The 144,179-nt window shown below is 35.4% G+C and overlaps 8 protein-coding genes and 1 long non-coding RNA gene across 12 annotated transcripts in view; 5 read left to right on the top strand and 4 right to left on the bottom strand.

Annotated features, from left to right (window-relative positions):
• The window catches only part of LOC126966662 (apoptosis-inducing factor 3), a 19,888-nt gene extending 14,801 nt beyond the window's left edge, over nt 1-5,087 (top strand). For all 3 annotated transcript variants that reach the window (XM_050810818.1, XM_050810814.1, XM_050810829.1), the window contains exon 4: nt 2,749-5,087. In XM_050810818.1, the coding sequence (XP_050666775.1) occupies nt 2,749-4,047 (1,299 nt within the window). In that variant the 3' untranslated portion in view covers nt 4,048-5,087. The remainder of the gene's footprint in view (nt 1-2,748) is intronic.
• Nucleotides 5,088-12,176: 7,089 nt separating this feature from the next.
• Nucleotides 12,177-49,399, top strand: LOC126967069 (signal peptide peptidase-like 3). Of its 2 annotated transcripts, none has more exons than XM_050811426.1 (11): nt 12,177-12,335; nt 15,642-15,782; nt 28,732-28,883; nt 31,115-31,234; nt 33,215-33,391; nt 35,644-35,806; nt 36,497-36,633; nt 37,754-37,869; nt 41,252-41,410; nt 42,849-42,954; nt 44,657-49,399. In XM_050811426.1, exons 2-10 carry the CDS (start codon nt 15,712-15,714, stop codon nt 42,918-42,920), a joined length of 1,167 nt encoding a protein of 388 aa, XP_050667383.1. In that variant the 5' UTR covers nt 12,177-12,335; nt 15,642-15,711; the 3' UTR covers nt 42,921-42,954; nt 44,657-49,399. The 2 variants fall into 2 exon arrangements, with proteins under 2 accessions (XP_050667383.1, XP_050667372.1); XM_050811415.1 differs by having other exon boundaries at nt 43,230-49,399.
• A 1,694-nt stretch (nt 49,400-51,093) lies between these two features.
• On the bottom strand, nt 51,094-52,593 carry LOC126967422 (coiled-coil domain-containing protein 86). Its single transcript, XM_050811883.1, has 2 exons — nt 52,283-52,593; nt 51,094-51,405 (listed from the first exon to the last, which is right to left on the bottom strand). Exons 1-2 carry the CDS (start codon nt 52,465-52,467, stop codon nt 51,105-51,107), a joined length of 486 nt encoding a protein of 161 aa, XP_050667840.1. The 5' UTR covers nt 52,468-52,593; the 3' UTR covers nt 51,094-51,104.
• An 11,454-nt stretch (nt 52,594-64,047) lies between these two features.
• Nucleotides 64,048-67,819, top strand: LOC126967409 (actin-related protein 2/3 complex subunit 3). Its single transcript, XM_050811859.1, has 5 exons — nt 64,048-64,275; nt 64,352-64,528; nt 64,614-64,809; nt 65,864-65,925; nt 67,591-67,819. Exons 1-5 carry the CDS (start codon nt 64,270-64,272, stop codon nt 67,684-67,686), a joined length of 537 nt encoding a protein of 178 aa, XP_050667816.1. The 5' UTR covers nt 64,048-64,269; the 3' UTR covers nt 67,687-67,819.
• A 312-nt stretch (nt 67,820-68,131) lies between these two features.
• LOC126967019 (short-chain specific acyl-CoA dehydrogenase, mitochondrial) lies at nt 68,132-74,885 on the bottom strand. Its single transcript, XM_050811329.1, has 5 exons — nt 74,719-74,885; nt 74,187-74,561; nt 73,682-74,097; nt 69,510-69,752; nt 68,132-68,847 (listed from the first exon to the last, which is right to left on the bottom strand). The coding sequence occupies exons 1-5, from the start codon at nt 74,753-74,755 to the stop codon at nt 68,704-68,706; spliced, it is 1,215 nt and encodes a 404-aa protein (XP_050667286.1). The 5' UTR covers nt 74,756-74,885; the 3' UTR covers nt 68,132-68,703.
• Nucleotides 74,886-77,818: 2,933 nt separating this feature from the next.
• LOC126967084 (polymerase delta-interacting protein 2) lies at nt 77,819-85,253 on the top strand. The gene is made up of 6 exons (XM_050811467.1): nt 77,819-78,002; nt 78,089-78,365; nt 79,973-80,150; nt 81,290-81,453; nt 83,739-83,944; nt 84,877-85,253. Exons 1-6 carry the CDS (start codon nt 77,914-77,916, stop codon nt 84,995-84,997), a joined length of 1,035 nt encoding a protein of 344 aa, XP_050667424.1. The 5' UTR covers nt 77,819-77,913; the 3' UTR covers nt 84,998-85,253.
• Nucleotides 85,254-89,049: 3,796 nt separating this feature from the next.
• On the bottom strand, nt 89,050-109,049 carry LOC126966804 (5'-AMP-activated protein kinase catalytic subunit alpha-2). The gene is made up of 7 exons (XM_050811063.1): nt 108,508-109,049; nt 105,185-105,490; nt 102,226-102,525; nt 100,447-100,642; nt 95,796-95,919; nt 94,983-95,102; nt 89,050-92,758 (listed from the first exon to the last, which is right to left on the bottom strand). The coding sequence occupies exons 1-7, from the start codon at nt 108,757-108,759 to the stop codon at nt 92,479-92,481; spliced, it is 1,578 nt and encodes a 525-aa protein (XP_050667020.1). The 5' UTR covers nt 108,760-109,049; the 3' UTR covers nt 89,050-92,478.
• Nucleotides 89,050-120,911, bottom strand: LOC126967598 (uncharacterized). The gene is made up of 2 exons (XR_007730039.1): nt 120,859-120,911; nt 89,050-92,272 (listed from the first exon to the last, which is right to left on the bottom strand). It is a non-coding gene; the product is annotated as an uncharacterized LOC126967598 (long non-coding RNA).
• On the top strand, nt 110,881-142,332 carry LOC126967096 (gastrula zinc finger protein XlCGF8.2DB-like). Its single transcript, XM_050811488.1, has 10 exons — nt 110,881-111,038; nt 111,572-111,700; nt 118,650-118,776; nt 120,752-120,846; nt 123,732-123,821; nt 126,591-126,709; nt 128,370-128,512; nt 129,828-129,973; nt 131,566-131,613; nt 135,384-142,332. Exons 1-10 carry the CDS (start codon nt 111,003-111,005, stop codon nt 135,447-135,449), a joined length of 999 nt encoding a protein of 332 aa, XP_050667445.1. The 5' UTR covers nt 110,881-111,002; the 3' UTR covers nt 135,450-142,332.
• The last annotated feature ends 1,847 nt before the right edge of the window (nt 142,333-144,179 follow it).

The following is a 144,179-nucleotide window of genomic DNA, read 5'->3' as shown; positions in this document are numbered from 1 at the left end:
ATAGGCGCCATAATCTAGCGGGGATCCTGTGCAAAGGAGTCTCCCACTGGTAAGTTTATTGGTGGACTGTCAGTAATCTAATAAATTGATAAGTTTTAGGAAATGTAAGTGTAAGGGTGTTTTGAGCTGCTTGTTTATTATGACTGAAGGAAAATAACCTTAAGGTTTAACACATTGGGTGCTGACACGCAACTTGTTTCACGACCAACGGAGTGGTGCCTTGTTTACACAAGCGTTGTGTTCAAAGTCAATCAGTTATTAAATTGCGTGCTCAAGGATTTTGTTAGGAATTTTAATTTATATTTATTTTTAGCACATGCTTGCGTTTTTTCGCGATCATAATAAATCATTCATATTGGATTAGTGTAAAATTTTAAGGACTGTACTGCATCCAATGGAGACCACTTCGAATAAGCTTTTATATATTTTAGATTGTTATATATTTATGTATTAAACTAACACAATGTAAATGTTATTTGCAATAGAAAATTTTGTTTTTTCTTTGTTTCAGTATTTATGGTAAGACTAGGTACATATTAATACGTAAAGCGTGAAACTTTGTACCCCTTTTTAAATGATTGCGCGATCGGATAAAAATAAATATAAATTTAACACTCTTAAAGTTTATATGGGGAAGATATTTTTTAATTAAAATGCGTCATAAATCCATTAAATTAATAAAAAAAACATTGCGTACAAAGTACACATGTAAGAAGTGAAACCTGCATGGTGCATGAACCTCTAAACTGCATATGTATTCCTGGTACGTGTTGCTAGGATGACACATGATTTCAACCGCTTTGAAAGACATTCCTACCACCACTAATGTATATATTAATATGTTCTCCTGGTGTCTATGTAGTAATACGTCGTGCGCTTGGAGTCAGAATATATTAAGGTATACTCGCGCCATACTTAAGACAATCTCTTCTTTAACTATGATCGCCTGGTACCAAAACATTGTATTATGCTTCCTATCTCATTATCTCCCATGTTAAATATTATGAATTGATCTGACTGCTCTTTTTACTGTCGCTTTTTCGTTTCATCGACTTTCAAATCACAACGACGATAAAGAAGTTTTCACTTCAATAGTACGCATATTTCTGTCTCATTCTTTGCCGGCTTCATCCGACACATTTTTGTATTTGTCTCTTACCTGTCGTGTTTTCCGTTGCATCCGGTTTGAAATCACAACGATTCTGAAGAAGTTTCACTTCAAAAATTAATATTACACATTACATAGGGCACACTAAAAGTTATGCACTTCTAGCTAATCGGAACTATTTGAATTTCGAATGTTCATTTTTTGAAACGTTGCAGCCTTCTTAGTAGTAAAAAAAACAATTAGCGGGAAATCATTTGTTTTTTAATTCAAATCAAAGTTTTACATACGCAACGAAAATGGAATTAAGTCGAAAAGATTTTTTATGATTTTAAAAGTTCTCTCTCTCCGCAAGACTGTGCCGCTCGTATAACAAAAGGCTTTTGGGAGAGAAACACCTTTCTTGAGCAGCGTGAGGATCGCCTAATATACCATCGGGTTTGCTGAATTTGAGAGAGGTCGGGTTTCTTTACATGACGAATTTCGTGAAAGGCGGTCTTCCACTGCCGTCAACGAAAATAATGTGGCTAGTGTTAAGCGGCTAATTGAAGAAAAGCCGCGGATTACCTATGAGACAATTCGAGGACTATTGGGGATTGGTATGAGCCAAATTCAGAAAATTTTACACGGATTATTGCAAGTTTGGAAACTTTGTTGTCATTGGATCCCTCATGAACTGACAGCAGAGCAGAAGCGGGCTCGTGTGGAACGGTGCTCACAGATGCTAATGAAGTATGACCATGGACATTCTAATGCTGTTTATGACATTGTCACAGGAGACGAAACGTGGATTTATTGTTTAGAACCCGAAAAAAAACAGCGATCTTTTGAATGGGTGTTTGAAAATGAGAACAGGCCAACAAAAGTGAGGCAGGCGAGAAACGTTGGTAAAAAAATGATCGCATTTTTTTTCTCAGCTACGGGTCTCATCTGCACAATTACACTTGAAGATCAAAAGAGTGTTAATGCCGAGTGGTATTCTACCATTTGTTTACCCAGGGTGTTTAATAAAGTTCGCGAAAGACGACCAAAAAGCCGCGTTCTCCTACATCATGACAACGCTTCTTCACACACGGCCAACAAAACTAAGTCATTTAAAAATCTTCCGAAAAAGTACAACTCGTCACCCATCCTGCACATAGCCCCGACCTAGCACTCTGTGATTTCTGTATTTTCCCCAAAATCAAGGATTTGATGAGAGATTTCACTTTTACCAATTCCGAAGAGGCAGTGATTGTGTTCAATCAGCACGTAGAAAACATGCCTTCAGATTTGTGGTCCTCCTGTTTTAAATAATGGTTCTATCGCCTGAAAAAATGTTTCAAATGTAAAGGAGAGTATTTTGAAAAGCAATAAACATAATATTTTGGTTATAACATGTTGTTTTTTAAGTTACGCAAAACTTTTAGTGTGACCTACGTATATACGTAGGTCTGTGGTGTGTCATTCAAGCAATATTGCTTGAATGACACATACATTACAAAAGTATAGTCTTTGACAAATAAACCAAACTTATAAAAATTAAATAAAAGGTCGAATTTCGAACACAATAAGAGTATACAAATAAGTAGACTATTATTGTGAACCTCACTCTTTTAGTCCATTGAAAATAATACATTAAATTACATTGTTTCTTTTTTCAGGTCAGGGCTAACAAAGAGGACCTCAAAACCAACAAACGTGTTAAGGATGTTGGTAGATCATCGCCTTGTGAAGACACTGCAGTTGTTATTATCGGGGGAGGACCATCTGGTGCCACCTGCACCGAGACATTACGCAGCGAAGGCTTCGGCGGACGCATCACTCTCGTGTGCAAGGAAAACTATTTACCTTACGATAGGGTTAAAGTCTCCAAAATCGGTACTGCGACTGATATTGATAAACTTCAAGCAAGAACCGAGCAGTATTACGAAGGGGCTAATATTGAAATCATCAAAGGAGTAGAAGCCACGAAAGTTAACACTGGTGAAAGAATTGTTGAATTGAGCAATGGTACGAAACGTAAATACAGTGCTCTTTACATAGCAACTGGAGCCAAGGCTAGAGTTCCTGATATTCCGGGTATAGATTTAGAGAATATATTAACGGTACGAAATTTTGATGATTCCATAAAAATTTTAACTAAACTTGGATCGGATAAGGCTAAAAATGTTGTGGTTCTTGGGTTAAGTTTCATTGGTCTAGAAATCGCATCATCTTGTGTTCAGAAGTCAAAATCAATGACGGTCATTGGCAAAGATACGCTACCGCTTGGTCAAGTATTTGGTACAGAAATAGGTCAAAGTCTACGAACATTATTCGAAGACAAAAATGTTCAGTTTCACTTTGAAACTACAATTGCTAAATGTAATGGTGAAAATGGAGTTATTAAGTCCGTTGAACTCACTAATGGAACAACATTACCAGCAGATCTGTTAGTGTTAGGTATCGGTACTACTTTTTATACTGATTTCCTGAAAGATAGCGGAATTCACATGTTACCAAATGGTGCTGTAAATGTTAATGATAAACTTGAGACGAATATTAAGAATGTGTATGCTGGAGGCGATATTGCTTATGCTCCCGTATTTATCGCTAATAATCAACAAATGAATATAGGGCACATTGGCCTAGCACAATATCATGGACAAGTAGCAGCTAAGAATATTATCAAAAAAGAGACCCCATTGAGATCAGTGCCATACTTCTGGACTATGCTCTTTGGTAAGTCAATAAGATTTGCCGGTTGTGGGAAACCTGTGAGCTCAATGGTGGATGGTGATGTTGCCGGTCTAAAATTTGTCATATTTTTCTTTGACGAAAATGATAAAGTAATCTCTGTAGGCTCTTGTATGAGAGATCCTGTCGTCTCACAATTTGCCGAATTTCTTTATCAAGGTAAAAGTATTTACAGGAAAGATCTGGAGAATAACACTTTTGGGTGGACCGAAACTATTCACTAATATATACTTTCGATCACAGTATTAAATTACGTTAATTGGTAGTTTATAAGCTTTATTACTTACAATAATTAAGTGCTTTAGAATTTAGATAGTATCAAAAGCTTAAACTCAATACATATTGGAAAGCCTATATAATATCTTGCAAATAGGAAAATTGTGATACCTAATAATAATGCTAAGTTTCATATAACATACATTATAATATAACCATACTTAAATACCCAAGTTTTACGAACTTGTTAACAAAAAAAATGTAATGATAAATTGTTTTAATTGTTATCATGCCTCAACTTGATATCGCCACTTGTGATAATTAACATGATTTAATTATTAAATTAGTATTTCCTTAATATAAATATGCCTACCACCACCTGTGCTGTAAGTGCCTGTGTCTCAACATCATCATAATGATCTTGTCAATACAGCATTGTAGATATAAACAAATTTTTATCATATTACTAGTGAAATTGTAATATCATGGCTTTGACAATACCTACAACATATACAAAAATATTTGTTCAACTCTACCAACTATTTGAATTTATTAGACATGATAGGGCACTGTCATATGATGTGTTAAAACTCACTATATTGCCACCATAACATGCCTTATCACCAGGTGGAGATCTGCACATTATGTCGGCTTCTTTTGTAAACAAATGTGATAAGTAATTATTTAAATTTAATGTTTTGAAGTAATGTGATATATTCATCTTGTTCTACATATAAGTTATTATTAAAGTACAACAAGTTTCTTTACAAGTTATATATAAAGTTATACAAAGTTTGTTGAATTGTTAATATTATTTCTATGAAGTTTAATCGGTCTTTTTCTAGGTACAAAATTATTAAGTTTTCAAAATTGATTCTTAATTTTTATTCATTATCCCTTTGTATTGAATAAAGATATAGAATAGGTTGTGAGAATATATATTTGTTATCCCTGTAGTTCCATTTATAGTAAAGTTAAAAATTATAACTAACCTGTTTAGATTTTATATTATTGTTATACTTCAAGATTAAATAAAAGCTTATTGAAAGATTTTGTTTAAATTCTGCCTAAGATTATTTACATTGTACTTACAATAACATATACATCTTTTTATTGATTTCCCATAACTTTAAGGTTATAATTTATGGCTAAAAAAAAAATCCAAGGAACATGTATTCTAATTTGCACATTATGGGTGTAAAAAATGTTTCATGTACATTGTGTCTTGATTGTAACAAGTATGCCAAGTCCAAATCTTAATGACATTGTAAAACTTTAACACTCTTTGATTAATATCTTAGAGTAATGGGAATTCAACATAAACATGTTGAATACTGTGTGCCATTTGGAATGAAAAGGTGGTTGGAGTGTAGTAGTACTAGTCTAGGTAGGGGCACACTTTCAAGTTTCTCAAGAGATTTTTGAATTGCATTAAAATATCAATTAGTTATCTATGTATGAACCAAATATCAAGAGTAATTCAAATTTAAACGTCACAACTTTATTCAAATAATAAACTTAAAATTAATTTTAATCGACTACTACATATTATATCTAGCTATTTTAAACAAACAAGAGACAACTTTCACTGAATAAATGTTTAAAAATAGTTAAGAAACTCATTTTCTTCTACTATTTATAAAATGAAATGTTATAGATCCCAATCTTCAGATGTTCGTAAATGACCTAATCTCTCATACAATGTAACATCTGGCTTAAAAATTCTTCTGGTATAATCTTGAAAATATTTATTTCTAGCTTCAGCTTTGCCTAAAGCTTTTGTGTGTCCATGACTTTCCTCCTAAAAAAATAATCATATTACATCACACCAATTAAGACTAATGTTTAGTCAGCTCTACAAAACTTAAGTACTTCTATACAACAACTTTCCAGTTCAAGCGTTAGATAAATAAAGAAAATAGCAATTAATATTACCTACTGTACAAGTAGGAAATTTTAAACATTTCTGTAGGTACATAATTTCATAATATCATTTAATACATGACAATTTCTCAACCCTCTGGTAATTAAAGAAAACGAAGAAACATGAACTCGATTTCTTACAATTTATTAATCAAAAGCATGTAGATTAACACTAACCTCAGAAAGATATGGGTGACGCAAATAAAACATATTTTGTTCCTCTGTTTCCATGTCTCTTTGGAGCCAACGCAGATGTTTAGGCTCCACTCGTTTTACAAGACGATCTTTACCTCGAAATAGATGCCCATTAGGAAGCAGATTTCGCCGGAATAAAATTGTGGTAAGTTTCATTATTATTTATTTTATAATTTTTAGACTTCACACTTTTGAGCAAAACATTTATGACAGATATTTTATAACAAAATTATGACAGTAGACGCTGTCATTTGTCAAGTTCATATGCATCTTTGAATAGGCATACATCTTTTCTCTTTGGTCAAATGTCAGCTGTACAACAGCTGTTTTTTGTAGTCTGTAGTCTATCCCCTCGTTTACAACAAGAAACATATCAAATACTTGTTTTATACAAAGTTTGTAGAATACTTGTGTAACATAGGCATTTGTTTTAAACATGTATTGCAATTGTCTGAAACATAATTTCGTTCACACAAAATTTCTGATTCCACTTCTGTCTTCTATTTTTAAATCATTCAATAAGGAACGATAGGCCTCAAAAATGATCGCAACCAATACTTGCGTGGTTTTCTTGAATTTCCTTAATTTTTTATGATGTACTGGACTCATGAAGCAAAGTATACTGGACTCATGAAGCAAAGTTCCGCAGTACCTTCACTTTTTATTGTGTATGGTAGATAGAGTATATAGTCTAAGGTACCAGTACTCAATTGAATAGAAATATTCATCAACTTCTACACTGACTGAGGTTGAACGGAGTCGACACATTGGTAATAATCAGTGTTCATGTACAATAGTTTTATTCCTGATCATGATTTCAATGTCTACTCCCGCCCCGCACCGGCCACCTTCAGTGGCCCTAGGCGGGCAGTACCTCCCCAGGCTCAATCACAGGTGCAAAGCACCCTGAAAGACCTGGAAGAGATCTACGCCTCACTAGGCGAAGTCTCAAGAAGACAATCTCTTGCAACACCAGAGGAATCACAGGAGCGTTGCCAGCCTTTAAGGAAGGTTTACGTGCTTTTTTTGAAGGTACCCATGTCGTATCGTACCGGAAACACCGCACAAGGAAGCTCATTCCACAGCTTTGTAGTACGTGGAAGAAAGCTCCTTGAAAACCGCACTGTGGAAGACCGCCACACATCCAGATGGTGAGGATGATATCCCGGGAGGTAAATTTAGTGAGTATTGCATAATAATATGCAGATGGAGATTATTATGCTCGCTTAAGTGTCGCTGCTTGTGGTGGTGACGTGGGATGGGTCGTTTCCTTCCGTAAAATATGTTCGGAGGCGATGGCTGGCCCATGCGTCATGCTTGTGAACGCGCGCTACTTGTATTTGCAGGATATTCCTGTAACCAGTAAACTCTTGTTTACGTTTTTAAAACTAAAGTTATTATACTATTTAACAATAACTATGAAATAATTTGTAAAAAGATGAATATTTAAATATGTATGATTTAAAAGAGTGGCAATGAGTTGTTTGCCACTTCTTCTCATTAAAGCTCAACCCTTTCTGAAGTGGCGGTAAATACATTTAAGTAAAGAAAACTTTTGACATTCACAAGTGTCATTTTCTTCATCCACTTGAATAAAGTGATTTTGATTTGATTTATCACCCTTCTTCCTACAGATACTAATTATGTTAAAAAAACAACATACTTTTCTACTTAGATAATTTATTCGTCTAGATAAACTGACAACTGTGAAAATGTTGAAAAAAATTGAGGTTCACATTAACACAAAGTTACATCTAAATCGCGAGTGTAAGACATAGCTTGTCACGCACACTAAAGTAATAAACCTGTCTTGTTTTAATCGATTGTCTAGCAGCAAGAGGCTCTATTTAGACGTATAAATTTTATCTGTCTGTTTCAACATGTCGATAAGAAAAAAATGGAACAATATTCTATACAGACAAATACTAAGGCTGGGTTCCATGAACTAACTTAAGCAATAAAAAGCATGTTAAAGTAACGGATAAGCAAAAGTAAATAAAGCAAAAAGCGGAAGTTCCCACCACAGAATAGGTAAAAGACATTAGAATGGCCATCACGCGTAATTTGTATGGGAACCACTGCCGCCACTCAATGTGATACTACATCCCTAGTCAAATAAACACAAGCATTCGCACACATACGTAACCACAAACGCAGCCCTATAATTGGTCAACAAATAGATAATTGGCATACACACGCCTACTTTTGACATCTCACGCCTATGAAGTTTCATATTTTATTAAACTGTCATATGGACAATGTTATACTTCATGGATGGGTACATGAATAAAGTGATTTGCCACGCATAAGGAACAACCCGACTTTCAAAAATTGGTTTTGACATTTAATTCTAATATATTCAAATCAAGTAAATAATAATCGATATGCATGGGATTTTTATTCACAAAATATAAGCCAAGTTGAAACGTCAGGTGATCAAGCCGTTCAAAGAGCACATGATCCCCGACATCTGAAGCTGCTCTGCGTGCAGCATTCAAATGGTTTGAGCTGATACTGGGGTGCGCTAGACCAGAAATGACAACAGTACACCCTTATTTGCCCGGACCTGCGTTGTGTAGATTGCCGTGTTCTATTTATTATTCCGATACTAGGCGAAGCTTTAAGGTAACAACAAATAGGGCTTTATGAGTGGTGAACGCGCAAACTCGAGTCTTCTGGGGGTAACCTCTCTGTATTGGTATACAAATGGAAGTTAACAATACCTGCCCTGATTTTGAAGAGCAGGGAGGTAATAGCAATAGACCTGTTGTTAGCCGGATACGAATTGTCTCTTTATTTTTTGATCGGATAGACAAGGGCTGACATGCCCATGAGTCTGGGACCGGAGCTCGAGTAATGCAGCCGAACAGAAAATACATCTCTACCATTTACGGCTAGTAAAATGCTTAATACCTTATTACAAAATGCCAGTGTTAAGGTTACTACAGATGACTGAAGGATGTAAAGTCGACGAACACAATAAATATAAATTAGAAGACTAGGAACGAGATATCCTCTTCAACAGAGTTTGTCAATAAGAATTAATTATCAACATTAGGCACAATACCAGTAGTGGGTAGTGATGAAGGATGATGATGATATTAATATTGAATTAGATTTAGTTTTTGCTCCCATATTGTATAATAAATAATTTTAAGTTCTAATTCTTTATTGCACCATAAGCGCCCACTTATATTCACAATTGTTTTACGACTAACACGGATTGACTAAATAGTCCTATTGATCGAAAATTATGCACGAGGCGGAATTGTTATAAAGGTATTAATAATTTATTATTATTTCGATACATAAGAAATTGTTGAAAATTAAAAAATCCCTACATTATTAAACATGCAACTATAGATCGCAAGTTCTATCAGAATAATGATCGAATAGATTCAACGATTAAACACTACCCCCATACCAAGTAAATTGTCAAAAGTATCAAACTATATTTGTCAGACCATAGTGGTTGATAAATGAAAAATGCAATCGATATTTTTGTCGATAATTTAGATCAATGTATTGGAACAAAGTTCCTTATGGAACGATGCGGAGGGGCACCCTAACCGGGAAAATAACTCTCCGGAACGTAAATCTCTTCAAGTACGTCAAAGTGTTGCTACGCGACACTATCTTGCTGATTATTATTTATGTATAAATAATTGACAAGTAACAATTATTGACATTTGAAACATTTCTGATAAATTACATTTATTGTTTATCAAACCAAAATACAATAAACGAATATTTAAATCATATTTAAACAGGTATATAACTGCCAATTTACATTGACATAAAAGCAAACCATAATGATGTTTACTTTTTGACGTTATTGAAGATAAACATCTTCGACTATTATACGTTGCGCTTGCAAAGAAGTTTAAATTCTTGCGTGCATACATAAGTATACACACCCTTTTTATTTTAGACGGTAGAATTCAGTGGAAACTGCCCATTTTTATTTAGTAAATCAGTAAAATTAATGTTTTTATAATACACCGGATAGGAACTTCATTCCTATCCGGTGTACCACGACACCACACGATTTTTTTATAAATAATATAATATTTGTTAACAACATAAGAATACTTTACATAGCAGGTAACATTATAAAAACATTTAAAAGAAGTTAAACGTAATTTTAATGTTAATGTATTGTATAATATTTGTTGTTATATACTTTTGTTAAGTTAATATAAATAGCAAAACACGGCATTATAACACTATTCATCGTAGCTACTTTCCTGACGCACTCTAAACATGGCCTACAAGCAGTCAAAAAAACCAACCAGCGGTGAACGCATTAAATGGTTTAAGTATGATTGTTTAATCATAGTGACGGCGCGGCTTTTACGCCGACATTACCCTTTCAGCCCTTTTTATCTATTCCGTGTTTGTACAAATGTATACACATACTTAATATCGACATTGCTTACAATTAGGTACAACCCTATCGATACGCATGGATTCAAACTTTGATATATTTAATAATTACAAATATCTCTTTTATTTGAAGGTTTTTGGACTTTCCAATGAAAAGAAACTTCCTTGTCGGGCTACACTACACACCAGGCTTCTTTTTCGACACGTTATCACAGTGCAAGACGGCAATATTCATCATTTTCACTGAGTTTCATACGTTATCACAATAAGAGCGCGACAGTCAGCCGGTCAAGCTAATTTCGTTGAAATATGCTCCATCGCTCACATACGTGGCGCGTCTCTACGGGCTTATCAAACTTAGCCCCCCAAAAAAAAATTTTTTTCTATTTTTGAATTTTCAATATCGCATATCGTTAGTTCGTAGTTTGTTCTTAATTGTTCGTTATAAATAATTGTTTGTTCTTTTGTTGTTTATTAAAAAACAATTAATTAAAAATGGGGGGAAACGCCTACTATTTGGTTCTGGCACTCGCAGGCCGCTGCCGCGGCACGCTACGCTCGGCTCGTGCGTTGTTTTAACTGTTCTAACATAACCTAACCAATTTTAATGAATTGCAATTTTATTTTTTTTTAAATCGAGAACAAACAAATGTTTATAGAGAACAATCAAGAACAAATGGCGAACTAACGATGTAATAAAAAAAATAAAAAAAAATCTGGGGGCTAACTTTCTTGAGCTCTCTCTACGCATTATGAGCTGTCTATTTGAAAGCTGGCGCCATCTGGAGATTGGCCTCGAAAAAAACTACGTATATATAAGCTCGAAATTATAAAATCCATTTTTAATGTTCTGACGCAATTAAATAACTAACTCTATTTTTTAATGTAGGTATTGCAATTTTTTACCATGTTGAAATTGCGCGTAGAGTTAGTTATCTAATTTTGTCACAACATAGAACATAAAGGATAGATTTAGTAGTGTAAATATGCAAAAATGGAACACGAGAGCTACATACATGTGCAAACGCTAGGCGTAGCCGCCATTTTATGACCAGTGGGCAGTCCGCAGTAACACAGAAAAGTTGAAGGGTTTCCAAGTGAGTGACAGCTGCCAAAGCTGTCATTTTCGGGTCAACTAACAGATGGCACTACAGACTTCTGAAAACGTCACTTTAAGGCGTCTGTTCCACCCCTGGTCGTATCAAAAAAAACCGATAACTGCAGTATTCTGCAGAGAGATCTTGTACTATAATAAGTCACTTTTTAACTTTAAGTATGTCAAAGAATACAATGGTGCAACACATTTTGCAGTCTATTTTAAAGTCAGCCTTACTGTTGATGTTAAATTTGACCTTAGCTTAACTTTAACAGCTATTTTGATGCAACCCTGCCTAAGTAAGGCCGTCATATTATATTCTAACACTTTAAGCAGGTATACTTTGTCCATACCATAACCATTAGTCCGATCAGATGTATATTTAATAACTTTATGGCTGCGTTGCATCAACTAACATTAGCTATAACAATCTGTAAGTAAGTACCACCTAGACCGTAACTATAGCAGTAAATAAGATGCAGCCTAGCATTAGTCTGTCATCTGTGGTTATTATGGCTGACTACTTACTAGTGAGAAGTGACGGCTGTCGAATGTCGATCGACGAACAAGAAAAGCTTCGTGAATATTTTTATGTGTACACAAATATTTTTAAATGATAATTTGGATTGATAATGGTAGGCGTGAAGTTATATTAGATGACTGATTATTAACTCTTCGGAACAGCCCTCATATCTGGTGAGCAATTACTGTAAAAAATATTTGGTATCGTTTCCGTAATTTGTCTTGATAATTTTATTATTTTAACTTAAATTAAGTTAAAAAGTAATGATTTTCAATCTCTTATTTTATTTCTCGGTTATTGTTTGCCAGTCTTCTATTCTGTTTAGTGAAAATAAAACTTTAACATTACTGTTCCCTTTCACTTCAAATTGTGAATATTCGTGCTCTACTTATTTTGTAACAATCTGTTTAAAGCTATCTATTGTGTACGGTTAGTCTTTATTATTATAATTTGTTATATAAATCATAATGACTAAGTTATAAATTTCGCACTTAGACTTATTTTGTTCTCGATATTATGTTTTTTTTTAAATTAGCTTTCGACGTAAAGTATTTCCTATTTTTTTTTTGTTATTTTCTTAAGAACTTTATGCTGGTGCGTTAAAAATGTTACAAGAAATATTTAAATGAATTTTTTTATTGGCATTATTATTTAATAACATATGAAAATAATAATAAATGAATTTGAATACCTGAAAAGACTCACATTTCTCATCACTCTCACATATTTCACTCACAAAGAATTCTCACTTGGTATTTTAAATTATTTGAAAGTTCTTCTATTTCTAAATCAAAGAACAAAACTTATTATTTTATGAGTTCATGTTGTGATAATGTCATGCTTAATATGTCATTCATATTGTCAGTTGCACAAATGCTAGGAGCCTTTGCATTTCATCCGGGATGTGCTGGTTTTATCCCCACCAATTATCAGTGTATTTTCAAATTTAAAAGTACATTTATTTTATACTGCTACTTTGAAAGAAATTTAAAAGGCTGTGTGTTGACCAACTTGCATTGGGTAAGTGTGGTTGGTTGGATAAAACATTACTTAAATAAATTTCACTGGTTGGCTCTGCACAGGGTTTCCTAGTGAGCCATCCAGAGGAATTTAATTTAAAGGTGCCTCTTTGTTTCAGTTTTTGAGACTGAGACCGTAAATTTATATTAGGCATGAAGAACAATGTATTTAATTAATATAAATATAATAAATTAATTAATAAAAGGGCTAAAACCCAGTTCCATTTTCATCCGGCAGTAGGTGCATAGTAGATGAGAGATGGCGAACATTGCATTAATATTATGTAACAGATTACTATAAAATTACAGAAATAGATAGCAATACTTATTGCTTGTATACATATTTAATATCTAATCTAAGATCTGCATTTGATCTGCATGCATCTGCATGCAGAATCTGCATTTCAATATGTCAATCTTAATTTCCATATCCATATAGAATGAAATTGTTTATCTCTCACATTCATACAAACAACAAGTGCTACAGACAGATTGAAAAACAGATCTTCAAATTTCCTAACATTGGTTATTGAAATGTCAAAAATTTACTACTAATCAGCATCAACTTGGAAATTAATACTAAAATATGGTAACATGATGATAAACAAACATCATTGGTTTGTTATAAAGACAGATATTTTAATAAATTTATGTTTTATTATGTTTGTGATTCAGAATGTTATGTGTATGTTTGATCACATAAATGTTTTGGTATTGAGAATATAATTTACATAATAATGATATCTCATGTCTCTCTGTTTTTCACTATTTTATCAGTTGATTTTATACTTCCCATGTGTCTGCTTGTGTTAGTCTTGTGAACTTGGAGAAAATAGATACCGATATACTTGGTTTGAGAGCTTGATAGCTCATGAAAATCATGCTTGTGTTTAGAGAAATGTGTGCCTAATTGACTTAGTTATCTGATATCAGCCTTTAATAATGGAAAGTAATTGTTTTATTGTTTATATATTGTGTGTCTCTCTGTCTATCTATCTATCCTGAAGTATCATTTTCTTTACAGTTTACCTGAATCCTTTAATTATTTTTAAAAGTATTTTATTTTAGCTTAAAATTTTGAATGAAAGTTATGTTGTATTAATTTTTTTATTGTTGGAACATCTAACTTCTTCACATTAATTTTGGGATCATGCACATATGTGATTTAAGAATGTGCCATTTATTATTTTAGTGTGACTTTTAATTGTATGAGAAGTATTTACATGGGTCACCTTGACATAACACAATTTCAATATCTACTGAGATTTACCATCTTCTGTCTCAGGCGTGATTGTCAAGTTGAGCAGGACAATCCCTGGACTTCATTGTTGCATGTGGGGTTATATCTGTATGTACATGACTTGCTATTTGATCTGTGAACACCAAGACATGTCTGTTAATCACTGACAACATAAAATTGTTTTTGTCCTTAATATTTTTCTATGTGAGTCAGGTTCTTATTAAGTATGATCACTTGTTGCTATTTACAGACATCACTTCACTGTGCAACAAACATCACTCTCTCTTCAACCAAAATACGGAATTTCACAGTTTTTCCAAGACATGATGTATGTAGCTTCAAAAGTTGTTAACCGTCTCCATAAATGACCATAAATCTCCATGACAAGCTCCTGCGTTCCATAGACGTATATCAACGTCTCTCGCTTTCACGACACCACCAAGGCCATCGACATTGTTCAGTACTTTATGGAGAAGACAAAGAAGTCGAGTCTCGACAGAACATATATCGACCTTCTTGGACGTGAAGCTGTGGCCGTAGGGGTCGTGTTTCACAAGTATCGCGGACGTCGCCGACTGCCGGAAGTTACCTTACGCGCGCGTCACTACGCCGCGAAAATGTGACGTAGATTTAAGTTATATAAATATAATAGCTGACCCGACAGATGTTGTTCTGTGCATAGTAAAAAAATACTGTTTTTTATGAATTTGTCAATAATATTTCATAAAACCAAGAATTATTTTGTAAAATATGCTCCCTGCCAATGACATTCTATATTATGTATTGAACATCATTGCTCCCTGTTGTTAACTATCATGAAATTGTTTCACAGCAGAACTGTCAAACCGTGCGTCAATAAATTCTCTCTTAAAATATATGTCCAAACAAAACAAATATTGTAATTAAAAATAATTATGGGTCTCAAATCGAAATAAAAACTATCCTATCTCTCAAGTTGGACTAAACAGCACTCAATGAAGTAATCCTCATTAAAATCCGTTCATTAGTTTAGGAGTCCATCGCGGTCAAACAACGTGTCACGTAATTTATATATATTAAGATAAATATATGCATGTGATACTATAATGTATTTATCATAATACTTATAAATACTTGCAGACTAAATTAAATGATTGAAAAAAAAAATGAAATGCTCTGAAACTGAACAACCAAAAGAAGTCTGTAAAACGAATTAAGTAATAATATGTATTCGTGTACAGAGGGCTCCACCCGAGGTCCCAGCAGTGAGCAGCACCGGTATCACAGTCAAGAGAGACATCAGCGTCAGCCATGGCGCAAGTCGGAGCTAATATGGAATACCAAGAATATAAGTGGGCTTATTCAATTATGGACTCTTCCAGGTAATATCTGTAATTATAATATGATACGTATTCTTAAAATCTAAAGGACAGACAAACAAAATCGAACTAGACTAAAATTACTCTTTAATAGTTATGAAATAAATCTGTGCGATTCCGATACACGATTGCCCGTAATATTTTTTTTTGACAATCACACTTTCTAATTTAAACTTACAGAAAATTATTTTCTACTATATTGTTGAGTTTTCTATTAAAGCTTGTTTTCTAGTTTTATTTATTTATTATTATTATATATGTATGAAGTAAATCTTCTAATATATAAAATTCTCGTGTTAAACATTGAACTCCTCCGAAACTCGGATTCTCATGAAATTTTGAGTGCATATTGGGTAGGTCTGAGAATCGGACAACATTTTTCATTCCCCTAAATGTTACGGGTGGTCCACACGAATTTTTTTTTAAATTGTTTGATTATGAGTGAGCATTAAAAAATACATACAATTTCAAATTTTCACCCATCTACGATCAACATGTACTTTTGTATCGCGATTTTAATATCGGCAATACAACGTTTGCTGTGTCAGCTAGTGATAATATATATTATATTATTATTTACTCCAGCTACGCACGACTTTCTATGTCGCACTTTATTTTTTGGTATTTAATGAAAATTAGCTGTTACGCTCGTTCGGATAGTCGGCTATCCCTAACGCGCGTCAAAGATGAAGAATATGCTTGCAGAGGTTTGGCAGTGACACTGCATAACAGCCGGCCTCGCCCCTTTACGTTTCTCAGTCCGCCGCCGAGTGTCACAGTGATAACATCATGTTACCGTTATAATGCCGTATTGTTCAGTGAAATGTCGAGGAAAGTGTACGACGTTCTACGTCTAGTCTCACGAAAGATGGCATTATAGGTTCACATGTCCATTATGCCATCATTAATCATTGGAATGATCAATTACTTAAAAATAAAATATGAAAAGAGCTTACGTTGATGTCTTTTTTCACATCCCTTTGTAATAAGACGTCTTCGACATGTGTCTGCGTTTAATATATGATATAAATTTATTTATTGACAATGCAGTTACGCTTTTTGGTAATTTATTGTAAAATTTAATAACATTGTATATGAGTATATCTATACATACATATAATAAAATTGGAGTGTCTGTTTGTAATATTGAAATAACCGATTTTTACTACATGTATATGCATATATATACGGTACTTACACCAAAATATTTTTTTTTTTACAATTTTCGTCTGTCTGTTTGTTCCGGCTAATCTCTGTAATGGCTGGACCGATGTTAACGGTACTTTTATTGGCAGTTAGCTGATGTAATAAGGAGTAATTTAGGGTACGTTTATTTAAGAAAAATTATTTTACTTTACAATAATAAGTAATGTTGCAATGTCCAAGGAACGGTCTAACTCTAAAAATATTTTTTATGGCAAAACAACGTTTACCGGGTCAATTAGTATAACATCTAATATATAAAATTCTCGTGTAAAAACTCGTGTAAAACTTGAACTCCTCCGAAACGGCTTGACAGATTCTCATAAAATTTTGAGTGCATATTGGGTAGGTCTGAGAATCAGACAACATCTATTTTTCATCCCCCTATATGTTAAGGGTGGTCCGTCCACACGGATGTTTTTTTTAATTTTTTTGACATGTTTTTTAAATTTTTTTGATTATGAGTCAGCTATAAAAATACATACAACTTCTAATTTTCACCCATCTACGATCAACAGTTTATTTGTATCGCGATTTTAATATCGACAATACATATAATATAAAAACATATTTGAACAAGGTCTTGTTATATAAACGTAATCCAATTTATATAGCACAGCAGTTATTAAGATTCATTAGTCATCTAATTACGGCTGGTAACATCTGATAGGGGCTAGTAGTGGTCAGTTAATTTAATTGCCCTAATGCTCTCAGAATAGAACACTATTTGTTATGTAACTCATAAAGGGCATTTTTTTTTTTCAAATATGTTTCCTTTCGAATTGAATCTGGTTGTGTGGCGGTCCTCCACAGTGCGGTTTTCAAGGAGCATTCTTCCACGTACTACAAAGCTGTGGAATGAGCTTCCTTGTGCGGTGTTTCCGGGACGATACGACATGGGTACCTTCAAAAAAGGCGCGTACACCTTCCATAAAGGCCGGCAACGCTCTTCTGATTCCTCTGGTGTTGCAAGAGAATGTGGGCGGCGGTGATCACTTAACACCAGGTGTTACGCTCGTTTGTCCTCCTATTATATTTTTGATGTCAACAGGACAAAGCAGAAATGACGCAAGAAACACTCGCAGTATTTATATGTGCTCTTTTTAAACATTACATATTATAAAACGAGGTTCGCCGCGTCTGTTTGTCTGTCTGACCGCGATAAACTCAAAAACTACTGCGCCTATCTTTCTGTTGTTTTCACCAATGGGTAGCGTGGTTTTCGAGGATGGTTTTAGTATATAATTTGTTAAATCGTTGCGTACATAAACGATATTTGTTGGAGGTGTCGAAAAAAATAGCCGCCTGGGAGCTTTAAATAAAAACGCTATCTAAACCCTTTGAGATATAACACAGTAATGTATTGTGGAATTGTGCATCTTATCTATATATATATAATGAAAATGGTCTTTGTTTGAGGCTCAATCACGCCTAAACCACTGATCTTATCGACATGAAACTACCACCATTCGATGCGAAATTTATCCTAGATGGTTTATGGCATTTTTTTTATTGCATGTATTTGTAATAAGGTGAGTAAATTAAATTTTTTTATTTAAAATTCACCCAGCGAAGCGGGTGGGAACGGAAAGCTTTAAAAAACTGGCAATGATGAAGCGATAATGTAAAAGCTGTTTACACAAATACGATATTAATCCCTATCATTTTAAACAAGTTAGATATTTTACTCTGTATTATGATTGTTTGATGAGAAACGACCCCCGCACCGTCTTGGCTACTAGAAACACGGAACAGTAGGTGAAGGGTATGATCATTCAAACACGTTTTTGTTTCTTTTTTAACTTATTAAATAAGATTATGCTTACTCTTCAGACTGCAATATCCCCGAGTACTTATGTCATATTTTTTCTATTATCAGAACAGCGTCTGTCGGGTCAACTAGTAAAATATAATATAATGTTGGACTATCTCTTTTTCCCTATCCCCCTTCCATATTAGCTTAATAGATATTGACGACCTTTTTTCTATACGCTTCTCTATCTTCATCCTCAGTTTTTATCTCGTCAGCTCTCTGAATTCCCATCCAGGATTTAATGTTGTCGTGTCACGTTATTATTGCTTCTATGAGGCCTCTTCCCCATACTTTCCTCTATTATGGACTATAATATATACCTCACTGCTAAGATTCTAATACGATAGATAGACGATATATATAAAATAAATTCGTCTATGCACATTGCCTGATGGTGGACAGACTGTCGGACAGCCGATTTTTAGCATCAGAGTTCATGTTGGTCACCTTTCGGAGCTGTTCGGGTTGGTACCAGCAGCCGAATTGCAACACGGGACAGTTTGACGCATCCTCATGACGTCTCGCATTCTACGGACACGCGTTTTACGAAGTCCTTCTTGCTTCGCACAACCATTTTGTGAGGCGCGCATAAATGAAAACTTCTATAATTTTATTTATGTAGCTAACAAACGCAGGTACTACCTCTGGCGCTGAAATTTAATTTATATAAGATTTCTATGAATTCGCAAAGAACATAAACAATATGACTATAATGTAATTCACGTATTTCCTTGAGTTGCGAGCAATTTTCGCGGAAACGATAGTAATTATTGCATTGTTGAAAGTCGTAGGAAGTCAGACTTTTGTTAAGTGTGATTGAATTGAAATTGTCTGGTCGGTCAAAGGCGACCTCATTGTATCCCTACATTAGAGTTGTTTTCGGTTTTCGAACTCATATGTAGTTACGTTTATATAACGTTTTATAAGATCGACAATGCTCTTGTGGTCCAAACCTTCAAAGTGGACCACAACAGTATACCTATAGGTGGTTTGCGACAGTAATAGATGTGATCGTAAACCTACAATATACTAGGATACGCTCTCGAGAGAGAATTGTTATTAATACCACCCCATTTCGTCCAGAAACCTTAGCAATCTCTTCTCTTTCCTTAAAGACTTGAGGGGAGTGTGTTTGGGGTGCCAAGATGTTGAGCCCGGTAAGTCGCTACCCCTGGACAGTGAAGAAACTGCTGCGCATTTACTTCTGCCACCATGCAGGCCCTGAACAGGGTGCTGTCGGCTATGTCTTTTTATTTTATGGGATAGGAGGACAAACGAGCGTACGGGTCACCTGGTGTTAAGTGATCACCGCCGCCCACATTCTCTTGCAACACCAGAGGAATCACAAGAGCGTTGCCGGCCTTTAAGAAAGGTGTACGCGCTTATTTTGAAGGTACCCATGTCGTATCGTCCCGGAAACACCGCACAAGGAAGCTCATTCCACAGCTTAGTAGTACGAGGAAGAAAGCTCCTTGAAAACCGCACTGTGGAGGACCGCCACACATACAGATGGTGGGGATGATATCCTAATTAGTGGCGTGTCGTGCGAAGGTGGAATGTTTTAATTTAACATCTATTTAAATAGATGTTTATTTTAAGGTCCGTGACTAGTTAGGTCAGCCGATATCTGTCTAAGTTGAATTCTATTGAGCTTAACAAGGTATTTTTCTATATTGGTATCAATGTTGGGGAGTGTCTCCCGTGCTTGTCTACAGCCCTCTAAAGTTAGCCATAGGTTTTTGTGCTGATGTCTTGTGCGTTTCCGAATTCGATTTTGAGCCAGAAGGTATAATGGGTGCTGGCCCTATGCCAGTAATATTTGAGCCTTTTCTTGCTAAAATCATCTGCCATAACATTTTCGCGATTGATGAGTTGATGTGACCTTTAATCCATTGTACTGTAACTTCGGTTCAGTTACACACATGATTCAAGGCGTTATGACATTCATAGATCATACCTGAAGTGGTGAAATTGCTATTCAATATCAGTAGTAGGGATTCGCCGGTTCTGGCTCACAGTAGTGGGGATTCGCCGGTTCTGCCTCCCCGGTTCTGGCTCACTTGTTCGAGATGCCTATATCTGTATATATATGCCTATATCGATCACTGCAATTAGTAACACACATAAAAGAAAGTACTACGAAATGTCAAAGACGGGAAAGTCTTTCATCAGCATATTATCAGACAGATTTTCCGTACTACAGAGTTCAGATATTAGTAGTAGGGATTCGCCGGTTCTGGCTCACAGTAGTGGGGATTCGCCGGTTCTGCCTCCCCGGTTCTGGCTCACTTGTTCGTGATGCCTACTAAAAAAAAAAAAAAATTTTGGTGTCAAACTGGGGGTTTTGATGTATTTCCGAGCGATTGCGCTGATCCGTTTTTCGATATCTCTTATAGTTACAAAGTTAGCTTTTTAAGTTAAACAGATCCATACTCATTACTAATCAGTGGTAATTAACCTAATGATTGGTGAGCGACTCAATGTCGATTCTTTGAAAGTGATAGACGTAATTAGTAAATTACCTCTCACATTCGTTACTACGATTAAAACGACAGTTTTGTGCTGTGTTTATTATTAAGTTAACAGATGATATAAATAAAGTATATAATAAAACATCGTTGCAGATTGTATCATTTTAAAAATATTTGATGAAATCATTCAAACTCTTCATATTAAACTTAAAGGATAGATACATTAAACAGTACTCGCAACACATGCTGCGGTAAATAAATTCTTTACTCTTGTAGTATTGTGGATATACATTCTGCAATTGCTTTGTAAAAACCTCAGCTGGAATCCCTGACTTGGACGATCATATGAATTGAAGTATTGTCCAATACCCTGCTCACCAATGTGTATTGCAACCCAGTGAGAGCCTAGCTTATTTTCACTATCTACATTGTTGACAATATAACAGGGCGTTACAACGTATATCGACAATCGGTTTGCTGCGTAAACATTATTTTGAATACTGAGATCAATTTTCTTCGAATAATTCTGTATCTCGATTGTATTCATATTACCGTAGAATAATGTATTTAAAAGTTATTGGATTACAACTTACAATAAAACAAAACATCATTTTAAGTACATATTTAATTTCAATATTATAAGGTAATATAGTAGTAAGTTTAACTAAAACTATTACACACCCTTACAAACGATCAAACATAAACATAACTGCGGTAATCTACTGAAATATTATGATTTTTATCAATTTTATTGTACAACTTGAGTTAAGTGATAAAGCTCTTTGTCATTTTCTTAATGTAACAAATTTTGAGATAAATAAAATACACTTTAGTTTCTGTGATTATTTCCTTTCGCGAATATATCAATAATTCGACCATCAGATTTCCTCATCGGGTCATTAATTATTTTTAGTATTAGTTTAAGATTTTTCTTTCGCCAAACATATTATAGAGATCAGGTAGTTATATCTTGAAACTAATTGACATGGTTGAGATTGTATAAAGGTTGCATTTCATCAAAGCATCAGGTGATTTAGATACAATTTGTGTCACTGACATCATTCAAAAATATTATAAAATTATTTACGAAAACTAATTTTCCACACCCACACACAGTGCACCCTCTACTACAAAAAGGTTTCATATAATATAATGAGACAATTTATTGTTAAACTACCATTTATTGATTATATTTAAATAGGACTATTTATAAGTAAAACAATATACAGTACCTACATCATAACTTACTCCACAAGTTATATATCTAAATAAACGATGTATCTACTCTCATTCGTTTCAAAAAAAAAAATTCAAACTTAAAACTTATATAACATTTATTTTATTTTATGATGACTCCAAGCTAAGGTATCAATATAATTTGCTTAGATATACAGTTTGGTATGACAAACTAGATTTATTTATTCGTTGAGTGAAAATATTATGCTTTATTGACTTGTCAAATATTTGAAGGAAGAACAATTGCAAAATTTAAGACAAAATTTTCCAAATAATAATAATTTTTTACGTCTTAGAAAAAAAGAATTTATCGATATGAATTTATAACACCACACGATTGCTTAAAACTTTCAGCACTCCATGATCGTGATAGATTTTACAATACATTTACCGACACACATATTTCCGATGAAGATTATAAGTTAGATAATTCAGATTTATATCTTAAAATTAATGTTTCACTTTAAACAAAATATGTATTTGAAAATTTCCGAGCTCTATGTTTACAGACATAATATGGTCTAGATCCAGCACATTATTATACAGCGCCTGGGTTAAGTTGGGGTGCTATGTTAAAATGCACAAAAATTAAATTAGAATTACTTTAGGGCTTTGAACAAATAGCTTTTACTGGATCGGGTATTTGAGACTGTATATCTCAATGTAGGAATCGTTATGAAAAAGCGAATTTAAACAAATAAGTATAGGTTACAATATTATAAAACGAAACCACTGAAATATTTGCATGTCTCTCAAGACGAAACATGTGCCTACTCTTAAATTTGTAACGACTTTACTTGTGAATATTTCTGGCAAATAAGAACAGGACAAAGAAAAACGTCGTTTATAACTTATTTTGATGCTAATAACCGTTATGGATGGGGTGTATCTCCATTCCTTCCTACAGAAGGTTTTGAATGGGTAGATGTCCGTACAAATTTTGATGTTCCGGATGATTTTGAATTTGGTTTTATTTTGGAAGTAGACCAAGAATATTCAATTGAACTGCATGATTTACATTCTGACCTATCCTTATGCCCCGAGAATAAAAAATGTAAGTATTGAGGATACAAAAAGCATAAAATTTGTTCCAAACCTTCGTAATAAAAATACATATGTTATTTACTTCAGAAATTTAAAGCAATGTCTCACACACACACACAGAAAAAACAAAATATTCATAGAATTTTAAAATTCAAACAAAGCTCATGGTTAAAATATTACATAGATTTAAATACAAACATGCATTAACAAGCTACCTACATCTAATTTCGAAAAGATTTTTATAAATTAATAAAAAACTCAATGTATAAAGAACAATAGAAAATATTGAAAAAAGAGTAAATGTAAAATTACACTGTATGATTTAATTGCCAAGATAGAATTCAATAGTTTATCTATTTTAAAATGAAAATTTGGTTGCAGTTCTATTACGAAAAACTAAATTGTTCTTCAATAAACATATTTAGTTGGGGTTTTATATATTGAAAATTTCTAAAACTCTAATGCGATGACTTTCACTAGTTAAATAAGTTTCGAAATAAATTGAAATTATTATACACTGATACTGATAGTTTAATATATAAAATTTAACACAGATATAAAACCTGATTTACATTTGCGTTTCAAAACCTCTGACTGCAGAAAAAAATTTTTTGCTACCCAAAAGTCAATAAAAAGAAGTACGGTACGATATGTATTAGATGTTGTGGGAAAATACGCATTCAAATTTAATAAAATTGTTACTAAGTAAGTATATGAAAATGGAAAATTATAAGATATGCCTATTTAAAAATAAGAATGAATATTGTTCAATGCATAGATTTAAGTCAATAAAGCATAATATTTTCACTCAACGAATAAATAAATCTAGTTTGTCATACCAAACTGTATATCTAAGCAAATTATATTGATACCTTAGCTTGGAGTCATCATAAAATAAAATAAATGTTATATAAGTTTTAAGTTTGAATTTTTTTTTTTTGAAACGAATGAGAGTAGATACATCGTTTATTTAGATATATAACTTGTGGAGTAAGTTATGATGTAGGTACTGTATATTGTTTTACTTATAAATAGTCCTATTTAAATATAATCAATAAATGGTAGTTTAACAATAAATTGTCTCATTATATTATATGAAACCTTTTTGTAGTAGAGGGTGCACTGTGTGTGGGTGTGGAAAATTAGTTTTCGTAAATAATTTTATAATATTTTTGAATGATGTCAGTGACACAAATTGTATCTAAATCACCTGATGCTTTGATGAAATGCAACCTTTATACAATCTCAACCATGTCAATTAGTTTCAAGATATAACTACCTGATCTCTATAATATGTTTGGCGAAAGAAAAATCTTAAACTAATACTAAAAATAATTAATGACCCGATGAGGAAATCTGATGGTCGAATTATTGATATATTCGCGAAAGGAAATAATCACAGAAACTAAAGTGTATTTTATTTATCTCAAAATTTGTTACATTAAGAAAATGACAAAGAGCTTTATCACTTAACTCAAGTTGTACAATAAAATTGATAAAAATCATAATATTTCAGTAGATTACCGCAGTTATGTTTATGTTTGATCGTTTGTAAGGGTGTGTAATAGTTTTAGTTAAACTTACTACTATATTACCTTATAATATTGAAATTAAATATGTACTTAAAATGATGTTTTGTTTTATTGTAAGTTGTAATCCAATAACTTTTAAATACATTATTCTACGGTAATATGAATACAATCGAGATACAGAATTATTCGAAGAAAATTGATCTCAGTATTCAAAATAATGTTTACGCAGCAAACCGATTGTCGATATACGTTGTAACGCCCTGTTATATTGTCAACAATGTAGATAGTGAAAATAAGCTAGGCTCTCACTGGGTTGCAATACACATTGGTGAGCAGGGTATTGGACAATACTTCAATTCATATGATCGTCCAAGTCAGGGATTCCAGCTGAGGTTTTTACAAAGCAATTGCAGAATGTATATCCACAATACTACAAGAGTAAAGAATTTATTTACCGCAGCATGTGTTGCGAGTACTGTTTAATGTATCTATCCTTTAAGTTTAATATGAAGAGTTTGAATGATTTCATCAAATATTTTTAAAATGATACAATCTGCAACGATGTTTTATTATATACTTTATTTATATCATCTGTTAACTTAATAATAAACACAGCACAAAACTGTCGTTTTAATCGTAGTAACGAATGTGAGAGGTAATTTACTAATTACGTCTATCACTTTCAAAGAATCGACATTGAGTCGCTCACCAATCATTAGGTTAATTACCACTGATTAGTAATGAGTATGGATCTGTTTAACTTAAAAAGCTAACTTTGTAACTTTAAGAGATATCGAAAAACGGATCAGCGCAATCGCTCGGAAATACATCAAAACCCCCAGTTTGACACCAAAATTTTTTTTTTTTTTAGTAGGCATCACGAACAAGTGAGCCAGAACCGGGGAGGCAGAACCGGCGAATCGTATAGCAAAAGTATAGCGTCATGACGTTTTCCAAGTGTTGTTGGAATATGTGATTTTATTATCACTTACCTACTATGATAAATAAATATATTTCTATTCTATTCTATTGACTCATCACATTGTAGTCTACTTCATTACGATGATTGTTATTCGTTACTGCCATGACGATTTCTTCTGATGTTTTCTTTCCAACATGCTGTTTACGATTTTAACCAGTTTTTTAACCGACTTCAAAAAAGGAGGAGATTCTCAATTCGTCGTTATGTTTTTTTTATGTTTGTTACCTCAGAACTTTCGACTGGTTGAGCCGATTTTGATAATTCTAACTAACTAAATAAAGTCATTCTAAATAGCTAATTAATTAGATTGTATAAAAATACGCAATATTTTTTATACTTTTTAGTGCATATTATATCTATTGTTTTGGAATAGTGTTTTTGAAGTCGGTTGTTTTTTTTTGCTAAACTTTTTTTTGAGTTTGTTGTTTCTCTTGCCAGACGAGTGTTTCCCCAAAAACTTCACAATTTTGCCGGAATAGGAACATAAATTACTCTTTTCAATTTTCAGAGTTGCGATTCAGGCTTCAAATGACGTTATGTTTGTTTGCGCGCGGAACAATTTATTTTGTGGCTATTAAAACTGAGCTGTCTAACTCGGCCATATTGAGGCTAATATGTCCTTGATTTAGTTTTCACTTCTGTCGTGTAGTCTTTAGTACAATTGGTATTGTTCTATGAAGGAACCCAAAACCCAGTTTCTAACTCTTTTACTTGATGAGTGCTATAACATATTCGATTTATTCATTCTTCCCTCGGACTCCAGGAAGGCCAATTATGTCCCCTTAGTTTCGCTAATTGTGCCTACTTGTTTTGTAACTAATAACTACAGTTTACCAGGTGACTTCTTTGCACGGGAAGCCGGCTATATCATGGGTACCATAACGGTGCCTATTTCTGCCGTAATGCAGTAATGTGTAAACATTACTGTGTTTCGGTGCGAAGGGCGCCGTAGGTAGTGAAATTACTGGGCAAATGAGACTGAACATCTTATGTCTCAAGGTGACGAGCGCAATTGCAGTGCCGCTCAGAATTTTTGGGTTTTTCAAGAATCCTGACCGGCACTGCATTGTAATGGGTAGGGCGTATCAATTACCATTAGCTGAACGTCCTGCTCGTCTCGTACCTTATTTTCATAAAAAAAGGTCCTTCCGCCATAACATACCAAGGTCTGAAAGCGGGGAACACAAAAATGCTTACACATTACTGCTTCACATGAGAAATAGGCGCCGTTGTGGTACCCATTATATAGCCGGCATCCTGTGCAAAGGAGCCTTCAACTGGTAGAGATCCTGCGTTGTCCCCATGATAATACTGAATGCTTTTGGACGATGAAACGCACTTGATAGTTTTCTTACCTGGTGTAAGGGTGAAGACTATAATCATACGGTTAAGCCACGTCCATGCGGTTTTACGGCCGTTCCCAATATATTATCTACAGATAGAGATAAATTACTATATCATTTTTTAAGTGTTACCCGTGTTTTAAGGAAGTTTATTTTTTACCTCCTCAGAATGTTAGAAAGATATAAAAATTCTAATTAGTTATTCATTTTAAACTATTATTTTCATTTGATTTCTGAACGATGGGGGACACGTCGGAGGAAAATCAAAATTGTTGTTTTTATATAAAAACGGGGATTTTCATGTTTATTCAAACCTTTTGAACCTTCCCTGGACTTCCACAAATAATTCAAGACCAAAATTTGCCAAATCGGTCAAGCCGTTCTCGAGTTTTAGCGACACTAACGAACAGCAATTCATTTTTATATATATAGACTAGCTGACTCAGAAAACGTTGTATTGCTATACAAATTAGTAGAAAGAAAGAAAATTTTTTTTGGGGCAATAAAAATAGATTTTAGCTGATTCTCAGACCTACCCGATATGCACACAAAATGTTAAACAAATCGGTTCAGCCGTTTCGGAGGAGTTTGTTAACAAACACCGGGACATGACAATTTTTATATATTAGATAATAGAATGTAGATTGTTTACCAAGAGGAGTTATCAATACCTAACGTGGGTGTAATTTGTAGGCACGAAGCGAAGTCGAGGTCCCCAATACAGTCGAGTAGTCGCAATTTACTCCGAGTGCAACTATACATATATAAATTAACTAGCTGACCCGGCAAACGTTGTTTTGCCATATAAATTGTATTGATCTTTTGCTTGCTAGTTGATAAGAGATGGCGCTAGTTGTATTCATTAGTAACAATCACACTACTTTTATATTTTGTATAATTCACACGATAGTTTTATAAATTATAGCCTATTTGTTATTCTGGTGTCTAAGCTATATTATTGTAAAGTTTCATCAAAATCTATTGAGTAGATTTTGCGTTAAAGAAGTTCAAACATACATCCAGACATACAAACTTTCACATTTATAATAGTAGTAGGATTAAATATTAATTATATTAAAATTATTATTATTATTTACTACTAATACGAGGCAAACACTTCTTTCTTCTTGGTCGCATTCTTTATTTCTGAAGGTCGTGTCCGTACTTCAAAGTTTTTGTTGCGTTTGTCACTAAAGCCGTCCGCTCCTTTCGGTCCTCGGCTTTCCTTATTGCGGTCCAAAGTGGTAGGCCAGTGAGTGTCTTGATCTGGTCTGACGGTAATTTTGTCAAAGGGTTTAAAGAATTCTATCTGAGTTTTTATTTTCCAGAGTGTCTGCGTGTCTGATATCGATGCTGTTGATCGTGTACGGCAGCTTCCGGTCGCTGAACATGGAGCGCGAGGCTCGCGAAAAGGCTGAGCGGGAGAAGGAGGCCTCACTGCTGGGAAACAAGACTGCGTCCACCTCCTCCGTCAATAGCAGTAAGGCTGATTGTACTCACGAACTTTAACACGTAAAGGGCTGATAGACGACAATTTTTTTCAGATATCACATTAGGAAAATAAATCTCATATAAATCTACAGTAGCCAGTAACGGTTGTTTAACTGGAGAGACTACTGTAACCCGCTACCAGCTGACATCTTATTACCTCGACCCGCCACCGTCTCTCCCGTGGCCGTGGGATCGTCGCGCACGCAGTTGTCGGACTATACCTGAATGAGCATGCAGTATACACCCCTCCCCCGCTTAAAAAATAGGTCCCGCTGTAGCAACTGACCAACAAAGTAAAACCCATCAGGATTGTACGTTTCGAATTCAAATTTTCAAATTCAAATATTTTTATTCAAAATAGGATGTGACATCACTTATTGAAAGTCAAAAAAACTACCACCCATTCCAAAATGAATGCCTCAGACCTGAGAAGAATGGGCGCAACAAACTCAGCGGGCTTTTTTTTTTCTTCATCGAATAAATATGTTTACAAAGTAATGTTGTACAATTAAAATTATTATTTAATAGCCTGAGGGCGGTCACTCCATTCCCAATCTGTGGTATCATTAAGAAAGTCATTTATGTTATAGTAACCTTTACCACACAAACGTTTTTTAACAATTGTTTTGAATAACGTAATACTTTTGTTTTGAACATTTTCAGGGATCTTGTTGTAAAAGCATATATATCGCCCCACAAAAGACTTACTAAGTCGACTTAGCCGAGTAGTAGGCATCATCAGTTTATGTCTGTTCCCGGTGTTAACAATATGGTTAAGACAGTTTCTGGCAAGATCACTTATGTGCCTATGAACATACATTACATTATCAAGAATATATTGAGAAGCAACAGTCAAGATGTTAATTTCTTTGAATTTTGCTCTCAATGATTCTCTAGGACCTAGGTTATAAATAGCGCGAATAGCCCTCTTCTGCAGCACAAATATTGTATTAATATCGGCAACGTTGCCCCATAGCAATATACCATAGGACATAATACTATGGAAATAACTAAAGTATACTATTCGCGCCGTATCTATGTCAGTTAATTGTCTAATCTTTTTAACCGCGTATGCTGCAGAACTAAGTCTGTTCGCCAATCCTTCAATATGGGGGCCCCATTGTAATTTGGAATCTAGAGTTATGCCAAGAAATATAGCAGATTCCACCGGTTCTATCACCTCTCCGTTTAACAAAACATTTGCATTTACATTTTTGACATTTGGTACGGTAAATTTAATGTATTTACTTTTCTTGCTATTTAACAATAGGTTCTTAGCGCTAAACCAGTACACGATGTTAGATATAACATCGTTAACTTCGTCATACATAGCTTGGTTTCTTTTCACTTTGAAAATTAGTGAAGTGTCGTCCGCAAACAATACTACCTTATGTTTTTTCTCTAAAAGATTAGGAAGATCATTTATATAGATAAGGAAGAGGAACGGTCCAAGAATAGACCCTTGTGGTACCCCCATACTGAGAGGAGTCCCAGGAGATCTCCTGCCATTCACGTCGACCCTCTGAATTATATTGTTTAACTTAATACTTGTGAATCTCCAAATGTGGCACAGATTGCTAGGATGTTACGTTATTTATGTTAAGAGCGTATCCGGGCTCCAATTTCTTCATGCAAATGTATTCTTCTATTTCCTTCTCAAACAATCTCTACGAAAAAAGCATTGTTTTTGTCATACAATCAAGGTCTTCCTTTGTAGGCATGCTCGCTCAATTAATATTGTCCACAAACTTGTCGACTATCACAACCATCCTCTGCCGTGAAGCAGTAATTTGCAAGCATTATTGTGTTTCGGTTTGAAGGGCTAATGCTAGTGATGTAAAACTTATTAATCTTATGTCTCAAAGTGAAGACCACAATTTCGATGCCGCTTGGAATTGTGGGTTCTGTCAATAATCTTGAGCGGAATTGAATTGTAATAGAATGGGTGGTGCGTATAACTTCCCATCGGCGTAACTCTTTGTTCGTCTCGTCCCTTTTTGTCATGAAACTAATTACCAGAGGAAAGTTAACCTTTAACAACGCTCGGTTTTACCATATGACAGACGATTACCAGACAATAATAGATATAAAAAATCATAGGAGCATGGTTCTGCCTCTACTTATTTTAATAGTGAACATTATTAACTCGACTTAGTTTTGGGGGAAAAATTCAAAACAGCTTGACATTAACTATACTCAAATGGTTATATTTCCCCACAGATGTACAGACGTTGAACACTATGCAAGCGCTATGCTTCCCGCTCGGCTCTTCTGCTGCGTTGCTCGTCATGTTCTTTTTCTTCGACTCTGTTCAAACACTCGTGGCTATTTGCACGGCAAGTAAGTACATTATTTAGGGAACTGGATGACAAACTACCATAATCAGAGGGTCTACCATTAACTTTTAATTAGCGATGCGATTCCGATGCAGTTCAGTTTAGGTACCTTAACTGAATCGCTAAAATTTGTACCATGAAGTGCCTTTTACTGAATGGCGTTTGGATCGCTTAAGAAGAATGAACGAAATAGATTTGTCTGTGATCCGCGGTGTGAGAGAGAGATGACGCTCTACAGTCCTTGCACAAGTTTGTCTCTCTTAATCGAACCATATCCGTTGCGTTTCGAAACCTAAAATGATATAAACTGTCTTTTTGCGTAGAAAATACTTAAAAATACATTTTAAAATTGCGCTTTATAGCGTCAAATTATAAACCATTAAGCCCTTTTTTTGTACTTATTAAATAATAGTAATATAAATAAATATAGTTCTTTGAATAACAAATTAGATGTTTGCTTAGGTGTTTTCGTAAAAGTAACGAGTTATGAACGCACCTCCATTGATGTTTTATTTGACAGGAGTACAGAGTACATTTTTTTTAATTCGTTCTTGCGAACAGGCCCGCGCACTTACTGCCTCGTCTTTAGTATTTTCATTTTCCGTATTTTTTCTCAGTCTTTTTTTTTACAAAAAAGTCTAATAAAGTATTCTCATCTCATCTTTCATATTAAAATAAAATTTTCCTTTTCTGTATGTTTTCACTATTTTTTAAAAGTTATTAACAACACGATTCATTTCCCTCTAAGGAAGTAGCAACTTTTTTCGAATCGCTCACTTTGACACATAAGCTATCCAGTTTAGGTTGAAATATTACCTACCTCATGGTACGAATGAATGAACGAACTAAATCAGTTTGCGATTCAATTGACATCATTTTTGACATTCAATTGACATCATTGCGATTTAATCAGTTGATTTGACGTCAACCTAAATTAGATAGCACTAATCACGTCGTGGTACGAAATAGCAAAGCTGATCATTTTAGGTTGTCAATTAAATCGCAATAATAGTTCATGGTAGGCCCCCAGGTCGATCATATCGACGAGGAAACACTGGGAATTGGAAACATATTAGGGAAATGAATGTTTGAGCTTTATCCTTGAGCAGAACATGCCAGTATGAATGATACTCCGAAACTATTAATTTATGAATTAATTAAAATATTATTGTGCCACGTGAGGCTGTCAAGAACAGATCAAATCCGGTCAAGCAACGAAGCTAACTTCCACGATTATTATTTGCAAAAGATAGCCAGATATAATAACTTAGTACTTTGAAGACCAGACCATATACGGCTATTATATTTAGATTCTCAATTCCGTTCATATAATATAATTCTCCTGCTCCTGTGTATGTTAATGTACTCCTCCTAACGGCTGGTCCTATTTTTCAAATTTAAACGGTGTGTACAGGACAATGTCTGTCGGGTCCACTAGTATAATAATATATTTTTATGGAATAGGAGGACAAACGAGCGTACGGGTCACCTGTTGTTAAGTGATCACCGCCGCCCACAATCTCTTGCAACACCAGAGGAATCACAGGAGCATTGCCGGCCTTTAAGGAAGGTGTACGCGCTTTTTTAGAAGGTACCCATGTCGTATCGTCCCGGAGACACCGCGCAAGGAAGTTCATTCCACAGCTTTGTAGTACGTGGAAGAAAGCTCCTTTTAAACCGCACTGTGGAGGACCGCCACACATCCAGATGGTGGGGATGATATCCTAACTTGTGGCGTGTCGTGCGAAGGTGAATTCGGCGGCAGGAATCAGGTTAAACACTCCCCGTGATAAATGCGGTAGAAGACACACAATAATCTTTGTTGGGGAAGGGGGGGGGGGGGATGGCCTCCGGTCCTCGATAACTTAACCTATACGAAACATAGCGGCACTAGGCCGCTACTTCACGCCGGTATTCTGTGCGAGTGATATTGTAAGTTTTAAAAGTATTGTAATATATTTAAGTTGTCATTAATTGTAAACAGTAATAGCGTGTGCGGCGCTTGCGTTCCTTCTGACGCCGCTGTGCCAGTACGTGGCTGGAGGCAGTGGTCGCGGCGCCGTGTGTGGCCGCTACTCCGCCCCCGAGCTAGCGGCCGCGCTGGTGGCCGCTGCCATCGTGTCCGTGTGGGTGCTCACTGGCCACTGGCTGCTCATGGACGGTACGGTCAAACACTCAACGATATTTATTTATTTATTTAAAACATCACAAAATCCACAGAACTTAAATTAGGTTATAATAATACTATTTTGTAGGACTTACATCTAATAACGGATTTACAATATTTATAATAAGACACGATATTTGTGCGTGTGTGCGTGAGTGCGTGTGGGTGTTTGTGTGTTTGTGAATTACTCTAAATTTAACCTTCCTTTAGATTTTTATTAACACTCCTTTTAAAGTAGCCTTTACTGTTATTAAAAAGTTCAGTACTGTTGAATTGTTTATTATAGCTGCATAGAGTGCGACAGATTATCGAATTTTCATAATAATTAGTGTGACTCGGCGGGACTTGGAATAGAGACGTGTGTCTAGTGCGAACTGACGGCACTCGTAATTGTATGAATAGTTTAGTTAGCTGTACTGTCGATCCTACCATGAACTATGTTATGAAGGAAAGAGGGATCCAGAACCTTGCGCCTGTCCTCAAGTGTCATCATATTATGAAACCTGCAAGATTCGGGGTAGTCCACATATAATAGGGGTTAATCAAACCAGATATATTTTACCTAGGTATGTTAATGTGTATGGCAAAAGGACATGGGAATACATGCTACCTAACATATTAAATAACTCACCTGAAGATCTATACACAATCATTCTCAAAAATAAAAATTCGTGTAAATACGCATTTAAAAATATGCAATATACACTAAGAGGAAAAGGGGATGTAATGGCTCGTGTTAACTGTTCTTAATATTTATGTTTATTAGGTATTTTTTTTTATTTCATCTTTTGTTAAGTACAGTCGTTGAGCGAAATGATGCATTTGCACCACGCATACACCTACACAGGTTTCTGTGGCGCATCTCAGTCTTAAATCTTCATTGTACTCTTTTTTTAAATATGAATAATAAAAAAGATAATTGGAATCTAGGAACAAACATAAACTTGTTATACAGCAAGAGCCGTGGACCCCAGACCTACTACTAATATGACGTAAGAAAATTATACTTTCATGAACATTAAGGGTGTCTGGCAAAGGGGTTGCCACGATGTTAGGTGTCTGGCAATTAATAACGTGATTTTTAATAATATTCTGATGGATATACTGAAAAATCACACTTTATTATTTGATGTATTTAGATCGGTATTTTACACAACTCTAGTACCGTTTACCTGCCAAAGCCACTGCAACTCAAACTCCACAATGGTCCATCGTTCTTACCTGTGTTTGGAGCATGCGCTGACAAACTTTTAGCTTTTATAAAATAATGTAGGTTTGGGGTCCACGGGCTCTTAGACCATTATGCCAACTACTCGGCTAAGTCAAGTTAGTAAGTCTTTTGTGCTGCGAGGTATATGCTTTTACAACAAGATCTCAGAAAATGGTCAAAACAAAAGTATTACGATATTCAATAGAATTGTTAAAAAGCGTTTGTGTGGTATAGGTTACTATAACATAAACGACTTTCTTAATGATTCCACAGATTGAAAATGGAACTTCCGCCCTCAGGCTGTTAGATAATAAGTTTAATTGTACAATATTACTTTGTAAACATATTTTTGGATGAAAAAAAAGCCCGCTGAGTTTGTTGCTCCCATTCTTCTCAGGTCTGAGGCATTCTTTTTGGAATGGGTGATAGTTTTTGACTTTCAATAAGTGATGTCATATCCTATTTTGAATAAAAATATTCGAATTTGATTAATAACACCAGTTTTTTTAACAGAAGATTTTCACCAGTGCGAAGCTCCCTTGCACAGGATTCCGGCTAGATTATGAGTACCACAACGGCGCCTATTTCTGCCGTGAAGAAATAATGTGTAAACATTATTGTGTCTCGGTCTGAAGGTCGCCGTAGCTAGTGAATTTATTGGGCAAATTAAACTTAACATTTTATATCTCAAGGTGACGAGTGCAATAGTAGTGCCATGGTATAATAGTACATGGTAGTAACATATGTTTACTTACCTTAAGATATCTCTTCTGTTTTAGATAAAAAAAATGTGTAATTAAACGCAAATTCCACCTTCAGCTAATAGTCACAGTCTTTGTTTTCTAGTCACTGTTTAATTAGATGAAAGTTAATGGCTGAAATTCGCTTATTTTAATATTGCGGGCAAAACAAGCTTGTCATAATCCCACCAATACCACCTGTTATTATTTTATGCCCTATTTTTAATGAATGATAATCTTAAACTGCTAAACTATATGTTTGTAGTTGTCTTGTGACTTCATATTTTGTATTTCAGCAATGGGCATGGGATTGTGCGTTACATTTATAGCACTGATCCGACTGCCCTCGCTGAAGGTCTCCACTCTGCTGCTCACTGGGCTGTTGCTTTACGACGTCTTCTGGGTCTTCTTCTCCTCCTACATATTCACCACCAATGTCATGGTCAAAGTTGCCACGAGGTAAGTGGATATTAACGGCCTTTTTTACATTACATTTTAAGTATCTTATCTGTTATTAGCTGAACACCGCTGCCCGGTCTTAAGATGTGTTGCTGTGTATATATTTTTACTTATTTTATACTATTTTTTTACTACTAAATATTGTGATTTGTGATTTTTGGCTAAAACAAATATTATTATTATGTGGGGGACCTTGTGAAGTTGTATGGGTTCGAAAACATTAAACCTGCCATCTTGCAATTGGCGTGATTGTGAAGTATTTAATATTGGAATTGTTTAACTTGCAATATAATATAATAAGCGACGAAATTTTTACATTGTATGTCATTTAAAAACCTTGCAATTAATTATTGAATATTAACGAATATGGCTGTATGGGGTTGAACGCTTTGCCTGTCCTAATAATGGACGAAGAAACCAATAAAAAAATTTACGATTTCTGAAAACTCTTATTTAATATTTTTTACAAAGTAGTAATAAATAAACGAATTCACAATATGGAGATTAAAAAAAATCAACTGAAGCCATTAAATTTTATAATTAAAAAATTGCTTCAAGTGTATTTTTTTCTGAAGGAAGTATTGCGTAACGTAACGAAGTGTTCTCCCTCCCATAAGAAGATATCACATCAAAAAAATTGCAAATGGTGAATGTATACACTGTTATTATAGTGTCCCGTCCCAATTGCAGGCCCGCGGAGAATCCGATGAACGTGGTAGCACGACGGTTGCAACTGGGCGGTGCCATGAGGGACGCGCCCAAGCTGTCGCTCCCGGCCAAGCTCGTGTTCCCCTCCATGCATCATCAGGGACACTTCTCTATGCTTGGTAAGTACTTCACGTCACTTACGAAAATCATAGATTTAGCTGGTGACCATCCCCACTATATTAATGTTGTTTGGTGGTAACTTGCATCGCGTAAAATGGCATGGTTAATTCGTTATTTATGCAAATGTACTAAGGGGTATTAAAACACGAAAGTGGGTTTATCACATGAGTGTTTTAATACCTAAGTATCAACAGTTGCATACAAGACTTTATCTACACCCAGAATATGAATCCTCTATAAAAGATTCTGAAACAGTTAGCTTACTGCTAACATTAAAAAAGCCAGTCCTAGTAACCATTACATCATCCAAACAAGTGTTGTAATGTTGTACTGAATCACATTACAACACTCGTTTGGGTGATCTAATGGTTATTAGGATATTGAGTGTGAATTATTAATAATTTGTGTAAAAGTGTGTCAATATTATTATTATTATCTTTAAAGAGGATTTAAAGCATGGGTCTATAAACTCTTCACTTTTACATACCTTATTATATTATAGCTAGTGAGACTTAACATCTTATGTCTCAAGAATTCAAGAATCCTGAGCGGCACTGCATTGTAATGGGCAGGGCGTATCAATTACCATCAGCTGAACGTCCTGCTCATCTCGTCCCGTATTTTCATTAAAAAAAAAATTTAGCCTTGCAAATCTTGCCGCAGGACACAACCCACAAAAGGATAGTTAAGTGGGGTAATAGGTTTATGGCTTTATTTTCCGCACTCATTTCATTGTGCCTAAAATGGTGGCTGTATTCTTCCAGCCACTTCAAATTCAGCCAAAAGTGAAGCAGTCTCGTTGATTTCTCGGACTGAAGTGATCCTTCAATGCAAGTTTAGCTCGTTGTTCAGATTGTGGCTTGTTAGAAGTGCGTGAGTGATTGTCCCTTCCGATTGCAGATATTGTGCTATCAAGAATTACATTAACAGCTATATTAACATTTTATACTGACCCCCACACTAGGCGTTGCCTGTCTCGTGGGGGGAATGGTAGAATTAACAGAAAATAAAGATATACAAGTGACAACAAGCTGATTACTAAAATCTAACTAATAATATAAAGAAATAAACTAAAAGTAATAACTATACAAGTATTAATTGTGTGTATATGATGAACAGGTCTTGGTGACATCGTGATGCCTGGACTACTGCTGTGTTTCGTGCTTCGCTATGACGCCTACAAGAAGGCCACCCTCGTCTGCCAAATGGGACAGGTGCCCGGCCCTAGGTCCATGGTATGTTACATCCTATTACCGTTTACTATTTGTGACCTTATTTATTTATTTATCTTGGTTCTACTATATCAAGTACTGGAGGATGTGGCGACGAGATCAGACGACGGTGCGCCATCACCAGGTCTGCAGTGGAACAACTGGGAAAGATTTGGAGGGACAGGAGGATTACCAAGAAGACTAAAGTCAGATTGATGAAATGCCTTGTGTTTCCAATCTTTAGCAGGACCGCCGTAAAATCGATGCATTAGAGATGTGGTGCTGGAGACGCCTCCTAAAGATCCCGTGGACGACATTTCACACCAATGTATCCATCGTCAAAGAGCTTCGTATTAAAGACAGACTATCGTCAATTGTGCAACTAAGAATACTAAAGTTCTTTGGTCACGTCTCTAGAAATGAGAACTTGATGGAGAGACTGGCAGTTCAGGGCCAGGTGGAAGGCAAGAGAGCACGCGGTCGATCGCCAACCCGCTGGATAGACGCCATCGCAAAGGCTACTGAGTCCACCATGGTCCAGTGTACTCGCAACGCCTCTAACCGTCAGAAATGGAAGCACATCGCCAGGAGATCTACCCTCAGAAAGGATATTGACCCACCGAACACCCCACCATGTACCTCGTCAGCGCAACCACGACCACTCTGACAAGAGTGTCCGACTAAGAAGAAGATTTGTGACGTGTGTACACAATACACATAGTACTGAGACATTGATAGAACTAAAACGCAAATCGCCTAAATGCAGTCCCACATAGTCTGGAAAAAGCTTCCCGCACAATACACGCTATGAGCCCTCGGGTTTATAATAAACTCCCGGACTATATCACAGGCGTGTCAAATTTTAACACTTCCTAATATAAACTTAAAAGGTAGCTCATTGAGCGCCCGTTCTACTCATATAATGTATTTATAAGTAAGTTGTATTATTATGTTAAGTGTGTATGACGTGTAATAGTATTAACGAATAAAAACTTGAACTAAAATGAAACCACAATATAAATTCTTAGCGTATTTAGCAGTTAAAGGAAGTTACATATTTTCAAAACCTTACTGTGGAAGATTGCCATTCATAAGTTTACTATTGGTTTTAATTTGCCACGTTGAGTGAGTTATTTCCACAAAAAAAAATATTTTTATCTATTTTAATTTAAATTATTTTATTATAACGCCCGCGAATTCGTATAGTGACTGAATCTTGTCATATTAACATCTGTGTGAGGTCTTTACGCATAGGTTTTTAAATTACTTTTGATTGATGGTTTTAGTGTGTCTGTAAGTCATGAGGATGGCGGCCTGTCCCTATCTCAAGTGTATTATAGGATACCAGCAGATCATGGGTACCACAACGGCGCCTATTTCTGCCGTGAAGCAGTAATCTGTAAACTTTACTGTGTTTTGGGGTGAAGAATTGTAAACTATGTTTGAATTCGAAGCACATTGGCAGAATTGGCGAGAGACTTGCACGCCTTCCCTCGGGAACTCGTGCGTTCTGGTCTCTCGCCAATGCTGTCCAAGGAAACTTCTGCCAGCCAGCCATTCCGCCACTGCACAGGACGATGTATTGCTGGTCCATGACGCGAAAGAGAAAGCTGATCTCCTGGGCTCCCTCTTTGCGTCCAACTCGACTCTCGACAACCAAGCATATTCTGCGGTGCGAGTCATACATGCCGGAGGTAAAAATCCGGCATTGCGCCGTGCTTAAGGCGCTTCTGACCTTGGACATTCAGAAATCGAGCGGCCCGCTGGCATTACCCAGATCGTGCTGCGGACATGTGCTCCGGAACTGGCGCCGGTCCTTAACCGTCTTTTTCGGCTCTCCTACTCATCAGGCGTAGTGCTGAAATTATGGAAGGCGGCTTTAGTGCACCCGATCCCTAAGAAAGGTGTACGCTCGGAGCCGTCAACTACCGCCCCATTGCCATTACCTCCATTTTCTCCAAAGTAATGGAGTCGATCATCAACCGCCAGCTCTTGGGATACGTAGAGGAGCACCAGCTGATCAGCGACTGCTAGTACGGTTTCCGTCAAGATCGCTCAGCTGGTGATCTTCTTGCATACCTCACCCATAACATGAGTGAGTTGGACAGGATCGGGTGTGCCGTAAAGCACTTATAGCGAAACTGCCATCCTATGGGCTTCCCGAGAAGTTGTGCAAATTGGTCGCTAGCTTTTTGGCCGATCGGAGCATCAAGGTTGTTATCAACGGTGCATGCTCCGACTTAAAACCTATAAACGCTGGTGTCCCGCTAGGCTGCGTGCTATCCCCTACACTGTTTTTTCTGCATATCAATGATATGCTGCAAATCAGCAGTATTCATTGCTATGCAGAAGACAGCACAGGGTATGCTTCCTACACCGGCCGTGCCAACATGTTCCGGGATAGCGTCCACGAGAACCGGAACAAACTTGTGTCTGAAATCGAGACTATGCTTTGCAAAGTCTCGAAATGGGGCCGACAAAATTTAGTCCAATTCAACCCCAAGAAGACACAAGTTTGTGCGTCCACCACTAAAAAGTCTCCCTTTGATACGTCCCCTCGATTCGAGATCACTCCTCTAACTGCCACAGCCTGTATTGGCATATTTGGCGGCGATATATCGAGCGACTTCAGTTCCGTAGTCACTTGAAAGAGAAGGCCAAACTGGCCTCTAAAAATCTTGGTGTACTCAGAGTAAGGCGAGACATTACTTCACTAAAAGCAAATTCGGCCTCACATAGAGTACTGTTCTCACCTCTGGGTGGGTGCTCCCCAGGACCAGCTTCTTCCATTTGACCGCATACAACGAAGAGCGGCTCGAATCATCGACGATCAAGTCATCTCCGATCGGCTTGATTCTTTGGCATTGCGTAGAGATGTTGGTTCGTTCTGCATCTTCTACCGCATTTATCACGGGGAGTGCTCAGTGTTCGGGTTGATTCCAGCGGCCGAATTCGATCACCGGACATTACGTGCAAAGTAGCATCCGCATCACGTAGACGTCTGGCATTCCACAATAAGATACGACTTAGGGATCTTCAAGAAAAAAGCATACTCCCCGCCTTGAAGGCCGGCAACACATTTCTTGACACACCTGTTGTTGCGGATGTCCATGGGCGGTTGCCTCACCTCTCCCCATCCCGTTTGTCCCCTCTTATATATAAAAAAAATATTTTGTTTCAGTGTGAAGGGCGCCGTAGCTAGTGAAATTACTCGACAAATGAGACTTAACATCTTATGTCTCTAGGTGACGAGCGCAATTGTAGTGCCACTCAGAATTTTTGGGGTTTTTCAAGAATCCTGAGCGGCACTGTATTGTAATTACCATCAGCTGTACGTCCTGCTCGTCTCGTCGCTTATTTTCATAAAAAAATCTACAACACTCCACTTACAAGTCTTGTACTCCAGGGATCCCGGCTGACGTACTTCCACTGCTCGCTGTTGGGCTACTTCCTGGGGCTCCTGACGGCCACGGTTTCCGCCGAGGTGTTCAAGGCGGCGCAGCCCGCGCTTCTATACCTGGTGCCCTTCACGCTGCTGCCACTGCTCACCATGGCGTATGTTAAGGTAATGAGGGCAATAGATGACACAAACTCAAATAATCCTAGGGGAATATTTATAAGCGTTGCCTGCATACTTACTTTTTTTTTCCATACGTTCGAAAAAGATAGAGCCTTTTTAAATAAAAAAAAATGGAGTCTTGTATACGGTATTGTCAAATGGACGTAGTTCCTGAAATCGTTCCAAGCCACAAACATCACATTTTAAGAAATTCGTGTTTAAAGTTTAATAGATATTAGTGTATTGCGTACATGTGGGTTGGGCTACTAAGTCATGATGTCATTTAAAGAGAGACAGTAGGGCTGCCATTTTTTTTCAGTCACTTTAATATGAATCACGTGACCAGTTTTGTGTTTTTAACTCAATTTTGACATGATTGTGGTTCGGAACGGAACCGCACTGAAGTGAATGCGTTGAGAATGCGAACCGAAGCAGAGACGTCAAACTACAAAGTAGACACAGCAATCCGAAAGCGAAGCGTTGCGGGACGCCTCTCGTGTCCAACTTTTGTAAATAAACACAACCGTCTCGCACGCCCTCTCTGTTTGACGTAGTGCATACAAAGCCAGCTAATACAATGAACGAATGAACTTCCTTGTGCAGTGTTTCTGGGACGATACGACATGGGTACCTTCAAAAAAAGCGCGTACACCTTTCTTAAAGGCCGGCAACGCTCCTGTTATTCCTCTGGTGTTGCAAGAGACTGTGGGCGGCGGTGATCACTTAATAACAGTTGACCCGTACGCTCGTTTGTCCTCCTATTCCATAAAAAAAATACAACTATCTCGCTCACGCCTCGCCTTTGCTACAAACGATACTATACATAACAAAATGAAAACGCTTCGCCACGCTTTAGGTCGTTTGATAAAGCTTAAGGGGTTAAAGTATGTAACTGCCATTTCGTACTCGTTAATGGTGTCGTTTGTATGTGAGGTAAAGTGTATTTTATCCATTTTTTTTATGAAAATAAGGGACGAGACGAGCAGGACGTTCAGCTGATGGTAATTGTTACGTCCTACCCATTACAATGCAATGCCGCTTAGGATTCTTGAAAATCCCAAAAATTCTAACAATTGCGCTCGTCTCCTTGAGACATAATATGTTAAGTCTCATTTGCCCAGTACTTTCACTAGCTACGGCGCCCTTCAGGCCACAACACAGTAATGTTTACCGTAACATCGATTTTTCCTCAAATGAAAAACCATGTTTATTCACTTTTGATTTTTATTTCTTTCTATGGAAACAAACGAGTGTACGGATGTTAAGTGTTCACCGCCGCCCACATTCTCTTGCAATACCAGAGGAGTTACAGGAGCGTTGTCGGCCTTAAGGGTTGTCATAAAGCCTTTATAATGTATATTTATAACATCAATTTCGCGCAAACGTATACTTAAATCTAACCCCTATAGATTCCTATATAATTTTATTAAATCTTTGTTTATAGGGAGACTTAAGAAGAATGTGGAGTGAACCGTTCATTGCTCCAACCGGGAAAACGACTGACTTCGACGTTTGATCAGATTGAGTCGCCGTGTGTGAAACATTGCTCGGTAAAAAATTGATTTGCATTATACCATTTTCGTTGATGATAGTGGTAATGTTTTGTCATAGACAATCACAATAGAATGAATATCGTATGTTCCACCTTATTCCAAATACGATCTTGTGTTTGTGGCCCGATCCCCATATGTTAATATAGATATGTTGATGATATAATAGAACTTAGTGTGGCAGTGATAACTACTTTGCCGCCATATTGTCTATGTTTAGTATCTTTTCAAATTTCAGCTATCAAATTAATTATTTAAATAATTTAAATGTTCAGCACAGCGCCGCGCTGAATAGTTCAATTTTTTTTTTAAATTTAGGCTGCTTTAAAGTTATTTGAAAATTTAACCGACTACCGCCATTTTTAATGATTGTATTGATGAAAGTATCTAACAGAGAGTAATTATTAGCAAGAATATTTAAAATGAATCAATTTTTGTGAGTTAATAACATAACAAACCCATAACATCAAGAATTTCTTTGTTTTTTAACTATAAAATTATAAAGCAGTTTGTAACGTCAAATATGTTTCACTGTCAATTGTATTATACTCAGTTTGCGAATTTTTATAATTTTTTAGACATTAAGTAAAATGTGTAGAAATACGAGTGAAATCAAAGATATCCAATTGTAATTGAACTACGTATAAGGGTCGCTAAAATGTATTATAAAATGAGCGTTCTCTCTCTCTCTTCTCGTACTAACAACATCCCAGTGGAAAAACATCACCTATCTCTGTCCAGCAGTAAATGCTGAAAGATATAAGAGATAGGTGATGTTGGTGTTTTTCAGTAAATTAAAAGCTTTGGGTACCACAACGGCGCCTATTTCTGCCGTGAAGCAGTAATGTGTAAGCATTACTGTGTTTCGGTCTGTAGGGCGCCGTATCTAGTGAAACTGGGCAAATGAGACTTAACATCTTTTGTCTCAAGGTGACGAGCGCAGTTGTAGTGCCGTTCAGAATTTTTGGGGTTTTTCAAGAATCCTGAGCGGCACTGCATTGTAATGGGCAGGGCGTATCAATTACCATCAACTGAACGTCCTGCTCGTCTCGTTCCTTATTTTCATAAAAAAAGCTGTTACTGTGCTAATTAAAATAAATAAATAAATAATTCGTAGTGTGGGTTAAATCTTGCAACTGAAGTTTAAATTGTCCTCAATTGATTGAGCTGAAATTATAAATGGTTCAGTACCGATAAAAATTAATTTTTATGGTGATCATAATCCCGGATCTCTCCAGAATTAAGCAACACATAAAGGAACTCTTCCTGTCTATTGTATATAAGATTGGCTCATTACAACGCTCCTCAACGCCACAAAGGTGTCCTAAAATTTTTCATGTTCAACCAGACAGTTGTATAAATAAGAAAGGGGAATTTCGACTAAATTGTTGTATAACTAAAACTATAATCTGGCAAATAATTTCTGCATTTCATAGAGTAGGTAATACGACCAAACTTGTTTAGATGAGAAAAAAATACACAACTCTGTGGGGTTTATCATTTCTCACAAATCGCATCCTCTCTTAGTTTCAAAGTTATGAATTTCCACATAATATGGGCTCATTTGCCCTTCTATTCCATAAAAAGAAACAATTATTTTTTATATCTGAGAATCACCTCCATGCACCAGCAAAAAAAAACCGCATCAAAATAGGAGAGACGGATTCAAAACTTCTAGTTCGCTCTGTTTGTGCAATTACAGAAATACCCAGACATGTCGCATCTCTCCCGCCTTCCGCATTCGCCCCTCCAAGACTGTATTTTTATTGGCAGCTATTCGCAGCAACGTCAGAACGAACTAAAAGTTAGTATAGGGCTATACATGTTAAACTCATAACAGCAACATCAAAGCAACTGTTTATATTTACAAAAAAAAAATATAATAAAAATAATACACCTTAAGATTTTATTACTAGTTATATTTGAGAATACAATTTTGTGTTTGTTTTTTTTTTATTCGAATCCTTGTTTTAGCCGCTTAATTTTTATGACATACAAACCGACTAGATATTCTTAAGGGCATCTATTCAAATGTGTTAGATGCTTAATAGACATGGAACACTTAGAAGAGCATGGCGATAGAAGAGCCCCAATCAGGGTTAAATTAAAATGGATAGCAATCGCTTGAGACTGCCGAGAAACGTTACTCCTAGTAGCAGATAGCAAGCTAATCCGCTCGGTATTATTTTTTGTGGACTGAATCTTATCGTAATTTAGTACTCCAATTTTATTTTTTACCTTTTTACATTACTATTTGATACTATACTCTTGCTGCCTTTAATTTTCCTTATTGTAGTGCAAAAGTGACACCTTAAAATACTCCTAAAGATTTCTTAATAGACTTTACGCAAATTTTTATTTTATGTGATGAAAATGAATAGATTTAAAATCTTGATGTTTTAGAGGTCGTGTTTTTGTGACGTTTAATACTTTTATAAATATAGGTAAATGTTCGATTATGTTGTTAATTAATCATATTAATTTAAATATTTACCTATGATCAATATTATTGAGCCATTTAGAATATGTCCCGTTAAATTTAAAATGGTTCGGTAGCTTCTCAAGGAGTTACGTCGGCTTGTTCATGTCTGATTACTGGTTTTGTGACAGCTTGGAAAACTGTGATATAGACGCGTGATAGGAGGGCAGAAGACTTAAATCGATCAGTCCATATATTTTTGACTGACCAGGAGATATCTTAAAGCCCATTTCTTAATCCAGTTACGTCTTACACAGATGGAGTGATTTTTATAGTAGGTATATATTTGGTATATAGATAAAAAGAACAATTTCGGTCACGGACTGAAATACAATGATCTGGCCTCATTCAGTTGCTTATATGCAACTTCTTTTTCGAGATATTGATGTGATATATATGTAGAAAAAGAGAAAATTTTTCAACTCTGGTAGATCACATTCTTTCTTAATGGCCGAACCATCTCGCCAACACCATCATTATATTCATGATTTCTTGACTGTTAGCAATAGTATGTAGGTACATGTAATTCAATTTTAGTTGTACAGCTGTTGTTGCGGAGCGAATTCAGATCACATGCCTTGACGGTTCGGGAAGCAAAGAATTCACGGAATGTGTGAATTCAGATTTAAATATTTGTAACGTTTTAGAAAACAAATTTAATTTATTAACGTAGCAAATAACCAAACACGCTGTTTGACCTTATTTCTACCAAATAAAAATTCTACTTTTATCATTTCGTTCATTTATTCAGACAGTTCAAATCGTAAAGTTTGCAGTACATCAACAAAAACCTAGCATACGTTTCATTTCATTTTCGTTCGAGGAGTTTGCTCCTAGTATGTGTTTATATTTTTTATTCTTCTTTCGGGAGTTCGCCTCCATTCGTCCTAACCTCATCACTGCCGCTTGGTATGATCAAAATACAATTAAAAATACTCTTTGACCCACTATAGTTAATTTTTACTACTCGATATTTCATGATTTGAAAAGCTAATTTAAATTTTGTTTAAATTGTAGGGTGAGTAAAAGAAAAGCGCAGTTGCGTTGAACTGACGCTAGATGCAATCATGCCGATGATATTTATCCCCTTATTCATAATAGTCTTCTAACTTAAAGCATTGCTAATTCTCACTCTGTCTTCATCTATCTATTGACCTAAATCAGAATGAGAAAAAACACTCCTAAGCGGCTGTTTAAAGTTAGCGGACCATTATGAATAAGGGGGTTAGTGTTTTAGCGGCACCCCAACACTACACACTCATTAAATCATTTTACATTAACGTTAGCAGACGTCAGCGGGAACTTGTTACTATGCAAACGGTTCTTTTGATTGGGGATTTGTAAAATGTATGCCTGAATTTGTAAAATGGACGTCACCAAGATGGCCGCCCGTAGCCACGCCATCATGCGGGGCTAATATATGTATATTGATGCTATAACATATCGATTACAATGTTATAACAAAACTCGATCGCTACTCACGAAATAACCTGTTTGATTAACATAATAACACTAAAAATATTTTGTATTGTTGTTGTTTGAGTAATTTAAACTAATACTAATGGTTATTTTATACTGTGGTGTGCAAAAGTATTAACTTTATTACTATTAATTATACAAAACCGGCCTTACAAATTAACTTACAAAAAAAGCCTAAAGTTATAAGTACCAAAGAATAAACCAAGAAAATGCATAATGTTTCCAAATACTTACATAACATTTTGCTTATGATTGGATTACTCTGACATATAACGTTTCCCGCGTTTATTTACAAGGCTGCCTGACATTTGGAAAACTTCAGAATAATCATTTTATTGACAGTATTGTCAGCGATATATGTCATGTCAATGTCAACATTTTGCGTATTCATCATTTATTCTCAGGTATAACTTTATGCCAACTTTATTTGTGAGGCCGTAAATGTTTTTGAGAAATTACCTAAATTATTTACTATATTATCTTTAATTAAGTATCCTTTTACTAATAATAAACATATTTTATAGAAAATTTCCCTTATCAGTTCACATTCTGCGTGTTTCCATTGATTCTTTTCATTTTTTTAATTAGCGAGACCTTGAAATCTTGGCTGAAAAGATGAGATTAAAATGAAACAAATAAAATTCCCCTCCTAAACGGCTATATATATTTCCATTATTTTCCATCGCCCTTGCTTTATAAATATTATATATTATACGTTACATTTCAAAAGTCTATTTTTAGATAGGGGTCATAAATACTTCAGTTCGAAAAAGATGTATTTTAATTATATGATTCTTCATGCAAAGGTACTGTTATACGTATTAATATGTCAAACATTGTAAGTATATACTGTGGTAGTATTTTTGACTACCTATGTTATTTGTTGTTAAATTTACTATAAATTTATTCGCAAGTTTATGTAATTGTAATGAACAGGTAAATAGCGCGCTTTATGTTGTTACGCAAAACTGTAGATCGACAGACATTACTAAGATTCTTAACATACCCGTAAGTGCGATAGAGAAGGCTCATAAATCACAAACAGTATTGCAACGGCAGCTATAGAGCTGTTTGACATAAATATCTTTTGTTTTTCACACAAAAAATGACATAGATTTTCTTGTCATATGTCTTTATTTTCTATAAATATTGCATTATACTTATGCTGTCAACAAATTTCTCTTAAAATAATTTGTTACATAATAAATATTTTAAGAGAAATTTGTAAGAAAAATCGGCAAGGGTCTTGTTGGAACGGCTTTATGTGATGTGAGATGACGTAAGAATATAATATTAATTAAAAAATAAATGTAATATGAACAAATAAATGTGTTAAATGTTGTTTTTTATAAGCGAGTGATTTTTTGGTGAATCTACATTTTTTTACTAAAACTATATTTCTAAGATAGTTTATCTAATGTTTTAACTTAGCCTAATCAGTATTGTTCAATGCAATATGAGGCTCGTTTTTGTAAAGATCTCTCTCATTGAGCCTCATTGATATTTTATAAATAAATTTACTTACATTTTATGGTGTTAAATAAGATTCCAAAATAATAAATCATATTTGAGACAGGAGTGGCCATCCTAAATAGCATAAGAATCATTTTATAAACGTGCGCCTTTTTGCCTGTACTCACATTTTACAAACGTCGAACCAATCGACTTAGTGACGTTGACAGATGTCAAATATTTAGTTTTCGTTTGCTTTACGGTCAAATAAAAACTCATGATAATCGTAAACTGAAAGCAAAGAGGATGTAAATACTACGTAATAAGAGGCGGGTCTGTCTAAAAATTGAAATTTATTTTAGTATGAAACGTGCAGACGTTTTCACATAAGTTTGAAATGGTAGTAATTACAGTATGGCGATTGGCGACGAAGTATAATTCGGCTAAGTTTGAAAATGAACAGTTGCTTTAAACGTAGTGGATTTCGGCTATCTCCGTTTTTTTTTACAAGATTGTAGCCGTCATCTGTCAATCTATCAATGACTGCGCGTTTCATACAATCGAGTGAATCGCTTTTTCTTAGAGTGTATCAACGTCGTTAGCATACTCATTGTCATTGGCTAATTTGTGATGGCCCCTCTATCGAAAAAAAAAACAGAATTACACGCGGTGTCTTATAAAAACGGCTAGCTAAAAATTATATTAGTTTGGGAAACTGCATAATTATATTGTGAATTCTTTTATAATAGTTTTTGTGTTAGGAATGTTTACGATAATAAACCACTGTAAATACTGGATGTAGATGTAAGATAATAGTAACATTTCACTGCTCCATCACATGTCTACTGTATTGTAAATAATGCTCACATATTATGTTCTTAATTCATTTAATGTTTTTATAAGTTTTGGCGTTGCCCTGCGGTCACTTCGGACTAAGTGTTGACATCGGTTCTTATGGTCCGTTCAGACCTGCAGGTAACGCAGCGCCTTAAGTTTAGTTAAGATACTCAATAAAAATATTACATGAACAAACAAGGCTTTTTATTAAAATGTCTATACATTTTATATAATCTGAGATTTAATTCTGACTAGTTAGTGTGTAATATAATATATAAAGTCAACACAAAGATATTAAATGCCTGAACTTTATTAACACAAAAAACAAAAATTTATTATTTTATTTAACAGGCTGTGCATCTTTTGTGCCGGTCAGTAATTTAATCTTAAAAAGTCTAAACCTGTTGCCTTTTCCAACAATATAGAGGACATTATGGTAAGAACTGCCAGCCTAAATTAATAATTGGTGGTTTTTGCGGTGATATAACCGTCAGATGAACTATAAAGAAAAATCTAAATCTTCCATGTATGTACATTTTCGAGGCTTGCGAATTTGTGCGTAACTACAGATATCTTTTAACATCAGCTGTTGGGGTGAATGCAAGAGTAACAAGACAGCCGCATTGACCGGTTTTGAAACATTGTCCTAAATCAACACTTTTTCTTAGCCATAACATGTGTATAAAATTATATAACAAATTGCCTGAGGACTTGAAAATACTGTCAAATAAAATGTTTATACCAAGACTTCAAATGGCTGGTGACAATATGTTTTATTGTATTAATGAATATTTAAATAAATCACATGTCAAAAAACAGCACACTCACTGAATACATACAGAACTCTATATAACTTGGAACACAATTCACACAGACAAACTAGCCAGAAGAATTAACATGACCTGGAAAAATATTGGAGTGAAAAAATCTATACTTTTAATAATATGAATATTTAAAGAAGTGTATTGTAAAGTTATTGCATGCCTTTAATTTAAGCTGGATAGAGGACACATTGTAATATATATGATCTGGACATACCCTATTCCAAACTAAAATAAATAATTTCATTTCACATGTTTTGTTTGTGTATTGTCATTCTATTTAATGACAACATTTTGTAGGTATGTATATCATAGTATTTATATCATAACACGAAATTATTTAAAATAGCATAACCGATTTCAAAAAAGAGGGGGCTCTCAATTCAATGGGTATTTTTTTATGTATGTACACCAATTACTCAGAGATTTATGATTAAATTTACGTAATTCTTCTTTAGTTCGATGTGGAACAGATGCCCTTTGGTCCCATAAAAATTTTACATCGTTTGGTCTAGTAGTTTTCATTTTATAAAAAAATTTTTTTGAGGATTAATATTGATCTTTCATTATTAGGATGTCATGTCTTAAATAGGGCTTAATACTTATTTGATTACCACTTGCCACCAACTTGGATATCATCCTCTCCATCTGGATATTCCTCCACAGAGGGGTTTTCTATGAACATTCTTGTGCAGTGTTACCGAGTTGAAAGAACCTGAAAATTATGTTTAACAAAGCATAGTGATTCAAAAGCACTTTGCATATGCTGCTATTGGAGGGAGATATGAGCCAAGTTAATTTTGATTATTTAAAATAAAAATCTTTACAATGTAGGTTATTGCTCACACAGATGATGAATGAATGAATAGTGACTATTATTTAAACAAATACACCCTTTTTACTTACCCACCCTTCCACAGTAGGTGGTTATCTTTTACCATTAGATGAGCTTAATAAATATTTTTTATTGATTGGAATACATTTTGCCCAACCACATTGAGCCACAACAAAATATTACCCCAACATGGGCTTAACCCCAACTGGCTATATCTGTTGAATTAAAAAACTAACTTTTCAACACCTTATTTATTTGCATTTATAATCTGACTTGTATCCCTCTTCTCAATAAACCTCAGCTGTTTCTTCTTCATCCGTTTTAGTTTCTTTGTATTTGTAATAACTTGAACAATTTCTGACTTTCTTTTGTTTTCCTCGGTGCGTTTTAAGTTCTCTCTTCTCTTTTCTTTGCGGGCTTCTTCTTTTTCTTTTTGTTGATTTTTAAGTTGATGGGAAAGATTTTTTACATTTTGAAGTTCAATTCGCAAAGCTGCTTTCTTTTCAAAGTTCAGCCTTATGCCTTTTGTTTTGTTAATAGAATTAAACCTGTAAAATTAAAATTGATGATGGATATATGTAAATAAATTATTTTTACACTTAATAATCATTATATTATGTAGTTTAAATATTCCTATACTATATTTTACATGGATTTATGGTAACACCACTAAAAATAATTTTATGGCCTGTTAATTATTATTATTTTTTCATTTACCCAGTAAGTACCTAAATATTTTCATTTCTTAGGTTACATTTTGAAATAAAGGCACACTATTATAAAGGTATCTAAAATTGGCAAGGTTTACAAGTGAGTAGCCATTTTTGACTCTATTTTCTGGAAAAATTATATAAAATGGTCATAGAGCATGCAAGTTGAGACTTTTGTTTTAGAAAATTTCCACATCTTTTTGAATATTGAAAAAAAAAATGAATATCTTAAGATAATTGCAAAATCCTAAATCCCCTTTTTTTAATAGTTGTTTTTAACTATTGTAAATTTTTGAGGGGAACTTCATTTTTATTTTCAAAGAGCATCTAGACACTATTCTAAATCAATTGATGCCACAAAATATATTGAAGACTTCTGACACAAGAAAACAAAAAAGCAGTTGTTGACTAGAATAATATCCATCTGAATAATGAGATTATATTCTTAACTACTGATATGTTATTATTACCGATTTATATTTTTTTTAAATAAAGCTGTCGCCACATGTCATTGCATGAGAACACCCAGTTTGCATGTTCTCTATTTGTCTTATACGACAGCCTAGATAACTCTACTCAACAGAATAATTGCTATACCGCTTCTATTCTATATTGAATAGAGCATGTTTCTTTGATTCATTTAAAGAGAAAATTGTCAGCTATGTAAAATACCAGAATAATTTTTGTTATACTACTTCAATTGTATGTAACTGACCTTTCTTTTTTAGATTTCCAAAATCTCCCTGACTTAGGTTTTCCACGCAGAGATACTTCAGTTGCACTCTTTTTGGGTTTTTTCTTCTCATTCTTGCTAATTTTAGATTCACTAGGTTGTTCTTGTTGTTTCAAATTTGTTAATATAGACAGCACTTTATCTTCGGTTTCATTTTCATTTGCCATTTTTGTGGTACTGTTTCAAACAATTTACAATTAAAATATGATTAAAAATCAAAGCACCTATGTAAAATAATAATTAGTTATTTCACGTGTTTGTATTGTTGCTTACAAATTACAATAAAACTAATTTTTTTTGTGTCAGATGTCAATTGTCATTTGTTAATTATTTTTTAAATTAGAGAATTGGCAACGAACGTATCAGCCCCCAAATCAAAAAAGTTAAAAAAAGGGCGGGCAGGATCGACTGTCGTCAGTCGTATTTTCTTTCGCTGAATAAAAATTCAAATTTTTGAAATTTTAATTATCAAATTTTTTAAATTTTAAGTTTTCAAATTTTTAGTATAGTGTAAATTATATTTATTTATTTAAAATATTACAAAATCCACAGAATTTAAATTAGTTTATAATAATACTATTTTGTAGAACTTACTTCTAATAACGTGGTGTTTGTGCGTGTGTGGTTTGGTGAAAGTGCGTGTGTGTGTTGTGTTATAAGTGTAAAACATATTAGTTTTAGTGTTTAGTTACGAGCCCAGTTTCGGGTGAGGCCTGTATGCTACAGGCCTCATTTGAATAAATTTTGTAAAACCTGTAATAAGAAAAAAGGCAATGAAATTAGAGACATTAATTTCATTTTTTATATGGTAATAATTCATGTTCAGTCCAGTTGGCCAGAGGTTGATCCCAAACTTTGGGATTTAAGGATTAATATGGCAGAGATGTATAAATAACGTGAGTAACCACTTCGATTAAATAAATATATATTTCCTCACAAAAAATTTTTGAATTTAAAAAGTCACCAAAAATAACTGTCTCGTTCTCCCGAAGAACGAAGTATACTCACATGAATTTTTCAGTATGTGTCAATTAATAAGGTGATCACGACGCTATGAATCATACTTTAGAGACTGAGCGTTTGGCGATTAAATAAAACAACTGTTTGACTGTGAGGAATATGTGGAAGATATATGGAAGATATGATTTATTAAAAAGTTACACGATATATATACAAAATCCTTAAAACTAGTTACCCAATTACAATCGTTACTTAAAAAATATTTACAAGTTTAGAAAATACACACCAATACTAGAGCTTACATTTTAACCAATAGTAAAACGTTTCATTCAATAAGATTTGAGAATAATATTATGTGTTCTATCACGCTCTAAAACTAATACTTTCGCAGTTTGTGTAAACTCGCGTCGAACGTCGATCATACGATGTCAATGAGCATTCCGCACCTACGGCTGTTGCTCATTGATTAAAATTGCATGAATAGCGATCGACCCCCGAGTCCCGACGCTTCATTCGAGGACGCTCGGCCTTGCTGTGCGGTTGTGTAACGCGGAGCATATGACTGATCACGTGAGTATATCTGCGATCGTCGAGAGAAAGTACGATGCTTGAAACTTCACTGCGATGACTACTGGTGATCTGTATGATTCTATGAGTTGATGTACAGCATTATGAAATGGTTCTTATCAGAGCTAATATTACGTTATATAAAATAAAATGTTCTTGTCAGAGCTAATATTACGTTATATAAAATAAAATGTTCTTGTCAGAACGAATCTTTCGGCATACGCTTATTACAGTTATTATGCACGATTACTATTTCTACGATCTATAATGCTACGTTACAAGTTAGGTATTAGACATTTGTATTAATTGATATTATTGGTTGTAGGTACAGCTACAGGATTCCCCTTCAAGTGAAACGCACCGGCAACTTGATGAGTCGGCCTGTCCTTGACATTTTGATAGGCTGGGTCGTCAAGTTGTTCGTAGGGTCCGGTAACGTGGTAGTTTGGGTATTGGTGGTATGTTTGTTAGGTATGGTATCAGTAAGGTTTTGGGTGACTTGTACAGGTAAAGGTAATGAATATAATGTATTGTTATCTTCAGTTTCATTTAATAAATATGCAGGTTTTAAACGGTCGATCGATATGTTTTTTGTCGACCTGGTAACTGAATGGTATAAACTTTACCGCTTCGTTTGATAACACGGTACGGTCCTTCATATGGTGGTTTTACTGAATCTATTCTAATAAACACATGACTGCATGTATGTAAGTCTTGATGAACGAATATGTGTTTGTTATTACGATGTGAAGTAGGTGAGTGTGGTTTATTAGCTGCGATATGGGTACGTAATTTATCAACGTAGGTATGATCCAATGAGGTAGATGATGTTTGTGTGTTTATGTCGAAGAAATTACTTGGTAGACGAAGGTTATAGCCGTATGTTAGTTCGGCGGCGCTAACGCCTGTGTCCGATCGTAGAACTGCGCGCAGGCCTAATAATACGGTTGGTAGTTCATTGACCCATGCACAGGTGTTCGTTAACCTTGAACGAAGGGCTGTCTTCAAGCAACGATGAAAGCGTTCTACCTTCCCGTTACTATTTGGGTTATAGCTAGTACTTCGTATCCGTTTAACTCCCATAGTTTTCATGAGGTTGGTAAACAGAGAGCTTTCGAATTGTCGACCTTGATCGCTTGTTAGTGTCGCTGGGCATCCAAATCTTGAGATCCAGTGATTGTATATGATATCTGCAATTGTCTCGGCTGTAATATTGTCGCTAGGGATTGCCTCAGGCCAACCAGTATGTCTGTCGATCATTGTTATCAGATAACGATGTCCTTGAGCAGAGATAGGTAGAGGTCCAACAATATCTATGTGTATATGCTGAAAACGATCGCTTGCGTCAAAACATTGAATTTTGCTGACTGTGTGGCGTTGTATTTTCCTTTCCTGACAATTTATACAAGTGTTGCTCCACTTCCCGATGTCGATATTCATTGATGGCCAAAAGAATTTTTGAGATATTTATTTACGTGATGTTCGTATTCCTGGGTGAGTAATATTATGTACACTATTAAAAAATTGTTTGCGGAATTCTGTAGGTATGTAAGGACGTACATGACTTGTTGATGTTTCGCAATATAATTCTAGGTTCGTGTTAGGTACATTTATTTTCTTGAAGGTTAAGTTTGGTTGTTGAATGAGTTGTGTTATGCTGCTGTCTCTCTCTTGTGCGATTGATAATTCGCTGTAGTCGATCGTAGGTGACACTGTTATTGTTTCTATTCGACTTAATGCGTCGGCAATAATATTGTTTTTTCCACTGATGTGTCGAATATCGGTTGTGAATTCACTGATGAATAATAATTGGCGCGTTCGGCGTGGCGTTTCGTTTGCAGTATGTGTTTTATTCATAGCGAATGTGAGGGGTTTGTGGTCTGTGAATATAATTAATTCACGTCCTTCAAACATCTTACGGAAATGTTTCACTGACTTATAGACGGCTGAGAGTTCTCTGTCATACGCTGAGTATTTCTTCTCCGCCTCTGAGAATTTCTTTGAGAAGTAACCGAGTGGTTGCCAATTATTTTCGATGTATTGTTGTAGGACTGCACCTACTGCATTGTCAGACGCATCGCAGAATATTGCGATAGGGGCATCATGTGATGGGTGAGCGAGTAAGGTAGCTTTGGATATACTATTCTTGCACTCTTCGAATGATTGTGATGCTTCGTCGGTCTATTCAATTATTGTTTTATCACGTTTCTTGACATGGTGTAGGTAAGCGTTTAGCGGAGCTTGTATTGATGCGGCATTCGGTATGTGGTCACGATAGAAATTTAACATGCCTAGAAATCGTCTTAAACCTTCTATGGTTTTCGGTTTTGAATATTCGGTAATGGCTTTAATCTTCTCTTCTGGTGGCTGTATACCGTTTTTTGATACGATGTATCCAAGAAATTTGACTTCTGTTTTGCCTAAGTTACACTTCGCGGGGTTGATAGTGATACCGTTTTCTTCCAATCTTCTAAGAACTGTTCTTAGGTGATCGCGATGCTCTGTCTCGTTTGCTGAGGCTATGAGCAAATCGTCGATGAATGGGAAAACGTAGTCTAATCCACGGAGCACTTCGTGAATAAATCGCTGAAATGTTTGTCCCGCATTCTTCAGACCAGGACACATGCGAGGAAATTCGAATAAACCCATTGGTGTGATGATAGCTGTCTTCTCTATGTCCTGTTCCCTGGTCTTCAATTATTGGTAAGCACGGTTGAGGTCGATTGTGGAGATTATTGTTTTGCCAGACAGATGATGGGTGAAGTCCTTGACTCTCGGCACTGGATAACGATCGGGTTTGGTTATGCTGTTCAATCGTCTATAATCACCACATACCCGTATATCTCCATTCTTCTTAGGTACTATATGGACTGGTGAAGACCATGGACTTTTACTCGGTCTGCAGAGTCCTTGTTGCATCATGTTTTCGAATTCTTTCTTCACTATTTCATAACGATGAGGTGGAATGGGACGAGCACGGCAATGTAATGGAGGTCCTTGTGTTTCAATATAATGTTCCACGTAAATTTTTGGCGATAATTGCATCGATGTTAATCTCGTGGTACCGGGGAATTCGGCGAGTATCGCGTGGTACGGGGCCTGTATATCGATACTTCGTATTGTGGGTGAGGTCGTTGACATTAATGGCGCGTTGATTTTTTTTTTTAAATTTGTGACGGCATCAATTAATCTTCGATTTTTTAAGTCTACGATAAGCTGATGGTGGTTGAGAAAATCGGCACCTAATATTGGTTTCGTGACGTCAGCTACAATAAACTTCCACTTGTATGGTCGACGGAGGTTGAGATCGAGTTCTAATGTTTTCTCACCATAAGTTGAAATTGTTGTGTTGTTTGCAGCGTACAATTTAAATGGGAGAGGCGTTGCTTTCAGGCCTATTTTTCTTGGTAGGACGGATATATTAGCACCGGTATCTACGAAGAATGACATCTTTGTTTTCTTGTCTGTGACAAAAAGGCGGTATGAAGTGTGAAGGACGCCGGGTTCCGCCGCTGCTAGCGTCCGTTCTAGTTTCCCGACGGCTCTTTCTTGAAGCTGCAGGGCGTAGTACAACGTCGTGCTTCACTTCCAAATCGGCGATGGTAATAGCAGTAATGTGTTGGTGAGCTATTGAGTGTGCGGGAACGGTGTTGTGACGAAGTTCTATTGCGAGATGACGAGCGAAATCGGTGGTGATGATAGTGTTGAGATGGCCTTGACTTGAGTTCGGCGACTTCTAGTGATAGTTTTCGTATCTCGTTAATAAGGAATTGTGTGTGCTCTACCTGCTTTGACGTCGATGATTCTGGACCTGATGCTGGTGGCTGGCTGGAGACGGCTGGTGGCTGGCTGGAGACGGCTGCTACCTCCTGGATTTGCTCCATCATCGTGTCAGCAAGCAACGCTAGTTCCTCCAGCGTAGACTGCGCACTGAATGACTCGCTGACGGCGAGCACGGAGCGGACGTGGACTGGCAGCAGCTTACTCCACATCATGCGGAGGGTGGAGTCAGTAACCTTGTCCCTTGCAAGGTTACGCATGCGTCGCAGTAGCTGTGAAGGCTTCTGGTCTCCAAGCTCCATCTCGGCGAGTAGCTTCTGGAACTTGCGGCTGTCGGATTCTTCATACATCGATATGAGACGTTCCTTGATTGCTGAATATTGTTTGTCTCTCGGTATGTTAAATAGGATGTCGGAGATTTGTTCGATGTCAGCCTTTTCTAATTGGACAAGCACCATCTGTGTCATCTGGGCTTGACTCCTCTTGAGATCATCGGTGGCGGCTTCAAAGCTGTGATACCACAATCGCGGATTTTCCCGCCAAAATGGTGGTATGCGCATCGACAGTGAAATGGTGGAGATTTCTGTCGCGGTGGGCGCTGGGAGGCGCTGAGCCTGGTTTGTCTTCCATTTCTTCGTCGGGTTGATATTCCTCGAGCAGAGATTCGTCGAACAGGAATTCTTCGTTTCATCGAGCTGGTGAAGCTGTTCTTCGATGTGTAGCCGGGCAGAGGTTCGGTATTCTTCTGTTCTGGCTTCCTTCCGTCGGCGTTCTTGTTCGGGTTCCTTCCGTCGGTGTTCTTGTTCGGGTTCCTTCCGTCGGTGTTCTTGTTCGGGGTCACCACTTTAGAGACTGAGCGTTTGACGATTAAATAAAACAACGCTTACGAACATCAATTAGACCTATTCTTAGTGCAAGAGACATTTATAAAACCACGTATACGCGATCCGCGTATCGCTAATTATAACTTAGTCAGGAATTATCGCACCACCCGTATGGGCGGTACCCTCATTTATTTTAAAAGGTCTCTACACTGCATACCAATAGATCCTCCGGTCCTCACTAACATCGAGGCCTCTGCCATCCGAGTCAGTATGGCGAATCACCAGCCGATCACTGTTATTTCAGCTTATCTTCCGCCTAACAAACAAGTATTATACACAGATATAGAAGCATTACTCGGCCACGGGGCCGCAGTCATATTGGGCGGCGATCTTAACGCCAAACACTCCAGCTGGAACAGTAGAGCCACAAATAGAAACGGAATCTTATTAGATTCGCTGACAGACACGCTGAACTTTTCAGTAATAGCACCCGACGAACCAACACGTTATCCGGATAACGTCGCGCACCGACCCGACATTCTAGACGTTGCGTTACTTAAAAACGTAACGCTCAATGTAAATTCAATCGAGGTTTTTCAAGAATTAGAGTCAGACCACCGGCCCGTCGTCCTAAATCTAGGCCCACCGGTTAACTTTCAACCACCGACGAAAACAGTGATCGACTGGCAACGGCTGGAAAAGGATCTCGAGTCTATCAAGTCCGACGACCTTGAACTTATACCGGACGTCATCGACTCGGTCGACACGGCTCACAGTGCTATCTCTCATGTGACGTCACATATACAGAATAGGATCAAGGCCTGCTCCAGGCAGGTTCCGACGATACAACCGCATCGCCTAAACCTGCCTCCAGAGGTCAGGAACTCACACAGAAGCACAGAGCTAGACTTTACGATAGGTATCCATCGGTTGAAAATAGGCGCCACCTGCGCTATCTACAGCGGGTGGTACGGGAACGTATCGCGGAACTCCGCGGTGAACGTTGGGACCGCTTGCTCGGCAACCTTAAGCCATCACATGTGGCTTTCTGGAAGCTGCCTCGCGCGTTCTAACAGGAGCCGCCCACTGTCATGCCTCCTTTGGACAGACCGGGACTGCAGCCGGCGCTCGATGACGATGAGAAGGCTGAATGCCTCGCCGATAGTCTCGAGAGTCAGTGCTCTCCAAATGCAGCAGCCGATCCGACACACGTTGACGAAGTTGATCGTGAAGTTGAACGTCGCTCCGCTCTGAGCCCTTCAGGCGATGTAATAAAACCCACCTCTTACGAAGATGTGAAGCTAATCATTAAGGAGCTTCACTTCAAGAAGGCCCCGGGGCCCGACACTATAAACAATAGGGTTCTTAAAATCCTACCCTCGACTCTTATTACTTTATTGGTTACCATTTTTAATATTCTATTGTCTAATAGCGCGTTCCCCGAACAATGGAAGGATTCTATTGTTATCGGTATCCCAAAACCCAATAAACCTAAAGCTAATCCGAGTAGCTATAGGCCTATTAGCTTAATTAACTCGATCGGGAAACTTTACGAAAAATTAATTCTCGCGCGTCTTAATCATTACATCGCGGAGCTTAACCTGATACCCTAAATACAGTTCGGATTCAGAACCGCTCACTCGTGTCCCCAGCAGGCTCACCGACTCACCGAGTACATTCTCATACGGCGTCAATTTCACGCTACCACGGCAGCCGTGTTTTTCGATGTTGCGAAGGCCTTCGACAAGGTATGGCACAACGGCTTAGTATTCAAGCTGTATCAACTGGGAGTGCCAGACAGGCTCGTGCGCATCATTCTGAAGAATTCAAGCCTACCTTACTGATCGCTCCTTCCGATATCGAGTAGAGGGCACCCTATCCTCACCCAGACCCATCAGGTCTGGCGTGCCACAAGGTTCGGTCCTCTCTCCCACTCTTTTCTCGCTCTTCACGAGCGACATTCCCAAGTTTCCGAGTGTCCAGCTCGCTCAGTACGCTGACGACACGGCACTCTACTTTGGCTCCAACCGCTCAACCTTGAGCAAGAACATTAAAGTGCTTCAAGCCGCCGTCGATGAACTAGGCAAATGGTTCAGAAAATGGCGGATTGAAGTGAACCCCACCAAGAGTGCAGTGGTACTCTTCGGTAACGCGAATAGCATCCGCGCTAAAAAACAACCGACCGACGTTATTAAACTGTATGAAACACCCATACCGTGGGTGAAGGATAACAAATACTTAGGAGTCACGTTCAACAGCAATATGAACTTCAAGAAACATATTGATACGGTATGCAATAAAGCCCGATTTGTCCTCAGTCGCCTTTATCCACTTGTGTGTGGGCGAAGCAAACTTCCGCTCAAACACAAAGTGGCGCTGTACAAAACCATCGTACGGCCCCTACGCAAGCGTCGTTTTCACGCACACCCGACCGAGCTACTTACATCGTTTGCAAGTAGTTCAAAATAAATTCACGCGCATGGCAACCGGAGCCCCGTGGTTCATCCGAAACGTTGACCTTCATCGCGACCTAGAGCTTCCGACGATAGCTCAACACTTTAAAGAGATCTCGCGACGCTTCTTTGACAAGGCGCCTAACCATCCCAACATCTTGGTTAGGAAGGCACGCGGGTACACCCCCCTTCACCATAGTCTCAACCCAATAAGACGTCCCAGACACGTAACGGTAGACCCGGATGACGACATCACCATCGCGAACGCGACACCCACACAAACACCGACACAGACACGCACACACCGCCTTCGCAGGCGTAGGCGCGGTCAACCACCGCAAACCACTGGCACTCGTCACTCTGACGATGGTCAGCGGCCCGCACCCTAGATACACCACACATTGTTTTGATACCCGACGAGACGCTAGTCCTCGTCTTGTAATCGTTTCACTACACTCATTCACACACGGACTGACTGACGGACTTACATACATCACTTACACAATCACAAACACACTCCACAAACAGACACAAACATACATGCACACTAACATTTACACTACTTACATACATACAAATAAACATACATACAATCATAAACACATACATACATTACACAAAACATCACCACACTCGCCGGCGAGTGTGTTCTTATCACCTTTTCATCTTTCATCTTCATTTCATCTTCATTTTCACTCTCTCTACTTCCCACAAGCACATAGCCGGTCTGAGGTTCGAGTCTCCTTAGGAGACGCCCCGCGACTGTTGTTGCGTAGTCTTTGCGGCCTCCACGGCCCACGTCCTACTTCGCTGTGAAAGCCAGAGCTGAACAGCACAGAGGAGGTTTTAGTCGGTATGGGGTGTCCGCTACGCGGACACTCGAGTCCGACATATTCCGCATATAAGCCCCGTTCCGGGGCGTAAATACGTAAAAGTATTTCCTCCTCTCAAAAAAAAAAAACCCCCGAGTCCCGACGCTTCATTCGAGGACGCTCGGCCTTGCTGTGCGGTTGTGTAACGCGGAGCATATGACTGATCACGTGAGTATATCTGCGATCGTCGAGAGAAAGTACGATGCTTGAAACTTCACTGCGATGACTACTGGTGATCTGTATGTTTCTATGAGTTGATGTACAGCATTATGAAATGGTTCTTATCAGAGCTAATATTACGTTATATAAAATAAAATGTTCTTATCAGAGCTAATATTACGTTATATAAAATAAAATGTTCTTGTCAGAACGAATCTTTCGGCATACGCTTATTACAGTTATTATGCACGATTACTATTTCTACGATCTATAATGCTACGTTACAAGTTAGGTATAAGACATTTGTATTAATTGATATTATTGGTTGTAGGTACAGCTACAATACCTTGACGCAAGCGCGCATTTAGGAATATGAGCGAAATAGCCTTTTAGAAGATGTTTATGGAGGAGAAACGTGCCTACGGGTCACCTGATGTTCAATGATCACCACCGCACATATTATCCTACAACACCAAAGGAATCACAGGTGTGTTTTCTTTTTTAGGAAGGCATACTTGTTTTTTTTTTTGTAGATAGCTCGTAAGGAAGCTCATGACTCAGTTTGGTTGTACGTGACAAGAATTTCCTTGAAAACCACATCATGGTTGAATGCCGCAGATCTAGATTGATATCCAAGTTTGTGCCGTGACCTGTAAAGATGTAAATCGGCAGCATGAGAAAACAGTTCTTCTGAACACTCTGCGTGACAAATGCCTTAGCTAAAGTATACAATGAAGCGATGTTCCTACGCAATGCCAAGTGATCATGCTTTACTTTCCAGTTTTAGATCGATCTTTGGTATAATTAGTACAAATAATATTATATTAGTAACTTTATCTTGATATTTTTTTAAAAATCCTTATTCTTATGAAATGTAGTAGTTCAATCAGTACTTAAATATCAATTACGTTGTTCTCTGTTCTTGTACGGAAATATTTTTGACATTTTTACATGTAGAAATTGCAAACTGTGTATGAAATAATATCTCTCATGATGTTATTAAATACTAATCCATTTCCGGCTTTTTCATTATTGGCTGTTTCATACTGAGAGATGAAAAAAATTTAAATGTGTGCTGGGACACATAGTAGACTGTAGAAGTGAAATTTCAACGGATTAATTTTAAAAACAAATATGTCAAAGTCTCCGTCATTATTTTAAAACAATTTTTCAAAGATATTCTTTAAATATATCCTCAAAAAATATATATCCAAAAACATAATTCCATAAAATATTGTTTAAAAAATATTTAATAGAAAAAAACAAAAAAAAAGCATTTAAATGTTGTTTAAAAATATTAAACAAAAACCACGAACATAAGAAACACTGTATAAATGCTTCCTATCTCATTTTCTCCCACGTTAAATCTTATGAATTCTTGTGTCTGTGTCTTTTTACTGTCGTTTTATTGTTTCATAGACTTTAAAATCTCAGCGATCCTAAAGAAGTTTTCACTTCAAAATTTTGTTATCTCCTACTTTATCCTAAGAAAAATAAATTATAAGTTCACCCAAACTGCACTCAATGTAGAAACTTTCCTTCAGCCTAGCGAAACTCTCTAACGGCCGTTTTCAATATCTTATTTCTAGTTACGGATACCTTGCTGTCACCGTTTAATAACAAGATCTTATGTCCAATATAGTTATAGTCCAATGTTGTCGATAGGTTATTGAAATGTAAGTAAGCATAAAAGGATAGATTTGTCTACGTCTAGTAGGTTAAACTAAGTATAGATAGGTTATTGAAAACGGCCGTAAGTCTCTATATACTGTAATTACTAAGTACTACTATTTCAAACTTATGTCAAATCACATTGGCACATTGATTTTCACGTTTCATAACAAACTTAAATTTCAATTTTTACTTAGGCACAACGAGAATTTAAACACTACGTTCTTAGGCAGTTCCGCCTCTTATTTACATCCTTTTGCTTTCCATAATCAAGGTTTAGAGTGCCCGGAACGCTGGTTAATCCTTTTCTCTTTTAGAAAAAACGATTCAGTAGTTTCGTTTCGGAGATTCTCTCGATTAAACATCGTGACAAGGGATTTTTCAAATGTAATTTAGAACTTTCTATCACTCTACTAATGAGATTGACAATGACAAACTACAATTCACAAATTCACAATGTCAATTGTCAAATTGTGGCAGATTGTGATAGCCGAATGCAGATGGGCTTATACCGATTGTGATTCATTTCAAATAAAATTAAGTGGTCTGTGCCTATATATAATTCTTATTATATTTATTTAGTTAATTAAGTAGAATTTATTGTTATTAGATGGCCATAAGCGTAAGTCTAATAAAAATTAATTAACTTTAAAATTGTGTGTGCAATAAAACAAAGATTTACAATGCCAGTAAGTATCACCACATCAATGTTATTTAAATATTATTCTACATATTTTATTGTAATTTTATATCCTGTGTCCGCAGGCCTATCATTCGTCATTAACAGATTATACCCAGTCAATTGGTAATCTTGCTGTTTTACCTCTCAAAACCACTTTTCGAGGCCCTGCACCAATTAACACTAAAATCGAACTGGATATTATTGATGAAGCTCTAAATTATTTTAAAGCAAACGTCTTCTTTAGATTCTATGAGATCAAGGTAGAAATTAACAATATTTATACAAATTTATATAATTAATAATGCCATTGATATATTATATGCTATTTACACTGAATTATTTTAGTCTGATGCAGATAGAGTGCTTATCTATCTAACTCTATACATCTCGGAATGTTTAAAAAAACTGCAGAAATGCTCCAACAAGAACCAAGGGCAACAGGAAATGTATATGCTGGCTATATCAAAGTTTGATATACCAGGGGAATCTGGATTTCCCTTAAATTCAGTTTATGCTAAGCCATCATCTGCTCAGGAAGCTGGTAGGTTATTGTATTGGACTGGTATGTTAAGTAAGAATAATAATAAATTCAGACAGCCATAGTTTTAATATAAATTTCAGTAAGTGTATCTGCAGAGAGGCAGCTGCTATAGTTCTTTGCAAATAACTAATAGCAAAATATGAATGATCATTGTGTCTGGGTTGTGCCCTTAAATATTTATGTTTTCCTTATAGAATTATAAAAGCCTCAGACAATAATTCCTCTTCAAATCTATTCCTCCTCTATAGCATATAGACCCCCTAGATAAACTCCTTCCATGAATCTAACAGTCATTGGTGAGGAGGCGGAGGATATATACCCAATGGGAACTAGATCCTAGAGCTTTCTAGTTAAGTCATGTGTTTCATTCCTTTTAAACAGACACTAACTGGCAATATAAATCTAAATAAATAAAATCTTTAAGGTTTGAGCATACTCAAAATACCAATACACATGTATTGCACATTTTTGGGCTTTTCAAAAATCCTGAGCTGCACTGCATTGTAATGGACAGGGTGTATCGATTACCATCAACTGAACGTCCTGATCATCTCGTCCCGTATTTTCATAAAAAAGAAAAAGTGAAGTACTAAATTTATGAAATGCAACCTGTATCTCCTTAATTGAAATATTTTTTATAGTACCCAAAAATTTTTATTGATTAAATCGTTGCTAAAAAGAACTTCTTGACACAGGACCTATGTGTATCAAAGCTTTAGACAAGTGTTTTTTCACCCAGTGATGTTTATTTTGGCTCCTGGCCATCCAGTTATAATTGATTCTTTTGTTGAATATATAACAATGTACATGTAATAAGCAGAGTGGCCTTCTCCTACTGTTTGAGTTACACCTTTAATGATAGGTCCGAGGGAAGTAAAAGTCTGCCACCATAATAGCTCCAAAATTCTGTGTTGTGTATCACACCAAGTCTCATATTAATCAAAAATTTCTGATGTCCTCGAACACTTCATTAACTCCTGAGGTGCTAAGCTGCCACAAAGCGTGTGGCACTCTAAACTAAACTTATTTTTTAATGAATCTAAATATTTTTCAGACTTAATGAGACAGTATTTTCAACAACTTAGGCATGAGACAGGTGCCAGAGTTTGTGATAAGGTAAATTTTGTTTTTTTCTGTATTGCAAGCAAAGTTAACATTATATTTATCTTCATCTTCAGTTTCTACAGCTGTGCATGGTTTGAATTGAGTTAGCTTGACAACTAATCTGATAATTAGGGTATAATAATATTTTATTTGTTTACAAAATAAGTGGCACCAAGATTTTTGTATATGTATGAAATTACAAACATAGTTTACCAATTGTCATCAATGTGCCAAGTAGTCCTGTAATCCAAGGAATGGAACCAGCAACTACCTAAGGTAAACATTTACCTCTCAGAACACTTTTGTAACTTGCCACTTCAAAAATTGGGATGTTATTGGTTTTAGCTTGTTATTCGAAAATTGAGTTTTCATCCGTTGTCGACGTTTTAAGGTACTAGAAAGCTTCCCTGACTCCCCGCGATGTCTGTATGTGTGTATATGGATATATGTAAGCCTCTTATAACTTTTGAAGGGCTCGACCGATTTCATCGCGATTGGCGCCATTCGAAAGATTTTAGACTTAGATTTTGAATACAATTCGGAACGGTAGATTTTAAGAAATCTCAAAACAACTTCGAAAAAAAAATAGATTTCTAAATGTGTTTTTTTTTAATAGTTCGGCTTTACCGATCGACTGAAAACTGCATGAAAATCGATTTATTAATTCGAAAGTAATTGCAGTTAAAAAATTTATGTAATATTGTTTTATTTAACTTTTATTAGACATAGAACAGCTAACTCTTTAAAAAAAATATCACAAATTATATTTTTTGGGTCAACCATCTTCCTATTTTTTTAATGAAATTTGTTATCAGATTGTAGTTACAAAACTTTCAACTCAAAGTGGGTCAAGACTCAAGACCCTATGTGTGTCCTTCTCTACTATCCTACACCACTATGCTCCCTCTTTGGCTGTCCTTAGCCAAGATGTGAGATTGTTCGTCATATCCAGCTCTTCCACATAATTCAGCTTTTTCTAAGTGTGCTGCATTAAGTAAAAACTTCAATGGATTAAAGCACAACTGTTATACTGTCCCGGGTTCGAATCCTGGTAATTGCAAGCATTTATATGATGAATATGGATGTTTGTTTCCGAGTCATGGATGTTTGAATGTATTTATGTATGTTTATATCAATTTATGTACGTTTAAGTAAGTATATTGTATTAAATATATCATTGTCTTGTAACCCATAACACAGGCTATATATGCTTAACTTGGGGCAAGATAATTTATGTAAAATGTGTGTCAATATTATTATTATTACTTTAATCCATTGAACTATGGTGTCACTCTAATGCTGATATCTAGGTATAGAACATACTTTGCTCAGACTTTACTTACCGTAAACCTTAGTTGAGTGTTCTAAAACGCGAACTTGAAACTTCAACTGTCAAATGATTATGCTAGTAGTAAGTTATATGTTAGTAAAGTCTGAGCAAATTCTAAGTACACTCGATTGATCGCTACCTGAATTAAGTGATCCAGTACATGCACAGTCTAATTAATTATCACCACTGCTTCCCACGACCGAAGCCGAAGATGTTAATAATAATTTTACCATTAATATAATAACACCAGGCTACAGTCAAATTTGAATTCAAGAACCCTTGCTTGCAAGTGCACTTATGCTACTAACTGGTTCAAAAACTAAAATAAATATTATGATTTGTCACAGGTGTTTGCTACTGAAGACGGTAAGCCAAGTAAATGGTGGTTGTGCTTTGCGAAGAGGAAATTCATGGACAAGTCACTTTCAGGCCCCGGGCAATAAGATAATTATTTTTAATTCCTGCCGAACATTTAGTCTTTTTGAAAATTAAATATGTTTTCTCTATTATTAATGAAATTATATAGATAATAATTTGTATTTATCCAAAGTATTACTATTAAAATTTTATATAAAGTTTACTAGTCTTATTTGATAAGCTTCTATAACAATATGGCAAGAACTGTTACGTTCCCGTGCATTTTTTTCTAAACCTTTGTATGCACTATATATATCCAAAACTATACCTACATTATTCGCCTTCATACTATTATAAGTCCAAAGCGAAATAGCACTTCCTAAAACCAGAAATCGAATGAGGCGTGTGGATTTCGTCATTAAGTCGAATTACATGGTATTTTGTGCCATATATCAAAATGAGGCCAATTAACTTATTCGGTATGTAAGGGGTAATTGTCTATTGGGTTGTGTAATAAATAAAAATACAATCTAAATTGATTATTTATGATATGTCTTTATTCAGTATGTATAAAATTGTTATATTTTATTGCATAGCATTTTAATTCATTTTTATAGCACTAAAACACAATATTTTGTATACCCTATATTATATACCCTGGCATGATTCAATATCAAAAGTAAAAATATGGCTGCTTTTTATAATAACTAGAACAGATAATCTATAAAAATTTCGCTGCTTCTGTAAAATATTCCTTAAAATCAGTCAATTATATTATAATTAATGGCAGTTAAACTAAGAAAATACATGGTTTATCACCTTATATTGGCACTGTTAAACTTTTATTAATATACCTCAAGCACAATATTATGTGATCTATACTTATAAAAATATCCTCAATATGAGATTTTATCAAATATTTTTCATGTACATACATTGATTAGTTACAGTTTTATTATAATATAAAAATATTATGAAATAATATAACTATCTCTTAATGGGACCAGTCTCTAAAGATATAACAGTATCTTACTGTAAATGATTATTCTTTACAGACTTATACTGATAGGGACACAATGGTGATTTACATTCAAATTTAATCTTCATACTCCATACTCTTTAATAATTTGACCGGCAATAACAAGCCTCTGTATCTCCGAAGTACCCTCATAAATTTCTGTGATTCTTGCATCCCTGTAGTGTCGTTCTGCTGGCATGTCGGAGACATACCCCATTCCACCAAGTATCTGTAAAATTGTTACATGAAAGTTGATAAAAAAAACTACGTTTAAGAAAAATCATCTTCAAAAACTGAAAAGTATCAAATAACTAAAAATTTAATTTAATACACCTCTTATGCAAAAATTTACCTTTTTTTTTATAATATTTGTAAATTTTATAAGTTTTTAAATCCAATGAGCTCACTTGTGACCAGGTTTTTTTTTATGACTATAAGGAACAAGACATGCAGGACATTTAGCTGATGATAATTCTACAACTGCGCTCGTCACCTTGAGACATAAGATGTCATGTCTCATTTGCCCAGTAATTGCACTTGCTACGGCGCCCTTCGGAGGGAAACACAGTAATGCTTACACATTATTGCTTCACAGCAGAAATAAGCGCCGTTGTGGTACCCATAATCTAGACGGCATCCTGTGCAAAGGAGCCTCCCAATGGTAAGTGCTTACCAGAGACTATCCAGAGGCAAGGCTTGTAATAGTCTTAAAGCTGAAAGATTATTACTAGAAATAAAAATAGAGGGAAGAAGAGAACACTCACGAAGCGCCCACCTACGGATATAGCCAAAGAAAGAGGTTGTGTGATACATATCTACATATTTTACCTTTACGGGAATATACATGAGTTCTTATTATTAAGAGTGATTATATTGGTTGTGCTATCTCACCTGTATACTTTGATGAGAAACAAATGTAGCAGCTTCTGATGCAGCCAGCTTCGCCATAGCTGCTTCTTTTGTGAATGGTTTCTTATTATCTTTCAACCAAGCTGCACGCCAGGTCAGTAGCCGAGCAGATTCCAATCTGAGAGCCATATCAGCCAATTTATTTTGAATTGACTGTAGTTTTGTTATTGGTTTGCCAAATGCCATTCTTTTTGAAGCATAGTCGACTGCTACATCCAAAGCTGCCTAAAACAAATATTTGTTGAATAAATAATTTGTTTTATAACTGTTTTTATACTTGGCTTATATCTGTAACAAAATTGTTAAGGCAGTGTGTACATCTTCCTTAATAGCCAATGTATAGTGTATAACAATTTTCATAAATTCACAACACTGAAACACTGTTATTAAATACTCTTTTGTACCTACTGTACCCTTTTCGACCCAAAAACTCCCCAGTATTTTATGAAAAGGTTGATTATTTGAGTGATCCTCATGAGCTCAAGTAGCTGTATGAGGCTAACCGTTTTTTTTGTGTACCATAGACGCTAACTCCTTTTTTTCTAAGTTGAGGCTATCAGACTGTGCAGTGATCCACCGAATTATATAAGAAAAGCTGAGATATTATTGTTAAATCCTATTTTTTTTCTCCTGTTTTGTGTGTAGATATGTAGATCTAAATCTAATCCATCTGACTTGTTGTGGATTGGATGTGGAATATAAATAAAAACATATAATTGGTGTCAGACGTCAGTGAGTCATAAAATTTTATAATGATCATAAAATCTTACAAAAGTATATTATTAAATTTACTCTTACCCTTTATTTGTTGTTCTTTTTAATGTTTTATGTCTTCTATTCTAATATTAAAAGTGAAATACTGTTTTCATTTTTCAATAAACGGAATGCTCTAATATCGGCAAGTAATATTGGCTATCTATTTAGATTTAGGATTGGTCTCCGCTACGCTCCAATTAAATACCGCAGGCGTAGTCATAAAGTGCAACAACTTATACTATGCCCAAGTGGGCGTACTCAAGCCAGTCTCGAACAATGTGTGACGTTGACGTGCCATATATTCAGTTAAACTTTGCTAATAATTGAAACTAAAATTAGTTGCGTACGTAGTAAAACCTTGTAACTGTGTCAACTGTATGTCAATCAACAAACCTAAGTGTGCTATAAAAAGTGCTTAAATAATACATTATCAACTCAAAAAAAGGATGGTGTGACTTATCATCTGTAAGGTTATTATATTTATACTAGCTGACCCGGCAAACGTTGTTTTGCCATATAAAGTATAATTCACGCGATAGTTTTATAAGTAATAAAATATTGCCTATATTATAGCCTGTACATCATTTTGTTCTATTATCAATAGTTTTTGCAGCGTACGCAAAAATAGGTTTTCGATTTTACACCTTGTGATACAAAATAGCAATTTGATTACGGATCCCTAATTTTGAAAAAAAAAACATAGTCTATAGCCTTCCTCGATAAATGGACTACCCAACACTGAAAGAATCATTCAAATCGGACCAGTAGTACCAGAGATTAGCGCGTTCAAACAAACAAACAAACACTGCAGCTTTATAATATTATATTTATTATATAAGACTAGCCGACCCAGCAAACGTTGTATTGCTATTTTTACTGGTTTAGCGCCAATAACTTATTGTTAAATAATCATAAAACCAAATATATTCAATTCACCGCGCCAAATGTCAAAAATGTAGATGCGAATGTTTTATTAAATGGAGAGGTGGTAAAACCAGTGGAATCTGCTATATTTCTTGGCATTACTCTTGATTCCAAATTGCAGTGGGGCCCCCCATATTGAAGGATTGGCGAATAGGCTTAGTTCTGCAGCATATGCGGTTAAGAAAATCAGACGGTTAACTGACATAGATACGGCGAGATTAGTATACTTTAGTTATTTTCTAGTATTATGTCCTATGGTATATTGTTATGGGGCAGTGCGGCCGATATTAATACTATCTTTGCGCTGCAGAAGAGGGCTATTCGCGCGATTTATAACCTAGGTCCTAAAGAATCATTAAGAGAAAAATTTAAAGAAATAAACATTTTGACTGTTGCTTCTCAATACATTTTTGATAATGTTTTGTATGTTCATAAGCACATTGAGGAATTTTCTAGAAACTGTGACATTCATAATGTTAACACGAGGAACAAACATAAACTTGTTATGCCTACTACTCGGTTGGGTCGAGTTAGTAAGTCTTTTGTTGGGCGATGTATATGCTTCTACAATATGATCCCAGAAAATGTACAAAACAAATGTGTTACGAAATTTAAAAGAATTGTTAAAAAACGTTTGTGTGGGAAAGGTTATTATAGCATAAACGATTTTCTTAATGACACCACGGACTGGGAATAAAGCGAACACCCTCAGGCTCTTGAATTATAAATGTTTATTATACGATAACACATTGTAATCCATATTTTATATAAAAAAAAGCCCGCTGAGTTTCTTGCGCCCCTTTTTCTCAGGTCTGAGGCAGTCTCTTTTGAATGGGTGGTAGATTTTGACGTTCAATAAGTGATTATAAATCCTATTTTGAATAAAAATATTTGAATTTGAATAACATAGTATCATTATCAATTATAGTTAATCTATAAACTATAGGTCCTAAAATTAAGTTTGTTTTTTTACCTCCTGAGAAAGTTAGAAAGATACAAAGATTCTAATTAGTTATTCATTTTAAACTATTCTTTCAATTTGATTTCTGAACGATGAGGGACACATCAAAGGAAAAATAAAATTAATGTTTTTTTTAAATCCGAACATTTTCATATTTATTCACGTTTTAAACCTTCTCTGGACTTCCACAAATAATTCAAGACCAAAATATGCCAAATCGGTCCAGCCGTTCTCGAGTTTTAGCGAGACTAACGAACAGCAATTCATTTTTATATATATATTGATTGATATGCAAAAAGTGTATCTGAGTAATTTTTTCATTAAATATACAATTATTGACAAGTCCCCCCACAACTTATCAGAATGGGACAAATGAAAGGACACAGTCAGAAATGAAAAACATAGAGACACTCTTTTTTACCGACTTCCAAAAAGGAGGAGGTTCTCAATTCGTCGGTATGTTTTTTACCTCAGAACTTTCGACTGGATGAACGGATTTGGATAATTCTTTTTTTATTTGAAATCTGGTGCTTCCCGTGTGGTCAATTTGGTCCAGATCTGACAATGGCAACCATGAGAAAAACATAAAAGTCTTAAATATGTTATAAGTAAAAGCGATACAAATTTACGAATAAATCAATATCGCGCCAACCGATTTCAATGATTCTTTTTTAGTGGAAAGGATATACTTCAAAGGTAATTTTGTGAGAGTTTGGTTAGGCTCTGATGATGGGATCCAGGACAAAGTAACGAAACTCTTCAATTCTCAGGAGCAAATTAACAATACTTGGTCTTTTCTTTTTTATGCTATTAGGATAACTATTATGGTCAAATAATTGTAGTTGAATTTGATGATCAATGGGACTCCTTAACGACTTGTAATAAGGATGCGATCTGTGGCAGAATTTCTAACTGTCTGTAATCAAATTGCAAAGTGCTTATGTTCATTGCTGCATTGAAAAATTTTGTATATACACACATATTTAGATTAATTAGTGTACTTCAAAGTCACTAAAAATCAAAAACAAATTAAGTATCTATTGTTTGGAATAGTATTTTGAAGTCAGATGTTTTTTTGTTAAATTTTTTTTTATTAATATGGTAATTTTACATTTTCCATCATACTCTGTGTACATTGATATTGAGTTATTCGTAAATTTATCATCCACCTACTTATAGCAACTTTAATACTTGTCATGGATACCATTGTCAGATATGGACCAATGGGGCCACACACACGGTAAGCACCAGCTTTCAAATAAAAAAAGAATTATCAAAATCGGTTCACCCAGTCAAAAGTTTTGAGGTAACAAACATAAAAAAAACATACCGATGAATTGGGAACCTCCTCCTTTTTTGAAATCAGTTAAAAAGCAGAACTACACTAAAATTAGATTAATTAAATGAAATTTTTAAATAAAAATAAAAATGATGCACCTTTGATCATCTTGTTACAACTCACTTTATACTATATAATTATTTTCCAACACAAACTAATAGTATTATAACTTACTTGTGCTATTCCTAATGCCTGAGCTGCAATTCCTATTCTGCCAGCATCAAGAGTGATCATTGCAATTTTGAATCCTAAACCAGGTTCCCCCAATATATTCTCCTTTGGTATCTCACAGTCCTCGAAGATCAATGAGCAAGTAGATGAACCCCTTATACCCAACTTATCTTCTTTCTTGCCTAGATCCAAACCCTTGATTGGTTTAGGGACAATAAATGCTGAGATTCCTTTATGTTTTAAGCTTTTGTCAGTTGTGGCAAACACAACAGATGCTTCACTTTCATAACCATTAGTGATCCAACATTTGGTCCCATTAATTATCCATTTATCACCTTCATTTTTAGCAATGGTTGAAGCAGCTCCTGCATCTGAGCCGTTTCCTGGCTCAGACAATGCAAAGCACCCAACTTTATCTCCTAAAATATAATGCTAAAATTATTATAATATTAATTAATTACAATTAATATCCAATTATAATAGTAGGTATATAATATTAAGAACAAACCTGCACAATATGGTGAGACAAAGTCACTTTTTTGTTTATCAGTGCCCCAATGTAGTAAGGGCCCAAGATATAAAGAATTGTTCACTGACATTATAACACCTGCAGTTGCACAACCTCTTGAAATTTCTTCTAAAGCAATGGCGTAAGCTAGGTAGTCTAAGCCTGAACCACCAAACTCCTCAGGAGTGGCTATTGCCATTAATCCTAGATCTCCCATTTTCTTTACAGCATCCTTAGGATACAAATGCTCCCTGTCGTACCTAGCCGCATTTGGTTTTAGTTCTTGTTCCGCGAAATCACGGCATGTTTTGTACAACATTTGATACGTGTCGTTAAGTGCTGAGAGCGATGCAATACATCGAGTATTCCTTGGTGCTGCAAGTAAAATATCTTGATGGTTAAAGATACGGTCAACATTTAATAATTAAATTCTAATAGTTCATAATGTTTGACTTCTAATTTCACTCCACTTTAGAAATATTTATAGTAATAAAGGAAATAATAATACATGCTCATGTTGCATTTGACTTACCGATATTAACAACTGTTTTTGTAAATAAACGTATCATTTTAAAAATATAAAAGTTATAAAACAACGTAATTTACAAAGGTACAATTTTTTAAAAACAGAACTTGAACTTTAAACTTTGATTAAAGAACAGCTGAATAGAAAACAGCTGCAAAGCAAAGAGATTGCAGAACACAGAACACTTTTACTTTTTTTTTTGGGATTTTATGACAGAACACTTTTACTCCATTCTCTATTTCCTGAGCTTACGCACACTTAGACAAAATGTGTGGAAATCAGTACCAACCTCGAACTGAAATAGTACATACAGCCAACCCAATCACTTACTGACAGCTTTAGAGAGGTGCAGGAAACCTATCGATATAATAGTGGTGCGCTTTTGCTGTCGAAAAAATTGGTCCAGCATTTAATTTTATTTTTTTTTATTTTTTTTTTTTATATTTATAGAAACAAAAAGAAGTCCATCAATCTATCAAATTCTTTTTTTTGTGTATAAACTTGGTATGTTACTATGGTACAATCGTTTGCATGTTGCACTAGGTATGCAAATTAATTAAATACAATAAATGGTATAAGTAATTAAACACATAACAAAATTAAATAATTGAGCTGAAATATGTCTGCAAATATTTATGAACATATTAATAAAATAATTACTAAAAATGTCTTTAATTAATTATTAATAAAAAATTTCACATTCTATGTCATAAATTTCCTCGCATTAAGAAATTGATTAGTGGTATAAAATAATAGCTCACTTAACCAGTGTTTAAGTTTTTGCTTAAAAAGTATTTTATTTAATAAATTTAAATTAATGGGCAGTTTATTCTATATTCTGACACTCATAGCAAGGCAGCTTTTTGTCATACTGCAAGGTCAGTGGGGTTTCGTCTAATATTAATATATTCGGATCCCTGTGGTTTCTTTGAGGGTTAGTGTTACAATCATTCTTAGATAAATTACTAATGAATTTCACAAAATACACACATGAACTTCTAATAGTTTGCTTATCAAACTAAATAAATATACAGTAACATTGTTATAGTGAACTTCACTTTTAAACACCTTCATGTCATATTACACCTACAAAGTGCAAACAGCTGTTAGCAGAGTCTTGTGTGTATAATGTGTATCACTTGTCATTGCCCTGCAGCATGGCAATTTTGTTAAATAGCTGCAACTGCACTGCTACGCTTGTCATTTGAGTTGTACAGTTGCAGTGCAGGGCTAGTTGACATATCCCATTAATCATCATTGTACTGCTACTAGTAGTGGCAAGAATAGGGTTGATGATTTCGATTCTGTATTAAGAAAAAGAGCCGCTTTCTTTTATGGTCCATTAGAAAATACATGGCATAAGAATAAGCTGTAATTTAATAAGTAATGATGTGTATGACTGTTGTAATTATGAGATTTGTGACATATAACAACTTATTGATATATTTAGCATTTTTTTAAATAATGTATTGAGAGCAAACTTTAACATTTATGAATTGTATCGGACTATATTAATTTTATTTTATCTGTATTTAATTTTATCTTTAATTTAATTATGATCAAACTAAAATTTCTATGAAAAACAATATAATCAAAATAAATAGAGTCCGACCGGTGGTTAGGGCGACAGACCGAGGATCTTCCGCACGATACGTACCCTTCCCAAAATAGCTACCTTTTGTATCTCACTCTTAATCCAGATATTTAGCGAAAGCTTCTTGAGATGAAGATCGTTTACGGATACGACTATCGGGACAATAGTAGTTGAACCAAGAACCCTATCATCAAGATCCATATCCAGTAACCTCCTGTGCTAGGTCGACTATACTTCGAAAATTTGTCTACCTCAGCTTTCACGACTTATCAGAGGTTATCATCACACGGCACGATAATATCAACAATAAATGCCCCACGGTCTGCCAACACAATATCAGGCTTATTAGCAATGATAGTTCTGTCCGTGATGATAGGTCGGTAGTGGTAGAGCTTGGCACGGCATTTTTCCAGAACTGGCTCTGGAGTATACGTGTATAAGACGAGAACAACCGGAAATAATGTCTGATGGACTCACCAGGATGATGACACCCCCAACATATGTCTACTGTGCCATCCTTCATGATGTATTTCCGGTTGTTATTCGTCTTGATAGCTTCATCAGCAATGGCACAGGCAAATCCTTCAGTTTCTGCAAAAACGTCACCATTTGGTGACCGTAGCTAGGGTACAGATGAAATTGAGTCTACATCAGGCCCATAGAGAGCCCGATAAAATGAAGCTCTTTTCCCCTCCATACATTCAAGCGATCTTGAGTACTGAGTATCATCGGTTTTCGCACGTTCTCTTTAGATAAAGACAGCGGACTAGTTTCTCGATGGATTGCCCATTCTTTACTTAGGAAATAGTCCCTGAGATTTTACAACTCACCATTATGCAGGTTTTTGGCACTTAGAAAGCTGCGACCTCCGCATTTCCGTGGGATATGTAATCTTAAGGATGAGCGTTCCTTGGCACCAATCACATCATTTCAATCCCACTTCTGACACCAATTGTCACGAGAGTGGGTCAGGGATTGGAAAGTAATACACAGCTTAAAAGAACGAGCCTTTATTTGTCTTCACTTCCACGAACTTGTACTTCACCGGTCTGCCGTTTTTATTCTTCAGATGGCGGTGTCTTCAGCAGATTACACCGCACCGAACACTAGTCCTCTTTTATCTTCTCCTCACTGAATCACTTTCCACTTTTCATACTTTTCAATACTTCTTCTTCTCTTCCTTCTCTTCCGTTTCACTTTCGAGTCTGAACTAGAACTTTATTGTTTAATAATAATATAATTATTATATGTATATAAAGAAAGATTGATAGAATAAACAAATTAACGTGATAATTACTTTCACAACATTAGAAATAATTTTTTAAAGTGTTAATTATTATTATCCTCATAATCAGCATATTATTCAAGCAAATCAAGTATCATAAATAAATCATTCAGCCGGAGGCCGAGCTTGTCCACCAATCTTTATTTTGCCCTTCTTATAGATTTATTTGTTCCTTTCGGTTGCTATCCGTAGAACACGCATGGCATATCCACTTGATACTTCATCATAGGAGCCTGATTTTTTTTTGTAGGGCACAAACTGTCAAAAATTAAAATAAAAACATCTACAATTTAGACAAAAATAAAAATTATAAAATGATAAAATGGAGACATTGCTAAGATTTGTGCCATCAAATCCATTAAGGATTACAGCATGTAGGGTATTATTAACTCATGTAGCGAATTACACTAGGTATGTGTAAAATGTTAATATGTAATGTTAATGTTTAATAAACATAACCTTATAATTCCAAATAACGAATGTTTTTAATTTTACAGACTAGCTGAAGTAGGTAAATTAGAATCCCCTAAAACAAGCGGCAAGTATGAAACAGGCCAACTAATTTTGCACAAAGTATTTGGATACAGGGGCGTTATACTATTCCCATGGCTAGCAAGAGTGTACGATAGAGACGCAATTAATAAAAAAGATACAGTAGAAAATGCTAACACGGACGCATCTGGAGATTCTCTTTCAAATGTCGGTAAAGAAGTGAAAGGCAGAACACATACTTTTTATCAAGTTCTAATAGACACAAGAGATGCTCCATACATAGTAAGTTAAAAGGTTTATTTTATTTAGAACTGTTGACTGTGTTATTCTTTTACTACTTTATTGTTACTATTTTATTGGTATTTATTAAAGTACAGTATATTTAAATAAGAAATTATCTATATAATTTTATGTTTCTGACAATTATTGAACCAAGTAGTAATGTTACATATTGTTTCACATATTGGTTTGTATTTTTTATGTGTCCCATGTGGAAGCAACATTTAGTTTGTCTTCCTTATAAACACTAAAAAAGAAGGGGTTTTCATTTACTATCAAATAAGCCGAAATCCTTTCATTACTGACATAAAAAAATGTTAATTAAATATTAGCACTAATTTGAATTTGATATATCTGATAACTGATGCTGGTTCTTTGTTCAGTTGTAATTCAGTTCAGTTTGATAAATGATGATGAGATTGGTGAAGACTGTAAACTGTGGCTAATCTGAAGTGTTCCATAGTTTAATTACACTCAGTGACTCCTGCAGTAACACTTTATACCACTATTTTAATATTATCAAAGAATCTGGTTTATTGGTTACCATTACTGAAACTATAAAAAAAAATTGTTTTTTCTTTTTTGAAACAAAAGAAAAAACAACAAATCATTGATAATTTGAATGACTTGTGTGTGTTAAATTTTGCTTTGAAATTTCTTTTTCTTTGTATCTGTGTACTTCAGAAAGTATTTTTATTCCTATTTTACAAAGTGATTGACACATCTTAATACAGAGATAAAGGCCTAATCCATACTCTTTCCGTTGCCCCAGTCTTAGTTAGGTAGTCTTTACCAGTGGGAGGCTCCTAAGCACATGATGCCGGCTAGATCATGGTTACCGCAACAGCACCCATTTCTGCCATGAAGCAATAATGTGCAAACATTGCTGTATTTCGTCTGAAGGCTAGCTAGTGAAATTACTGGGCAAATGAGATTTAACTGCTTACGTCTCAAGGTGACGAGCTCAATTATTGTGCCACTCAGAAATTTTAGGTAATTCAAGAATTGTGAGTGGCACTGCATTGTAATGGGCAGGGTGTAGCAATTATCAGCTAAATGTAGTGCTTGTCTTGTTCCTTATAGTAATAGTAGTATAAAAAAAACCTGGTCACAACTGAGCTCATTGGATTTAAAAACTTGGGAAATGTCTAGTATATGTGTTGGATTATTCTTGTGAAATCTGTGACCAGAGAATTTTAGAGACTAAAATAAAAACCTCTTGAGACATTTTTCATTGTGAATAGTTTGTTGCTGTTGCAGTTAGTGACTTTACATAATATATTGTAGATGTCTCATTGGTTGCTTATAATTAACATAACAATTCTTTCTTGTCCTATTCTTTGAGTTGCAACTCATCTCTTGAAGTCTGCTACTGCAGTTGACCATGGGTGGATTGGTTTCATACTTTTTTATTATATTTTCAAACAAACGTTAAGTAAACAATCATTAATAAAAATTGAAATTACTAGCAGTTAAGTTCTGTTCATAGTGTTGCGGCTATCCTATAAATCAAAAACTGTCCTTTTTTACTAAACGAAAAAAAAATTGGTTTATTTTATACTCCATCCATTTAACAAAATAATACACTGAAATTTTATTTTTCGCGTCAGCGTGCCCAGACTGAAGCAGTGACATTCTTGGGCAACCAAGAGTCGAGTCGAAGTTTGTACGCTATTCCAGGGCTGGATTATGTGGCGCACGACGACATCATACCATATACTACGGTGGAACGTGTACCTCTGCAGCATGAGCTCTTTGACAAGTTCCTCATCCACAATCCGGATAAAGGTTAGTGTATCTATATCATTAGATAGATCTTTTACCTAAAAGGTTAATAAAAGGCTCTTATTTTCTTAAAATTGATTCCGTTAGAGTAGGGTATATGCATGTAAGTTTTATTTAGTTGAAATATTATTTTTTCTAATCTTTTTTATTATTTATTTTATCTTAAATAGTTTTTTTTTATTAGATTTGTGCTGAATAATAAATAGTAAACATACAAAAGTACAATAAAAACGCACTAAATATAAAACATCGGCAAGTAAGCTTGCAAGTTGGTCTCAATTATCAATTCTCATTCAAAAGAGACTGCCTCAGACCAGAGAAGAATGGGCGCAAGAAACTCAGCGGTGGATTTTTTTTTTTAATATAAAATATGGATTACAATGTATATACGATAATTTATATTTATACATTCAATTCTTTATTACTTTTCATGAAATAATTTATATTATTTAAACACGACTCATATATTGGATTCAGCACCATACAAATTAATTTATTATGTATATTACAGCCATTGTAAAATACTCTATTTGATTGAAAAGAGTGGCTGTTGAGTTTCTTATATGTTCTTCTCGCCAGTTCTGCTTCTGCTTTACGAACATATGGTAAATTCAGTAATTTAAAAGATACATTTATAGCGACAATTCAGAAGCGCTTAGTTTTAGTCTATTTGAATAAAGTTTATTTAACTTTGACTTTGAAAGTAAAGGATTTTATCTCGGGAGATGAAAATAGCACCTACAATCATGTGGTGACTTAACTTGCAGCATATAAGAGGCGTATTAGTCATTTATTTCTATATCGAAAGATACCAAATGTCTCGAAAAACGATAATGAATGGTAGCGGTTTTTTTTACAATATTTAAATGTAGCGTCTTCTGCTGAACTGACTTGTATGTCAAATTTTTCTACTCTGTGAACATTACTAGCCTGGACTACATTGTATTTATGTTAAATAAAGTAATCTGCTATTTTTATATAGAGAACTTGTTTTCATTAAAATATTATCAGGTTTTTCAAGTGTTCAACAATCAAGCGCGTACTGCCTCATTAAAGGCTGGCAACAAAAATCCGTCTTGCGTTGCAAAGAATCGCTCTGAACATTTAGAAGTCTCGTTGCCATCTATCTATCTCGTTTCCAGATCCCCCATTCATAGAACAAGAGACCCTGAGAGCCTGGCAAAAGAAGAACCACCCGTGGCTGGAGCTCAGCGATGTCCACCGCGAGACCACCGAGGGAGTCAGGGTCACCGTGATACCGTTCTACATGGGCAGCCGGGAGTCGCAGAATTCTTCTGTCTACTGGGTATCGTCTGTTTTTTGTCGGGCTTCATCTCTCCATACTATGCCTGCAGCTTCGAAAGCTATAATAATTTTGTCTTTAGATATAATATGTGAAGCTTACGTATAAACATATCATGTAGTATGCTGGATTATTTTATATGTGTTTACATCACTGACCATAAAGTCATCCGGTCACCAGTGGTTTTTCTTCCGACAAAAATTTATATTTAAGTACGTTCTAAAATTATTAAAATACATTGGTAGATCTGAACTAAGCGCGTTGAAACAAACTAACAAGGAAACAAAAAAAACCCGTGTGTTCTTTATAATATCGATATTGATTAATGATAACTTCAGGGATTTTCGTGACCTCTATAATTCTGTAAGGCTACACGACCGAAGTAGCATTTAAAGCTTACGATTTGTAGTCTCATATACCTTTAGACAGTTAGCCACGTTCACTACACGCGTAGTTTTTGCCGATTTTTAGTTATGTTATATCTAGTAGTATCTTTTGAGAGGCTCAGCTCGTTAAGAATATATCTAAATATTTATATAAGCACTAGTGGACCCAACAGACGTTGTCCTGTACACACGTCCTAAATTTGAAAAAATCGGTCCAGCCGTTAGGAGGAGTTGTAATACATTATAGATACATTATTTAAATACATTTTAACTCTCCAAGTCGTGCCCGTTATTGAGCATACAAATATTTGACATATAGATATTAAAAAACCAATATTAAACCAATCTCAAACTCACTGAAATTGAGATTCAGCCTGATCTTAGGTTAATTAAATAGTTTTAGTAAAAGTTAAGTTCAAATGGCTTCGTCAAACGTATGCTACATCTACAGTAACAGACAGTCTTAGAAATGGCAAGAGATGTTAACAATGAGGAGTGCTAAAATGCCTCTGTGTGCTTATAAGGACTACTAAAATAATCACAGCAACAATAAAATTTCATTTTCTGTTTATGAGTGCTTATCAAACAACTAGAAACAAATATGTTGTCATTTGGACAGTATTCATATAAAGGATATATTAAACAAAACTCAACCTAAACAGACAACAATAAGGTTGTCTTTTATTAAAATACTTTTATGATTAAATCGATATTTTTTTATTCCCAAACAGTTTAGTGGACGGGATATCATTGATTAAGTTGACTTTAGGCATATTTTTCCGCTCTACTGATATAGGATATAGGATCTTTGGTCCGAAAGCCTTGATCGCAACCCTCATTATAGTTGATTCAAAATTCATTTCACATAATTAATTATATATTAAAGGAGTGGAACCATAATTATATCATAAAGGCAGTTATTTAAACCTCATGTTCAATTAATGAGCAGTAGTTTTATACATTAAAACATTAAATGTTATGAGAAAATAATAATTAACAAAATGTGAAGCAATTTAAACAAAGTTACAAATTAAACTGTTGCTCATGCAGTGTCGGAACCTTCACCAACTATGCCACCAATATAGAACCAGCCATGCTTATTACCATATATCGATCTGTGGTCTACAACAGGGAATTTATTACTTTCATTATGCACTTCATCATAATAATAACCACGTTCAACTACATTATCTTCTATTTGATCTACTGACTCATTTTTGTCTAGAAATTTTCTCCCTTCATAATTGATTAAAGAATTTAACTCTTCCTGTTCCTTTTTCTCTTCTATCTCCAGTTTCTCAATTGACTTCAATTCCGATTCCCTTAAATCAATATCGCTAATATCACTAAAGACTGTGTCACTTAAATCTTTAACAAATTCGAAGGAGTTTTTCACATTAGTAGGCAGTGTGATTGTTCCATCATAGTCATCGTTCGGTTCAAGGTGACCATTCTCGAATCCATCTGAAGACACACCAATCTCAAATTCACTGGAACACACAAAAATCGGTCCAGTAGTTTAGGAGGTAGTTCAATTGTGAATCTAAACCATCATCGAATCCCCTTGAACTCACACAAAAAATTTCATACATACATACACAAGCAATATATATATAAAGATTTCTTAATATCCTAATATTTTTGCACCAATCAACAAATGATCGTGATTAGTGAGCTATAGTGATGTCATTAACTCTAATTACTCTTTCAGTTAAAATGGCCGATTGTCTTTTTTTATTGAATATCATATTCATTTGAATTTTTATATCAATCGATCATTTTTAGATGCCTTTCATGTCATATTTTTAACATCACCACACTCATCGCACACTGATTTTGGGTAACATGTTCGGAAAAAAATTAAGATAAATTCGTTGTAATTTGATCGTGGGATTATTTCAGTGGCGTTATTGCATTCGGCTGGAGAACCTCGGTCCGCAAGCAGTCCAGTTGCGCGAGCGTCACTGGAGGATATTCTCTTTGAGCGGCACGTTGGAGACCGTGCGCGGACGAGGAGTGGTGGGCCAGGAGCCGCTGCTGGCGCGGCACTCGCCCGCCTTCCAGTACAGCAGCCACGTGAGTCTGCAGGCGCCCAGCGGACACATGTGGTGAGTCGCGCCATATTGTCTCCATTTCAGACGGAAGTCTTCCACGATCGGTCCTGCGCTTCCCTTATCCAACCTACTCCGGCAATCTTGACCAGATCGTCGGTCCATCTAGTGGGGGGCCTACCAACACTTATATAATAATAATACTTATAATTTTTATTATCTGTCGTTACACAATACTAGATGAACCCAGCCTCCGCCGGCCACATCGCCTCGGTCGGTTACTGTTCTATATAAGTTGCATAATGCATTGCTCACTACATCAATTCCGCAGCACCGGAATGACTCCCCGCAACTTGCAGTTACTTACCACTTGGTAACAAACAACAGCTGCACATATCTTTCTTTGACTGCGCGTAGTTCACTGGTGCAGACCGCGGACCAGTAATTATTGACTACGGGCGGTCGCTCAACGCGAAATTTCATAGATAAATGTTAATATTAATGCAGTACTTTGGTCGGTGCTCAGTAATTGCTGCATTTTTCTGAGGATATATTCCAAAATAGGGTTAAGCTCGGAGATTGCCTGCGACACCGAATTAGAAATGAGGAGATCCGTAGGAGAACCAAAGTCACCGACATAGCTACCTTGATTGCGAAAATTAAGTCGCAGTGGGCAGAGCACATAGTTCGACGGCTGGTGGCCGTTGGGGCAGCAAAGTCCTGGAATCGCGACCACGTATCGGAAGACTGAGTGTTGGTAGGCCTCCCACAAGATGGACCGACGATTAGGTCAAGATCGCCTGAATACGTTGGATGAGGGTAGCGCAGGACCGATCACTGTGGTGATCTTTGGAGGAGGGCTTTGTCCAGCAGTGGACGTCTTCCGGCTGAAATGATGATGATATTCTAAGGTTGCATTGAATCTTGATCTTTGGATCACCGCCTTGAAGACTTTCGAGTTGGTCGCTAGTTATAATTATTTGTTTCAGGGGAACATTCAGAATGGAACGTGAAGATGGGTACACCTTTGACTGTCGAATTCCGCCATTTTCTCTCGAGAGCAAACCCGACGAAGGTGCCCCTGTGTCTCCGACAGCAGCGAGCGTGTGATACGAAACAAACTCTAACCAAATACACATAAGAATCAAACTCGCCCAGCCACACGACGTTAAAATCCGATAATTGGCCGAAAACAATTCGGTTTCTTGTTTATCATGGTTTAATTTTCTAAGTCATTAATTTTAGCGGATATCATTTGCAGCATTATTTATTGATGTTTAGGTTTCATTAAAGTATAATTAGATGATAATCAAAATTTTAATCGTTAGATATTCTAATAGATCTAATAAATTGCAGTATTCTGTTCTATGTTGTTTTTATTTAGTTTTAAGACTAATCTTGATTTTTCATATCATTTGTTATTAATCGGGTTATTTATTAGATAATTTCAAACTTTCATTTGTAATTATTGTGAAGAACGAGCTGTGCTTTTCGCCCTCAGTTTTTGAATCTCATGCTTTGATGTTTTACACACACACACACATACACACAATTAATTGTAAAATTTGGTTTTAATCATTTATGTTTATTTCTATATTGTTTACTAAATAAAATGTATCTGCTAAGGAAGTTGCGAGATATTCCCAATACTAGTGTCCTAAGGCAACTTACTGGGATGTCTCAACCACTAAAAAAATGTATGTGTAATCTTTGAAATAAACGAAATTTATTATTTGAAAAAAAAAAGATGACATGATCAAGCTGACAATCATGTGACTTGAAAGTGGCCTCATAATGTCATTTATATCTAAGGAGGAACGCACGAGCAACCTTTGCACGGCTTCGATCCGTATGGCAACCACGGAACTGACATGGAGGGTTAAGCTCAAGATATTCTGGTTCAACGTAAAGACCGTATTGCTGTATGGGTGTAAGATCGCCAAGTCAAATCTCTCATCAACTTCAAGTTTACGATAACCGATGCCTTCACAATATCTTCGGTATTGACTGGCCCGACTAAATTTGCAACGATCATCTTTGGCAACACTGTAATGAAGTCCGAATCGACAAACGGATAAAACGCTGCAAATGGAACTAAATAGGCCACACACTCCGGAGGGATCCCTGGAAACCTCAAGAAAAACGCAAAGTGGCCGTCCAAAGGCAAACCTGGCGACTGACCGTCACTGACGAAACGGAAAGACATGGAGTGAAATCAAGAGAGATGCTCAGGACCGATCGCGATGGAGATGCACTGTGAATGCCGTCTGGCCCAGCTATAGGGGGATACAAGAACTTAAATGAATTTGGGAATTAGGAAATTAACTTCCTTGAGGAACTCCAAATTTACTTATTAAATAGGGTGACTTGTATGTAGTCATCTCCAGTTTCTCATTTATTTTATTTATTTCTACAATTTGTTGTCTATCGGCTAAATAACTTTCAATCCATTTTAGAGCAGGGCCATGTATTGATTATTTAGGTGTCTCTTAGAGCAGTCAATACAAAACCGTAATATTTTGCTATATTTTTTTAACTTTATCTTACTTTCACGAGACTTTGATTTGTAGTGAGTAAATCTCAACTGTCTTTTCTTAATACAAGCTACCTTAATACCTTTTGTTATCCATTTATTATTGCCAACATAATTGGACATTTTCTTATTATATATGGGAAAGCAAAGATCGTATAACAGGCAGAAGAAATCATGAAAATTTTTGAAGGCTGTATTGGCATTTGACTTATTTATTACATCGATCCAATTTACATAAACTTATGTAAAAATCATATTACAATTTAAAGGATTATTTAGATGATAAGAAAGCATGGGTATGAATTGCCCTAAAAGATTTGAGCTTTAGTTACCCTTAATTAAATATAATAGTATTTATAATTATGAATAATTTTGAAAAATTTATAATTTATACTAAAAGCAAAATGGTTAAATTATAAGTAGAGATGTTTAGTGAGCCTTGTTGAATATAGTTTAGATGAACATTCTTGTTTTTAGTTATTTGGTTGAGTTCCTGTGACAGTTTTCATCATGCTCGCTTAAATGTCACTGCTTGTGGAGGCGACGTGGTGAATTGATGCATCTACTGTACCATGGCCTGGTATTATTGTTGATACAGTAGTAGTCGGCCGTGAATGTACTCAATAGCTGTTGTTTTTTACGTATTAATTTAAATTTTTTTTTGAGTATTTGTAGTTTGAGTATTATTGCTGCATCACTTTACATATATTGTAACTGAAATGATTTGTGAGTGATTGCCACAAAGAGTTTCTTGCCACTTCTTATTAAAGCTCAACCCTCAAAGGAGGTGGATATAAAAAGAAAAGTCATTTCCTTGACCTGCCTGAATAAGGTGATTTTGATTAGATTACCCTAAAGGATTGAGCTTTTGATTACTGTTAGTAAAAATATAATATTAATTACAAGTTTAAGCAGAATTGTCAAATTGTAAGTAGAGGTATTTGGTGAGTATTGCATGATATTTAGGATTATATGGATGTATTAGGATTATTTTATTGTTGTTTCAGGTAAGTTCTTGTAACAGGTTTCATCATGCTCGCTTAAATGTCACTGCCTGTGGCGGCGACATGGGACGGGTCGTCCCCTTCCCTAAAATATGGTTGAGGGAGGCGATGGCTGTCTCATGCGTCATGCTCGTGAACGGGCGCTGCTTGTGGTGGCGGGATGATCCTGTTGCCGGGGACTCGGTTTCAGATTCTTTAAAGTTATTGTGTATATGTATGGATATATACATGTTTATTTATTTATAATCGCTTATAAAATGCTCACAGAATACCTTTATTGATTTATGGTGTATGTGGATGATGCAGCTACTGTACTCAATAACTTTTGTATTAATTTACATTTTTTTTTTGACTTACTCGTGTAAGAAATTGACTAATTGACGTTTGAGTGTGTTGGTTTCATCATTTTACATATTATATTGTGATTGAAATGATCTGTGAATCTAGATATAAAAGAGTGGCAATGAGTTTCTTGCTACTTCTTCTCATTAGCTCAACCCTTTACGAAGTAGCGGTAGATTCAATAAGAAAAATATTTTATTTTTTTGACATTCATAAGTGTCATTTTCGTGACCTACGTGAATAAACTGAGTTTTGATTTGATTTAATTTAGAGATTGTAAGTACATATTAAATTTATGTAATATTCTCTTGACAATAATCCCTAATTTTTATAGACCAATTTTTCGGTTTATTTATAAATATTTTCGGTAAACTTACTAGTTGACATGGTTCATGATCCGATAGAAAAAGTTTAATTACTTTGCCTTCTTCTGTAGGAATATTTGTCGCTATTATATCTAGGCATGCTTGTTGTCGAGTTGGTTCCGTTATATTTATATTAATATTGAAATTACTTAGTAGATTTTGAAATAATTTTGATATCTGATTTTCTTATAATATATCAATGTTAAAGTCTCCGGCTAATATTATATTTTTATTATTATTTATGGATAATTTATAGAGAAAAAGTTCTAATTTTTCAAAAAATAAAGTAATATTTGAGTTTGGTGTCCTGTATATACAAACAATGTAGCAATTTATCGCTCTTACTTCAACAGCACAACATTCAAATATTTTTTCTGTTGAGTATTCAGTACACTGATCTTTAATGTTATAATCTAGAGATTTCTCCAATAAAATACAACTACCGCCTCGTCTTTCATTCAATCTACAAAACGTCGAAACGACATTATAATTTTGCAGTATGAGATTAGTAGATATCTAAAGAGTATCAATGCAAATGGTGTCGAATTAAACCACCATATTAGAACCCGACAGTAATATTATACTTCTCAAACTCGTGTTTTAAATAAATAGATTATGCTCACATACACTATCCAATTTAACACTATTAAAGAAGTTGGAAGCTAGGGATAGAATTTGTTAGTCGTTTACTTCACCCAATAACTCTAGTGTTTTTATATTATTTAAATCCAAATTAGCCAGCACGCTAAAATTGTAATTTTATTTCCACCACTTGTTTTAGCTGAGAATCCTACAAAAACCCAGCTGGTTCCGTTGGTTGATTCTCATCGAATTCATTACAAATTGTCTTTATGCTAGTCCGTACTTCCAATCATTCACTAATTACCAAACGTAAAAGAAAATATGAAAAAAACAGAGTTGGTTTAAAACTTTTTTTATTAAACACTAAATATACAAGGCCACAATGAATATTATCTTTAATAATTTACATTAATATTATCGGAGAATACCTATTTTCTGACTAAAACAGTAAAGTAGCCGTCACGGATATTGAGCGTTGTCGTTGAAAGAGCAGAAATGAGGTTGCAAGGGACTGGCACAAATAGCACACACACTGTTTGTCGCAGTATATGACCATTATATTATATATTCGCATCACTTTCACATACCGCTCAAGATCCGTGCCCATAAGATCCAAAACATCAGCCGTACTAGCTTACAAAGCTTTACAATATTATATTGACAAATACAATCAAGCCGATATACGGCCGTTTTCAATAACCTATCTACCCTTAGTTTAACTAACGGATAGATTGCTGTCACCGTTTAATGAAAAGATCTTATATATCCATAGTTATAGTCCAATGCTATCTGTCAATAGGTTATTGATATGTAAGTAAGCGTAAAAGGATAGATTTGTCTACGTCTAGTAAGTTAAACTAAGGATAGATAGGTTATGGAAAACGGCCGTAAGTCATTCAAAATAATATGTTTGAAAAATTATACAGTAGGTAATTATAAAATATAAATATCACTTTTATAGTTACGATAAAAATTAATAATATAGATATGTATATGAAAACAAAAACAATTAGTAAATAGACAAATCTTCTATGAAAAAGTTTTCAATATTCCATATATATTAATGGAAAAACTAATCGTCCTGCTAACAAAGCGAGTAACGAAATATGTTATTCTACTTGCAATAAGTACTATGTAATTTTGAAAAAATGAGAAAGTCTAATTTTGGTAAGTTTTTAATATTATTTACTACTCTACGCTTTCTCTTACTTTCCATCACGAAACCCTTTCCGATCTCGCATTACTGTAAAGTAATCCTTAAATGGTGCAATACATGCTTCGAAGTTACCAATCTTTTAATATCTTCTTTCAAGGAAAAAAAAATGGCATAGGTACATGTCAGATGTGAAACTCCTTTGGCAAACGAATTTATTAAACTCTCCTTTATATCTAACTAATCTCTTCTCCTGCACGATACAACGTACAAATAGTAGGGAAGTTGGACAAAAACGTCCCACATTTTCGTGTCACTTTATTGCATTTCATCCATAAAAATTTTACCCTCAACCTTAACTTCAAATAATAACGAGCAAAATACTCAATGGTAATGGTAAGTGATACGCTTTACCCATTACAATGCAGTTCAGTATTCAGTATCCGTCCGGTATACGTCTATATAGATTGAGACAGCTGTGAAAACGTCGAAAAAAATTAAGGTTGACAGTTAACCTGTATTTTGAACAATACACGCACACTAATAATACAAGGTGACACAAAAATCGCAAGTATAAGACGTTGCTCTTCACGTACACTAAAGTAATAAACCTGGCCTGTTTTAATCGATTGTCTAGCAGCAAGAGGCTCTATCTAGACGTATAAATTATATAAGCTTTGAGACATAATTTGTCAAGTCTCATTGGCCCAGTAGTTTCACTAGCTGCAGGGCCCTTAAAACCGACACACAATAATATTTGCCATTTACTGCTTCACGACAGGCAAAGGCATAAGTGTGTTGTGAGAACTACCTAGATGACATTCTTTTCAAAAAGCCTCCCATTGGTAAATCATTTATTTATCATCACAATAATTTCTGCCACAAAATAGCAATTCCACCATCACACCGCAGTGCGGTTTTCATAGAACTTTCTTCTGCGCCAACCTGTAGAAATTCAAAATCACAGTTTGGCTGTAGAGTGTATCGTGCGGTGTTTTCAGCCTGAAAAAGGCCCGTTCACCCAACGAAAAAGTAAGGATCCAGTAATTCCTCCGGTGTTACAATGTTGCAGTGCTACAAAAAATACTTTACCAGTGGGAGGCTCCTTCGCACAGGATGCCGGTTACCACACCGGCGCCTATTTCTGCCGTGAAGCAATAATACTGTCTATGTGGTGAAGAGTCCTCAGCACTTCGCTTGGGGATGTGGAATTTATTGGCAGCTATAATTGCAGCTTCTGCACCTTGAGCAAGTTTTTGTTTGATATCAGTAACATCATCAGTGGAAGGCTTCTTTGCACAGGATGCCAGCTAGATTATGGGCACCACAACGGAGCCTATTTCTGCCGTGAAGCAGTAATGTGTAAGCGTTAATTTTCCGGTCTGAAGGGCGTCATAGCTAGTAAAATTACTGGGAAAATGAGACTTAACATCTTGCGGCTCAAGGTGACGAACGCAATTGTAGTGCCGCTCAGAATTATTGGTTTTTCAAGAATCCTGGGCGGCACTGTATTGTAATTGGCAATCCGTATCAGTTACCATCAGCTGAAAGTCTTGATCGTCTCGTCCCTTATTTGCATAAAAAAAATGTCGTAGCATCCTGGAAAAACTGCTTAGCGAAAATTCATTCTGCAGTTTGGTTCTGACCCGTGGTTTGTCTCAAGCGAAGATGGATTTCATGGAGGCAGGAATCAGCTCTTTGGAAGAGCTGATAAAACCCCGATACTCCCCGAAATAACTGAGATAGCAAACATACAGTGCATCAAAATTTCAACGCATTTTTCGTGTTTCTAGCAACATGCATTTCTATATTGATAACTGTGGTATCAATATTATGTATATATATTTTGTCTACATCCATGCATTAAATCCTCTATTAAAGATTCTAAAACAGTGAGCTTATTGCCAACATTAAAACACCCAATGTACTAATAAACATTACATCATCCAAACGAGTGTTGTAATGAAATTCAGTACAACATTACAACACTCGTTTGGATGATACTAGGACTGGCGTTTTTAATGCTAGCAATAGGCTAACTGTTTCAGAATCTTTTATATTATGGGTGTAGATAAAGTCTTGTATGCAACTGTTGATAATTAAGTATTAAAACACTCGTGTGATACTAATATCGTGTGTATAAACCCACATACGTGTTTTAATACCCCTTATTATTATCACAATATGACGTCGTTAAATTTTATGGAGTATACTAGTACATACACTTAGTATATACAATATAAAGAATACTATTCTATTACGTTTCATACAAAAATGGCTCCAGATCTTTGTAAGGTATTTGTAGTAGACGAGCCCCGATGTTAATTGGGGAGTAAAAGCATTGAAGATTAATTTATGAAGAAGACTAGATGATGTTTAATAGAAACAACGTGATATGGTTTATCCCTTTGAAGGGCTGGTGAAAACGGGCAAATAAAAAGATATCGCGGTGTGAGAAAAATTCCAGATCGAAGCTGTTATTTTGGTATATCACACGGACTTAAAGTTTATTTAGGTTTATAGGTAAATAACCGTTTTTGGAAATACTGTACAATGACTTGGTCCAAGGTGAAACTGTTGTTTCAGCTGCAGGGAGGTGGACCTTTCCGCGTTTACCGCGCTAGCTGGATGATTAGTGCCGCACACATCTCAAAGAACTCCATGGTGTGGTGACTGCAGGGCTGCGGCGCCGCGCTGGGGTTCACCGGGGGCTGTGGCGCCGCACTTTGATTCACCGGGGTCTGCGCGAGGGGCGAAGCGCCCTCGTCATCGCTCTCCTCTTTCTCCCCCGAAAGTGACTTAAAGTCCAGCAAATAAGACTTGTAATCCACTTGGTAGAGCTGGAGGGACATCTTTACATGCTTCTGTGTCATCTTGCTCAGGGTGCGAACTCTGAAACATGGACGTCGATTTATTATTAATATTATTACCCGCTCATGATGCAATCTTAATATTATGTCTTATCTTATTATATTATATAAAATACTAATGTTAGTACGTATGTCCACGGTTTTCTCTATCATCCGCAACTTCGATCAAATTCCCGATGGGATGGCAAATACGAGGGGTATTTGCCTCTGGTGTGCATAAGGGAGTTTGGTCGGGATGGATGGAAGTGGGTGGTTGTGGGTGGCAAAAATGTGAAATTATATACATCTGTACTTCTCTAACTAATGTAAACTTCTGTGAAATTCTGAAAATCTCGGGAATGATCTAGAAATTCTAAACAATTTTTTATTTTAAAGTGATTTCTCTCACTTCTGATTAATCTCATAGAACCAGTGCGAGGGTTCGGCGCCTTTTTCTACCACCGAGCCCTATTTGTGTTTCGGCTCGAAGGGCACATAGAAGGGCAAGAGATACCTAGTGACATATATTGAAGGATTGGCGAATGGACTAAGGTTAACTGACATAGATACGGCGAGATTAGTATACTTTAGTTATTTTCATAGTATTATGTCCTATGCTATATTGTTATGGGGCAGTGCGGCCGATATTAATACTATCTTTGTGCTGCAGAAGAGGGCTATTCGCGCGATTTATAACCTAGGTCCTAAAGAATCATTAAGAAAAATTTAAAGAAATAAACATTTTGACTGTTGCTTCTAAATACATTTTTGAAAATGTTTTGTATGTTCATAAGCACATTGAGGAATTTTCTAGAAACTGTGACATTCATAATGTTAACACGAGGAACAAACATAAACTTGCTATGCCTACTACTCGGTTGGGTTGAGTAAGTAAGTCTTTTGTTGGGCGATGTATATGCTTCTACAATAGGATCCCAGAAAATGTACAAAACAAATGTGTTACTAAATTTAAAAGAATTGTTAAAAAACGTTTGTGTGGGAAAGGTTATTATAGCATAAACGATTTTCTTAATGACACCACGGACTGGGAATACCGTATACCGTCAGGCTCTTTAATTATAAATGTTTATTGTACGATATCACATTGTAATCCATATTTTAAATTTACAAAAAAAGCCCGCTGAGTTTCTTGCGCCCATTCTTCTCAGGTCTGAGGCAGTCTCTTTTGAATGGGTGGTAGATTTTGACGTTCAATAAGTGATTTTAAATAAGTGATTTTAAATCCTATTTTGAATAAAAATATTTGAATTACTGGCCTAATAAGAATTAATATCTTACGACTTTAAGGACGTAATAGCAGCGCTGTATTGGGTACTCCCAATATTACGGACTTCTATGTTGACAACACCAGTAGGTCTTGTTACGATAGAAGTATTACCTTAATAAAAGGACGGAGCGAATCAAAAATTTCATACATACTAGCAGGGCCGCATTTAGGGGAGGAAAATCAGGGCTACAGTCCTGGGGCCTCCACAAACGAGGGCCCCCACAATAGAGACAATATTCAAATTTAGATAATTCTCGTTTCCTATTATATTTATATGTTTGTTAAATAATAAAAGAATCTATAATTGATTTCACAACTAAATATTTATTGAAAAACTCAACTGAAAATATTGTACATTTTATTTGGAAAATAATTTGGGGCCAGGAGGTATTCACAACTTTATTGTCCTAAAGCCTCCAGACTTCTTAATCCGGCATTGCATACAAGTGTTGAATATTGTTTTTGTAATGTATACTTTCTTTGGAGCGCTTAAAAATAACTTATGACTTTATTTTTTACGTATAACAATCCTATGGTATCATCACTATTTAGTAAGTTTTTTACTTTTTTTTATGACAGTAAGGGACAACACTAACAGGCCGTATTGTTAATGGTTATTGATACGCCCATTACAATGCAGTGCCGCTCGGGATTCTTGGTAAACACAATAATTCTGAACGGCACTACAATTGTGCTCGTCACCTTGAGACATAAGATGTTAACTTTCATTTGCCCAGTAATTTCATTAGCTACGGCGCCCTTCAGACCGAAACTCAGTAATGCTTACACATTACTGCTTCACGGCAGAAATAGGAGCCGTTGTAGTTCCCATAATCTAGCCGGGATCATGTGCAAAGGAGCCTCCCATTGGTAACTTCAAGAACAGGAAAAATATAACTTACGCACACAATTATTAACATATGGTTTGGATACAATAATTAATTACTAACCTCATTAACTATATAAACAACATTACTACCTGACATAATAGGGATTGATAACTTTCCACTCAAAGTCCAGAGCTTTCATTGCACGAAACACCTCTAGCATTATATCGTTCGGTTTGCTCTGGGATCTGATGCCGAGGTGCCATTTTGCCCTGAACATAAAGAAAAACATTAACAACTACGCATCAGTCGGGGAAGCAGCGCTATGTAAACGGCTCGATCACTTGGCGTGCGTAGAGACGTCGCTTCAAAGCTGTGGAATGAGCTTCCTTGTGCGGTGTTTCCGAAACGATACGACAGGGATACCTTAAAAAAAAGCGCGTACACCTTCCTTAAACACAACGCTCCTGTGATTCCTCTGGTGTTGCAAGATTACGTGGGAGGCGGTGATCACTTAACACCTTGTGACCCGTACGTGTCCTCCTTTCCCATAAAAAACCAATACGCCGGAACAAACGTAGAAATGCGAGAACCAATCTTATGCGAGACACGCCTTTTACAGTCGCTTTACGAAATTTAAATGAACTTTCGCATAGAATTGACTTGTTTGCTTGCTCACTGAACGAGTTTAAAATTAGAGTAGTTGTTGTATGTTCTATTCTAGTAATAGTAATTAGTATAGTAATAATCTAGTATAGTATAGATTGTAGTATATATAGGTATAGATTGTTAGTAGTATCTCTAAGATTTATATTTATATTAATTTAAATACTTAAATTTAAGTCAAACCTCTATCGCAATAGGTTACTCTGTAAGGATAGGGGCTTTATTGGTTAAATAAATAAATAAAAAAATAAATAGCATCAATCTTTTAAAACCCAGTGTAAGTAATGTTAGTGTCGTACCTTTTGACGGGTGTGCCCTTTTGTTTGTCCTGCGCGGGCTGGGTGGGCGTTGGTTTTTCCCGCAGCGGTGCGATCCGCTCCGGGTGCGGACGATGTGAATCTGCGGACGTGGGCGGCGATGTATCTGAAGTATTATAAAACATTATTTAATACAATTTGCTATATTAAGGCGAAGAGTAAGCAGAAAACACGCAAACATGGTGTTTTTAGACAAGTTTTGTGGTGAAAGTATAGCATTTCGAGGTATGAACACTACTTAATCCTGTTACACATATCCTTAAGTCTTATTTGTGGGTTGCTAATGCTTGCTGTTGGTTATAGTTAACACTGCCGAGCCTTTTTGAACTACCACTTTTCTTTGAAGTTAAACAAGTTTTTTGGCATGGCGTGACGCATTTTTTTTGGTACTTCTCTCAGAAAAGTTATTCTTATAGCTGGTACTTTTTTGTGTAGGTTTATTTATTCAGATTAGTAGTGAATAACGAGGATTGTTTTTTTGTTTTTAAACTGTTTTCCACGCAAGAATTTTGAAAAAATTGGCTTTGTTAAATAGATGGCGGGCCCGCAGCCGTGAACTCATATCGCTCAAGGTCGCTGGCATTTAGTGTCGCCTTAAAGTGAGATGATGACAGACGATAACAAGATTCGGTCGGCTTAGTTGGTAAGAGCACTCGGACGCAACCCGAGAGGCGCGGGTTCGAGTCCCGCATCGTTCATAAACTTCGGGAACTTTGTAGAATTATTTTAGTAGTTAGAACTACAAGACTGTTTATGCTGATAAAGCCAGAATTTGCCGAAATTCACCAAGACAAAAACTGTTATCGCGAGAAATGAATATTCGCGCGAGGACTATTTTGGGTAACACCAAAGTAGCTCTGAAGTTTGGTGCTTACTGTCGATAGAATAGAATAGAAATATATTTATTTATCATATAAAGTGACGATAAGTTATTGTTAGTTTGTTTTATTATATTATACTAGCTGACCCGACCGACGTTGTTCTGTAGATAATAAAAAAAAAATACTTTTTTATAAGAATTTGCCAATAATATTTCAAAACATCATGAATTATTTCGTAAAAAATGCTCCCGGTTGTTATAGTGAAGTTGTTTCACAGCGGAACTGTCAAACCGTGCGTCACTAAAGTCCCTCATAGAAAAAAAGTCCATACAAAACAAATATTGAAAATAAAAATATTTAACTATCCTATCAAGTTGGACCAAACTGCACTCCATGAAGTAATCCCCATTTAAATCCGTACATTAGTTTAGGAGTCCATCGCGGACAAACAACGTGACACGTAATTTATATATATTAAGATAACATAACATACGAGGATTTGAAACAACACTTGGTAAGCATCATGAAGCTAGGTAGGTATATCAGTTCGTAAAGAGGCTTCGACATGGGGAGAAAAACTGAGAAGAAACTCCCAGCGAATCTTTTAATGATTTATTCTCTACTGAAACAAATATATCTCAGGGGATATTGTTATCTATATATATAAAAATGAATTGCTGTTCGTTAGTCTCGCTAAAACTCGAGAACGGCTGGACCGATTTGGCTAATTTTGGTCTTGAATTATTTGTGGAAGTCCAGGTAAGGTTTAAAAGGTGAATAAATATGAAAGTGTTCGGAATTAAATAAAAACAACAATTTTGTTTTTCCTTTGATGTGTCCCCCGTCGTCCGATATTTGTGTTGTATGCAAACCTGATGCACCAAAACATGCAAGGATTATTTGGTAAAGAACTTGAACTGGAGTTATTTATGGATCATAAAGATATACATATTTTATGTTTAACAGAGCACTGGCTCAGAAAATATGAGCTCATCTTTAACTTCAGTGGTTATCAGGTGGCAAGTGCGTTTTGCAGAGAAAAGGCTACACGTGGCGGTTCTCTTATACTTGTAAGTAAATTATTTAAATTCAAAGAACGTGAAGATATCGTAGGCCTCTCTGTTGAACGTACCATTGAAATAGCCTGTGCAGAGCTCGATCGCGCCATTGTTGTTAGTATATACAGACCCCCAGATGCAGTATATGAATTATTTGAAAGTGTATTGGAGGAGGTTTTATCAAAATTATGGAAGTCGAAGAAGTATATCATGATATGTGGTGATTTTAATATTAATTTATTTGAAAAATCCACCACCAGTATTAGATTCAGATCTTTGTTCAAATCATATGATTTAACCAATATTTTCTTAGAGCCTACTAGAGTAACCGGCACCTCCAAAAGCTGTATTGATTTTCAAATTATAAACCCATTTCTCAGGCAATAATAAACCAACTGAGTTCAGACCCCTTTGGCCAGTTAGCCTCTTTTAATATTGTGGTCAATAAATGTTCTAAAATTAATAAGTTTACGTTTGTTCCTGTGAATAATAGGCGGATGTAGAAATATAGAGGTAATGTGTCAGTTAAACTCTCAAATTTGGATTTATTGAAACATAATATTAATCCTAATGAAATGTATGATATGTTATTTAAAATAATTAAAACAGAGTTTGCTTCTATATTTACTTCAAAGATAGTCAAAACAGGTAGTCTCTTGTCATTTAATGATTGGGCAACAGCTAGCATTCATAGGAGCAGACAAAGGCTATATGAACTATATAGTGAGAGATCATTACATAATCATGATGCATCTTTTCTCGAGTATGTTAAAAAATACTCTAAATTATTTAAAAGTGTTTGTTCTATTGCAAAGTCTATGCATATCAGACAGATAATTAAAAATGCACCGAATAAAATAAAGATGACTTGGAATGTGATTAACTGAGAATCTGGAAGAGTGAAAGACCGCAACATTGAATACAATTTATCAATAAACAATACAATAATTCAATCTCAGCAGGAGGTTGCTTCTGCTTTTGAGAATATTTTTTTTGACATTCCAGTTTCTATCACAAGCACTCTTGTTTCCTCCACCAGTGTTGCTGAGTCACTTCTTCTGGAAAATGTTAAAGAATGCCAACAAACATTCAATTTAAGTTTTGTTAGCCCTGGAGAAATAATTAAAACTTTTAAGTCTCTCGACATAAAAAAAAAACTGCTGATATATGGGGCATTTCTGTTAAAATAATAAGTTCAATAATTGATGTCATAGCACCATATCTTGCAATAGTATTTAATAATTGTATTAATCGTGGCGTGTTTCCTGACCTTCTGAAACATAGTAAAATCACACCAATATTTAAGTCGGGATGCTCTTCTGACCCGAACAACTATCGTTCTGTGTCGGTTTTGCCGACCCTTAGTAAAAATTTTTAAAAAATAATTTTAAGCCAAATGCTTACTTACTTTAACTCTCATAAGTTACTTCATTTGAAACAATTTGGCTTAACTAGGGGACGTTCAACAACGGATGCAGGTGTTGAGCTGATCAAGAATATTTTTGATGCCTGGGAGGAATCGCAGAATGCACTTGGCATCTTCTGTGATTTATCTAAGGCTTTTGATTGTGTTCAACATTCAACGCTGGTCAGGAAGCTATACCACTATAGCATAAAAGGAACTGCGCTCGATCTTCTGACTTCATATTTAAACAATAGAATTCAGAGGGTCGACGTGAATGGCAGGAGATCTCCTGGGACTCGTCTCAGTATGGGGGTACCACAAGGGTTTATTCTTGGACCGTTCCTTTTCCTTATCTATATAAACGATCTTCCTAATCTTATAGAGAAAAACATAAGGTAGTATTGTTTGCGGATGACACTTCACTGATTTTCCAAGTGAAAAGAAACCTAGCTATGTATGACGAAGTGAACGATATTTTATCTGACATCGTGTACTGGTTTAGCGCTAATAACCTATTGTTAAATAGCAAGAAAACTAAATACATTAAATTTACCGTACCAAATGTCAAGAATGTAAATGCAAATGTTTTGTTAAACGGAGAGGTGATAGAACCGGTGGAGCCTGCTATATTTCTTGGCATAACTCTAGATTCCAAATTACAATGGGGCCCCCATATTGAAGGATTGGCGAACAGACTTAGTTCTGCAGCATACGCGGTTAATAAGATTAGACAATTAACTGACATAGATACGGCGCGACTAGTATACTTTAGTTATTTCATGAAAGTAACATTTACAATGTTACTTTGTAAATGTTACTTTCATTGTAAAACATATTTTTGATGGGAAAAAAAAGCCCGCTGAGTATGTTGCGCCCATTCTTCTCAGGCATTCATTTTGGAATGGGTGGTAGATTTTTTGACTTTCAATAAGTGATTTCACATCCTATTTTGAATAAAAATATTTGAATTTGAATATGGACATATTTTCTATGAGAGAATTTATTGACGCACGGTTTGACAGTTCTGCTGTGAAAAAATTTCATTACAACAACAGGGAGCATATTTTACGAAATAATTCTTGATGTTATGATATATTATTGACAAATTAATAAAAAACATTATTTTATTTATTATATACAGAACAACGTCTGTCGGGTCAACGAGTAAAAGATAATATTATCCCCAAGAAACTATTTAGCCTTATCAGGCTACATTACCATGCAGCATCTAGCTTATCATTTCTATTGCAATCTGAATAACCCTATTCCTATTCTTGAGCCTCGAACTTGAGAATCGTCACTACTGACAGTTTCATTTTTAAACGCAACTTTGGCAAAGTGTAACTTACTGGCGACATAGAATTCCTTGATCTCGGCCTTGGCAGCCTCGTCCGCGATCCTCTTGTTGTCGATGATAAGGTGGTACGCGATGGCGAGTTGCTCGTGAGGGTCCCCACTCAGCAGTGCGTTGTGGACCTCGACATCTCGGACACCAAACTTTTCGCAGACTTCAGCTATCGCGTCTGTGTCTATCACCCCACTGTCCTGTAACAAACATTATAAGCCTCGTGTTCATGGTAAACATTTGTTTAGCAACAGTTTTTTTATGACAATAAGGGACTAGACGAGCAGGACGTATAGCTGATGGTAAGTGATGCGCCCAGCCCATTAAAATGCAGTGCCGTTTAAGATTCTTGAAAACCGCAAAAATCTTGAGATATAAGATGTTAAGTCTCATTTGCTCAGTAATTTCACTAGCTACGGCGCCCTTCAGACCGAACCACAATAATGTTTACACATAACTGCTTCATTTTCATTGCTCGACGAAAGAAATAGGAGCCGTTGTGGTACACATAATCTAGGCGGCATCCTGTGCAAGAGAGCCCACTGGTAAACTGGTACACTTCTCTCCGGCGCGGGATTAACTGTTTCGCGCCGGAGTAGAAGTCGGCGAATATGATTTCGGTATTTATTTTTTCACATGACTACTCGATGGTCTGTCCCGTTTTTTGGTTGGCATTTCTTTATTTAAATAAATATTTATATTAAATTATTTTTTAAAGAACTAGACAACTATAGCGTCGTCAGAAGAAGTAAGAGTTACGCGATAGAAAGAGCGGCAACTTCAAGGTAAATTATGAGGTTTTGTGGCCGGGTTTGGCGCCAAAACAGCCCAGAAGCGAAAACTCACTCAACCTTTATTATTTATATATTTTATTACATGTAGTTTGGCAATAAATATTTAATTAGAAAGAGTATTGAAAAGTGACTATTATTAAGGTACCTACTTCCAATATTATAATAGTACCTATTGTCAGCTTGATGTGTTTACAAGCGCTAGCAACGTCATGAACTGTCATAAGACATTGGCCAATTTTGACATTATTTGACATTTTTAAGTTCACGATAGTATATGATTGATTAGATTAGACATCCCAATTAATTATAACATTTATTTAACGACTTACTTTGATAATACTGTTTTATCTTTATACGTAAAAGAGAATGTATGTTTGTATGTTCCATAATAACTCCTAACCTATTTGACCGATCTCAATGAAATCTTTTGTAAGGTTTACATATATGATTTATATGGCAAAACAACGTTTACCAGGTCAGCTAGTATAATTATAATTTTAGAAATAACTATAATATATATATATATCTTTGGTTAAGTTGATTCGTGTAAGTTAGTTGGCACGACAGTAGTGCCAACTAACAGTTGGTAGCATAATGACTGTGACGGTCGTGCCCTATATAAGCCAGAGCACTCAGTTCGAGAGAACATTACATACTGTGAATTGTAAGGAGTAATGCTGCCGAAATTATAATAAATTATTAGTGGAAACTGTAAAATACAGATATTTCAATTTTAAGTGCGTTTAAATTAAAAACCCCTTCTACACTATATAATCTGTATGCGCAGATGAACGGCCCTTTGATTGACTGGCCAAATAGCCTCACTTCATGGTTTAATTACTATCCACCTTATGTCAATCCTATCCTTACTTACTTACGAGATATTTATTGTAACAGATGTAAGCAAGGAAAAAGTGACAAAGTTAATGGAACAGAGTTTCAAATATTTACTCTTAAATATCTCCTAAACCTCAATTCTTAGAACATACCAGTTCTATAGGAGAAGGGAACAGATAATCAGGCAGATCTTTCTGGAACCAATCATGTTTCTTCACATCATCAATGGTAGCCCTCTTCATCGGGTCTACTTGCAGCATGTTACATAGAAGACTCACTACATTCTTGTTCAAGTACTCTGGTATGGGGAATATTCCAGACTTTATCTTCCGGAACAGTGTAGGTACATGTTCATCATCAAAGGGCAATGTACCACAGAGTAATGCATATAAGATGACTCCGCATGACCAGACATCAACTTCTGGTCCAGCATATAGTTTTCCTGATATAACCTAGAAAAAATATATTAATAGTGAATTAGCTAGTATTACCTTTTGGCTTTGCTTGTTAAATTTAAAACAATACTTAAAATTATATTCAAATATGTTAATTCAAAATAGTATTTAAAACATAAACTTAGTATACTAGAGTAATAGATCACTGTGTGAGAGTGGTATAACAATCCTTACACAAAAACCTAGGTGTGAGAAAGAGACCGAATAGATGGACTGTGAAACTGTTTTGACAATTTAGTGTCCATTAGTCTCCCGTCAAATTGGGCCTCATTTTAATCTTAGTGTTTTAATCGTAATTGTTCTGTGTTTTAACGGAATCTAATTACAAAATGTAATGGTGTTGGGTTCTGTGTTAGATTTAGAAAGATATACAGATATAGATCTACAGCAACAATCCAAATAAAGAAACATTTCACAGATAAATACTGATTTTTCTATACTGCTTTCGTGGTGCTTATTTTCATAGAATATATTCTCTCTGTTTTCTAAAGATTATAGTCGGTTTCAGATTCTTAAAAGTTATTGGGTGTATATATACCTATGTATATATACATATTTATTTATTTATTATCGCTTATAAAATGCTTACAGAATACCTTTATTTATTTATGGTGTATGTGGATGATGCAGCTACTGTACTCAATAACTTTTGTATTAATTTACATTTACTTTTTTGACTTACTCATGTAAGGTATTGACTATTTGACGTTTGAGTGTGTCTGTTGCATCATTTTACATTTTACATATTAAATTGTAATTTGAAATGATTTATAAATCGATGTATTTAAATGTAAATCTTGATATAAAATTTAAATCAAGATTTACATTTTCATCCTTTTGCAAATCATTTCAATTACAATATAATATGTAAAGTGATGCAATAAACATACTCAAACGTCGAATAGTCAATGCCTTACATGAGTAAGTTAAAGAAGTAAATATAAATTAATACAAAATAAAAGTTATTGAGGACAGTAGTTTTAAGCAATAATAAGATACAATATGATCACGCTCAAAAATTGTCTACCCATCTGTTAGGCAGAATTTTCTTTCAGCAGTATTTCGACCGCGCTTTGAATACACCGCCACGCAATGACATAGTTTTCAGTGAAGTACTGTCCATATACATATCCAAACTTTAAAAGGATGGAGTTTCGAATATTAGGCAAGTGCCCCTTTAAATTAACTAAATTATGTACCTAAGTTGACATTTTAATAATTTTGGTAAATAATCAAATTTAAATTACTAAAATTCAAATTCAAATATTTTTATTCAAAATAGGATTTAAAATCACTTTTTGAATGTCAAAAACTACCACCCATTTGAAAGAGACTGCCTCAGACCTGAGAAGAATGGGCGCAAGAAACTCAGCGGGCTTTTTATTTTTTTATATAAAATATGGATTACAATGTGATATCGTACAATAAACATTTATAATTAAGGAGCCTGAGGGTGTTCGCTTTATTCCCAGTCCGTGGTGTCATTAAGAAAATCGTTTATGCTATAATAACCTTTCCCACACAAACGTTTTTTAATAATTCTTTTAAATTTCGTAACACATTTGTTTTGTACATTTTCTGGGATTATATTGTAGAAGCATATACATCGCCCAACAAAAGACTTACTAACTTGACCCAACCGAGAAGTAGGCATAACAAGTTTATGTTTGTTCCTCGTGTTAACATTATGAATGTCACAGTTTCTAGAGAATTCCTCAATGTGCTTATGAACATACAGAACATTATCAAAAATGTATTGAGAAGCAACTTTTTCTCTTAATGATTCTCTAGCACCTAGGTTATAAATCGCGCGAATAGCCCTCTTCTGCAGCACAAAGATGGTATTATTATGGGCCGCACTGCCCCATAACAAAATACCATAGGACATAATACTATGAAAATAACTAAAGTATACTAATCTCGCCATATCTATGTCAGTTAACCGTCTAATTTTCTTAACCGCAAACTAAAACAAAATGTTCTTGCCTTCGCGTTCGCGTCCGTCTCGCACGTGATCGTTTACTCATTATTTTGAATATTACTGCCACGAAAGAAGTTAATTTGAATATTTTTTTAAATATTATTTACATAAGTTAATGTATACATGTTTTTTGACGACCTTTTAATAGGTGATTAAAATATAGTAATAAGATACATAATAGCTTTAAGGGTAAATGTATACACTTCTACAATAAAGTCCCAGCCACTGTTCAGGCATTGTCTATAAATAAATTTAAATGTTTTATAAAAAATGGCTCTGTCGTAAATCCTATTACTCCACTGCTGAATATCTAAATGATCGGACAGCCTGGGACTAAATTGTGATTATTTTATAGCAACTGTACAATATTGTATATTTTTATTGAAAAGAGCGCAAAAAAAAAGAATGCTGGGAGAGTTTCTTGCGCCGCTTCTTCTCTCTCAGAGCGCCATTTGTTTCCGAAGCGGTAGTAGTATCTAGTAGTATAAGAAATGACATCAAAAAGAATTCTAAAGGAACCAATTTTGAGAAAATAAATGCCTTTTATGCCTTTTATTGAGAGTCTAGTTGTTTATTGTATGTCAATGTCCATAGAACAAAAAAATATATAATTTGAATTCCAATTTATGAACTATACTTGAAGGTCCTACCATAAAAATTAATTAATAATTTTACCTCAGGAGCAGCATAATTAGGAGATCCGCAGGAAGTTCTCAGGAACTCACCATCCATCATCATATTAGACAACCCAAAGTCAGCAATTTTCACATGCATATTGTGGTCTAACAACAAATTCTCTGGCTTCAAATCTCTATGCACAATCATGTGTCGGTGGCAATAATCAACTCCAGATATGATTTGTTGAAAGAAACGTCGCGCCTCATGCTCTTGAAGTTTTCCCCTTTTAACAATATAATCAAACAGTTCACCACCGGATACATATTCCATTATCATAAATATATCAGTTGGAGTTGAAATAACCTGCAAGAGAAATAATATTTGGAAAATTAAGTCCACCATGGCATTAAAATATAAAAAAGATTTAAGTATTATTACATAATATAATAATAAGTTAGTTGAGTTGCCGGTTCTAACGCGTTTATTCCGGCACTCTTCTTCAAAAGGCGTAGTCTCTGACTCATGGAAGGCAGCCCTTGTCCATCCGATCCAAAAAAGGAGACAGTTCGGATCCGGCAAACTACAGGCCTATTGCTATTAGCTCCCTACTCTCCAAAATCATGGAGAGCGTAATTAACCGCCAGCTCTAGGTATACAGAAGTTATACTAGAAGGTCACCAGTTGATCAACGACCGACAGTACGTCTTGGTCGGTCGGCAGGCGATCTACTGGTATACCTAAAACATAGATGGGCGGCGGCTATCGAGAGGAAGGGGGAAAGCCTGGCAGTTAGCCTGGATATAGCGAAGGCCTTTGATCGTGTATGGCACAAGGCGCTCCTCTCAAATTTTCATAATTTGGGCTTCCCGAGAGCTTATGCAAATGGACCTCCAGCTTTCTCACTGGGCGCAGCATACAGGCCGTTGTCGACGGTTATTACTCGAAACCGAAGCCTGTGAACGCTGGAGTGCCCCAAAGCTGTGTGCTATCTCCCACTCTGTTTCTTCTGTATATCAATGACATGTTGGACATCTTCAACATACGTTGCTGATGATGCAGGCGACAGCACTGGTGATGCCGTACCACGGGCCATGCAGGTCTCTCTCGGGTAATCATTGACCAGTACCGGGAGAAAATTGTATCTTCCATCGAGTTCTCTCTTGCGAAGGTCGGGGAAAGGGGTAAATTGAACCTTGTCATCACCGCTCCTCGCCAACACTTCCCTTAAAGCCTCGCCTAGTATTGGAATACTGGGTCTCGAAATCTCGAGCGATTGCCAATTCCATGGCCATCTGGAGGGCAAAGCCAAATCATCGAAGAAGCTGGGCGTCATTAATAGAGCACGGCAATACTTCAAGCCGGCCCACATTCTAGCGCTCTACAAAGCGCAGGTCCGGCCACACTTGGAAAATTGCTGTCATCTCTGGTCTGGCGCACCCCAGTTTCAACTCGACCCATTTGACCGCGTGCAACGCAGAGCAGCTCGAATTGTCGGGGACCCAGTGGTCTGTGAACGGCTGGATCACTTGGCGTTGCGTAGAGACGTCGCTTCGTTGTGTGTCTTCTACCGCATTTATCACAGTGTTCCGAAGAGCTATTTCCCTGATTCCTGCCACCGAAAGCTGTGGAATGAACTTCGTTTTGCGGTGTTACCTTAAAAAATCGCGTTAGGTGTACGCCTTAAAGGCCGGCAACGCTCCTGTGATTCCTCTGGTGTTGCAAGAGAATGTGGGTGGCGTTGATCACGTAACACCAGGTGACCCATACACTTGTTTGTCCTCCTTTTCCATAAAAAAAGTTAAATATCCCAGGAAGGTAGGGACAGATTACGAACTTCCATTGGCTTACATTTGCATAAACCCATTCACATAACCTCTCTTTTTCTGAGTGTATTTCCCAATTTTATTGTGGAATGTATGCCTAGGTCATGTGTCGTGACTTTTCCATTAAAATTTGATATATTGTTTATTACTCTACAAAAAGGAAATACGTTTGGAATAAATGTACATATTATATTTCAAGGTCAAGAACGAATACTCAAGTCATGACACAAAAAAAAATTGCAAAGGCCATCATTATTAAACAACTGTCAGTATAATTGTCAAATTTGTCAACAATATTGTAACAAGTGTAATCAATGTCCAGTCTAATATTAGTTTTTTATAGATGTAATAATTAAACAACAGTGAATTGAATGCTCATATTAATTGAGAAAGTCTGCAGTGTGTTAGTTTGTAATTATCTACAAAAAAAATATTACGGCATGATAACCCTTTCAACCAATATCCCTGCCAAATACCCTATTGCCAATTGCTCAAGAATCAGTATTTTGATAATAGGCGAGGCTTTAAGGGAAGTGTTGTTGAAGAGATGTGTGAAGTGATACTACTGATACAGTTTTTTTTTGTAATTGCTCAAACTTCAGTCTTCTGGGAGTTAAATTGGACAAGGATAATTTGTTTGGCGACCTTCTCAAGAGTGGATTTGATAGACACAAGTTACTTTGGGCCATCAATTTCCCGAGAGAGACCTGCATGACCCAATGGCATCAGCAGCAACAGTACTGGTGATGACATTGGGTCATGGGCCAAACGACAGTGTTTGGATAGCAATGCATGTTTCAGGCGTCCAACACGTCAACGCGTCCACAGCCTTGGGGACCTCCAGCTTCCACAAGCTTCCGGTTCGAGCAATAACCATCGACAATGTTATTATGTTAACATTTAAGTCCATACATCTCACACCATTTAGATATATGATTTAAATCCACATTAAGTAAACCTATTGTTGATTCCAGATTCTCAAGAGATCAGTGGGCATAAATCTGTAAACATACAAATGGTAGAGAGAAGGAGAGGACAATAATTGTGAGACTTTTCACCGGAAAAGCCTCTCCTAAACACAACACAAAAATACAACAATTTTCAGACAGCTTAATGGATCATTGTTGAAAGACAGATTGCCAAGACGCAGAATACAAAGAGAAATAGAAAAAGGAGAGGACACCACATGCCACCTTGAGGCACACCAACTGTGATGTTGCAAAAAGTAGAGTATTTGTCATAAACACACTGACGATATTCAGTCATGTAACTATGAGGCTATACAATAACTGATGGAGATATGTTCATAAAACTCAGCACTCCGAATAGAACAATGAAGTCAATAGAATTAAAGTCATTACTATAATCTAGTTACTAGTAACATCAGGACTGTAACATTCTTAATTTTAATTTAAATATATTTAATTATACCATAATTAGTGATTTTAACAAGTGCTGTTATAGTGCTATGACCCGGTCAATAGTAACTGGATGCTATAATACTATGCAATTTAAGAATTATGGTTACTCTTGTAACAAAAATAGAGGTTCACTAACCTGATACAACTTGATAATATGTGGATGTCTAAATAGCTTGAGATTTTGTATTTCTCTACGTATTTTCCCAACAACATCGAGAGACTTGATCTTTTGCCTGTTCAAGATCTTCACAGCTACTTTATGCTTTGTCAGTTGATGTTCACCTATCTTCACTTTGCCAAATGTCCCAACACCTAGAGTTGCTCCCAAATTGTAATGTCCTATTTTAACAATAGGTTGAACTCCACTAGCCACTGCTTTTTCAGACATGATTATTGCTAAATTATTAGTGATTGAATTTATTATTTTAATATTTTCATTATTTTTTTCAACAAACACCTTATGTAAGATTTTATTGTTATTGATATAATAATGATTAAAAATGTACTATTTGGACCTTGTTAAATAAGTGATCTTAACTACAGTTAATAATATTTAAGGTCAATTCAGATAAAAAGCATATCAAGACGAAAATAAAATTATAAACTATTATGTTTGGAAATAAAAGTACAAACTTCAAAATAAAATCGTTTTACGATTATTGAAGTATTTACTTATGACTAATTAATCAGCTGAGTGCTGACAACTGACAGACTGATCACTCATAAATGCTTGAGCCTTGGAGCAATTTTTGTAATATCGCTCCGAGTCCGAGCATGATGAATGCGATTGATTTTTGATCATAGACGAATCATAATTATTATATTTAACATGACGGATTATATACCTATATTATTATAATTATTTATTGAAGTGAGTGAATTATTTAGTGAATGACACAAGAAGCATTGATTAATACATCTATACAAAAGGCAAAAGTGTGCTTAAAGACAATGTAAGCACACTTTTCTCCTTAGTCGTGTGTCAGCTGTGTATCAATCAACAAGCCTATGTGTGCTATCAAAAAGTGCTATAATACATTAACGACTAAAAAAAGATGGTGTGAGGTATCATCGGTAAGGTTTTTATATAAATAAGATTGATGTGCAAAATGCAGAAGTAATTTAATAAAACGAATATTTTTTCAATAAATATGGTACTATATTATTGACAAGTCCCCAGACAAAAAACGCTTAACAGAATGGGAAAATCGGGTTCTAAATTCAATATACGCAGCTGAAACTGAAATAGTGTTTACATTGTTGCGTATTGACCGATAATATTTTAAACAACTGAGTTAACGCAGAAATGTATAGACATAGCTGTCGAAGGTTATTATGGTGTCATATTTTGTGGCGTGTGCCATATTTCAGCTTTCATTTTGTATGAGGTGCATTGTCTATATGTATAGAACGTCTTTGATTAAAATCTACATTCTAGACACTCTGTAACCGGTATTTTACGTCTTTAAGATAAGAATTTTGTAAAAAGTTATTAATGAAGTTCAGATTATACTCTAATCCAGCCATATTATTTTTATAAGTACAGACATATAATAAAGTGAATTAAATAACTATTAATAATAATAAATAAATCATTTTATTTCAGGCTACAAGGCCCATAAAATAAATATCTTATAATCTTACATACATATTTATATAACTTAAATCTACGTCACATTTTCGCGGCGATGTGAGACGCGGGTTCGGTAACTTCCGGCGGTCAGCGAACACGACCCCTTCGGCCACAGCTTCTCGTCCAGGAAGGTCGATGCGTGACGCGGCACCAAATTTTCGAACCCCAACCGAAACCTTGTCTTCTCCACCAAGTACTGAACAAAGTCGGAGGCCTTGGTGTTGTGGTGAAAGCGAGAGACGTAGGGCCTCCTCTTCCTCCGCTCCACCTTAATGAAGCCATCCTTGTCGATCTGACCCTTCGACACAGTTCTACAAGCGGGTTCCTTGCGGGCGTGTCCGCTTCCACTTACTGTCCTCAGCACTGTCTGCTTTCTGGGTTGCTAGCGGATGGCAGCAGCATGCCAGCAAATCATTGGCTATGAGTTTTTCGGAACTCATGGTCTTATTAGCGTGCAGCGGCGGTTGCCGCTCAGATCGCGAATATATATAATATTCGTAAGTTCAGTGAGCATGTACGTTACCGAGCGCGCTTGGAACTAAACTCAATAAATAGTTATGTAATTTGTTACCTACTTTAATTAAGTATTTTCTCGTTAGGTCCTATATTATTTATTTATCATAATATATTACTTAACAAATATTTGAATATTTTCAATATACATAATTATCTAATATATTAATACTTAGGTAACATAAGGCATAAGGTAACATAATAAATTTTATCTGATTTATCAATGCTTAAGCGCTAGTCATTGGGTTCCTTCTGCTTTCAGTTTCACCAAATCGATTCAAATTTCAAACATCTGAGCTAAGGAACTAGTGCTTATGTAGTCTTTGGTTTCGGTGCCCCACCCCGCCTCTGCGTTACCTGTCCCGCAAGACTCAACTCACTCAAGTCAAGTGTCCCATTTTCGGAAATCTGTCGTTGTGAAACAGTTTTTCTTCATATTTTTTTATGTTATTCTTAACTTTAAATGTGGGAAAAGATAAATTAAAATGGATAAATGTGGAATATGCTTAAAACCAGCGGAGGTAAGCCTATAAATATCTCTCGTCAGACAAATATTTGATTAGTAAGCGGTCAATATTTTTTGTTTTCTTTGCGGGATTGTTACAAAAATAACAGCGAAAGCATTTGTAACGTGTAATATTCCATTTGAAAGTTATTTACTTTATACTTTCATGAAGTATAAGATCCAAAATGCATTTAGAATAAGTTGGCATACTTAACAAAAAAGGTAGTGCGGTAGAAACCTGCCCGCTTATTTTTTTTCCCTTTTTAACTTGACTATCGGTATGTTTTTTTTACGTCTGGCTCGGCGCAGCATAAAAAACTTGCGTTTTATTTTTTTATTGCTCTGCTGAATGTCCGTCGCCTTCGCAATTAGATAACTGCTTTTTTATTGCTTTATTCGTATAGAAATGTTTGTTGTTTTGAAGCACACTTGTTTAATGAGAAATATTAAATGAAATGAATTGTTAAAACACATTTGATAAATTCAGTTTTAATACGAAAATTAATTGTTATACATTAAGAAAAATAATTGTATAATTTTACCTTTCAGCAATTATTTGAAACTGGGAATGATGGTGTGTATGCATGTTTCAAATGCCAACCCCTTGTGCCAGAGGTAACAATAGGAGACAGTGAGCCGACCTCTTCAGAGCATTCCAATGATGAAATAAAACAAGAGGTATTGAAATTTAAGCTGAATGTCTTAGAAATATATTAAATTGGTGTGCCTTACACAAAAAATTAATATACAAAACATTTAGTGATATTTAAAAATATATCTATACATAATATGGTTAGTACTCTAAATATAAGTTTTATAATTAAGGAGACAATGTTTACTTAACAGTTCTGTGTGAGTTATGTCAACTTACAGTATTATTGAGATGGCACAACTTCGGACCACATACTTTGTCATGATGTCTATGTGGAATGTTTATTCTACAGGAATTTGCATAATTTGATAGACCTCCTCAGTGTAGTATTGTAGCTTTCAAAATAAGTTTTTTTAGTTTGTCTATATTTATGTCATGAAGAAAGTAGTGACAGTAGTCCTGGAAGAAATAATCTTAATGTTGTGAGCCTGCTTGAGTGTAAATTCTGTTAAGATTTGTATTCTATCACTTCAAAACCAAACCACCACTAAGTTTTGAGTCAACATCTCCTAAGGAAACACATGTTGAAATTGATTGAACACAAATCATAGTGAAATTTACACTCAAAAAGGCCTACAACATATGGATAATTATGGATTTCTGCAAAATAATGTTATTTAGATCACATTCCCAGTGTTCAAACAATTCTGGGACCTAGCGCTCTGTGAAAGGCTGGATTCTTGGTGTTGCGTACAGATATCGCTTCATTGTGTGTCTTCTACCACATTTATCACGGGGAGTGTTCCGAAGAGCTGTTCAACCTGATTCCTGCCACAGAATTTCACCTTCGCATGACACGCCACAAGTTACGATATCAGCCCCACCATCTGGATGTGTGGCGGCCCTCCACAGTGCGGTTTTCAAGGAGCTTTCTTCCTCGTACTACGAAGCTGTGGAATGAGCTTCCTTGTGCGGTGTTTCCGGGACGATATGACATGGGTACCTTCAAGAAAAGCGTGTACCTTCCTTAAAGGCCGGCGGTGATCACTTAACACCAGGTGACCCGTATGCTCGTTTGTCCTCCTATTCTATAAAAAAAACAGCATGCATGTTACCCTGTCATCAAGTACACAATACTACCAAGTGCTGTAAAATATTGCATATTAGCATGTGCCTTATGTTCATATATTATAAACACTCAAGAGAGAAAGTAACATGAAAGTCCCACTCATGTATAAACTCTGTTCATTGGAGTGCTAAGAAGGTCCATCATGGGAATATTATGAAGTATGTTTTTTGTTGTTGGGCACCTTACAGCCACTCCCAATATACTATCTACAGATAGAGTTAAATTACTACCTTCTGCTGTCAGTAATTAGCTGTCAATAGTCTGAAGCTGACCCAATATACCCGATAAGTCATTCTTTTCACCTTATATTGGGACATGTGAATAACAATAATTTCCATACAAACTTCTAAGCTGGTAAGCTATATGTCCACCCACTGACAGACAGTGTGTACAGTTAAGGTGAGTTACGGTCGATAAGTTTATTGGGACAGAAAAGTCATTGATAGTTACAATTTTTATCTCAAGTAGGCCACAACCGGAGATAGAATATTGGGAATGGCCGTAAGTGTGTCATATTAATAGTATGTGGGGGATGTGAGAGTTATAGAAGTCTGACAAAGAATCAAGATATTCGTCATAAGGTGGTACTTCTCTTGGATGCACTCGATGGCTACAACAGATATAAAGTTTAAGATATAATAATAACATTCTGATTTCTATAATTGTTAACCATTGAATTATAACTCATTTGTCATTTATCAGATATTCTCACTTTTGTTTTTACATTTCCCGTATTCCATTATCAGCAACATTCCTAAAAATGGATCCAGAGTTTTTGTAAATAATTACAATCATATCTTTCTTTACCACTAAAAATCTGTAGACCCTCAATGTAATAACATGTTTTTGTGAAATGTTATATTTTTGTTAATTAATTTATTATGATTAACTGACACTAATTCTACAATTTTAATCTGTATGTTGTTATATTTTTGTTATGTAACTTAAGAACAAAAACAACTTAAATAATTGAAATAATGAAACTTTTGTGTAGATAATGCGATTGGCTTATGTATAGGCTGTATCATATGTAGACTATATTCTGCCCACAGCTTCATCAATATTTTTATCCTAACCTAAATCTTAATAATTACTATCCAAGTACCACCAAAATAAAATTTACCAAGGTTTTAATCAAACAAACTCATGTAACAGTAACTACAGCTGCGCCCGTTACATATAATCATAAGAAATAAAATGTGAATCTTGGATAATTTGAAATGATGGACTTTACTATATTATGATGTGAATACATCTTATGGTTGTTATAAGATATTAATTGAATCCTTTCTTTAGGCTTGTCGAGCTATACAACAGAAACAAGAGTAGGTTAGTAGGCTACTTTAGATGCCTGCCAATAATATTAATAATTATAAAACATACTGATTTCGAAGCTGTCTTGATGTAATGAAACATTAATAAATCAGTTTACACACACTGCAACTTACTTATTTATTTATTTACTAATAATAATCAAACAGCTTTATATAACATTACAATGAACTCACAAATATGCCAATTTAGGATTAATAATGATAATTACAAAACTTTAATAGGAATACCTCTGTTATTTTATGCTAGTATTATTATGTACGTTAATAATAATAATAATTGTATTTAAAAGGCGTGTGTGTGTGTGTTTAAGTGTAGGGGAGTGAGGGTGTGGGTAATTGAGTGTTTTCGTGTTTATTTTATTTATTATTTTATACAATTTTCGTGACTCGTAATTCGTACTTACATAATGTAGGGTACGTCTCAGGTCTGCGGCGCGAGACTAAAGCCTCAGGCGTCGTTTTCACGTTATTTAGCTACTTACGTGTGGCAGTAATGTTAAGGACCAGTCTGAGAAAGCCAAAGCTACAACTCGGACGAATAAAAAAACGGGCAGCGGAGTGCCGGTAGAAGTGAATACTTAAACATTAACGTTGTTCATTTTTGAATATTTTGGAATGTCTAGGGAATAATTTCGCATGAATTACTTTATTTATCAATATAAAAGTACATACTAGCATGTATGTGGTTAAATACAATATTCATTTATTGCGCTATCGTACACAAAAATGACAATATATATTACATAAAAAAAATTACCATTCGGAACTATTACAATTGTTTTACAATAAAAAGTTTATATGTCAGAAACATCAACTTTCGTGCCCACTTTGCACTCTGTCGACTAATCGAGAAAGCCAAAGCTACAACTCGGATGATGTCAGAAGAAAGAATTACTTACTTTGTGTAATTAGGTACCTATGTGTTAAGTTTACGTTTGTTTTGTTTATACAACACTTTTTTATGCTAATTCGTGTTTGATGAGGGCTTTTACTCCGATAAAATAAACAGAGAATGGAATTACATTTTCTGTGACTGGAATAAAAGTGGCACTTGCGAAGCGGTGAGCGATTGACAATCGTCCGCTTAAGGCGACACTAAATGCCAGCGACCTTGAGCGATATGAGTTCACGGCTGCCGGCCCGCCATCTACGTAACAAAGTCAATATTTTCAAAATTCTTGCGTGGAAAACAGTTTATATGCTTACAATCTTCGTTATTCACTACTAATCTGAATAAATGAACCTACACAAAAAAGTACAAGCTATAAGAATTACTTTTCTGAGAGAAGTACCAAAAAAATGCGTCACGCCATGCCAATAAACTTGTTTAACTTCAAAGAAAAGTGGTAGTTCAAAAAGGCTCGGCAGTGTTAACTATAGCCAACAGCAAGCAAATAAGACTTAAGGATATGTGAACAGGTGTAACAGGATTAAGTAGTGTTCATAGCTCCAAATGCTATACTTTCACCACAAAACTTGTCTAAATACACCATGTTTGCGTGTTTTCTGCTTACTCTTCGCCTTTACTACGTCGAGGATTTTACGAGCCCATAGGTATAATTTCGTACTTTTAAGTACAGAGTCACACATGCCTGGCTATAGTCATTTGTTCTTAGCATATCATGTGTGTGTGTTTGTGTGTTCCAGTATTGTTATAATTTTCCCTGATCCAGTTTGTATAACTATTATTTATTTATTTTTATGATGTATCTGTTTTCATTTTTATATAATAATAGTATTACATGCAGAAAACATGCTCGTAGGAAACCAATTTAAGTAGAAAATCTGGGTTATAATTTTTTATAATTGTTTTTTTTCAAATTAGTGAAGGGGAACAGATATTTTGACAGGTTGCAGCACATTAGAGTATTTATATATCTTTTTATTCATTTATGTAAATATATCCAGTTCCTAATCTTTTCGAATTTAATTTTAAACGTGCATAATTTTCGTTAGCGTTACACAGATACAGTAAAAATGCACAAGGGCAAACTCTTGCCGTTGCAGGTGTGTTGATTTGAGTGTAAGTTGCGTTTCGCACTCTTGAGCACATTCCGGGAAATAAGTCGTCAAATTTGAAGTACCGAGAAGTGCTGTTACAGAATATCGGTATTATACTAGTATTGAATGCGGATTCACGTACGCAGGTCATTATCCATTCTACTTGATGTCGCGATCAGAACATTCAGTTTCGATTGAAATATTCTGCTATCCGTGCACCTTACCATACTTTAGCGCGGCTTCAATTACATAGTGCATCTAGGTAAATAAAAAACGGGGTTCCTCACCGGTGCCGGCAGAAGTGAAAAATTGAATATTAATATTTTGCATTTTTGAATATTTTGGAATGGCTAGGCTAATAATTTCGCATGAATTGTTTTACGAATTTTCGATCAGGTCATGTGAAAGAAATTTTAACTTCAAAATTTATTAGTCTGATATGTTAAATTATTTGTTGTTAAAGTGATTAAATGCGTAATTATATCGCTAAACCACAATAGAAGAAAAAAAACTTTAGATAAGTTGTCGATAAACGAAACGCGTAAGCGCCATTCAATTCCTGGCACTTTTGACTTTTCGGTCGCGAGAATGCTTACTAGCTCTGCGTATTTTTACTGTTTACGACAAATTATATCGTTTTAGCTCTGCAGTGAACTTTAGTAAATGGACTTTTAGGAAAACCAACTAACGGTGGTAATTCGATATGCCTAGTCTTGCCATAAATACTGAAACAAAGAAATAATTTTCTATTGCAAATAACATTTATTAATTTTACAGTTTAATATATAAATATAAAACAATTTAAAATATAAAAAGCATATTCAAAGTGGTCTCCATTAGCTGCAATACAGTCCTTTATACGTTGAGGCCAGTCATCAATAGAAGCACGCACACTTTCCATGGGAAAATTCTTCACTGCCAATTGTACGGATTGTTTAGGGACTCCAAATTATAATGGCATTTCTCTAAAACTGAATATAAATCATAATCCAGCGGATTAAGGTCGGAACGACGGCCAATCTTCAGCTCTGATGAAGTCCGAAACGTTCGTTTCCAACCAAGACTGTGTAGACCGAGCTTTATGACCCGGCGCCGAGCCGTTCTCGAAGGACCATTCTTGGTTATTGAAAATGATGTTGTTAAGGGGCTTCACTACCTTTTCAAGAATGGTATCTTGATACACTTATGCCGATGTTTTGATACCTTTTCACAAAAGTATGGCTCAGTCACTCCTTCATAGCTAATACCCCACCAAACCATCATTGAAGTCGGATAGTGCCCATTTTGCACTCTGTCGACTAATTGGGAAGCTTTCTTAGAGCTTTGAGCATAAATACATTTTGTTTCTTAAAATGTTGCTTAATTGTAAAAAAATCTCATCAGAAAACAAATTTTTCTGTGACCTCTTTTTTAAATTATCAGTTAACAAATGACCAGTACGTCTCTTATAGGCTGCAAGTTCTAAGTCATCTTTTAAAATACGCGACAGTTTTAGGTACTCTTCATCTCCCGATATAAAATCTTTTGCTTTCGGACAGGATTTTTTTGAATTTTTTCCCTTGCTGCTTTGACCCCCTTTTCGTACGAACACTACGTGGACGGCCAGATCTTTTTCTGTCACAAACAGAGGTCTTATTGTACCACAAATTGTCACAAACATTTTACTAATACCAATCGTATGGAGAGTTTTAAATATTGCATTTGGCTCCATACCTACTTTGTGTAATGCAATCACAGCGATTCGGTTCTCTTTATCACCCCACTACATTTTAATATCGCAAAATATTGTACAATGTATTCGCGCCAAAATGAGAAAGCCCAATGAAAAATCTTAAAAAAATGATAGATTCCATATTCAAATGTAATATTTTGTTTATTTTTAGTTGTAACAGTATTTGTAGCCAGACTAAGTATATTTAAGTGGACTGTAACTGATTTAACTTAAATTGAGGAATTTGATCTCGTGGCTCTTTGAGCCCTACATCAATGTGCAAAATCAAACCAAAGATAAAATAGTGACTTAACCTTAAGTTTCCTCGCCTCTTCCTGCCTCGAATACAGCTCGATGCACGGCACTCGTAGCTCAATTGAAAGTTCGCTACGGACGTTATATCTTTCATAGTACGACGAAACGAAATTTAAAAGAATTGTTAAAAAACGTTTGTGTGGGAAAGGTTATTATAGCATAAACGATTTTCTTAATGACACCACGGACTTGGAATAAAGCGAACACCCTCAGGCTCTTTAATTATAAATGTTTATTATACGATATCACATTGTAATCCATATTTTATATAAAAAAAAAGCCCGCTGAGTTTCTTGCACCCATTCTTCTCAGGTCTGAGGCAGTCTCTTTTGAATGGGTGGTAGATTTTGACGTTCTATAAGTGATTTTAAATCCTATTTTCAATAAAAATATTTGAATTTGAATTTGACGCACCATTGCTTTGGATAGCATCACTTTACGTTTATTTATTCATTAGCACTTAAATCTGTAATCTGTATTATTATATTATATTCTAATCTTATTCACATTTCATTAGGAATTAATTACCATGTTTTTTTTTACAGCCCAGTGAAGATGGCACATTGTACTGTCACATATGCCAGAAGGGATTCCAGAAGGACGCACAGCTGCAGAATCATATGAGGAACCATCGTGCTGAGCGTAGATTTGTTTGCACTTACTGCAATAAAGGTTGGTACGAAACAAATGACTCAAGTTATTTACTTCGGCCAAGTACTTTTTTTATGAAAATTTGTTGAAGTAGACGTTACTTTGCGGAAATCCATAATTATACAAATGATTTGAGTTTTCTTTAGTGTTAATTCCGCCAATATGGCATCGTGCCAGATTTTGGCGAGACAACACGTCCTGAAGGTGCCTCGTGTAGAGGCGAAACACGTGTCGAATTGTTTAAAGACAAATATTGGTGGAATTAACGCTAAAGAAAACTCAAATCATTTGTATACTTTTTTTATGTCAATAAGGAATGAGACGAACAGGACGTGCAGCTGATGGTAATTGATACGGCCTGCCTATTACAATGCAGTGCCGCTAAGGATTATTGAAAAACCCAAAATATTCTCAGCGGCACTACAATTGCGCTCGTCTACTTGAGACATAAGATGTTAAGTCTCATTTGCCCCGTAATTTCACTAGCTATGGTGCCCTTCAGACCGAAACCTAAAAATGCTTACACATTACTGCTTCATGGCAGAATAAGGCGCCGTTCTGGTACCTATAATCTAGCCGGCATCCTGTGCAAAGGAGCCCCCTACTGGTAAAACATACCTACATTTTACATAAATCTAAAATGTAATAATAATAATAAATAACCTTTTTATTCGGACTATTAATTTAATATTATCTACTAAATACTACTTTTTTTAGTCTGTGTGCCCTTAGTCCTCTTCCATAGTATCTTTTTTTGCTTTCCTATTCCATAACTTTCCACCTTCACTGTCGTCAATCCATCTTTTATTTTGCCGTCCTTTATTCCTTTTTGCTCCATTCATCAATACCTCTATTTTCAATCAGTCAATCCTACCCCTATTTTGCTTTCCCATTCCTTTCTATACCATACTTCTTTTCATTGCTCGTTGTCAGATTGAAAAAGTGAAATCTAAAAATAAAAGGCATATAGCAATAAGCATAAAAGCAAATATTATGACTGTTCATTGTCAGTACATTTATAATAAAATTTAATATACGTTCACAAAAATCGTCACCTTTTTGCTCTTAATAGTGATTTTTATTATTATAACATTAGAAATAAGGGATTGCTTGTAACTAATTCTAGTAGGCTTCATAAGATACATAATAGCTTTAAGGGTAAATGTATACACTTCTATAATAAAGTCCCAGCCACTGTTTAGGCATTATCTATAAATAAATTTAAATGTTTTATAAAAAAATGGCTCTGTCGTAAATCCTATCACTCCACTGCTGAATATCTAAATGATCGGACAGCCTGGGACTAGATTGTGATTATTTTATAGCGATAGAAATGATTGTACAATATTGTATATTATTATTGAAAAGAGCGCAAAAAAAATGAATGCTGGGAGAGTTACTTGCGCCGCTTCTTCTCTCTCAGAGTGCCATTTGTTTCTGTAGCGGTAGTAGTATCTAGTAGTTATTAGAAATGACATCAAAAAAAGTTCTAAAGGAATCAATTTTGAGAAAATTTATGCCTTTTATGCCTTTCATATGTAACCAAATCGAATTATAGGATTATAGGGTAATATAATTTATTGTGTATCGTCGTTGTCGCGGCGTCCACGCTATCCCCCCCGCCCGCATACATTCCCCTCAGGGCCTATGGAGAATAATAATAATATTGACACACTTTTCACACAAATTATCTTGCCCCAAGTTAAGCATATATAGCCTGTGTTATGGGTTACAAGACAGTGATATATTTAATACAATATACTTACTTTAACATACATAAATACAAATAAACATCCATGACTCGGAAACAAACATCCATATTCATCATGTAAATGCTTGCACCTACCGGGATTCGAAGCCGGGACCTCTAGCTTAGTAGGTAGGATCGCTAACTACTCGGCTATACAGGTCGTCAGGAATAGCAATAGGGATGTGTGGATTATATATAATATAATTTAAATAATTTCGTTGACAATATATTTCTATACTTTTACAGCGTTTTCTCAATCAAATAATTTGCGGGCCCATCTTCGCATTCATACTAACGAGCGGCCGTACAAGTGCCAGGAGTGTGGGAAAGCGTTTACACAGGTTAGCATAAACCATAGTTTCTCAACCTTATTTTGCTCACCGCCCACTTTGAGAATATGTTTTTTTCTAGTGAATATTTTCGTGTATTTTTTTGCCTTTTTAGACTATATTTTTTAATCTACCCACGCCCCATCTCCGCCATCTCAATGCCCCCTAATTTTCTTTGGGTCTTCTACTGCTCCCCCGAAAGTCTCAAACGGGGGGGGGCACACAAGGGGGCGTTATCGCCCATGTTGAGAACCTATGGCATAAACCAAGACGAATTTTAAGTTTAAGTTAATGATCAATGATCACGGCCCTATTGGACACGTTTGTACCAGATTCCATGCTGAGGCTGAAATGTTGTATGTATGTTTCTTGGCCCTTTTGTTTGTGAACGGTGATTTTTTGCTCCATTGGAATTACATCGATAATACCAAGACATGGTATAATATTATGCAGTATTTTCAGTGATCGAACCAGGAACCAGATTCTCAATGGGTGGTCTTTATGCAAATGGTCCAAATGATTTGACTCATTGGATTAATTCGTCTCCTCCGTTGAAGGAAACAATCGATAGAAAACATAAATACACGAGTCTAAGTCTCTTAAGGCGACACTAAATGCCAGCGACCTTGAGCGATATGAGTTCACGGCTGCCGGCCCGCCATCTATGTAACAAAGCCAATATTTTCAAAATTCTTGCGTGGAAAACAGTTTATATGCTTACAATCCGCGTTATTCACTACTAATCTGAATAAATGAACCTACACAAAAAAGTACAATCTAGAAGAATAACTTTTCTGAGAGAAGTACCAAAAAAATGCGTCACGCCATGCCAAAAAACTTGTTTAACTTCAAATAAATATGGTAGTTCAAAAAGGCTCGGCAGTGTTAATTATAACCAACAGCAAGCATTAGCAACCTACAAATAAGACTTAAGGATATGTGTAACAGGATTAAGTAGTGTTCATAGCTGTTTTAAAAAAGTTCTATTACATATCTCTGTCTTTCTGTTGTTTAGCGTTCAACAATTTTTAGACATTGTTTACATTGAAAGACGAGTCGAAGCTTGTCTTAGGTGTGTCTAACCGCTAGACACACTAAATAGTTACAGGCAGAAAAAATAAAACTTATTTGGCCCTTGGAACATCGTGAAAAAATCATTATGGCGCTAAGGCTTCAAAGTTTGGAGCATATTCTTAAGGAAGTTATAGATTATATGATGATGACAGATAGATGACAGCTGACAAAAATTGCGTTCCGTTCCTTTAATTTTTTTTTATGGAATATGAGGACAAACGAGCGTAACCTGTTGTTAAGTGATCACGGCCGCCCACAATCTCTTAAAACACCAGAGGAATCACAGGAGCGTTGCCGGCCTTTAAGGAAGGTGTACGCGCTTTTTTTGAAGGTACCCATGTCGTATCGTCCCGGAAACACCGCACAAGGAAGTTAATTCCACAGCTTTGTAATACGTGGAAGAAAGCTCCTTGAAAACCGCACTGTGGAGGACCGCCACATATCCAGATGGTGGGGAAGATATCCTGACTTGTGGCGTGTCGTGCGAAAGTGGAATTCGGCGGCAGGAATCAGGTTAAACAGCTTCAGAACACTCCCCGTGATAAATGCGGTAGAAGACACACAATGAAGCGACGTCTCTACGCAACGCCAAGTGATCTAGTCGTTCACAGAGCACTGGTTCCCCGACAATTCGAGCTGCTCTGCGTTGCACGCGGTCAAATGGATCGAGCTGATACTGGGGTGCGCCAGACCAGAGATGACATCAATTATTATTGTTCCTGTATTGAAGAGTTTACGTTGTGCTTAACGACGTTTTAGTTAAACACAAGCTAAACACTGTTTTGAAAAAGATAAGTCTAGACGTCGCCGTTGTTATAGTTACGTCACTGTTTAACAAAACACGTGTCTAAGCCATGTTTAAATTAATTGTTTGTAATAACAACGAGGGTGTTAAAGTAAGTAATGTGCGCAAAATGGCCCGCTAATACCTTTTATAGAAGCCATCAATTAATAATGAAGTCATCTGATGACAGCCCATAGAACCTTACATAGGCATAAAAAAAAAGTGTACACTTTTTTTTTAAAGTTATAACTTTGCACACCGAAGATTTTATGTTTGAACGAGGTGAAAGAGTTGATAAATTGTATTGTATTATATATTAGTGTAAAAATATAACGCAATTTACATTCAAATAAATAAATATACTGTCTGAGGGAAAAGAAAGAGAAATGGACAAAAACCGTAACATAATGGCATAACATAAGGAAAGGTGGAAAGATTACAAGGTGGGAGGATGATTTTAGAAGGATAGCAGGACCGGACTGGATGAGAGTAGCTGGAGACTGAATAAAGTGGAAGTCCTTAGAGGAGGCCTTTGTCGAGAGACAAATTACTAGTTAAGCTAATTTAAGTTTTATTTATAAGATAAATTAAGTTACTAGTAATAATAAAGGCTATTTTATTTTATTATAGCTGACCCAGCAAACGTTGTATTGCCGATATTAAAATCGCGATACAAAAGTAACTGTTGATCGAAGATGGGTGAAAATTTGAAGGTGTATGTGTTTTTTAATGCTGACTCATAATCCAACAAATAAAAAAAAAATAAAAAATAAAATTTCGTGTGGACCACCCTTATTATTTAGGGGGATGAAAAATAGATGTTGTCCGATTCTCAGACCTACCCAATATGCACTAAAAATTTCATGAGAATCGGTCAAGCCGTTTCGGAGGAGTTCAATGTTTAACACCATTACACGAGAATTTTATATATTAGATACTGTCTGCATGACAAACGTCGTAGATTTTTGTTCTTCCAACTTTATTGCTTATGATACAGTTGAGTTATTTGTATAATTTTGTTATATATTATGTATTGCAGGTGACAAATTTAAATAACCATGTCCGTTTGCACACTGGAGAGAGACCGTTTGTGTGCCCCGAGCCGGGCTGTGACAAGGCTTATGCTCAGGTAATTATAATTAATCAGTTTTGCTATTCAAATTCAAATTCAAATATTTTTATTCAAAATAGGATTTAAAATCACTTACTGAACGTGAAAATCTACCACCCATTCAAAAGAGACTGCCTCAGACCTGAGAAGAATGGGCGCAAGAAACTCAGCGGGCTTTTTTTTTTAATATAAAATATGGATTACAATGTAATATCGTACAATAAACATTTATAATTAAAGAGCCTGAGGGTATTCGCTTTATTCCCAGTCCGTGGTGTCATTAAGAAAATCGTTTATGCTATAATAACCTTTCCCACACAAACGTTTTTTAACAATTCTTTTAAGTTTCGTAACACATTTGTTTTGTACATTTTCTGGGATCATATTGTACAAGCATATACATCGCCCAACAAAAGACTTACTAACCCGACCCAACCGAGTAGTAGGCACAACAAGTTTATGTTTGTTCCTCAATCAACATAAATATATATCTAACAATCTAAAATGAACAAATTTCTTAACAAGTGAGTATTTATTAAGCTTATTTGATTCATCATTGGTGAATAGTTTTATATATTTTTTATTATTTTCTATTATGAGGAACAAAGGATAATTCAATACAATAGCACTCCATAATCCACTAAATTGTTTACATTTGAAAGGGCGACATCTCAAGTCAATTTCCTAATATGCAAATATTGAGGTTGAGCAGGTTATCAACTGTCAAGTAGATCCTGTAGATGAAGCCACAACCTGAGAGCTGTATAAGACATACAAGATTTATTAAAGATACGTCACTCGAATGGTTGGCTCAGTGTTAAGGCGCCAGTAGAACACCGATTGAGTGCGCATCTAAAATCTGGTATTAGGAAAGGCGATTGGATAATGTTTCTTCGATGGAAAGGTTTACTTTACAAAGACTCCATTCAAAACCTTTTTTGATTGATATTATATTTATTATTATATAAAAGAATGCTGGGAGAGTTTCTTGCGCCGCTTCTTATCTCTCAGAGCGCCATTTGTTTCCGAAGCGGTGGTAGTGTTAGAAATGACATCATAAAGAATTGTAAAGGAATCAATTTTGAGTAAATAAATGCCTTTTTCCATTGATTTTTCGCAAGCGCTAATAAGTTAATTTGATAAAATATAAATAGCTCATTCTGAAGTTATATATCTAGATATATAACTTCAACAACTTCGTTATATATATATAATATTTCAGGGAAAATGGCGAGAGCGATTTTGTATAATGTATGTGTTCTTCGTTTGTAATACGTGTAACACGTTTATTCCATTCCCACTCAAACTGTGGAATAATATTCTCTACTGCTGTTCCAAATCAAAATGATATAGGTACCAGTTAAATCAAGCATGATTTTAAGATTATAATATGTTTAACTAACCTATGAAATGTTACCACTTGACTTATTGTTAGATGTAGGTACCTCAATACAAACTAAGATATATTTTAAATAAAACCCAGCATAGACAAAGTGAGATGTCTTCAGTTAACCACAGCTCGTGTTACAAACAGTCAAGGTGAGACATCATCTCTTGTAAGTTGTACATATTACCACAATGATAGGTACTACTAAAAACAATTTACCTTAAATGCACTTTTTTAAAGGGCCGGCAACGCTCCTGTGATTTCTCTGGTATTGCAGAAGAATTTTGGCGGCGGTGATCACTTACGGCCTTTCCCAATATACTATCTACAGATAGAGATAAATTACTACCTTCTACTGTCAGTAATTAGCTGTCAATAATCTGAAGCTGTCCCAAGATAAGTCATTCTTATAGCCTTATATTGGGACGCGTGAATTGCAATTTCTATAAAAACTTCTATCGCTGGTAAGCTATACGTCGTACCATTGCCAGACAGCGTGTACGGATAAGGTGAGTTACCGTCGATAAGTTTATTGGGACAGAAAAGTCAACGATAGTTACGATTTTTAGCTCAAGTAAGAGATATACTGAATATTGGGAACGGCCGTTAACATCAGGTACGCTCGTTTGTCCTCTTTTCCATAAAAAAAATGCCGATAGCACTCCTGTTATTCTGGTGTATCAATATAACATAGAAAATGTAGGTAAAGCATCCTATAACGCGGTGGAGTGGTTTCGCGTTATAGGAAAACACGGGATTTTATTATATTCCATATAACGCGTTTTTACAACCTCGTTATTCGTAATAATAATTAATCACATATCCTAACAAGTATGTTCAATTGTTTGCCGCCTAGTTTTACTGTTTTACTAAGGTGTTTGATATACAAATTAAATTAAATAATTTAATTTTGTATAACACAAATGACAAAGCAAAGGTATGCGAAAAATTATGAACAATAAAATTCATTATTAATTTCACAGTACAGAAATATGGGTAGTCGCCGCGTTATACGTGTAATACGGGACGATTGCAATCGCGTAATATAAGCGTTATAGGTCTACGTTATAGAGGAATTAATGGAGTTACTTGATTCGGAATCTGTAATATATTTCAGCACAAAAAACAAATTGAAATGGCGTAATATAAAAATGCGTTAAAGGGTTTCTATATTACAGGGGAATTATTATAGTCACTTGATTCGGAATCGGTAATATATTTCAGTAAAAAACACTATGACGTCGCGTAATATAAAATCGCGTTATAGGGTCTTCTGCGTTATAGAGATCTTATTGTAGTTACTTAATTCCGTATCGGTAATATTTCAGCAAGCAACACATTTTCATTGAAACCGTTTATATAATATAAATATCCTAATTTGTATTTTTTAATTAATTCAGGTAACAAATTTAAATCAACATCGCAAACGGCACCTCTCCGGCCGTCCCCTAGAGAGCTCCTACCAGTGTCCAGTTTGTGGGGAACAGTTCGCACAAAGGAATCATATGTACACGCATAGGTGAGTCATTAAAAAAAAAATTAAATATTAGAAAAAAATAACAAGAACAAATTGGGTTTTTCTACTAATATTAATATTAACTGCCAATTTTGAAGGCTTAATAAATAATGTTTATACAATTTAAAAATCCAATATTTTTTCAAACAAATGCGGACCTTATGCTTGTAGTTTTAAAAAAAAAAAGGTTTCTTGTAAACTAATAGACGAATTAACCACAAATCCCCAAGACGAATATATGGCTCATTCTCGCTCAGAGGTCAATGAAGAGGGCTTTGCTCCGAGTTTCCCTGCGAGATCGAATCAGAAATGAGGAGATCCGTAGGAAAACCTAAGTCACCGACATAGCCCAGTGGTTGCGAAACTGAAGTGGCAGTGGGCAGGGCACATAGCTCGACGGACAGTTTGCCTTTGGGGCAGTAAAGTTCTCGAATGGCGACCACGTAACGGAAGATGTAGTGTTGGTAGGTTCTTCATCCATATCTAAATATGCTGTAGAAAGTAGTTGATATGACTGCGGTGTTAGCTGCATATCATGCGTATGTAGACAGCACTCTGAGATATGGGATACTATTCTGGGGTAATGCTCCAGGGATTTATGAAGTATTCAAAGCTCAAAAGAAATGTGTCAGATCTGTCTGCTCACTAAAGGCAACCGAATCATGTAAACCTCACTTTATTTAATTAAATATTCTTAGCATGCCATCAATATATATTTATGAAATAGCAGTTATGGTAAAGAATAATATCAATAAATATGAAACCCTAATTTTGAAAGGAAACGACAACAAATTACGCTTACCTTTGAAGTCCGAAAGAAACAGCATCTTTTGCATGGGACCAACAATTTACATTAAGTTACCTGACATATATTCTACTTTAAAAAGTCACTCAAATCTTACTTACTAAAAAAAGCATACTACTCATTAAAAGATTTTCTTGACGATAACATAGTAAATAATAAAAATTAACTTCGACTGAACTCAATATCATTGTGTAGCTAATTACATTATATTATAAATTGAAATGAATAAGCCTATGAAATAATAACTATTGTATGATTGATGTTTATTAAAGTTTGCTTGGGATGTATATCTTTTTTTAGTATAGTACAGTATATTATAATTGTTACAGAAATTAAAACGTGAACTGACTATGTATTCCACTATAAGTTTGCATGCCTTATGGGTTAGGATAAGAGCACCTGTTAATTATAAACCAACAACATCTTATTATTATCTATATTACGTTATCTTGCAAATAAAGATGATTTGATTTAACAACCCAGAACTATATTAATAGGTTTGTATTTGGAATAGACTTAGTTGGTGGCTCTGCTATCTAGGATTTCAGCTTATATTTAAATGAAACCTCATAAATATATATACATTTTAGTTTTAATGTGTACAAATACATCATTAAAATAGGGTTAAGCATTTCAGACATAGAAATCTAAGAAACTTTTTCTATTGTCTTGGTAATCTTAGTATAAAGAGTATAAAATGTGTATTTTAGAATATGCACATAATATTAATAATCTAAAGATACGACACTCTTACGATATTATAATTTGCAAATATTATGTTATTCCTAGATTGGTGGCGCATTATTGTTGATATAATGGTTAAAGTTATCCTACATTAGTTGATCTTCATATTTTCAGACGGGAGGCCCACTCCGTGTTGAAGGCGTCTTTGCCGCTTCGCGTGCGGTTCGCGTGTTCGTACTGCGACGTAAAGGTGGCCACGGAGCGACATTTACAGGCCCACATCGCGCAGCATCACTCTGAAGATCCGGAGGATGATAGTGAGTAATAGACCTGATGGTGACACCTCCGCCTTCGTTCGATTGGGCCACCATTTTTTTTTTTGAATTTTTGTGTAAGGAAGGAGGAAACGAACGTACAATTGGCTCATCTGATGAAAAGTAAAAACTTGGTACTCAGGGACATTTTTTATTCAATAAGGGGCCAATGAGCAGGACGTTCAGCTGATGGTAATTGATACGGCCTGCCCATTACAATGCAATCTCGCTCAAGGTTCTTGAAAAACCCGAAAATGTTTGCACAAAGTAATATAAGCAGTAGTTTGACGGCAGAAAAAGGCACCCATAATCTAGCCGGCATCCAGTGCAAAAGAGTCTTCCACTGGTAAATGCCCTTAAGTCGTCTCTTCCGGTATCTTTGGGTCTGAGCCTTCCCGATTCTTTTTATGCCCCAGGGAAGCATATTTATTGTCAAAACTCAATATTTTAATTCATATAGATAGAAAAAAAAATATTTTTCACGTTCATCGTTGTTATATAGATTGTTAATAAAATAATCACTCTGTATAACAAGCAACAATGCTTTCATTTCAAATTTAAATAATATTGTACTCCGACGAATTTTGGACACGGTAAAACTCGAATGAGTTTATGTATGTACAACAATTTTGATATCTATGATATGTAATTTGTTAATAAGAAATAAATAAATGAATAAAACCACAGGCGAAAATAAATAAAACAAAAGTCGAGGTGAATTCGAACGACCAGGCGGTTCTGGTCGGGCGCCGGCAGGTTCTAATGGGTTGTGGTTTTAAGCACTGTTGTAAACTGTCGTTATATATATATATTATTACTAGCTGACTCGGCAGACTTTGTACTGCCTCAATTGATAAATAAAAGACCTAAACTTTTATATATATGTCAAATAATATTGTTTGCGTTCAGAAATTTAATTTGTGACAAAACTTAAGATATATCAATGTACATAAACATAATCTGATAGATAGTTAACAACTGTATTTAATCTACTTACTATAGTTTCCAAAAATTAAGTTTATTTTTACCTCCTGAAAAAGTTAGAAAGATATAGAAATTCTAATAAGTTGTTCATTTTAAACTATTATTTTAATTTAATTTCTGAACGACGGGGGACACATCAATGAAAAATCAAAATCGTTGTTTTTATTTAATTCCGAGTATTTTCATATTTTTAAAGTTTCTCTGGGCTTCCACAAATAATTCAAGACCAAAATTGGCCAAATCGGTCGCTGTTCTCGAGTTTTAGCGAGACTAACGGACAGCAATTAATTTTTATATATATAGATTACTATTACATGAGGGTATGTCTGTACAGAGTCGTCGTTCAAGTGCGTGTTCGCGTCGTGCGGCGCGGTGGTGTCGTCTCCCCGCGACCACACCGAGCACCTGCTGCGGGCGCACCAGCTGCGCGTGCTGGCCACACGAGCGCGCACGCCGCCCAAGCGGGGCCGCCCTCCCAAGGTGATCGCCTCTCTCACAAGATCTAAACACAATGGCTTAAGTTCAGTCATACACTTAACTTCATAACAATAAATATATAATATCAAACAGATAAAATTAAAATCAAACAAATCGAATAGTTTTACACTCCACTACACCACCACATGTCTCATCAACAGCTTATAATGCACCATATCATTCGATTACCGGCCTGAATCAAATATTTACTAGATTAAAGGTAAGGAGACTTAGGGGCACAAATAGTTATGTGGCCTTTTGTGTAGACCCAAGGTGATCCTCTCCCTCACACTCCACTACATCACCACACGTCTCATCAACAGCTTGTAATGCAGCATGTCATTCGATTACAGGACTAAATCAAATATTTACTAGATTAAAGGTAGGGAAGCTTAGGGATACAAATAGTTATGTGGCCTTTTATGTAGACCCAAGGTGATCCTCTCTCTCACATTCCACTACACCACCACTTGTCTCATCAACAGCTTAAAATAAAGCATTTCCTTCAATTACAGGCCTAAATCAAAAATTTACTAGATTTAAGTTAAGGCGACTTCGGGGCACAAGTAATCATGTGGCCCTATTGTGAACCCAGTGAACGCATATAAAACATGAAAGAATTTCTGATGCTTTGAAATAGCTCAACTAAAACTATACCGTTAGTGGGCAGGGGTGTCAGACAAGATTTTAAAAACACATAAATCAAGGCTTTCAAATACATTCATGTAGATCATCGTCCCAAGAGGAATTGAATAAAAATAATAAAAACATCTTATCATAAAACTATATCTTGTAACTTAGACCACCGCCTTAAAAACCGGAAAGCAGCAATGAGCAAATACGCCTCTCACTCACTGATTTTTGTTCTCATGTTAGTGACGACAGTCTTAACGAGAACTTAAAGTCCTTTAAACCGAATCACTTTTCACGTGTAATAATAATCTCGGCCTAGATTCAATACAAATAACACTCTTTTTCTTATGCAGTGATGGTTTACTGTGCTGTGACCTGGTCAGTAGTGTAGTGTCTATACGAAGTCCACGTCACAGAGCACCAGCGATCCGCCTGTATTGGCACTACAAGTCAGGAAACTGGGATAGGATGTGTTCCCTTTTTTTCTTCCAAAGTGATGATTCCCTTTGTATGATCCTGATCATATATAATATAATATAATATTGACACACTTTTTACACAAATTATCTTGCCCCAAGTTAAGCATATACAGCCTGTGTTATGGGTTACAAGACAATGATATATTTAATACAATATACTTACTTAAACATACATAAATTCATATAAACATACATAAATACATTTAAACACCTATGACTCGGAAACAAACATCCATATTTATCATATAAATGCTTACACCTACCGGGATTCGAACGCGGGACCTCTAGCTTAGTAGGTAGGATCGCTAACCACTCGGCTATACAGGTCGTCTATATATAGAAAATATCAATTGACTAATTCATAAATATACAATAAATTATTCTGTTATTAAAATAATTGCATATCAAAAACATCTCAAGTGGCACAGTCTATAAATAGGTCAATTTAAATTTAGAAATAATTCAATATTTATTTGTTCACAGATGATGAAAGACCCGTTAGAACTGAATGATCACGAAGATTTCGTTGAGGTGAGTTTGTGAGTGAATCTCTAAATGCAGGCCGTTTGTAGCTCAGTGAAGGTTTATATTTTTCCTGTGGAATATAATCTTAAGTTTCAGTATATAATTATAATTTTAATTAAGTAGTGTATGTATGCATATTATGTGTATCCTAATTGGACGTAGTTCCTGAAAAACGTTCCAAGCCAAAATCATCACATTTTAAGGAATTCGTGTTAAAGTTTAATTAATAATAGTGTATTCCATACATGTGGGTTGGCCTACTAAGTCATCAAGAGTGACTATAGGGTTGCCATTTTTTGTCAGTCCAGTTGTATGAATCGCGTGACCAGTTTTGTGTTCTTAACTAAATTTCGACATGATTGTGGCTTGGAACGTTTTTCTGGGATTACGTCCAATTATTCTAGAATTTATGTAAAACAATCTGTATTTCCGTTTATTTCCGTGAACATTTGAAAAAGTAGTGATTATCATGGATAAATCAAAACAGAGGAAGTGCTTATAAACCTCCAAAATATAGAAAGCCGTATTGCCAAACTCACACTTCTGCAAATTGAAATGTACTCACAATACACAGTAATCAATTTTATAATTGGCTGCAAACTTAACTTTTTCTTTTTTATGGAATAGGAGGACAAACGAGCGTACGGGTCACCTGGTGTTAAGTGATCACCGCCGCCCACAATCTCTTGCAACACCAGAGGAATTACAGAAGCGTTGCCGGCCTTTAAGGAAGGTGTACGCGCTTTTTTTGAAGGTACCTATGTCGTATCGTTCCGGAAACACCGCACAAGGAAGTTCATTCCACAGCTTTGTAGTACGTGGAAGAAAGCTCCTTGAAAATCGCACTGTTGAGGACCGCCACACATCCAACTATAGCAAACAGCTTATTTATTGCTGTTAGAATTTATGTCTTATTAAAAACTCATAGATGTTTCATTTTATATTGCATGAACAACTAATTCTAACAATATTGAATACTCACTGAAAAATTACCAGAATAAAATTATTAAACAAATGTATACGAGATTCTTTCGAATGATATAAGTTTATATATTTTTAATAAATAAATTGTTAATCATCAAATGATCGCCAGTAACAAACGTTAAGATTAGAATTAGTATCTCATATATATATTTTCACAGATACAAGAAATCACTCCAATAATGAGCAAATGGGCTTGGAATAAAATTGTGTTATTATAATAAGAGATTACGTTGGATTACTACTTAACCCTCCTCAAGAATTATTATTTTAAAAACATATTAATATGTGGCTTATTGCTGGTACATATAAGCACTTAACTAAAGCTAAATTCTGTATATTTCAAATTTAAATATTTTTTGTTGAACATAGGATTGGTAAAGGTGTGGTCAAGAAAGACATTTCTATTATAATTTATCATCTTTATCACATTAATGTTTTTAACAACTATTTTTAATTTCGTTCTGTTTTGTACATTTTGTGGGATCACCTTGTAAAAGCATATACACTCCCAAACAAAAGACTTACTCACTCGACTTAACGGAGTAGTAGGCATAATATGAATGTTTTTTCGAAAAAAAAATTGCGAATTCAGTAAACATGAAAACACTTCTCTTTTCCCATCCAGAGACCCCACCAAACTACAAGTACCTTGCTGTAGAACTTCATTATTTCAGAGAAACTGTTTGTGTATGTGCATAAAAATCTATAATCACATCCCAAAAAGAATAAGAGAGGTATCTTCAAATAAGAATTTCTCATCTAAATTGAAAATTTAACTTAGTAAAAACTGCTTATATTCATTAGACGAATATTTTCAACTAAAAACTTGACTATATACTATATAATACTGCTACTAATCTTTTGTTAAATTTATATTATTGTAACTAATGATTTAGAAAAATATTTTATAAATTTGCACATCATAAATGTGGCAAACATGTACTTAATAATATTTATGTCACATCAATCTAACATGTTTATGCAAATAAAATCTTTGACTTTGATGTATGCATTAAATTATCAAGAATATATTGAGAGACAATAGTTAAAATTATCATTAACTAGCCGATACCTAGCGACGTCGTTCGCGTACGTATTTTTACACCTACTGGACCTGTTACATTACTGGACTTTTAGTAGGGATCCCTAATTTTTTGAAAATGTAATAAAGCATATAACACCCGCGGATAATGTAGCTTCCCAACAGTGAAAGGATTATTCAAATCGTTTCAGTAGTTGCGGGGCCTATTCAATGCAAATAAACAAACAATCAAATCTTTCCTCTTTATAATATTAGTAAAGATTAAAAATAGCTTGAATAGCTCTTCTTCTTCTGCAGTATAAAGATAGTATTATCATAATGTATAAATAATAGTAATATAAATGTCGAGGTGTGTGTAGTTAAACTCCTTCGAAACGGCTTGACCGATTCTCATGAAATTTTGAGTGCATATTGGGTAGGTCTGAGAATCGGACAACATCTATTTTTCATCCCCCTAAATGTTAAGGGTGGTCCACGCCAAATTTTTTTATTTTTATTTTTTTGACATGTTTTTTAAATTTGTTTGATTATGACAGCATTAAAAAATACATACAACTTGAAATTTTCACCCATATCCGATCAACAGTTACTTTTGTATCGCGATTTTAATATCGGCAATACAAAGTTTGCTGGGTCAGCTAGTATATATATGTTATTCTTTATTCCTTATATATTTAACAATAGCCCATTTGAATCCAGTTTGTTCAAATGCCCTTATACAAAAAATTCATAATTATTAATTCACAAAATGCCCAAATTCTCTTTACATCTGTTGTAATAACTATATTACTATGAACAAACCCAGATATTAAATATCTATAAAATTATTCCACTGTAATAATTCAGAAATGGTTGTTCTATTCTTGATACTAAGAATATACATTATAATTAAGATTATTATGGTACTTTGAAATTGATTCAACATTTGCATATAATCTATCAAAACTTTGATCATGTAAGCAATTTTTAACACATATTTATTTAAGTTATTTTACCATTAGTAACAGTTTGAACTCTTAATTGTTACTATATAAAAATAACTTATAAATATTGTTGGTACATTTGGACATAACTGGGTCTAATTTATGTGATGACTTAGTTTGGTATTGATGAGGTCTTCAAATACCAAAGTACTCTAGCGGCCTTACAAATAAAACTGGCATAAAGTTATAACTAAGCATAAACCAAGAATGTGTAAAATGTTTACAAATAGACATTTTGCTTACGAATGTTTTGTTCGGACGTATAACGTTTCCCGCGTTTATTTGCAAGGCAGCTTGTCATTCGGAAAACTTCAGAATTATCATTGTATTGACAGCGTTGTCAACGATATTGTAAACATTTTGCATATTCTTTGTTCAGCATCAGTTATAATTTTATACCAAGTTTATTTGTAAGGCCCTAGAGGATTATTGATCTACCTAAATTTTATACTGTATTAGCTGACACGGCAAACGTTGTTTTGCCATATAAATTGTATTGAACTTTTGCTTGCTAGTTGATAAGAGATGGCGCTAGTTGTATTCATTAGTAACAATCACACTTCTTTTATATTTTGTATAATTCACACGATAGTTTTATAAATTATAGCCTATTTGTTATTCTGGTGTCTAAGCTATATTATTGTAAAGTTTCATCAAAATCTATTCAGTAGATTTTGCGTTAAAGAAGTTCAAAGATACATCCAGACATTCAAACTTTCACATTTATAATATTAGTAGGATAATGACACGTGTATATTTTTTTAAAGGTGAAAATAAGAAAGAGCAGCCCGCAATACATGCCCAAGTTGAGAGTGCAAAGTTTATTCCAGTGAAAGAAGTACAGACAATTTAATATGACACCCGCTTAGCTTAGTGTACTTAGATATAAGCTATTGTATAGATTTTACTTTTATTTTGGTACTGTTGCGACGTGTTATGAAGGTTCTCCTGTTTTTGGAAATTTGACAGATCTCCTAGCTCGATGAAGATATATTTATATGTACTATCATGATATTAAAACAGTAAACATACAAATTGTAAAAGATATACATGCTGTATAACTTTGGTGGGTTCAATGACCGCGGTCGGCGACATTGTATCAAATTGGTACCAATAATATTGTACAGATACAGCTGTATTTCATATTTATGTAATAGCTTTCTAGCTTGTTGCCGTTAGATAGGTGTATTTGTAATACTTAAATCGTTCTTGACCCAAAAATTTTCAATGATTGAAATCTACAGGTTGCTCTAAATTTAATTTTATTGTTTTTTAAATCGATTTTGTTTGTGAATATTTTGAGTGCGATGCTGCAATATGCCATTACGTTTATAATGAAAGTATTATACATTATCATGTACTATTTCATATTATATAGGCGTTTAGTGCAATGGAAAGAGTTGAGTTATATATTATACTAAATGTTTAACATGAATCGGCTTTTAGAGAAGTTTTAGGAGTTTAACATAATCCTGGATTTAATTTTTCTACATAATAGACTTTAAGGAAGATACTAATGAAATGAAATTATTTACTTTAATAATATTAGCAATAAAATTGTATCAAGTTTAGTTAGTATATAAGTTATAGATATATAGGTATGTGTGGCGGAGCATCAAAGACGATTCCTATATACTTGAAATGTATGATATAATATGAGATATGATCATAAATTAAGACATCTATCGTCTCAAGGTGACGAGCGCAACTGTAGTGCCGCTCAGAATTTTCGGGTTTTTCAAAAATCTTGAGCGGCACTGCATCGTAATGGGCATGGCGTATAATTTACCATCAGTTGAACGTCCTGCTATTCTCGTCCCTTATTTTCATAAAAAAAAATTGTTCAGTGAAATATCAGCAAGTAAAACTATCCTGATGAGTCTCGCCTGTTGTATTTAAGACGGTTCATATATTTTTCGGCGAGGATCTAGAGCGGTGTCATCAAAAACGCAGAAATTAAAAATAGAGTCTCAATAAATTTTCACCCTTAGATAATTTATACGTCTAGATAGACTGTGACAGCTGTCAAAGCGTTGAAAAAAAATTGAGGTTGACGGTTAACCTCTATTTTGAGCAATGCACGCACACTAACACATATAAATCGCGAGTGTAAGACCCAAGATTGTCCCGCACACTAGACGCATAAATTATCTAAATTTTAAGTTAGGACGTCGCATTGAATTGTTTTCTCGAGGCTTCGTAATTGCAATATTAGACATAAGATGATAGAAAATTTATCTTTATTTCACTGTTATAGGATGAAAGTAATAAGAATTTTTCTACTTTGATGCTCCGCCAAAATATCGTCTGTACAAGTTAATATAGAGTAACATTAATAATCTAAATTGAGACAGTCTAATCGAAACAATAATGTCGGCGAATACAATACATATATACATTACCTTATGAATAAATATTAAGAAAATTACTCTTTGACACAAGTATTATATGTGCGCCTTTATAACTTCGTGGGTTTATTCTGAGGTATAAAATTATTGGTCTTCTCATAATAAAAGTAATTGCGATAGTGGGCAATTTCGCAAACTCCGTCAATTCAAAAAAAAGGGCGGGGTGTCATGTCAAGAATATAATATATTTAGCTTAGATATTATCTAAGCTAAATGTGAATCTAGATTGAACCATTCATATTAAAATCTTATAAATTTCGCCCGCCTAGAATCAACTTTGTTTTTTTATTAAAAGGTTACCGACGTAATATTATCCGTTTTTTTAAATTCGTGTTAACTAGTTAAAATGTTACAATAAAACAATACACACAAAGTAATTTTGCTACGTAAGTACGCAGATTGCAGGATAGACCGAAATGCATTTTTTTAATGAGCTCATTTAATTATTCTTCTTATGATCTTCTGGAATGTTCTAAAAATCGCTTTAATCGCAGAACAAACTAACGAAGTTTCATAATGGCGCATAAATAGTTTTTTATTAGATGGATTGAATGTTAACACATAAATTAATTTATAATACGCATAAGATTCTGGGTATGTTCCGATATGCGCTGCGACCACTGCACAGTGCTATCACTGTAGAAAAATTCGTTCCGTTATGGACTGGCAGTATGACGTCATAAATCGCCGCCATATTCTACTGTGAGCACTGGCGTTTTCGAGGTACTCGCAGTACTTTGATCACGTGATCAGTTAAAACCACTCGAGTGCCTAACGTTTTATAAACAATACCAACAGTTTAATCCCAAATATTTTTAATTTGACAGTACTCCAACAACAGCTTTTTTTTAATGAACTAGAAAACTTTAATACACTCATTTGATTGCTGCGTCAAAAAATGCGGCTGGCAGTATACGGGATTGCGTTCCGTTTTAAATAGTAAGCAATATATTCAAATTCAAATATTTTTATTCAAAATAGGATGTGACATCACTTATTGAAAGTCAAAAAAACTACCACCCATTCCAAAATGAATGCCTCAGGCCTGAGAAGAATGGGCGCAACAAACTCAGCGGGCTTTTTTTTCATCCTAAATATGTTTTACTATTAAAGTAACATTTACAAAGTCACAAAGTAACATCGTACAATTAAACTTATTATTTAATAGCCTGAGGGCAGTTGCTCCATTCCCAATTTGTGGTATCATTAAGAAAGTCATTTATGTTATAGTAACCTTTACCACACAAACGTTTTTTAACAATTCTTTTGAATAACGTAATACTTTTGTTTTGAACATTTTCTGGGATCCTGTTGTAAAAGCATATACATCGCCCCACAAGACTTGCTAACTCGACTTAGCCGAGTAGTAGGCATTATAAGCTTATGTCTGTTCCTGGTGTTAACATTATGGTTATGACAGTTTCTGGCAAATTCACTTATGTGCCTATGAACATACATTACATTATATATACATTAAATTACATTATATATAACTAACTATAAAGGAACGGCTTCACAGTATACTAAATTGACGTCACACTGTACAGTGGTCGCAGTGCATATCGGAACATACCCTCTGTTGTTATGTAAGGCTTTTGTACATTAGATCTCGAAGCTAGGTATAAGGTTGGCGGCACACGAAAACATTTCAAAAGTATTGAATAGGCTAGAATGTTAGGCTGGAGACACGTTTCGCACTTGCCTTTGGTTTTATAGATGGTTAAGCGTGGTTGAAAATAATTTATAAACAATTGTATCGAAATCACGGACTAGTAAAAAAAGAAGGACTCCGCGCCTTGATATTAGCAAGTAATGCACCTTTATGCTATTGTGAGTGCGGTTACGGGGTATACCAGATACCTACACAATGTTTTCTCCCTTAAGTAATCATTTATCCACAAATACTTTTATAGTATTGTTTTTACACTTTTCACAACGCACGACGGAATTTTTAAAATATTTTATTGCGTCGCAAACTGATCTGTCACAGACGATGGCAAATCTCATAATGGCGGCCGATCGGCTTGTATTAGTGTAAGTGTATGCGTGGGGCTATGCATTTACACGTTTACCGGCTTGTTTTGGTGCCTCACTGTTATGTAAGGTGACACGGAGTCCTTCTTATTTTACTCGTCCGTGATCGGAATCTATGTTTCGGTAGCGATAACAGTGTTATTCATTTGATAATAATCGCTATTATGCTAAGTATAAATAGAAGTTCTATAAAGTAAGAAGTTACGTGTTAGGAAATTTGTCTTATATTTTATGCATCTGTGATTTTTACAGAAAAATTTTGTAGTCGATGAGAACATATAAAATACTTTTATTTCGTATGTTGTGTCATTAGTCATAAAGTCGCTGCAGTGTCCAGTAATAGTGCGATTTCGCTAAGGAGTCCGCTGACCGCACCGTCTCATACCATGACCATGCTATGAACGTTACAGACAATCTTTGTATTGAAAAGTTTATACGACTTGACCGATTTGTGACAGACCAACATCGTCGGGTGTCAATGAATTGTCGGCGAGATTATTTTGACTATTATGACTTCTAAACCCGTTTGTTAAATAGAAATAGTCTTCAAATAGCATAATATATAGAAAATCATTATCCTAGTAAAGAAGTGTGCGTGTACTTATGTAGTTACGCAAGAAGTTATTCTTCTTTGGCGATATAAAACCAAATTTATTTTTATCAATGATACGTCACTCGAACGGTTGGCTCAGTTGGAAGAGCGCTCGCACGTAACGCGAGAGATCGCCGGTTTGAGTCCAGCGTGGTTCATAAATTTTGCTGTCAAATTTTATTTGTGTAATTAATCCCATAAGTGAAGGTTATCATCACTTTAAAATATTGCAAGTATATAAATTTAAATTATTTATTGAAATTTCTTTAATTCTCGTCCATTGGTCGTGGTTCAGTAGACATATGAGTTACAATAGGCTTGGTAGCTGAAGTTTGATACAAATGGGCTAGTTGACCAGCTAACGTCAGGGTGTCGAATTTGCGTTGCAGGTACTAAAAATACGTACGAAGCAAATTGACAATTCGTAATTGCTTACTTTTCTGGTCGGCAATTGGACGTAATTCCAGAAAAACGTTCCATACCACAATCATGTCGAAATTGAGTTAAGAACACAAAACTGGTCACGTGATTCATATTAACGGACTGACAAAAAATGGCAGCTTTACTGCCACTCTTAAAATGACATCATGACTGAGTAGCCCAACCCACATGTATGGAAAACACTAATATTTATTAAATTTTAAACACAAATTCCTTATAATGTGAAGTTTGTGGCTTGGAAGGTTTTTCAGGAACTACGTCCAATTATGATCCTAACATTTTATCACAGTAATACTTATTGTACAATATTTTATTGATTTTTCAAGGTAGTTATTTTTTAAGGTAGTGTATCTTTTGATTAATGTGAGTTGTCATGAGGGTATGAATAACACTTTGGTTACATTCAAGTGGCCAAAGTAGCCTGTATTGTGCTTGTTCCGTACGCGACACGTTCATAGCACGGTCATGGTATGATACGGTGTTCTGGTCTGACGACTTCCTTTGAATATTCGTTTCTTTAATTAAAGCTAGTATGATTGATTTCTTATTGGTGGTAATTACATAGAATTTTTATAATAACCGTTAGGGATTGTAATAAACTGTTTTAAAATTATAATTTTTAAAATACTATTACTACTGTGGAAGGCACAGGGGTTGACAAATAGCATGTTATGGCACTTGAACCACAGCCGCCGATGAGTGAGAAGGACAAACACAGCGGGTGAGAGAGTAGAACTTCTCTAACGGAGATACAGCAACATAGAAAAGGTAGGAGGATCTATTGTTACTGTAACCGATTTTGGTTTACAGGTCGTCAACAGTCAGTCAACAGTATTTATACGTCTAGATAGACTGTGACAACTGTAAAAACGTTGAAAAAAATTGAGGTTGACTGCTAACCTCTATTTTGAGCAATGCACGCAAACTAACACAAAGTGACATACAAATCGCGACTGTAAGACGCAGCTTGTCACGCACACTAAAGTAATAAAGCTGGCCTGTTCTCATCGGTTGGCTAACAGCAAGAGGCTTTATCTAGACGTATAAGTTATTTATGTGTCACGGATTATCGGGCTATCAGATCGTCTTTACGCTAGTCTATGGCACTATTAATATGTGATTCTTTTATTCACGCGAGATCAATGTCGCTTTCTCACCAGCTGTACGGCATGTGCCTCCATCGTATATTTTTTTACCAGTGGGAGGCTCCATTGTACAGATTATGGGTACCACAACGGCGCCTATTTCAACCGCGAAGCAGTAATGTGTAACAGTACTGTGTTTCGGTCTGACGGGCGCAGTAGCCAGTGAAACTACTGGGCAAATGAGACTTAACATCTTATGTCTCAAGGTGACGAGCGCAATTGTAGTGCCGCACTGAATTTTTGGGCTTTTCAAGAATCCTGAGTGGCATTGCATTATAATGGGTAGGGCGTATCAATTGCCATCAGCTGAACGTCCTGCTCATCTCGTCCCGTATTTACATTTAAAAAAATATAGTAATGTTTAATTTGCCTATTAATTTCGCTCACCGCTCAGGGCGTGCCGGGTCTTATATTATGTTGTTATTACTGGAGAATGTAACTAGGTACATATTATTCGAAACATTATTTTATTGTAAAAATCATAGACGGTGGCACAGTGTAACTAAATTATTATTACGTTCATCAATGGTCATATCCGAAGAGACATTGCATTTACGGCCTTTCATGTTTTTATCAGACATAAAATAGTATAAAGTGTACCTACGCTCAATAGCTTATTGAGAGTCAACCGACATATTTGTTAAACGCACTAAAGTTAAATAATTACTTATGGAAAAAATATTGCTTTTTTTGATCTGCATTTAAAGTGAGACGTCGGATATGACCGCTATACTAATGTCAAAAACCCGATGCCCGCGTCGCTGTCGATAACTGTTGTGTGTTATGATATTTTTGTGTTTTATTTTGTTATTATATTATTTGGTTAAAGCGAGTTAGTAAAATAAAGTCACATCGGACATTTGACATTGATAAAGTCGGGTGTACACTGTGCCACAATTTAGTATAAGGTGAAAATGTTCCTATGAGTGTCAGAGAGTAATAGTGGAATGAATAATAATGAATACGATGTGTTGTTTAGTGAGTAGTTGTATAGAAGACCATAACAGTAGCCTTGTATTGTGTACCATACGGTGTACCAGCGATGGACGAGATTTTTTAACATACATTTATCTTCAAATATACAATTTTAAATATAGGTATTGCTGTTTTCTTTCCGTTAAGGTACTTCTGTACTTCTTCCTTTTCCTTTCCCCTTGGACACTGGGCCAATTTGGATGTGTGTCCTTTGTCCATCCACGCTGTACAGTACGGCAGGTTACACACTAACGGTATCTAAGGAAAGTACACAATTCTCGTTCTAATTATGTAATATAATCGTTACTTGAACAAATTTCCTTATACCTACATGAAGTGTGGTTACGTCATCGCACCCTTTCGTTAGCTATGCGCAAGCGCCGACAGGTCCGTCTCGCGCTTCCTACTTTTGCGCCCGGCGAATAGCGTGTAATTTGGGCGTGCGCGCATTGACTGCGTTGCGTTACAAAATTTTCGGTCACGTTTACTAAGTAGTCGATTAATATTTACTATCATGTCCTCGAGTATCGTTAGTGTGTCAGCAATCCCAACATGCTGTATACTATAAAAATAAAAAGTATAGTTGAAAAAAAAAGATAAAAAAAAACAAAAGGTCTAAGTAGAAAAGGAGAGAATTGATTTTGTTAGTTTTTTTAAAACCTCCTGACATTTTACTATGACAAAGATGTTCAAGATAAATGTTAAATGATGCAGTACAGCTCAGGATTTTTGAATCCGTATCCCAATTTCAATAAAGTTTACTCTGACCTCTATACCCATAAGACAATCTAATTTGTATGTAATCTAATACTATTTGTAGATGTCAGAACTTTAGGACTTTTTACTATGTAGTAGTATTTACTAGGTGGTAGGTAGTAGGTAGTTTACTAGGTTTAAATAAATATTACTGAAGTTATTATTATCCCTAATAAATATCACTAATTATTTCTTCATTTTACCGCGTAACTTTAACATTGTTATTATTATTAAGGGTACTCACGATATATATTTTATTAATTTTGTGCAGATATTTCGATCCAATTGCATGAATCGTGGTCGCGGCTGAACTGCGGAGGCGGCGAGAAACTCTTGACACATTGGCACTAATAGTACGTCAATCTATCCACGTGGCGCCTAATTCGTTTTGGTCTTTGATTCCCTAATTTACTACACACACTACTGACGACGTCCATACTTTCGGGTCTTTTTGTCTGCAATAAAAAAAGCAACACGATTCATACAATTGGATCTAAATATCGGTACCAAATTAATAAAATATATATCGTGAGTACCCTTCATAATAATTACAAATAACAATAAGTATTGTATATTCTAAAACAGTCTTGTTAGTAACAAAAGAAAACATATTTTTGTTCACAACTTTGTTTACAAAACAACTAGGAATGTCAAGGTCAAGATCCGGTAAGCACCAAATCAAATTCCTTATCTCTCGCGAAAGTTCGCTGTGACCTTCGTAACATAACGTATTTATAGTTTTTAAGGCGAGGCTTTAAATACTATAATATTAATAATCGAATAATTAGTTTTATTATTTTTTTCAATATTGGAATCGGTGGTATTGCTAAAAATGTGTGTTGAAAATATAATTTATTTATTTGTTAATTGATTAAAATATTTGACTTGACATTCGTATTCAGATTATATAAATCAGCAGCGGCGATCACGGAGCTCTCTTTTAATGGTAGGTTAAATATTAATTAAAGGCTACCCCAAGACATCGCCAAAATAGCACACAATTGAAACCATTTCTTGACGGTTTATACCTATAATTTTTTATTTTTACAATAAATAATTAAACAATATCAGACGAAATTAAATTTTTTCTTTAAGTACCTACATTTCTATTTTTTTTAAAGACAGTGCGAAAAAAAATCACCAAGTTACCCCTAACTTTTACAGTTGAAGCCATGCTAATCATTGAATCTAGAAAAAATAAAACGAAATTTT

This window comes from Leptidea sinapis, chromosome 1 (genome assembly GCF_905404315.1).
Source record: "Leptidea sinapis chromosome 1, ilLepSina1.1, whole genome shotgun sequence".
NCBI classification, from domain to species: Eukaryota; Metazoa; Arthropoda; class Insecta; order Lepidoptera; family Pieridae; genus Leptidea; species Leptidea sinapis.
Note: the sequence above shows the minus strand (reverse complement) of the source record. Positions and strands in the feature narration are given on the sequence as shown.

Excerpts from the sequence above, each read along its gene's own strand:
- LOC126967069 (XM_050811426.1), top strand. The coding sequence starts at position 15,712 with ATGGCGCAAGTCGGAGCTAATATGGAATACCAAGAATATAAGTGGGCT. Across the intron at positions 31,235-33,214 it reads CGTGGCTATTTGCACGGCAA|TAATAGCGTGTGCGGCGCTT; the intron begins GTAAGTACATTA and ends AATTGTAAACAG. Across the intron at positions 36,634-37,753 it reads GGGACACTTCTCTATGCTTG|GTCTTGGTGACATCGTGATG; the intron begins GTAAGTACTTCA and ends TATGATGAACAG.
- LOC126967422 (XM_050811883.1), bottom strand. The coding sequence starts at position 52,467 with ATGGCAAATGAAAATGAAACCGAAGATAAAGTGCTGTCTATATTAACA. Across the intron at positions 51,406-52,282 it reads TGGAAATCTAAAAAAGAAAG|GTTTAATTCTATTAACAAAA; the intron begins GTCAGTTACATA and ends TTAATTTTACAG.
- LOC126967409 (XM_050811859.1), top strand. Across the intron at positions 64,810-65,863 it reads ATCATCTGCTCAGGAAGCTG|ACTTAATGAGACAGTATTTT; the intron begins GTAGGTTATTGT and ends AATATTTTTCAG. Across the intron at positions 65,926-67,590 it reads GTGCCAGAGTTTGTGATAAG|GTGTTTGCTACTGAAGACGG; the intron begins GTAAATTTTGTT and ends GATTTGTCACAG.
- LOC126967019 (XM_050811329.1), bottom strand. The coding sequence starts at position 74,755 with ATGATACGTTTATTTACAAAAACAGTTGTTAATATCG. Across the intron at positions 74,562-74,718 it reads AAAAACAGTTGTTAATATCG|CACCAAGGAATACTCGATGT; the intron begins GTAAGTCAAATG and ends TTTTACTTGCAG. Across the intron at positions 74,098-74,186 it reads TGTCTCACCATATTGTGCAG|GAGATAAAGTTGGGTGCTTT; the intron begins GTTTGTTCTTAA and ends ATTATATTTTAG.
- LOC126967084 (XM_050811467.1), top strand. The coding sequence starts at position 77,914 with ATGGAGACATTGCTAAGATTTGTGCCATCAAATCCATTAAGGATTACA. Across the intron at positions 78,003-78,088 it reads CATGTAGCGAATTACACTAG|ACTAGCTGAAGTAGGTAAAT; the intron begins GTATGTGTAAAA and ends TTAATTTTACAG. Across the intron at positions 83,945-84,876 it reads GCGCCCAGCGGACACATGTG|GGGAACATTCAGAATGGAAC; the intron begins GTGAGTCGCGCC and ends TATTTGTTTCAG.
- LOC126966804 (XM_050811063.1), bottom strand. The coding sequence starts at position 108,759 with ATGTCTGAAAAAGCAGTGGCTAGTGGAGTTCAACCTATTGTTAAAATA. Across the intron at positions 102,526-105,184 it reads CTAATTATGCTGCTCCTGAG|GTTATATCAGGAAAACTATA; the intron begins GTAAAATTATTA and ends TATTTTTTCTAG. Across the intron at positions 92,759-94,982 it reads ATCAATCCCTATTATGTCAG|AGTTCGCACCCTGAGCAAGA; the intron begins GTAGTAATGTTG and ends TCCATGTTTCAG.
- LOC126967096 (XM_050811488.1), top strand. The coding sequence starts at position 111,003 with ATGGATAAATGTGGAATATGCTTAAAACCAGCGGAG. Across the intron at positions 123,822-126,590 it reads GTGACAAGGCTTATGCTCAG|GTAACAAATTTAAATCAACA; the intron begins GTAATTATAATT and ends TAATTAATTCAG. Across the intron at positions 126,710-128,369 it reads AATCATATGTACACGCATAG|ACGGGAGGCCCACTCCGTGT; the intron begins GTGAGTCATTAA and ends TCATATTTTCAG.